Source organism: Scyliorhinus torazame, chromosome 9 (genome assembly GCF_047496885.1).
Source record: "Scyliorhinus torazame isolate Kashiwa2021f chromosome 9, sScyTor2.1, whole genome shotgun sequence".
In the NCBI taxonomy this organism is placed as follows: domain Eukaryota; kingdom Metazoa; phylum Chordata; class Chondrichthyes; order Carcharhiniformes; family Scyliorhinidae; genus Scyliorhinus; species Scyliorhinus torazame.
In genome coordinates this window covers 47522862-47667040 of record NC_092715.1, presented here as the reverse complement: position 1 = coordinate 47667040, position 144179 = coordinate 47522862, and the positions used below count along the sequence as shown (strand labels likewise).

Sequence of the window (144179 nt, the reverse complement as noted above, 5' to 3'; positions counted from 1 at the left end):
CGCGGGCCTGGCAGACCCCCACAAAGTGGCCCTTCTTGCCGCACTCTTTGCAGGTGGCGATGCGGGCTGGGCAGCGCGGGCGGGGATGATTCGCCTGCCCGCAGAAGAAACAGCGGGGCCCGGCGGCGTTAGCGGGTCGTCTCGTAGTGCAGGCCCGCGGGGTCAGGGGGAAGGTCTGTGGGACTGCCACGCAGCCCAGGGGGCCACCGCGTGGTCGGGCGCATAGGACTGCGTGTTTTTGTAGGCAACGTCCATGGACCCTGCCAGGGCCCGTGCCTCGCTAAGTCCCAGGGTGTCCCTTTCTAGGAGTCTTCGGCGGATATCTGAGGAGCTCATACCTGCTACGAAAGCATCCCTGATGAAAAGTTCCGTGTGCTCGCTCCCTGAAACTTGCGGGCAGCTACAGTTTCGGCCCAGCACCAGTAGCGCCCGGTAGAAATCTTCCAACGATTCCCTGGGGCTTTGCCGTCTAGTTGCAAGCAGGTGACGTGCGTAGACCTGATTTACAGGGCAGATATCTAACAGTTCTAACAGTTCGATCGTGGCATCATAGTTCTCCGCCTCCTCATTAAGGGTGTAGATCCCAGGGCTATACCTTGAGCGCAGGAGATGCATTTTCTGTCCTTCTGTGGGGGTGCCTCCGGCCGTCTCGAGGTAGCCTTTAAAGCACGTCAGCCAGTGTTTAAATATTGCAGCCGAGTTCTCCGCGTCGGGGCTGAGTTGAAGGCACTCCGGTTTGATTCGGAGATCCATCCTTCCAGCTAAAGTCTAGTAGATTAAATTGATGCGCGATCAATTACACTCAAGACAAAGTGATTTCATAACTGAAGGCTTTATTTAATCTACTAGAACTTGTTCCTCAGCAGCTTCGGTACAGAAAGTGAAGGCTGCTGGGACGGCACCGTTTCTTATACTCCGCCTGTCAGGGCGGAGCTACGTAACAACAGCCAATGGTAGACTCCTGGGTCTAACCAATGGTCATCAGCCTCTTAGGTACTGCAATACCACAAAGGCCAACCTCAAGAGTGTACTGCCAAAATTTCACCAGCACATCTCCTGTCCCACCAGGGGCGACAACACTCTTGACCACTGCTACTCAAAAATCAAGGGCGCTTACCGTTTCATCCCCCGACCGCACTTTGGGAAATCTGACCATAAGACGGTGCTCCTTCTCCCGGCATACAAGCAGAAACTCAAGCGGGAGAATACAGCTAAGAAGGTTGTGCAGTGCTGGTCCGAGGAAACGGGCAAGCTTTTCCGTGACTGCTTAGAGACAGTGGGCTGGTAAATATTTAAGAACTCAGCAAACAACTTAAATGAGTATGCCACCACCGTCACAGACTTCATCAGCAAATGTGTGGACGACTCCGTGCCAAAGAAAGCAGTACGTATGTTCCCCAACCGGAAACCATGGCTCAATCACGAGATTGACTCCCTACTGAAGGACAGATGTGAGGCGTTCAAGTCAGGTGACCCCGACCTGTACAAGAAATCCAGGTACGACCTCCGCAAAGCCATCCGAGATGCCAAGAGAGAATATCAAACCAAGCTAGAGTGACCAGGCGCGCACGGTCCGGCCGGTAGAAGTGCGGCTTGCACTCCACACAGACCTGGCAGTCCCTGGTGACTGTCCTTACTTCCTCGATGGAGTAGGGCAGATTGCGAGCTTTGACCAATCGAGTGACCCCTGGGTGACAAAGGCTGTCGTGTAGGGCCCGGAGTTGGTCCACTTGTGCGCTGGCACATGTGCCTCGGGAGATGGCGTCTGGGGGCTCGTTGGGTTTACCGGGGCAATACAAGATCTTGTAATTATAGGTGGAGAGCTCGATTCTCCACCGCAAGATTTTATCATTTTTGATCTTGCCCCGTGTGTGTTATTGAACATGAAGGCTACCGACCGTTGGTCCGTAAGGAGAGTGAATCTCTTACCGGCCAGGTAATGCCTCCAATGGCGCACAGCTTCAACGATAGCTTGGGCCTCCTTTTCGACGAATGAGTGTCGAATTTCCGAGGCATGAAGGGTGCGGGAAAAGAATGCCACGGGTCTGCCTGCCTGGTTTAGAGTGGCGGCAAGGGCGACGTCTGAAGCGTCGCTTTCTACTTGGAAAGGCAGTGACTCGTCCACTGCGCGCATCCCGGCCTTGGCGATGTCTGCTCTGATGCGGGCGAAAGCATGTTGTGCCTCAGCCGCAAGGGGGAATTGGGTGGACTGAATGAGTGGGTGGGCCTTGTCCGCATAGTTTGGGACCAATTGAGCGTAGTAGGAAAAGAACCCCAGGCAGCGTTTGAGGGCCTTGGGGCAGTGGGGGAGGGGAGGTTCCATGAGGGGCGCATGCAGTCGGGGTCGGGCCCGAGAAGTCCGTTTTGGACTATATAGCCGGGAATGGCGAACCGGGTCGTACTGAACACACACTTCTCTTTGTTGTAGGTCAGGTTGAGAAGAGTGGCAGTGTGGAGGAATTTATCGAGGTTGGCATAGTGGTCCTGCTGGTCATGGCCACAGATGGTGACATTATCTAAGTACGGAAAGGTGGCCTGCAGACCGTACTGGTCGACCATTCGGCCCATCTCTCTTTGGAAGACCGAGACCCCATTTGTGACACCGAAAGGGACCCTAAGGAAGTGGTAGAGGGGAACGTCTGCCTCGAAGGTAGTGTATGGCCGGTTACGACTTCCGGATGGGGAGCTGGTGGTAGGCGGATTTCAGGTCAATTGTTGAGAAGACCCGGTATTGCGCAATCTGATTGACCATATCAGATATGCGTGGGATGGGGTACGCGTCGAGCTGCGTGTACCGATTGATGGTCTGGCTGTAGTCCACGACCATCCGGTTTTTCTCCCCAGTTTTAACCACTACCACTTGGGCTCTCCAGGGGCTGTTGCTGGCCTCGATAATACCCTCGTTAAGCAGCCGCTGGACTTCGGACCTGATGAAGGTCTTGTCCTGGGTGCTGTACCGTCTGCTCCTAGTGGCAACGGGCTTGCAATCCGCAGTTAGATTGGCAAAAAGGGAGGGGGGATCGACCTTGTGGGTCGCGAAGCCGCAAATGGTAAGAGGGGGTAAGGGCCCGCCGAATTTGAGGGTGAGGCTCTGGAGGTTGCACTGGAAGTCCAGGCCCAATAGGAGTGCAACGCAGAGATTAGGAAGGACATAGAGGCGGAAGTTACTAAATTCTACGCCCTGGACTGTGAGGGTGACTGTCTGTAGCGCACAAAGACTCCATGAGACGAATATAGTGAAGTCGATGAGGCTTTATTAACCGTGTCTGTTCCCCAGCAGCTCGATAGTAAACTGGCCTGCGGGGGAAGACACCGGCTTCTTATACTTCGCCTTCAGGGCGGAGCTTGAGGTCAACGGCCAACCAGGACCCGGGATCTGTCAGCCAATGACATTAGGGCTTCCAGTCCCACATGACCCCCAATACATACTACCACATTCACCCCTTGTCAAAAATGAACCCGGCGGGGTGATGCTTTGTATGGTGGTAAGGGTTTACAGGGCTGGTCCTGGGAGGATAGAACATTCACATGGTAGTACAGTATTGGACAGTTTCGTCCTGTTGCAACCATTTACAGAGGGTATAGGAAAAAAACAAAATGTTCTTTGAACAGTCCATCTTTGTTTTACATCGACGCCACGAGTCGGTCGGGCGGTCTGGTCCGTGTCGATCGCCTCGGCCCCGGCGGTGGTGGTGGTGCTTGTACCAGTGTTGTCGCCTCCAGGAGCCGTACGGTTTCAGCTGTCGGTGCAAAGGGGAGGGGGACTGATCCTCCTGGGAAGGGGGCGGTCGCGGGGTGCGGTGGTGGCAGGAAGGGGGGCGGTTGGGTTGATGGTGTCGGGGGGGTGTGCGTGGTGCCGGCGGGCGCCAGATCCCGCAGGGAGACCGTGTCCTGTCGGCCGTCGGGGTACTCCACGTAGGCGTACTGGGGGTTTGCGTGGAGGAGGTGAACCCTTTCGACCAACGGGTCCGCCTTATGTGCCCGCACATGCTTTCGGAGCAGGATGGGTCCTGGGGCCACCAGCCAGGTCGGCAGCGACGTTCCAGAGGAGGACCTCCTAGGGAAGACAAGGAGACGCTCGTAGGGCGTTTGATTAGTGCTTGTACATAATAACGACCGGATGGAATGGAGAGCGTCCGGGAGGACCTCCTGCCACCGTGAAACTGGGAGATCCCTGGACCGTAGGGCCAGTAGGACGGCCTTCCAGACCGTGCCGTTTTCCCTTTCTACTTGCCCGTTCCCCCGGGGGTTGTAGCTGGTCGTCCTGCTTGAGGCTATGCCCTTGCTGAGCAGGAACTGGCGCAGCTCGTCACTCATGAAAGAGGACCCCCTGTCGCTGTGGACGTATGCGGGGTAACCGAACAGTGTGAAGATGCTGTTCAGGGCTTTAATGACTGTGGCCGTGGTCATGTCGGAGCAGGGAATGGCAAAAGGGAAGCGGGAGTATTCGTCCACCACATTAAGAAAATATGCGTTGCGGTCGGTGGAGGGGAGGGGCCCTTTGAAATCGAGACTGAGGCGTTCAAAGGGGCGGGAAGCCTTAATCAGGTGCGCTCCATCTGGCCTGAAAAAATGCGGCTTGCATTCCGCGCAGATGTGGCAGTCCCTTGTGACTGTACGGATCTCTTCTAAAGAGTATGGGAGATTGCGGGGCTTGATGAAGTGGTAAAACCGAGTGACCCCCGGGTGGCAGAGGTCCTCGTGGAGGGTTTGGAGGCAGTCAATTTGTGCGTTGGCACATGTGCCGCGGGATAGGGCATCGGACGGCTCGTTCAGCTTTCCGGGCCGGTACAAGATCTCATAGTTGAAGGTGGAGAGCTCGATCCTCCACCTTAAGATCTTGTCATTTTTAATTTTGCCCCGCTAATAAAGCCTCATCGACTTCACCATATTCGTCTCATGGAGTCTTTGTGCGCTACAATTTATTAAGCCTGTCTGTTCCCCAGCAGCTCGATAGTAAACTGGCCTGCGGGGGAAGACACCGGCTTCTTATACTTCGCCTTCAGGGCGGAGCTTGAGGTCAACGGCCAACCAGGACCCGGGATCTGTCAGCCAATGACATTAGGGCTTCCAGTCCCACATGACCCCCAATACATACTACCACACTGTCCAAAAGCCTCAGATCGGGACGGAGTGGGATCCAGAGGCTAGGGAGATCCTTTGATTGGCAGGGTGGACTGCGAGGGAGCAGCGCCTTACCGTATCTGGGTGAACAAAGTTTTTGGTGCTCCCGGAGTCCAGCAGGCACAAGGTCGCGTGGCTGTTGATTTTAACCGTCGTCGACGCGGTGGTCAGGTTGTGCGGGCGAAATTGGTCCAGCGTCATCAAAGCGAGCTGCGGGTATCCATCGGATGCTTCGGGTGGCGAGCATGTGCGGTTCCGATGTCGGGATGTCCGGAGACCCTGTGGGGGACAAGATGGCGGCGCCCATGGTGCGCACATTGCGGGGTCGGGACAAGATGGCGGCGCCCATGGTGCGCACATTGCGGGGTCGGGACAAGATGGCGGCGCCCATTGGTCGCATGTGGACCCGGGAGGAGAAGATGGCGGCTCCCATTGTGCGTCTGGCGTGGGGGAGGGGGCGATCACAGCGACTGCATGGGCCTGGCACACCGCCGCGAAGTGGCCCTTTTTACTGCAGGCTTTACAAACTGCAGTGCGGGCCGGGCAGTGTTGGCGGGGGTGCTTCTGCTGACCACAGAAGTAGCAGCGGGGCCCCCCGGGGTGCGCGGATCGGCGTGTGGCGCAGGCGTATTGGGAAGGCAGGGCCCCAGCTGAGGAGGTCGGCGGCGGGGTCCAGGAGGGGTAGGAAGGAGCAGAAGTGTGGGCAGCGCGGCAGGAGGGGTACGATTGTACGTTACCGGATGCGACCGTCATGGAGAGGGCCAAGGTATTCGTCTCCGCCAGTTCAAGCGTGGCCCCTTCCAGTAATCGTTCTCGGAAGCGGTCCGACGCAATCCCCGTCACGAAGGCATCGCGCATGAGGAGATTTGCGTGTTCGGCGGCCGTAACGGCCTGACAGTCACAGTCCCGGACGAGTGGAATTAGGGCCCGCCAGAAGTCTTCGACCTGGTAGTTGCGAGCGGGTGGCGAGTACATGCCTGGCGGAGAGCGTGTTCGCCTTCTGCCCGTAGTGTTCCTTAAGGAGTTCCATTGCTTTTGTGTAATTCGTGGCGTCTTGCATCAACGGGAACACGCTGGAGCTCAGTCTGGAGTACAGGACGTTTATCTTCTGAGCCTCCGTTGGCTCGGGGTCCGCAGCCTTGATGTAGGCCTCAAAACATGCTAGCCAGTGAGTAAAGTCTTTTCTGGTGTCGGGCGAGTGTGGATCCAGCTGCAGGCGACCGGGCTTAATTCTGATATCTATTCTGTGGAAAATCTGACTGTAATAAATTGATGCACAATCAATTGCACAAAGGCTAAAGTTGGGTACAACTGTCGCTTTATTACAATCAGATGCGTGGCCTCCTGCTGCAGCTGGTGAAATGGCAGGGCAATGGAGGTCATGCATATTTATACAGTTCTCCGTGGGCGGAGCCAGCTGGCAGGAGCTACCGGCAAACCTGTAGTGCAGGTCCTACCTTACATCTCCTATTACAGTGGTTCACCACAGGGAGTTAGAGAGGAGCCGTGCCCAATGGTGGCGATCTTTGGAGTGTCGGACTTGCCGGGGCTGCAGGAGGGGAGGAAGCCCGATGTCTTGGCCTTTGCCTCTCTAATTGCCGAGATCGGTGCAGTTGGAGGATTTGTCGGAATTGTTGCATTTGGAAAAAATACGTGTGTCATTAGAGGATCGGAGGAGGGGTTCTACTCGAGGTGGATGTCGTTCATGACCTTCTTTAAGACGTTGGATGTCGCCAGAAAATAAAGGGGGCAGGGGGCTGGTGTGGGTAGGTTTCTGGGTTAATCCGGGTTAGGAGAGGCTGTGTTGGGGGGGGATATTTTTATAAAAGTTGTATCAATTTGTTTGACTATTCTGCACGTGATAATTGTAAAAAATTCTGAATAAATCTTTTTTTTTCAAAACAATAGTCATTTCATATTAATCATACAGTCTAAAGTGCTTTACACCATTTGCAACCGTCCAGGCCTTTGGGCTCAGATCAAGTTTAGGATCAAGCTCGAGATCAGGTGCAATGCCTGTACTTGTCAATTTGGATCTAGAATGTGGGGACCATGAATTGGATTCAATTTCAATTTGAATTGTTTTTTGGAGCAAACAAGGAGATGGATTAAGGGCTTGTCCTGTCCACTCTGTGTATGGGCTTTGTAACTCTGAGGAAGGAGGAACATTTAAAAAAAAACATTTCCAGCTCCTCGGTTTCTGGCAGAAGGGCCTTAGACGCTGGCCTTTCTCTGTTGAGCCTTTGCAATGGATGGCCTGAGCTTTACAGCATGTAGTCTTAGACCTTGAAATATGTCCGTCTGCAACAACCAGTCTTGGACAAGAAGACCAGTAAGTATCGGGCAGCCAAAAGAGCGCCTTTCACTGGGTCGATGGTCCTCAAATAGGGAAATCACTGATTAAATTATGCAGTTTATGTCTAAACACTGTATCCCCAGGACCCTTATATTGATGGTTGCAGCACTTACCGCCCCCCCCCCCCCCCCCCCCCCACCTCCACACCCCTTAAGTACACAACCCTTTCTGCTGCATCTGGTCACTGTGACACTGAACAATCAATACAACATTCCAGCGCTCGCTCACGAGAAAGATAATCTGTGCCACGTAAACTGCTGGTCCAGAGGACACAGGTATAAGAGGTTGTTAAGAAATCATTGCCTTTAAGAAGGCTGTTAAACGTGATCATGATGCCCCCGGAAAGTAGGGAGGTGGAGGTAGTGGTTGCGATGGATGCGGAAAAAGCTTTTGACCGGGTTGAGTGGGATTATTTATGGGAGGTTCTGGGGCGGTTCGGATTTGGGAGGGGCTTTATTGACTGGGTCAGGTTGTTGTACCGGGCTCCTGTGGCAAGTGTATGGACGAACAGGACGACTTCGGACAATTTTAGATTGTCTTTTGAAGTCCAGTGGACCAGTTAGAGACTCATCCGGTCCGGGGACTTGACGTGCCGCTGGGAGCGACGCAGTGGTGGTGGCGATGCCAATGCTGGCCTGGCCTTCGGTGACTCCGGGAGCGTGCCAAAATCCTCTTCATCCTCGAGCGTGGGCAGGGGGAGGACGGATGGTCCTGGGGGGGAGGGAGGGTGGCGCCGGGCCGGAGGGGTGTGTGTGTGGGGAACTTGCTGGTGCCAGGTCCTTGAGGGAGACAGTATCCTGGCGCCATCGGGGTACGCCACGTAGGCATACTGTGGGTTCGCATGGAGCAACTGCACCCTCTCCACCAACGGGTCCGCCTTGTGGATTCGGACATGCCTACGGAGGACGGGTCCTGGAGCTGCAAGCCAGGTCGGGAGTGACACCCCAGACGTGGACTTCCTGGGGAAGGCAAAGAGACGTTCATGGGGTGTGTTATTAGTGGCGGTGCACAGTAGTGACCGAATGGAGTGTAGTGCATCAGGGAGGACCTCCTGCCAGCGGAATGCCGGGAGGTTCTTGGACCGTAGGCCAGGTGGTCGGCCCTCCATACCGTCCAATTCTCCCTCTCTACCTGTCCGTTTCCCCAGGGGTCATAGCTTGTCGTCCTGCTGGTGGCGATACCCCTGCTGAGCAGGAACTGACGCAGCTCATCACTCTGAATGAGGATCCCCTGTCACTGTGGATGTAGGCGGGGAAACCGAACAGAGCGGAGATTGTGTTGAGGGCTTTGATGACGGTGGCAGACGTCATGTCGGGGCATGGGATGGCGAAGGGGAATCTGGAAGACTCATCGACCTCACTGAGAAAATATGTGTTACGGTTGGTGGAGGGGAGGGGCCCTTTGAAATCCACGCTGAGGCGCTCAAAGGAGCGGGAGGCCTTCACCAGGCGCGCACGGTCTGGCTGGTAGAAGTGTGCACAGACCTAGCAGTCCCTGATGATTGTCCGTACTTCCGCGACAGAGTAGGGTAGATTGCGGGCCATTATAAAGTGGTACAACCGTGTGATTCCCGGGTGACAAAGGCTGTCGTGCAGGGCCCGGAGTCGGTCTACTTGTGCGCTGGCACATGTACCTCGGGATAGGATGTCTGGGGGCTCGTTGAGCTTGCCGGGGCGATACAGAATCTCGTAATTGTAGGTGGAGAGCTCGATCCTCCACCTCAAGATCTTATCATTCTTGATCTTGCCTCGCTGTGTGTTATTGAACATGAAGGCTACCGACCATTGGTCAGTGAGGAGAGTGAATCTCCTGCCGGTCAGGTAATGCCGCCAATGCCGCACAGCTTCAACGACAGCTTGGGCCTCTTTTTCAACGGATGAGTGTCGAATTTCTGAGGCATGAAGGGTGCAGGAAAAGAATGTCCCGGGTCTGCCTGCCTGATTGAGGGTGGCAGCTAGGGCGACGCTGATGCGTCGCTCTCCACTTGAAAGGGTAGCGCTCGTCTACTGCGTGCATCCCGGTCTTGGCGATATTGGCTCTGGTACAGGCGAAGGCTTGTTGAGCCTCGGCTGTCAGGGGAAAATGGGTGGACTGTATGAGTGGGCGGGCCTTGTCCGCATAGTTTGGGACCCACTGGGCGTAGTATGAAAAGAACCGCAGGCAGCGTTTGAGGGCCTTGGGGCAGTGGGGGAGGGGGAGCTCCATGAGGGGGTGCTTGCGGTCGGGATCAGGCCCCAGAACTCCGTTCTGGACCACATAGCCGAGGAAGGCTAAGCGGTTCGTGCTGAACACGCACTTCTCCTTGTTGTTGGTGAGATTGAGGAGAGTGGCGGTGTGGAGAAATTTGGCAAGGTTGGTGTCATAATATACACCAGTATATCATGATGCAGACACACACACTGATGGACACACAGCAAGGCCAATCAACACACATAACACCGCAGCCAATCACCAGTTAGAGCACACTCACTATAAAGACAGAGGGCATCAGCTTTCCCGCTCATTCGGGATGCAGCCTCTCAGAAGGACAGAGCTTACAGCTTACAGCACAGATCTTCACCATGTGCTGAGTGCATAGACTGGTTAGGACAGGCATAGGTCTTTAATTTAATCGAACATCGTGTTAACCCACAATGAAAGTATGTTCAACAGTTTCTAGCTTAATAAAGTAGTGTTGTTCTATTTTAAGTGTTGGTGGCCTGGATGTGTTCCACGGATCTAAAGCACCCAACACATCATGGTACCAGTAGTTGAGGGATGTTAGAACTTCTTAAACCTACCTGCAAGTGATCTGCCTTCCACCAGCATACAGCCATCCTGCAAAATGGACAGCGTCCGCCCATCGCCGCCGTTCCGCATCACCGGTAACCGAGGGGCCACCTGGAAGATATTCAAACAACGCTTCCAGCTCTACCTTGAAGCCACAGACCGGGAAGCTGCCTCAGACACCAGGAAGATCGCTCTCTTCCTATCCATGGCCGGGGACCATGTCATCCACATTTTCAATTCTCTCACCTTTGCTGATGGTAAGATAAATCAAAATTCAAGACGGTCCTCCTTAAGTTTGACAGTCACTGCGACATCGAGGTGAATGAAAGTTTCGAGCGCCATGTATTCCAACAGCGTTTGCAGGGTAAGGATGAACCTTTCCAGTCCTTTCTCACCCACCTCCGCATCCTTGCGCAGTCCTGTAATTATGGGTCCACCTCCGATTCCATGATACGCGACCAGATCGTTTTCGGTGTTTAGTCGGACCCCCTACGCCAGCAGCTCCTCAAGGTAAAGCAGCTCACCCGAGCGATTCCCATTGAGACCTGCGTGCGACATGAACACGCCCTTCCCACATCCAAGCGGCTGAAACGGCACGGCAGGGTCCCCACGAGGCAGAACGGGTCCAAGCAATCAAGCAACTCCAGGGCCTCAGCCTGGATGAGGGTGGCCATTTTGCACGCTTTTCGCAGACTCCCGCACTTGTGTGCACCGAACGAGGGGACGGCGACGTCGACAAACAGACTGCGCAGGTGCGCACCACGTACGACCGCATCACGCTTGCACGGTGGCGCAGCGAACGTGCTGACGCTACAACGTGTGGCAACTGTGGCTCCACCCATTTAAAGCGGCAATGTCCTGCCAAATCCCGACGATGCCTGCAATGTGGCAAACTTGGCCACTATGCTGCTCTATGCAGATCAGCTCAGCCTGCCAATTCTCGTCGCTCCAGCCAGCCTCGCAGGGATGTCCGGGCCATTCAACCCACGGTCACCAAGCCCGATTCGGACCTGCTACCCGATATTGACACCGAGGACCAGAAGGCGCCTTTTCGAGTTGGTATCATTACAAAAAACAGGGTGTCCCTGAAGCAAAGAATTCAGCCTCTATCGGACGATGAGTGGTGTGCCACCCTTACGGTCAACCGGTCCCAAATACGATACCACCTGGACACGGGTGCCTCCGCCAATCTCATTGCGCGGTCTGACCTCCAAAGCCTTTGTGTCAAACCAGCCATCCTGCCATCAGCCAGCCAGCTATTAGATTATAATGGCAATGCCATTGCTGCCAGCAGCTCATGCCAACTTGAAGTGACGCACAGGTCACACAAAGCCATCCTTCCCTTTGAAATCGTGAGCTCCTCGAAAGCCTCCCTGATTGGCGCGCAGGCATGCAAGCTGTTGAACCTAGTTCAGAGATTTCACTCTTTCTCTCCTGCTGACGCGTCTGCCTTTCAGGACACTGACTTCAGGGTGCAGCTCGATGCCATTATCAACCAGTACCACGACGTCTTTGAGGGCATGGGCACGCTCCCGGACACCTACAGGATTCTATTAAAACCGAATGCCACGCCTATGGTGCACGCACCTCGCAGGGTCCCAGTACCCCTTAAGGACCGCCTCAAGCAGCAGCTGCAGGACCTCCAGAACCAAGGAGTGATTTCCAAAGTCACAGAACCGACCAACTGGGTCAGTTCCATGGTATGTGTAAAAAAGCCTTCCGGCGAATTGAGACTTTGCATTGATCCCAAGGATCTCAATCGCAATATTATGAGAGAGCACTATCCAATTCCCAAGCGCAAAGAGCTCACATGTGAGATGGCTCGCCCCAAGCTCTTTACCAAACTCGACGCCTCAAAACGATTCTGGCAAATCCAGCTCAATGAATCCAGCAGGAAACTGCACGTTTAACACCCCCTTTGGAAGATATTGTTACAACAGGATGCCGTTTGGCATCATCTCTGCATCAGAAATGTTCCATAGGATTCTGGAACAAATGATGGAAGGTATTAAAGGTGTTCGCGTCATTGCCGATGACATAATCATCTGGTCCACCACCCCGCAGGAGCATGTTAGTCACCTCCAGCGTGTATTCAGACGTATACATGAGCATGGCCTCCGCCTCAACAGGGCCAAATGCTCTTTTGGTCAGACAGAACTTAAGTTCCTCGGGAACCACATCTCCCAATTGGGTGTGCAGCCGGACGCGGACAAGGTAGCTGCCATCACAGCTATGAAAACACCAGAGGACAAGAAGGCGGTCCTCCGATTTCTGGGCATGGTCAATCTTTTAGGGAAATTCATCCCTAACCTCGCCTCTCATACAACGGCTCTCAGGAACCTGGTCAGGAAGACGACAGACTTCCAATGGCCCCCTGCCCACGAGCGCGAATGGAGGGAACTCAAGGCAAAACTGACCACGGCCCCGGTCTTAGCCTTCGTCGATCCAGCAAAGGAGACCAACATTTCGACCGATGCCAGTCAATCCGGCATTGGGGCAGTGCTCCTTCAACGTGATGAGGCCTCATCATGGGCCCCCGTGGCATATGCGTCATGTGCGATGACCCCCACGGAGCAGCACTACCCGCAGATAGAAAAGGAATGCCTGGGCCTTCTGACTGGTGTTGTTAAATTTCACGATTATGTCTACGGACTTCCTCAATTCACCGTCGAGACCGGCCATCACCTGCTGGTCAATATAATACAGAAAGACTTGAACGACATGACGCCTCGCCTCCAGCGTATTCTTCGCAAGCTCCGGCGATACGACTTCCAGCTGGTATACACCCCAGGCAAGGACCTCATCATTGCTGACGCTCTCTCCAGGTCAGTCAACACTCCATGTGACCAAGTGGGATATGCTGCCAGGTTGACGCCCATGTGGCATTCGCGGCCTCCAATCTACCTGCCTCGGATGAACGCCTTGTCCAAATTCGCCGCGAGATGGCAGCTGACCACTTGCTACAGCGTGTCATGCGCCACCTAACAGACGGGTGGCTCAAGGGCCAATGCCCTCAATTCTATAATGTCAAAGGTGATCTGGCGGTAGTAGACGGGGTTCTTCCAAAACTGGACCGCATTGTCATCCCGCATAGCATGCGCCAGCTTGTCCTGGAACAGCTACACAAGGGCCACCTTGGCGTGGAAAAGTGCCGCCGACGGGCCCGAGAGGCAGTGTACTGGCCCGGCATTAATGAGGACATAGCCAACACAGTGCTCAACTGCCCCACTTGTCAGCGCTTCCAGCCGGCCCAACCACGTGAGACCCTGCAGCCCCATGAGTTGGTCACGTCACCATGGACCAAGGTGGGCATCGATCTGTTCCACGCGCTGGGTAGAGACTGTGTCCTGATCGTAGACTACTTTTCGAATTACCCAGAGGTGATACAGTTGCACGACCTCACCTCGTCGGCAGTCATTCGTGCATGTAAAGAAACCTTTGCTCGACATGGCATCCCACTCATGGTTATGTCGGACAATGGCCCCTGCTTCGCCAGCCAAGAATGGTCCAACTTTGCCAGGTGGTACAATTTTGCCCATGTGACGTCCAGTCCCCTGTGCCCCCAATCCAATGGCAAAGCAGAGAAGGGAATATACATCGTCAAACGGCTCCTATGCAAGGGGGCCGATGCTGGTTCTGATTTCTACCTTGCCTTGCTGGCCTATTGCTCTGCCCCACTGTCCACAGGCCAGTCGCCAGCCCAATTACTCATGAATAGCACCCTGAGGACGACGGTGCCATCCATCCATGTCCCAGACCTCAACCACGTTCTGGTCCTTCGCCGGATGCAGCTGTCTCGTGCACAGCACAAGGCAGCTCATGACTCCCGTGCAGCTGATCTCCCTGCTCTGGCTCCAGATGACAATGTCCGAGTCCATCTTTTGGATGGTGGCTGGTTTGCAACCGCTGTTGTCCTTCCGCAGGTGGCCCCCCAGCTCGTTCCTGGTTCGTCTACCGGATGGCTTTATTCTGCGCCGCAATCAACGCGCCCTTCGTCTTGTTCCACGCTCACCACGTGATCCTCCAGTGTCACCTCGTCCTCCTGCTGACCCTGCCACGGACTATGCAGAGCTCCCTGTCACTCTGCCTCCCCCTGACTTTGACGCAGTCCTGCCCGCTCCTGAACCGGCGGCTCTCGACCCACCCTTGAGGCGGTCAACCAGAATTCGTCGCCCACCTCAGAGACTAAATTTATGAACTTTTCGAATTTATGGACTATCTGAATTGTTTCGTTGCTTTGTTTGATCGTTTCCCTAGTTTATATATAGTGTTGATCTCGTTATTCTTGTTGCATACCGCTTCTCTGCACCAGGCACCTTCCTATGTAAATAGCTTAGTTCTCATGTAGATAGTCCTGTAAATATGTCTTCGCACCCCACACGTAGTTAGGAGCATTATCACCACACATTTATTGCCACAAACAGACATTTTTTCATAAAAGGGGGTTGTCATAATATACACCAGTACATCATGGTGCAGACACACACATTGATGGACACACAGCAAGACCAATCAACACACACAGCACCGCAACCAATCACCAGTTAGAGCACACTCACTATCAAGACAGGGGACATCAGAGTTCCCGCTCATTCGGGATGCAGCCTCTCAGAAGGACAGAGCTTACAGCTTACAACACAGATCTTCACCATGTGCTGAGTGCATAGACTGGTTAGGCAGGCATAGGTCTTTAGTTTAATCTAACATCGTGTTAACCCACAGTGAAAGTATGTTCAACAGTTTCTAGCTTAATATAGTAGTGTTGTACTATTACAAGTGTTGGTAGCCTGTCTATGTTACTGCTAAGGTAAACGCAGTCTCCACAGATCCAGAGTACCCAACACATCACCATTCATCGACTTCTTCACAGAGAATTAATCGTCAGCAGAAAGGGGGGGGAGGGGTTCGGTTAGCATAGATTAGGGGGTTAATTAATGATGGGACCTGTGGGGGAGGGAGGTGGTATTTGCACTATGTTTATATTTTTGTGTACATTGTTTATATTGCTGCTGTTTCAATGCCAAAAAAAACCCTCAATAAAATGTTTATTAAAAAAAAAAGAAATCGTTGCCTTGACAGCTAAATGATAGAAAGGCAAAATCTGACTGCTGATAAAATATCCAGATCTCCCCTTATCACTCATTGCAGAGCTCAGCACTCCCATTGCTTGGCAGTCAGGGCACAGAAGCTGAAACGTGCAAGAATTTTCATGGTCTGAGGTGAAGAGGAACGTCAGGAATTTAAATCACTCCCAGTCATGTCTTTGAAATTATTGTCCAGAGAAACGTAAAGACATTAGGTGAATTCTTTGCAGAGATATAGTTACAGTGAAGGATCACTTGTCGTTACCTGATCCTCCGTTTAAAAAAAAATGTTCAACCTAAAATTCTTTGCTGCTACAAGAAATGCACAGCATTCATGACAGGCAAAATGTTCCAGACCAGTACCTCTCGCACAAGTTATTGCTGAACCAGTTTCCTTCACCAACAAATCACAATGAGCATAAGTGCAGACTGAATGTGCCTTTCAAAATTTAAGAACCTCCTTGAACGGTCCCAATGGGCAAATGCAACATTTCATGTGGTGATACGAAAGGAAGAATTTCCATTTGAACATTACCTGTTGGACTTCATAGCCTCCTAAAGCACTTTACAGCTATTGAGCACTTTTTGAAGTGTAGGCACTATTGGGTAATGTAGGAAACAAAGCGGCCAATGTGTGTGCAGTAGGATCCCATAAACTTTAAGGTGATCAGACCACCTGTTTTTAGTGAAGATGATTACGGGATAAATATTGGTCACATCCCCAGGGAGAACTCCCTTGTTCTACACAAGAACAAAAGCAAGAGTAGTCCAATAGGCCCGTCAAACCTACTCCCTACGATTAGGGCTGATCTTGGGCTTCAATTCCACGATCCTGTTGTTCTCAATATTCCTTGATTTTAAAATCTGTCTATCCCAGCCTTAAACATATTAAACAATTCAGTACCTACAACCCTCAGAGGTAGAGAATCCCAAATTTTCACAACCCTTCGAGTGAAGATGTTTTTCCTCATCTCAGTCCTAAATGATCCTCCGCAACATTTGAGACCGCGTGTTTTAGATTCCCCAGCCAGTGGAATAAACCTCTCCGTGTCTAACACTAATAAGCCGTCAGAATCTCAGAAATATTCTTTAATGCGGCGCCACAAGGTCTTTTAGGTCCACCTAGGGAGTGTTGGGGGGGGGGGGGGTAGGAACTCCAGGGGAGGTTGTGAGGTGGGATGATTGGGGGCCAAGCCAGTTGGTGGGGGGTGCAGAGAGGGGTCTGGAGGTGCCAAGTTCTTGAGGTGGATGGTGCCCTCTGTCAGAAAGGGGCTTCCGATGGAGGAACCGCCCCCCCCCTCCGCCGCCCCACCCCCGCCACACTCCCCAGCTTCCTGCCTGAGATCGAAGATCTTTCAATATTCTATTTCTCACTCTGAGTTCCTGTTGCCCATCGGCCTAAATGTTGAGGTTGTGTCAGAAAAACCCTTAAGTGGCCACTTATGGACCTTAATTTAGTATTGCGGTCTCATGGCGCCAAGGTCCCAGGTTTGATCCCGGCTCTGGATCACTGTCCATGTGGGGTTTGCATATTCTCCCCGCGTTTGCGTGGGTTTCGCCCTCACAACCCAAAGATGTGCAGGATAGGTGGATTGACCACTCTAAATTGCCCCTTAATTGGATAAAATTAATTGGCTACACTAAATTTAAAAAAAAACTTATGGACCTTAATTGGGGACAGGGTTGGCTACCCGTCCAAGGCCCTGCCAGCTCCACTGTGAACCTGGGTCGGGTTGGGTGTGATACTGGAGGGAATCCTATCCATGCAAGTTCACACTACACCCCGTCTCCTCCCCACCTCAAAACCTGCCAGGAGAGTGCGTAAAATTCAGCCCATGGAAAATGTGCTGTTGGTTGTTCGGTTTGTCCACAGTGGTTAAGAAACACACACCTCTTCCTTTTCAAAACACACCATGATTACGTAAAGTAAGGGCAGAAACTTTCAGTTCTCTCTATCTGCCTTTATATGGTGGCACAGTGGTTAGCACTGCTGCTTCACAGCGGCAGGGGCCCGGGATCGATTCCGATCTCAAGTGTCTGTCTGTGTGGAGCTTTCACGTTCTCCCCATGTCTGTGTGGGTTTATAATAATCTTTATTGACACAAGTAGGCTTACATTATCACTGAAATGAAGTTACTGTGAAAAGCCCCTAGTCGCCACATTCCGGCGCCTGTTCGGGTACACAGAGGGAGAATTCAGAATGTCCAAATGATCTAACGGCGCGTCTTTCGGGACTTGTGGGAGGAAACTGGAGCACCTGGAGGAAACCCACGCAGATACAAGGAGAACGTGCAGACTCCGCACAGATAGTGACCCCAAGCCGGGAATTGAACCTGGGACCATAACGCTGTGAAGCAACAGTGCTAGCCACTGTGCTACAGTGCCACCTACAGTACTCTCCGAATTTCCTCCGAGTGCTCCGGTTTCCTCCCACAGTCTAAAGATGTGCAGATCAGGTGGATTGGCCATGCCAAAATTGCCTCTTAGTCCAAAGATTAGGTGGGGTTACAGGGTTGTGGGGGAAGTGGACCTATGTAAGGTGCTCTTTCAGAGGGTTGGTATAGATCCAATGGGCCAAACGGCCTCCTTCTGCTCTGTAGTATTCTACACCCAGGTCCTTCTGCTCCTGCACCCCCATTAGAGATCTATCCTTATTTTGTATTGTCTTTCCATGTTCTTCCTACCAAAATGAATCACTTCACGTTTCTCCACATTGGACTTCATCTGCCACCTGTACACCCATTCCACCAACTTTTCTATGTGCTTTTGAAGTTCTAGATTATCCTTTACACAGTTCACCATGTTTCCAAGTTTCCAAGTGTATCATCTGTAAATTTTGAAATTGTACGCTGTACACCAAGGTTTATGTCATTAACAAATATCAGGAAGAGCAAGGTTCCCAATAATGACCCTTGGGGAACACAACTAGAAATCTTCCTCCAGCATGAAAAACATCCATTAACCATGACCTGTTGTTTCCTTTCACTCAGCCAATTTTGAATCCATGTTGTTTCTTTCCCTTTTATTCCAGGAGCTATAACTTTGCTCACAACAATGTAAAAGCAAAATACTGCAGATGTTGGAAATCTAAAATAAAAACAGGAAATGCTGGGGTAACTCAGTCCAAAATGGACTCAAAATGTTAACTCTGTTTCTCTCTCCACAGATGATGCCAGATCTGTTGTGTTTCTCCAGCATTTTCTGTTTTTATTTAACTCTGCCCGGGTGGCACTGCCAAGGTGCATGGCTGGCAGTGCCACAATGCCCGGGTGCCATCAGGGGTGTCAGGGTACCACCCTGCACAGAGCCCAACCATCCAGAGCCCCCAAATGCGTGGAAGAACCTCCCCAAGTGCCAGTACCTGGTCCACATTGTTAGAGACCAGTGCTAAACGGTGCTCTTTCAAGGTCTCCAAGTGTAACTCCGGTAAGAGAAATTCAAGTGAGCCTGACTGCACACTTGAACATGCAAATTTGTGTCCTGCCCATTGTGATCACAACGCCTTGCAAGATCTCATTAGAACTCACAAGGCCGGTAAATCTCTCGAGAAGCCTCTTGCGAAATTTACAGACTTTGTCATGTCCCAAGTCCGGCGTGGCAAGGTCGGTAGATTGTGGCCCATGATTGACAAATTTATTAGAATTTGTTTAAGTGGTAATGAGCAGGATAGATAAAGGCGAACCTGTAGGTGTAATATACTTGGATTTCCAAAAGGCGCTTGTTAAGGTACCACACAAAAGGCTACTTAATAAAATGCCCATTGTTTTGGGGGTAGTATGTTAGCATGGATAAAGGATTGGCTAACCATAGAAGAGAGAGAGTTGGGATAAGAGGGGCATTTTTAGGAAGGAACCTGTAACTGGTGAGAGCCAAAGGGATCAGTGCTGGGACCACAATTATTCACAATACATATTAATGACTTGGACCAGGGAAGTCAAGGTACTATTGCCAACTTTGCAGATTACACAAAAATAGGCAGGAAGGCAAGTGGTGAGGATAGTTTGCATAAGTGGGCAAAAGGTTGGCAGATAGAATATAATGTAGGCAAATGTGAAGTTATGCACTTTGGTCGGAAGGATAAAGGAGCTGAATATTATTTAAATGGAGAAAGACTGCAGAAAGCTGGGATTTGGGTGTCCTCGTGCATAAGTAAGGGGGCAGCACAGTAGCATAGTGGTTAGCACAGTTGCTTCACAGCTCCAGGGTCCCAGGTTCGATTCCTGGCTTGGATCACTGTCTGTGTGCAGTTTGCACGTTCTCCCTGTGTCTGCGTGGGCTTCCTCCGGGTGCTCCGGTTTCCTCCCACAGTCCAAAGATGTGCAGGTAGGTGGATTGGCTATGCTAAATTGCCCTTAGTGTCCAAAAAGATTAATTGGGGTTACTGGGTTAAGGGAATGGAGTGGAGGAGGTGTGTGCTTGAGTGGGGTGCACTTTCCAAGGGCCGGTGCAGACTTGATGGGCCGAATGGCCTCCTTCTGCGCTGTAAATTCTATGATCCTATGAAATCACAAAAGACTAGCATGAAAGTTCAGCAGGTAATAGGGAAGGCAAATGGAACATTGGTCTTTATTTAAAGGGTTGGAGTGTAAAAATAGGGAAGTCTTGCTAAAACTGTACAAGGCACAAGTTAGACCACACTTGGAATACTGTAAACAGTTTGGACCCCTTACCTAAGGAAATATATACCCGCATTGGAGGCAGTCCAGAGAAGGTTCAGTAAGTTGATCCCAGGTATGGAGGGATTTTCTTGTGAGGAGAGGTTGAGTAGGTTGGGCCTGTTCTCATTGGAGTTTAGAAGAATGAGAGGTGACCTTATTGAGACACAAAGGGTTGTCAGGGGCTCAACAGGGTAGATGATGAAACATTTTTTTTCCCCTTGTAGGGGAGTCTAGAACCAGAGGGTATACTCTCAGAGTAAGGAGTCGTGCATTTAAGACAGAGATGAGGAGGAATTTCTTCTCTCAGAGGGTAGTGAATCTGTGGAGTTCTTTGCAGCGGTGGGCTGAAGAGGTCATTAAGTACGTTCATTACAGATTTTTAATCAGTAAGGGAATCAAGGGTTATGGGGAAAAGAAGGGAAAGTGGACTTGAGGATTAGCACACCAGATCAGTCATGATGTCATTAAATTTGGGGAAGACTTAGGGGCAGCACGGTGGTGCATTGGTTAGCACTGCTGTCTCACGGCACCGAGGCACCGGCTTCGATCCGTGTGGAGTTTGCATATTCTCCCAATGCCTGCGTGGGTCTCGCTCCCACAACCCAAAGAAGCCAAGCTAAATTGTCCCTTAATTGGAAAGAAAAGAATTGGGCACTGTAAATTTGTAAGAAAAAGGAAAAGAAAATTTGGAGAAAACTCAATGAGCCGAATGGCCTATTTATGCTCCTATGTCTTTTGGTCTTAATTCTCCCAAGCCCCAGCTGGTGTGTTTGATGGCAGGCGCAGTGGGAAAATAGGGCCGGGGGGCCGAGAAATCAATTTCATGCCAGTCTGAATTTACAGCCGGATCGTCTGCTGATGCCTGCCAAATATACAAAAACAGTACTCTACTCTCACGCAATTAAGATGTATAAATTACCAAACACGCACACAGTTTAATACTTCAGAAAAATACTTTTCAGAAAAATACTTTTCACTGTACCTCGGTACACGTGACAATAAACAAATCCAATCCAATCCAATCCAATTATATAGAATGTAATAGAAGGAAATTACTGCGGATGCTGGAATCTGAAACCAAACGCTTTGACAAAGGGTCATCAAACTCGAAATGTTAGCCCTTTTCTCTCCCTACAGATGCTGCCAGACCTGCTGAGATTTTCCAGCATTTTCTCTTTGGTTATATAGAACGTACTCCTGATTACACAATATAGCGATGATACCTGAACTCCCCTGTCCCCCAAACAACATCCAAATTAAATATTCAACTAGAGTTACCATACAGGGATGATACTCAAATCCGGTAATGGTATTTTTCCTGGTCCAGCGAAGATATTTTAAAACAGCTGTTACGAAGGTTTTCTGCACTGCCTTAGCTCTAAGACCTAGCAGCTCGTTTGTTGTAAACGTGGCCTTCAGGCTTAGTGGCTGTAAACTGGCCCACTGGCTTGTCCGCTTTTCCAGACTGCTAGATGGTAACTGACTTTCTTCCTTCTCAGGGTCTGGTAAATTATACCTTTGTTGTTCATTGATTATGCCTTCCGTGTATTCAGTTGTCTGCCCCGATCAACTTCCTTAACTATACATTAACTAATGTATATCTCAGGTTCCTCCCCAACCATCTATAATTTGTTTATCTTCCATAAGCTTTTCACACTTGATTGTTATCTAAACTTTGTAACCTCATGGGAGAGAAACATACCAATCAGGCCCTATAAATAGAGCCAGCAAAGCCCCCGCCCACGGACCTGAGGAACTACCCACAAGCATCGGGTGCCCCCCCCCCCCCCCAACATGCAAGTATCGGGCCTCCCCTTTCACAAGCGGTGGGCATCCAACACCACCACCAGAAGCATTTGGCCCACCCACCTCCATAAGCATCGGATACCCCCCCCCTCCACACACAAACATCAGAATGCAACCCTCAGCCCCACTACACATACAGGGAACTCCCCAATGAGGCACCCCAGAGGGACTGCCCCTGGCAGTGTGGCAGTGCCAGGTTGGTACTGCCAGGGCACCAGGGGACAGTGGCAAAACACTGCCTGTTCCCTCCCATCACACAGGCATTGGGGTTATACTAACCTTTGCACCCCAGCGGGTTCCCCTCGACTACTTCCACCCGACGTCACCTTGATGAGGTCTGAATGTTCGGGGGCAGGGGGCCATAAATATTGCGGGGGACCCTGTAATGAAATGTAAATGTATCAAAAGGAAGTTCCCGCCCTTTCTGGGCAGATATCTTGTTACTTCATGGGTGCGGGGTGTGGAAAATCGGGAAATAATATCTTGCCAGAATCCCGTTTCCCGAATCTGGTGAGAGTTTGGGCCTGCGCTGCCATTTACTCTGACGGCTAACGCGAGCTCAAAATCGCCCCCACCCTTTCTAAAGTGAACTGAATCTTTCAAAACCCAAGGTGCGTTGAAGCAAAGTTTCAATAATATTTAATTACTCGGCTATCACTGCAGCCTCTCGATACTAAAGAAAGAAAGGAGGAACTCTGCAAATCATTACTTTATTCTAGTAATGGTTTTTGGCCTATGGCAAAGGGATTCTGGGTAATTCTCTACTGGTGTTTTCTGGCAAGACCTGTCATGGGCATAATGGTAGGACTTTCATGCAGAGGCATAGGAGTTCCTTTTGATGTACTCACTTGATCCGGAGGGTCTGGGTGGAAAATTTGCCATTGTCCGAAAACAGGTGTTTAAACTGGGTGGAATCCTGCCCATATTGAGCTCCCACATCAAGAATTTCCAAATAAAAGGTTTTTAAGCAACTATCCGGATGGGACAGCAACTTGTGGCAAATTAATGGAGATGGAAATTAAGTGAATGTTGAAGAAGGCAAGATCTGGTTCAATTTCTCAAAAAAATGGACAGAATCATTGAGATAGATGCCTTGAGATATCTCATGAAAAGGGAACATGCACATGGGTAGAAATATTTACTGCCATTTACTAATTTCAGAAGAAAGGAATGGCCTCACCAAAAATGGTAATGGATGTCAACTTGTAATAGCTACGAAAAGGCAAGCAGGTGAATATTTAGAAAAGATAAAATAAGAGGGCAAGGGGCATGAGACTACAGTGATTGTTGTTAGTGAGATAGCACAGGGATTGTGGACTGAATGGGCTCTTCCTGTATCCCAAAAAATTACATCTACTTGTTTAACCAGACATAGCAAATGGCAGTCATGATATTCACGTGTACTGGAAATATCAGTTCAATTTAGAATAACCTATCTTGCTCAGAGTTACTGATGTATAAAGTCTGCCCCCTAGTGCAGCAAATGCAGACTCATTCAGGAGGGGGATTGGATTTGCCCACGATTCAACCAGGAGTGGAGGGTGCGAATTGGCAGTCGGAAAAATAATTTTTATTTACAAAGCCAACAAAATAGGAGGAACGGAGTGAATAGAGATGAATGAAGTGAACAGGAAGAATTAACTAAGTGGAATGAATGGCCTTTCTTGTTCCTACATTCTTGGCTTCTGATGTAATGCGACGTACACAGCACAACACCTAGGTGTGGTTCGGTTATTTATGAAGTTGGTAAACACACAGCCTGGTATGCCTGGGTTGGACAGTTGACAGGCAGGTTGTCCACCAAAGAAATGAAGGACATGGGCCAATCAGTATGAATGAATATCTCTTAGTACCTTTCACATCCTCAGGAAGTCACAAAGCACTTCAAAACAAAATACTTTCAAAGTGATGGCACCATTATTTTCTTGTCAAACAGGATATAAACAGTAAGGCACTGAGGGATAAATATTAAAATAGAACATGCATATAAATATAGCAACTTTCACAACTCTGATGTTCTTACTCTCCAATTTAACACCTTTGATGTGTAGTCACTGTTGGAATATAGAAAACACAGCAGCCAACTTTAATACTTTTTTTATTTATTCATTTTTGGGATGTGGGCATCATTAACAAGGCCACCATCTTTTGACCACCTTTAATTGCTCTTGAGAAGGCCAATCTCCGCACCTCATGTTTTGTAGATACGCCCACAGTGCTGTTAGGTAAGAAGTTTCAGGATTTTGACCCGGCGACAGTGAAGAAATGGCAATACAGTGTAGGTCAGGATGATGTGTGACTTGGAGAGGAACCTGGAGTTAACAGAGTTACCATGCACTTGGTGGTAGACACCATGAGTTTGGAAGGTGCTGTCAAAAAATGCCTTGGTGAGTTTCTGCAGTAGATAGCACACACTACAACCACAATACACTAGTGATGGAGGGAGTGAATGCTCCAGCTGGTGTTTGGGGCGGTGATCCAGCTTTGTCCTGGATAGTGTCAAGCTGGTTAAGTGTTGTTGGAGCTGGGTTCATCCAGGCAAATGGAGAGTGCCTTGAATATGGTGGAGAAGCTCTTGGGAAATCAGGAAATGAGTCACTCACCACAAAATTCTTAGTCTCTTCCCTTGCAGTCATGGCATTTATGTGGCTACTTCCATTGAGATTCTGGCCAATGTTGACTCCTACGATGTTGGTGGTGGGGGATTTGGCAATAGTAATGCTGTTGACTGTCAAAGGAACATGGTTTGATTATCTCTTGTTGGAGATGGTAATTGCATAGTACCTCTGTCACAATTATTAGTTGCCACATATTTTCACAAGCCAGGATGTATTCAGTCTTGCTGCATGCGGATATAGATTACTTCATTATCCTAGGAATTAAGAATGGAACTGAACACTTTAAAAATAATTATTTCCTGGAATGTGAATGCCACTGGAAAGCCGATCCCTAATTAGCCTTGAGAAGGTGGTGGAGAGCTACCTTCATGAACAACTGCAGTCTATGTGGTATGGAAACCCCCACAGTGCTGTTCATCAGCAAGTTCCAGGATTTTGACCCAGCGACTGTGATATCAGCCAGGTCAGGATGGTGTGTGGTTTGGAGGGAAACGTGCAGTTGGTGGTGTTCCGATGCATCTACTGCCCTTGTCCTTCTAGATGGTAGAGGTCACAGGTTTGGAAGGTGCTGACGAAGGAGGCTTAAGGAATGACTGCATTTTGTACCGGTGGCACAGTGGTTAGCACTGCTGCCTCACAGCACTAGGGACCGGGTTCAATTCTGACATTGGATGACTGTCTATGGAGTTTACACATTCTCCCTAAGTCTGTGTGGGTTTCCTCCGGATGTTCCGGTTTCCTCCCTCAGTCCAAAGATGTGCAGGTTAGGCGTATTGGCCATGCTAAATTGCCCCTTACTGCCCAGGGGCGTGCAGGTTGGGTTAAGGCAGGGTCGATGGGGGAGTGTACATGGGTAGAGTGCTCATTCGAAGGGTCAGTGCAGACTCGATGGGCCGAATGGCCTCCTTCTGCACTGTAGGGGTTCTATAATTTTATCCAGCGGGACATCTGCAGCAATGTCCTGGGACTGAGATGATTGGTCTCTTACAACGACAACCTTTTCAGTAAGTATGACTCTAACCAGTGGAGGTTTTTCCCACAGATTCCCATTTACTTCAATTTCACTCGGCTCCTTGATGCAATACTGGATTAAATGCTACCTAGCCATCAGGGATAGCCACTCTCACCTCACCTCTGGAATTAAACTCTGTTGTCCATATTTGGATGTAGGCTGTAATGAGGTCTGGAGCTGACAGACCTATGCTCGTGAGTGAAACACTGCCTTTGGAGGAATAGGGCAATAGTTTTGCAAGATTCGGAATCTCTGGAACAACATGAAGTTGATGCTGGTGTGGCACTGAGACTAAAAGAGAAAAGATGGCGGTAGAAAGGGAGAGGGATGTGACAGATGCTAACATGAAGTGAGGAAGGACTGGAAAGTTGGAGTGAAAGTGGAAAGTGAAAGGGGCCAACATCACCTGAATGGCAACAGAAATAATAGGGGTAGAGGTTTAATATCAATTGAGAGGAGTGCGAATAGAGAGACTGGGGAGAAGGTTGCTAGCACTGTTGTTTCATAGCGCCAGGGACCTGGGTTCGATTCCCGGCTTGGGTCACTGTCTGTGCGGAGTCTGCACGTTTTACCCGTGTCTGCGTGGGTTTCCTCCGGGTGGCCCAGTTTCCTCCCACAAGTCCCGAAAGACGCGCTTGTTAGGTGAATTGGACATTCTGAATTCTCCCTCAGTGTTCCCGAACAGGCGCCGGAGTGTGGCGACAAGGGGATTTCTATAGTAACTTCATTGCATTGTTAATGTAAGCCTACTTGTGACACTAATAAAGATTATTATTATTAACTTAAACAGGAAGCTCGTGGGATGCAAGGTTGTTGTAATGAGGTGGTGATGGTCAGAAGCAGTAAGCTCTTCTGTGAATGGAAGGAAAATGGACAGAGGGGGAAAGTGCTTCTGAGAAGAAGAGAATGTCTTTGCGAAGGAAAGAGACTGATGGTTAAGGTATTATTTGATGGTTAGGTTGGCCTGTTAAACATGGATATGGCAAATGCCACTCATATTTTTCCTATTACCTTTAAATAAATTAAAAAATTGTTGAAATAAAAACATCTTTAAAATCAAGGAATTGTTTTCAATATAGAAACTTCGGGAACATGGCCTCGACTTATTAAAAATAGAAAGTGCTGGAAAACGTTTGGTTCTGAAGAACAGTCAGATTGGAGGCAAAACAGTAACTCAGTTCCTCTTTTCGCAGATGCTATCAGACATGCTGAGTTTTTCCAGCACTTTCTCTCTTAATTTCAGATTTTCAGCATTCCCAATATTTTGCTTTGATGTTCTTGTCCAATTTGCTTGAATGCAATTTTACATCTGCTGCATATGGCTACTCATTGAACCTGGGGCCATTGTCACCTGGGTAGTAACAGGGTAAATTTAATGAGCCTTATTTGGGGGATTGACCATGCTAAATTGGCCCTTGGTGTCTAATGGTTAGGTGGGATTACGGGGATAGGGCGAGGGGAGTGGGCCTAGGTAGGGTGCTCTTTCAGAGGGTCAGTGTGGACTCGATGGGCCGAATGGCCCCCTTCTGCACTGTAGGGATTCTATGGATTCCGGCTTACTTTAATGAAACTGTGCAATGGTTAAAGAATAGTTGATTCAGCGCCTCATCATCGACAAACTTGTGATTAAATTCCATTAACGGGAAAATCTGTCTCGGTTTGCAGCAAGCCGAAGGTTCTTGGAATCTACTCACCAAACTCACTGACATTGTTTGAGGCAAACATTTCTCTGAGATTCCTTCGGCTTCATACAGACACCCACATGCTTAGAAATTCAGGGCTTCTTAACAAATCTTTCTTAGCCATTCAAAATGTGTGCCGAAGCATCACTAACATGATAGTAGAGGGGTTTTTGTGTTCCGAGGACAAATTCAACCTTTCGACAAAGAGGCCAGTGTTACCAAATGTGAAGTATTCAGGATTGAGTCTAATTCAACTCAATGATGGGGCACCACCTAGTGGCTTCAAGGAGGCTGTTACTCACGATTAAATGTCGCAGTTTACGGCTAATTTCAAGTTGCTTTGGATCTGACGATTTGAGTCAATATTAAATTTTATTCCGCTGCTATTTATATTGTTCAATTTGTATCACTGGATCATTTGAGTTTCTGTCTTAAAAACAGCTCAGGAATAGACCAGTTCGTTCAGAACTTTGAGCTTCAAATTAAAATGCATATCGTCTCATCAGAATGTCTTCATTTTTACATTAATGATACCTAGAACATGAACTCATTCACATGTAATTTAATTAAACGATAACGTCTCAAAATAGTAAGTCTTAATTATGATCAGTTTTCAAAATTAATTCCAGGGATGTTTTAGTTTCTGAAATTAATTGGGTGGGAGGGTTTTCCTCTCCCGTTTTCGAGGGCCGGAAGCGAGGAAACCCGCAGGAATCCCAAGACGCAGTTACGCCGATGAGATTTCCGATTCCGATTGTCCTCCTCGCACCATCTGCCCCACCCACCAATCACGTAATGGAAATCCCACACTAAACGTCGAGTTCCAGGGCAGCACGATGGCACAGTGGTTAGCACTGGTGCCTCACGGCACCGAGGTCCCAGGTTCGGTCCCGGCTCTGGGTCCCTGTCCGTGTGGAGTTTACACATTCTCCCCCAGTTTGTGTGGGTTTCGCCCCCACAGCCCAAAGATGTGAAGGGTAAGTGGATTGGCCACGCTAAATTGCCACTTAATTGGAAAAAAATGATTTGGTACTCAAAATTTAGTCTGTGTGGACTTTGCACGTTCTCCCCGTGTTTGCATGGGTTTCCTCCGGGTGCTCCAGTTTCCTCCCATAGCCCAAAGATGTTCAGGTTTGGTGGATTGGCCACACAAAAATTGCCCCTTAATGTCCAAAGGTGGGGTTACATGGATAGGGTGGGGGAGTGAGCCTAGGTTAGGTGCTCTTTCAGATGGTCGGTGCAGACCCGATGGGCTGAATGGCCTCCTTCTCCGCTGTAAGGATTCCACTCTCCACCCCTCCTGTTAAATTGCCCATTCACACCGGTGAAGAACGACATGTCCCCGAGGTGTGAACCTGCTGGAGGCAGGCAAGTGAGTACATTAGTTAGGGGGAGAGGGCTGTGTCCAAACTATACCCTGTCACTGCCCTGGCTCTGCCCCTGCCCCTTGGCAGTGTTGAGTTTTTGCATCAGGGCACTCTTTAAAATTGGCACCCCAATCTTTTAAAATCGAAGTTGCTGGCAGGGTGGGCTCAATCAGAGCCCGCCTGCCGGTCTGATGTTGTGTGACCCGCCCCTTCACCTTTTTCTGTCAAGTCCCTAACAATCTGGCGGAGGAAACCACCCTTGGGGCCTATGGTTTGCATGCTGCTTTTCCTGCCGGCTCTGATACTCGCAAAAAAATAAGATTCTGCCCATTGTCTATCCCTGATTACCCCTATGAGGCTGGTATTGGTGAGAAGTTTTCTTAAACTGCTGCAGGTTGTGTGGCAAAGGTACGTCTAGAGTGCTGTTAGGACGGGTGTTCCGGGATTCTGACCCAGCACGGATAAAACAACGGTGATATATGTCCACATTGAGATGGGGGATGCAGCTTGCAGCCCCCAGGCTGCCCTTGACCTTCAAGGTGAGAGAGGCCATGGCTTTGGTAGTTAACGTCGATAAATTGGTAACTTGGCGTTCTTTGTGGCAGATAGAATTTCTGCAGAAAGTGTTTCACCACACAAATTGATAAAATGCACAGTCACTTGGCAAATGAAAATTAATGCAGAGAAATGTAATTAGATGCTTTCTGGTAGGAAAACTGAGAGGGAGCAATATTAACTTAATGATATCACGTTAAAGGGGCGCAGGAAGAGAGGGACCTGGGGATGCATGAATATAAATCTTTTAATGTAGCGGGACAAGTTGAAAAGGCTGTAAACATGGAATCCTTGGCTTTGAAAGCAATGAAGTTACGCTAAACTATTATAAAGCACTGGTGAGGTCTCAGCTGGAGGATTGTGTTGACTTCTGGGCACCCCACTTTGAGGAGGATGTGAAGCCCTTTGAGAAGGTGCAGCAGAGATTTACTCGAATGGTACAAGGAACGAGGGACTTCACTTCTGCGGCAGTCTGGAGAAACTTGCATTGTTCTCCTCAGATCAGTGAAGATTAAGGCTGGGTTTGCCCCGGCATGGCGGCTGGCACAAACGGAGAATTTGGCGCTCAGCGAAAACTCCATTCACTGCAGCAGGAATGGAGAATCCCACCGGAGAATCCCGGACAAAGATATTTGCAAGAAGTGTTCAGAATCATGAGTAGTTTTGGATACCTTAATTGAGGAGTTACCACTTCCAATGGTGGAAAGGTTAGTAACCAGGGTACACTGATTTTAAGACAGAGTTATTGGAGGTGGCACGAGAAGAGAAATTACGCAGTGAGCTGTGATCTGAGATGAGGTGCCTGGCAAGGTGGTGGAAGCAGCCTCAGTAATAACTTCCAAAAGGGATAAATACTTGAAGGGGCAACAATCTACCAGGGGTTTGTGGAAAGAGTAGGGGAATGGAATTAATTGGATCACTCCACAGTGCTGGATGAAGTGCCGAACGGACTCCTTCTATGCTGTGTCATTCTATGAATCTGTGTATGGTGATGACTGGGATTTATAAAACTGCTTCATCAAGGAATAAGAAAATACCTCAAGCAAGGGTTCACGTGTTATTTCTCATGGACAGTTGAGCACAGAAAATTCCTTTTTGTATAACTTGGAAGAAAACGTAACGGGTCTGATTAGCAAGTTTGCGGATGATACTAAGATTGCAGGATAGTGATAAAGATTGTCAGAGAAGATAACAGGATATAGATAGGCTGCCAAATTGGGCAGAGAAATGGCAGATGGAATTTAACCCGGACAAATGCAAGGTGATGCATTTTGGTAGATCCAATTCAGGTGGGAGCTATAAAATAAATGGCAGAACCATCAGGAGCATAGAGACACAGAGAGATCTGGGCGTGCAGGTCCACAGATCCTTAAAAGTGGCAGCACTGGGCAACACAATGGCGCAGTGGTAGCACTGCAGTCTCACGGCGCCGAGGTCCCAGGTTCGATCCCGGCTCTGGGTCACTCACTGTCCGTGTGGAATTTGCACATTCTCCCCGTGTTTGCGTGGGTTTCGCTCCCACAACCCAAAGATGTGCAAGGTAGGTGGATTGAACACGCTAAATTGCCCCTTAATTGGAAAAAATGAATTGAGTACTCTAAAAAAAATTTTTTTTTAAGTGGCAGCACAGGTGGAAATGGTGGTAAAGAAAGTGTATGGCATGCTTACCTTCATTGGATTGGATTGGATTTGTTTATTGTCACGTGTACCGAGGTACCGTGAAAAGTATTTTTCTGCGAGCAGCTCAACAGATCATTACGTTCATGGGAAGAAAAAGGAATAAAAGAAAATCCATAATAGGGCAACACAAGGTAGTAAAAAGTGGATCTGTTGGGGAGAGTTCGCAGAGAGTCGCCTCGCTGCGGCGCCATCTTCTGGACATCTTCATAGGACGGGGTACCGAGTATAAAAGCTAGAAAATTATGCTACAGTTATATAGAACGTTGGTTTGGACACATATGGAATACTGTATCCAATTCTGGTCACCGTACTACCAGAAGGACGTGGAGGCTTTGGAGAGAGTACAGAAAAGGGGCTGTTTAGCACAGGGCTAAATTGCTGGCTTTGAAAGCAGACCAAGGCAGGCCAGCAGCACGGTTCAATTCCTGTAACAGCCTCCCTGAACAGGCGCCGGAATGTGGTGACTAGGGGCTTTTCACAGTAACTTCATTTGAAGCCTACTTGTGACAATAAGCGATTTTCTTTTCACTTTTTATTGAATGACAGAGACAACTCAGGGGGCTGTGGCCTTCTCCTAATCCATATATTTGCATGAACAGTTCATATGCATGTAAGTACTGCAAAGTATGAGCCCTGACAACATCCCAGCAATAGTACTGAAGACATGTGCTCCAGAACTAGCTGTGCCCTGAGCTTAGCTGTTCCATGATAATCTATGATAATCTATGATTACAACTGCAAAACTGACATCTACCCAATGCAGTGTTCAATTGTTGGCTTGATGATGTGCACCTGTTGACAGTTCTCTGTGAAGTTAGCTGAGCTGAAGCATGGTGGCTGAGTAACAGAAACTAAATTGGAAGAAAGCAGTAAATAATCACGAGAGCAGATATTTTGGGCAGCATGGTAGCATAGTGGTTAGCATAATTGCTTCACAGCTCCAGGGTCCCAGGTTCGATTCCGCACTGGGTCACTGTCTGTGCGGAGTCTGCACGTTCGTCCTGTGTGTGCGTGGGTTTCCTCCGGGTGCTCCGGTTTCCTCCCACAGTCCAAAAATGTGCAGGTTAGGTGGATTGGCCATGCTAAATTGCCCTTAGTGTCCAAAATTGCCCTTAGTGTTGGGTGGGGTTACTGGGTTATGGGGATGGGGTGGGAGTGTGGGCTTGGGTGGGGTGCTCTTTCCAAGAGCTGGTGCAGACTCGATGGGCCGAATGGCCTCCTTCTGCACTGTAAATTCTATGAAAAAGGTTTACCAGGATGTTGCCTGGTATGGAGGGTATTGGCTATGAGGAGAGATTGAATACACTGGGATTGTTCTCCCTCGAGAGACGGAGGCTGAGGGGTGACTGGATAGAAGTTTGTAAGATTATTAGGGGGTATAGATAGGGTGACAGTTGGAGGCTTTTCCCCACGGCGGAAATTACAATTACAAGGGGGCACAAGTTCAAGGTGAGGGGGGAAAGGTTCAGTGGAGATGTGCGGGAGAAGTTTTTTACACAGAGAGTGGTGGTGGCCTGGAATGCACTGCCAAGTGAGGTGGTTGAAGCAGATATGTTAGCGACCTTTAAAACCTATCTGGATAGGCACATGAATAGACTGGGTATAGAAGGATACAGGCGATTGCTCAAGATAGGACACGTGATCAATGCAGGCTTGGAGAGCTGAAGGGCCTGTTCCTGTGCTGGATTGTTCTTTGTTCTTTGTATGTTGTGGGCTGGATTCTCCGTTCCTGAGACTAAGGCGCCCGAGACTCCCAAAGAATTTCAAAGTTAATTTGTGGTGGGTTCTTCAGGAAGTTTCCCACCAGCTCTACCGCTGAGTTCCCAACCGTTATTCAATGAAACTTTTACACACCCTTCCCGACACACCACCCTCATCCCCACACCACCCTTCTCCCACCTTCATCCCCACACCGCCCACACATCCCTCACACCACCCTCATCCCCACACCGCCCTTCTCCCACCCTTATCCCCACACCGCCCACACCTCCCTCACACCACCCTCACCCCGACACCGCCCACACCTCCACACCACGCTTCTCCCACCCTCATCCCCACACCGCCCAACCCTCCCTCACACCACCCTCACCCCACACCACCCTTCTCCCACCCTCATCCCCACACCTCCCTCACCCCCACACCACCCTTCTCCCACCCTCATCCCCACACTGCCCACTCCTCCCTCACACCACCCTCACCCCCACACCACCCTTCTCCCACCCTCATCACAACACCGCCCACACCTCCCTCACACCACCGTCATCCCCACACCGCCCTCACCACCAATGGACATTCTGAAATGAAATGAAAATTGCTTACTGTCACAAGTAGGCTTCAAATGAAGTTACTGTGAAAAGCCCCTTGTCGCCACATTCTGGCACCTGTTCGGGGAGGCTGGTATGGGAATTGAACCGTGCTGCTGGCCTGCTTTGGTCTGCTTTAAAAGCCAGCTATTTAGCCCTGTGCTAAACCAGGTACTGGCCGAAGCACAGGACAGGCCTGCCCTCACAGGCAGCCATGTGCCAGAGCCACCCTGGACAGTGCAGCTGCCCTCTTGAGCGTGGCCCAGTTACAGCGGGTCATCACTGAGACCGTCATCGGCATTGCCCAGGCACTGGCCGACGTGGCGCAGACACAGAGGGAGGTGGCCCAGTCCCAGAGGGAGGTGGGACAGACATTGGCTGATGTAGCACAGGCTCAGAAAGTGGTGGCACAGTCAATGGGTGATGTGGTGCAGTCCCAGATGGAGGTAGCCCACTCCCTGTGCTCCATAGCTGCGAGCCTGGAGATCCTGGCCGAGATGAGAGCAGGCCTCCAGGACTGACAGCGCCAAATGGCAGGGGAGCCTCAGGGGATAACTTTGCACGCATCCCGTCCCATGGAGTAGCCTGGGGGCCATCAGGCACCCCAAGGGCGGAGGAGGTGATGGGGCCCAAGCCGGTGACTCCTTCAGGGGAGGTGCTGGAACACCCCAGCATTGTGAACTTCCCCTTCCTATTCCTGGTGCATCTGTTGGGCAGTGAGCAGAACAAGGCGGCACCACACCACCTGGACACCCCAGCTGCAGCCAGGCCCATCCAGGTCTGGTCGCCCGCCAATGGGGACTCAGGTTGTAGGGCGGGATCGCAGCAGGGAATCCACTCCTGATGTACCGTCTGGGGATCCGCCTAGATGTAGCGTTAGGGCCCGTATGTCCAAAAAATTAGATATCAGTTAAGTTGGCATGGGTGCAGGGCACAGTTTAGTGATAGGGGCTAGGGTATTAATCTGTATGTATGTTTTCACATTAAATACCTCTGCACAATGTCACAACCAGACCTCGATAGTCTGGGCTGGCTGCAGAGGGGGCATGGGTGAGGGGGGAAGAGCAGCACGGTGGCACAGCGGTTAGCACTGCTGCCTAGGGAGCTGAGGACCCGGGTTCGATCCCAGCCCGGGTCACTGTCTGTGTGGAGTTTACACTTTCTCCCCGTGTCTGCGTGGGTTTCACCCCCACAACCCAAAGATGTGCAGAGTAAATGGAATGGCCACACTAAAAGGGGCAGCACGGTAGCCTTGTGGATAGTACAATTGCTTCACAGCTCCAGGGTCCCAGGTTCGATTCTGGCTTGGGTCACTGTCTGTGCGGAGTCTGCACGTTCTCCCCGTGTGTGCGTGGGTTTCCTCCGGGTGCTCCGGTTTCTTCCCACAGTCCAAAGATGTGCAGGTTAGGTGGATTGGCCAATGATAAATTGCCCTTAATGTCCAAAACTGCCCTTAGTGTTGGGTGGGGTTACTGGGTTATGGGGATAGGGTGGCGGTGTTGACCTTGGGTAGGGTGCTCTTTCCAAGAGCTGGTGCAGACTCGATGGGCCGAATGGCCTCCTTCTGCACTGTAAATTCTATGATAATCTATGAAAATTGCCCCTTAATTGGAAAAAAAATAATTATGTACTCTAAATTTATTTTTTACAAAATGGGTTGCAGGTGGAGGGGTGGAATGGGCAGACGTTGGGGTGGGCTTGGCTCAGGGACCGCAGTTCAGCCAGTGCTCACCACTCCAGTGTCCCACCCCATCCCATCTCCTCCCGCAGCCCCCCCCCCCCCCACCCCGATCATCCCCACCTCCACCACACCAGGGGATTCGATGGGACCGTGGAATGGAATGGTCAGCTATCATGCGGGCATTACCCAGATGGAGTGGGACAATGCTACCGTGTGCAGGAGTCAGATGTTATCGAACGTTGCGGAGCACCAGAGCTCATCGCAGAGCGGGGTCATCATCTTCCATCCCATGGACCAGACCTGCTGTAACTGCCAGCCCAGGGCCCGCACCCCGCAGTGCAGCAGGTATGTTTTGTAATGATATGTAATTGGTGGGGTTACTGGGTTATGGGGATAGGGTGGCGGTGTTGACCTTGGGTAGGGTGCTCTTTCCAAGAGCCGGTGCAGACTCGATGGGCTGAATGGCCTCCTTCTGCACTGTAAATTCTATGATAATAATCTATGTATCGTGCCAGTGTAGTAAAGGGTTAATATCTGCAACTATGTGTAAATCAAACACGAGATGGCGTTCCTAATTCAGTGTATATAAGACAGCATCTCGAGGAATTCTGGGAGAAGCTGATGAGAACATGATGAGAAGCTTAGGAAAACAGAGTGAGAATTGATTGTAGAGATATAGCACGAGATCAAGTCATAGTGTAGTTTATAAGTTAGATAGAATATTGATTCTGTACTCCAGATTCAGTATTATTAGTTTAGTATCTGTTACTCAGTAAAGTGTGTGAACTTAATCAAAGTTATTTGTGTAAAATAAATTAGTTTTGATTCAAATTTCTTATTTTTATATTCTTTGTCAACACTACATATCTGGTTACCTTGGAGGAAAAGGCAAGGATATAACATGTATCACAGAGGAGGTTGCAGACGGGGCAGGCGTGGCCAAGGGGAGAGGGGTTGGGAGGTGTGGGGGTGGGATATGGGTATCCGTGCTCCTGGCCATTTCTCCTCCCCCCAGTCCGGAAACCTGGAGGCATCAGGGTGTCCCGTGCGCGTTGGCCCTGGCGCACACGTTGTGCAGCTTCCTATGCCTGCCTGGGCCCCAGATCCTTTCCATCCTCGCCCTCCCCCGCATCCTCCTCGTCGGATGAGGACTGGCGTTTGTCCTCTTCCGCCTGCAATGAAGTTACTATGAAAATCCAAGAGTCGCCACACTACGGCACCTATTCAGGTACACAGAGGGAGAATTCAGAATGTCCAATTTACCCAATAGCACATCTTTCGGGACTTGGAGGAGGAAACCGGAGCACCCGGAGGAAACCCTCGCAGACACGGGGAGAATGTGCAGACTCCGCACAGACAGTGACCCAAGCCGGGAATCGAACCCGAGTCTAACCACTGTGATACTTCAGCGGGTCTCCGCTTCATCTGTGGCCTCCGGATAGGCGTCATCAACCACGACCGCTGCAGATAACCCCTGTCACCCAGGAGCCAACTCCTCAGCCGGGGGCACGCCTCAAAGAGGCCGGGAATTGTCGAGTGTGCCAGGATGAAGGCATCGTGCACACTGCCCGGGTATCAGGCACAGACGTGCATGATGCGCAGTTGGTGGTCAGACACCAGCTGCACATTCATCGAGTGAAACACCTTTCGGTTTGTGAAGAGCGGCCTGTCATCTGCAGGTGCTTGGATGGCAACATGCATCCCATCAATTACCCCCTGGATCCAGGACTTCTCGGCGATGGCGGCGAATCCAGCTGCCCGGGCATCCTGGTGGGCCTGGCCCACATTGAAATGGATGTATGTGCCGACATTGCATATAGGATCTCCATGACAGTGTGGATGCACCTGTGCACCGAGCTCTGGGAGATCCCGGACGGATGTCCACTCGTTGCCTGGAGGGACTCCGTGGCATAAAGTTTCAGGGCAACTGTCACCTTGATTGCCACCGGGAGCGGTGTCCTCCCCCATTTCCCCACAGTACGAGGTGCGCCATGATATGGCGTCCCGCGTCCGACAGTTCCTCAGATGACAGGCGTTGCCGGTACACGCGAAGCCTCCTGCGGCACCTCCTTTGTACCTCTCGGCCTGTTGGGCGGCTCACTCTCCATCCTCACCAGCTGCCTCCTGTTCCTCAGTGGCATGCTCCGCTGCTGCAGCTTCCTCCTCAAGCAGCACTGGCTCATACAACCACAGTGATTCCCAAAGGCCTGTGGCAACTTGGCGAAAAGCCACCACTGCTGGTTATATTCCAGTATCCATTGTCTGCAGGGGGTGAAAGGCCGACATGTTAGCATGGTGCATACCCTGTGCCCAACCAGGTCCAACAGGCAGCATGGTGGGCCATGTTGGCACTGCGGATCATGCTTCTGCATGTTCCTCCAGCCCCATCCATGGGCACCATCGGTGCCTGGCAACGTGGGGGCATCTGGCCCTGGTGCCCGTCCATGCTGCTAGAGGCATCATCGGCTGGTGCTGCCCTTGCCAGCAGTATGCTCCGCGGGCCCCTCCGGCGTCCCTCTGTAGAGGTTATTGTGGGCGCTGCCGTTGGGTGGGCCGCGTGATGCCCCGCCAGCGGGTGGCGGCCGGCTGTGGGGGGATGATAAGGCAGAGGGTAGGGTGCGGAGTTGGTGGGTGGAGGGTGGGTATAGGGTACCGTAGTGGAGGGTGGGGGCTGGGGTACCGGGCGGTGGGGTGGAGGGTGGGAGGAGCTGGGTGCGGGGGAGGTGGGATGGGGGCACCCATAAATCCGGTGACATGCTGTAGAACCAGGGGACAACGTGGGTGGTCAATGGGGTGCACAGAAAGATGGTGACTTGCTGTCGTGGGCAATGGTGAACCGTGCCTGGACACCGCCTCAGAGCCGTGGGGGTCCCCGGCCCCATCCAAAGTGTCAGGACCAGCAGCCCACGGTCGCGTCTTTCCGTGTCCTATGTCCTCTCTCTCCTTCATCAGCCAGGGCACCAGGGTTCTCAATTTTTTAAAGCACAAGTGAACCTCACCATTGGGAATTTCCCCGGTGCAGGAGGAGAATCGCGGAGGCCCCTGAGAATACCGGGTCCAGCATGCTAATGATACACCAACGGCGTTTACTGTATGCGTTGAGTGGAACGCATTGACGCCACTGTTGAGGCACCGGAGAATTGCGATTTGGCGTGAAACTGGCACCCGCTACGATTTCAGCGTCAGAACCGATTATCCGCCTATTCCGGAATCTGCCAACGGAGAATCCCGTCCCATATCTTTCAGAGACTAACGTGAGAGCCCCTAAACAGGGTTCGCGCTGGGTACCGAATGGAGCACGATGCCCCTGGCTCGCATCGCCGGACGCAAGCTGGCTCATGCCCTCGCTGGGTGTGAAGCAGATCCACACTAAAATGCATATTTAAACTCATTTATTTATGCATTGTTAGATTTTAGCTGGATTCCCTCGGCTCCCGGGATTCACTGCCCCTGCCGGGGGAGCACGAGTATGGCGGGAATCACTACTGGTCTCCATGGACGGAGGACAGACATGATGACCACACCATGGGGCTCAGAGGCCATTGGAGCCCCCAGGTGTTGGCGGGCTGGGCACCTGGCATTCTGGAAACTGGCAGTGCCAATGACTGTGTCAATCTGGCATCCTGGTAGTACCAAACTGTCGTTGGCACTGCCAGGATGCCAGGTTGGCACAATCAGAGTGCAAGGAGCAGTACCAGGGTGCCAAGGGCCACTGCCAAGGGGCAGGGCCTGAGAGGGGGCATGGGAGGGAGGGAGATTGAGGTGGGGATAATGAAGGGGGGCCTTAAAGGATGGAGCTTCGGTGACACCATAGCGGGGTGTCGGTGATTTGGGGTGCCTGATGCCTGTCAGTCGGGGGTGCCCACTGCTGGTGAGTAGGGGGGTGGGGGAAATTTAAAAATAGTGCCCTGATCTCCGAGGAGCTGTCCTGGCCAGTGTCTTTATGTCCTGCAGTTCTCTTTCTTGGCGGGGATATTCCCAGGCTCCAAAAAAATGACTAAGTGTCAGTACATTGCAATGGGAATTGTACCGGAACAGCCAACAGGATTCTCAATATTTTTCTGTCCCAAATGACACTTTGTCGGTTTTTGGGAAAATTCCACTCTGTATTTTTCTTTTCAAATATGGAAAGACATTGCACACTTGGCTGCTGACCTGGCATTTATTTTTTAAAGAAGGATCACAAGTGGACTGGGAGAAAGCCTGTCCTTTTCCAATAAATCACCTGACCAGCATGGTACTTGAGGGGAAAGAGCTGTTTGTTTATTTTTAACTGCAAATACTTTAATTGATGGGGATAAGACCACAAGACATAGGAGCAGAATTAAGCCACTCGGCCCATCGAGTCTGTTCCGCCATTCAATCATGGCTGATATTTTTTTCATCCCCATTCTCCTGCCTTCTCCCCATAACCCCTGATCCCCTTATTAATCAAGAGCCTATCTATTTTTGTCTTAAAGACACTCAGTGATTTGGCCTCCACAGCGTTCTGCGGCAAAGAGTTCCACAGATTCACCACCTTCTGGCTGAAGAAATTCCTCCACATCTCAGTATTAAAGGATCCTCCAAAGGTTGATAATGTACTGGGGATGAGATAAGCTTTATTTTTGAATTCAGTGTGTTTTTCTCACTATCTCCCTGCTTTTGTGGTTATCAATCTGCAGTCAGAGAATCTTTATCCGAATGTAACCTGCATTTGGCACCCTGCAGAGCTGGGAAAAGAAGAATTGATCCAGCTCTCTATTCTCCTCCACACTGAAGCTCTGTTGGTGAGAACCTCCAGACATCTACTGGTCCTCACAGGAGAGAGCTCCAGATCAATAGCATCAGAACCCTGTAAATGTTATCCTTTATGTTATGAAGCCTGTCTTCCAAAACCCAACTCTGCAGAGACCTCATCTGTTTGTCCTTTGTTTGTGTGAGCCCGTGCGGGGGTATTTTTACAAAGGGATAGATAGTTATACTTCCAGAGTATCACTGTGTGTTAACTGTTCTTGAAGCAGCTTTGTTTTATAATAAATCAATCATTCTGAGTTTATTAAAAGAAGCCTGGTTAAATTCTCTTTTATTCTGGGTTTTTCAGCAGCAAAGATTAATAATTGGCCATTTTGGTTAGTGAATTAAACTATTGTGCCACAGTGCTAACACTGTTGCCTCCCAGCGCCTGGGACCCGCGTTCAATTGCGGCCTTGGGTGACTGTGCGGAGTTTGCACTTTCTCCTCATGTCTGTGTGGGTTCCCTCCAGGTGCTCCGTTTCCTCCCGCAGTCCAAAGATGTGCAGGTTAGGGTGATTGGCCATGATCAATGTGCGGGTTTACGGGGATAGGGCCTAGGTAGGGTGCTCTTTCGGAGTGTCGATGCAGACTTGGTCAGCCAAATGGCTGTAGGCATCCCACTGTATGGATTCTATGGATGCAAGAAGATACTTTTATTGGACAGTGTGGTAGTCACCACTGAGTAGTATTACATGTATTACGGTAAGACCGTATAGTAGAGGTACATGGGTAAATCCCTGCCTGTTGGCTCCGCCCAGTAGGCAGCGTATAAATGTGTGTGCTCGCCGGTGCTGCAGCCATTCTGGTTCCAGCTACAGGAGGCACAACATATTTGCTCAATAAAGCCTTGATTATTCCACTACTCTCGTCTTTGTGGTAATTGATAGTGCATCAATTTATTGAGCAAAGATTTTTTTAAACGATGGACCTCTGCAGCAAGCCTGATTGCCTGCAGCTGAGCCCTCAAGCAGCCAACGCTACGTCCACTTTTGAGCACTGGTTAGTGATGTGTTGGGTACTCTGTTACACAGACGAACCAACACGGTTGCGAATGGTACAACTCAGTTTTATTACCAACATTTATTTACAGTGGTAAACTGCTTACTGAGGTTCATCATAACCCTAGAATCTGTGGACCTATTCCTAATACTATCTTGGAGTGGCACTCAGCACATGGTGGATGTCTGAGTGGCTTGCTGTGAGCTCTGTGCCCTGAGCTGTTTCCTGCTGGAATGCCCAGGAAGTGTCGTGTTCCCTGTTTTGTACTGTGTATGCTCTTGCCTGTGATTGGCTGTGGTGTTGTGTGTGCTGATAGGTCCGTTGATCTGTCCATCAATATGTATGTATGTTTGTATCATGATGTTTACCTGAATATCATGACAGTTAGTCTGCTTCGAAAGCTACCTCCGAACTTCCGCTGAGGAACCCTCGGACTCGCAGAAGCTCCAAGTCCTTTATTCACGGGTGAGCCCTGACATTTTTCCTCTTCCACTTACTCCGAAGCGATGGAGCTCCTGAAGGGACATTACGTTCGACCAGTCAATCAACTATACGCCAGGCACCTCCTGGCCACGAAACAGCAACTCCCTGGGGAGTCTCTGGACGACTTCTGGCGTGCCCATCACATCCTAGGTAGGAACTGTGACTGCCAGGCAGTTTCGGCAGTGCAGCATACAGAACTTTTAATTCGAGACGCTTTTGTTACGGGCATGAGATCTGCGTATGTCCGCCTGCGGCTACTGGAAGGAGGTACGCTTGATCTTGCGGGAACTAGGCAGCTCGCTAACTCGTTAGAAGTCGCCTCCCGTAACGTCCAGTCATACGCGCCCGTCCGCGCGGCACCCTCGTGGGCATCGTGGGCCCCACCAGCTCCCAAGTGCTATTTTTGCAGGCAGAACAAACACACCAGGCAGCGCTGCCCGGCACGGAGCGCGACCTGTAACAGATGTGGGAAGAAGGGACACTTTGTTTCTGTTTGCCAGGCCCGGTCGGTCGCCGCTGTTTCCAGGCCCGGCGTTCCTGCACCCTCCACGTGCGACCCGGGGCGCCACCATCTTCCTCATCACCAGCCACGTGCAGCCCGTGGGCCCTGCCATCTTCTCCACCGCAAACCACGTGCGGCCCATAGGCGCTGCCATCTTTGATGGCCCCCGCGGGCGCCATTTTGGACGGCGTCTCAGGACCCCTGCTCGGCTGGCCATTCATCGCCTGCTGCTATCTCCATCCCCTACTCTCGTCTTTGTGGTAATTGATAGTGCAGCAGTCAATCCCCCGTCTCTAAACTTTGCATTGAGCTTTGCCCTTTACACACCATCTCCATTCAGACTTCTCTCCCTTTATTTTATCAGCCATTCCACTTGTTCCTTCTGGATTCTGCCCCCCTGGCTGAGCAGAAATTAAGACGGGTCACAGGGTGCTATTGGAATCAAAGACTGTGGAATTTGCTGTGGCACGTTATAAATGTTCAACTGTCACACAAACCCCACTGGTATCCCCAGCAACAAGCTGCAACCTGGAGGGGCGGGGCTACGATCTGACCACGCCTCCTGGGCGATCCCCTTCGGCCCTGCCCTCTGCACACGCCGCTGTGGCCACGACAATGGCCCCCCACCTCGCACCACTTGATGGAGCCGCTCTGGCCCCGCCCCCTCAGCGAGCCGCTCCAACCCCGCCCCCTGATCGACTCGCTCTGACCACGCTCTGACCTTGTGCGTGCGTGCGGACCGCGCCCTCTGGCCCCGCCCCCTGAGCGTGCGTCTCAGACTCCGCCCTTTGTCCCCGCCCCTTGACTTACTCTCTCAGATCCCGCCCTCTGTTCCGGTCCCCTGAGTGACTCTATCAGACCCCGCCCTCTGACCCTGCTCCCTGAGCGAGCCTATCCGAGCCCGCCCTCTGCCAGTGACGTGCGGATGGGGAGGGGGGAGAAACTCGGTAGGCGCGAAGATGAAGCTACTGATTAAAGTGGATCGCCATTGAATCAACCCACACAGACGAATAAATGTCCATCAGTGAAGGTGAAGCTTCAAGAGGCTTAGTGAATTGACGGGGATACTGTGTATAAAGTGAGGGAGAGTGAAGATACCCAGAGGCACAGGGCAGTCTTCATGATGCTTGGTTCCACTGCTGCAGGGAAGGAAACATCCAGTCAAATCTGTATGGAGAAAGATCCCAACCTACACACACATGACAGGTAAACTACTGCAAATACATTAAACAGCAGGAATTTCTTGTAACTACATTAAATTCCGGTAATGTACATATATATATATAGTCATGATGTGGAGATGTGGCGTTGGACTGGGGTGAGCACAGTAAGAAGTCGTACAACACCAGGTTAAAGTCCAACAGGTTTGTTTCGATGTCACTAGCTTTCGGAGCACTGCTCCTTCCTCAGGTGAATGAAGAGGTATGTTCCAGAAACATATATATAGACAGATTCAAAGATGCCAGACAATGCTTGGAATGCGAGCATTAGCAGGTGATTAAATCTTTACAGATCCAGAGATGGGGTAACCCCAGGTTAAAGAGGTGTGAATTGTGTCAAGCCAGGGCAGTTGGTAGGATTTCGCAGGCCAGATGGTGGGGGATGAATGTAATGTGACATGAATCCCAGGTCCTGGTTGATGCCGCACTCATGTGTGCGGAACTTGGCTACAAGCTTCTGCTCGGTGATATATATAGTGTTATGGGCCAGGGTTTAGAGAACCCCAAAGTGTATCATGGAGTTCACCTGATCCACAACTTTTAATAGATTGTGGTATGGGGAGCACCTGGCCCACTCTACAGGTGTGGTACAGCAGAAATGGAAAAGTATTTTTCAAAGCAAAAACAATGTTTATTCTATGAACTCAAGTTAACCTTTTTAAAACATACAGTGAACATCTTAGCAACCATTAATTCAAATACATAAGAACATAAGAATTAGGAACAGGAGTAGGCCATCTGGCTCCTCGAGCCTGCTCCGCCATTTAATGAGATCATGGCTGATCTTTGTGGACTCAGCTCCACTCTCCGGCCCGTACACCATATCCCCGAATCCCTTTATTCTTTAGAAAGGCATCTATCTTTTTCTTAAAAACGTTTAAAGAAGGAGCCTCAACTGCTTCACTGGGCAAGGAATTCCAGAGATTCACAACCCTTTGGGTGAAGACGTCCCTCCTAAACTCAGTCCTAAATCTACTTCCCCTTATTTTGAGGCTATGTCCCCTAGTTCTGCTTTCCCCGACCAGTGGAAACAACCTGCCCGCATCTATCCTATCTATTCCCTTCATAATTTTATATGTTTCAATAAGATCCCCCCGCATCCTTCTAAACTCCAATGAGTACAGTCCCAATCTACTCAACCTCTCGTCATAATCTAATCGCCTCAACTCTGGGATCAACCTAGTGAATCTCCTCTGCACTCCCTCCAGTGCCAATATGTCCTTTCTCAGGTAAGGAGACCAAAACTGAACACAATACTCCAGATGCGGCCTCACCAACACCCTATACAATTGCAGCATAACCTCACTAGTCTTGAACTCCAGCCCTCTAGCAATGAAAGACAAAACTCGATTAGCCTTCTTAATCACCTGTTGCACCTGCACACCAACTTTTTGTGACTCGTGCACCAGCACACCCAGGTCCCTCTGCACAGCAGCATGTTTTAACATCTTACCGTTTAAATAATAATCCATTCTGCTGTTATTCCTCCCAAAATGGATAGCCTCACAGTTGGCAACATTGAATTCCATCTGCCAGACCCTAACCCATTCACCTAACCTATCCAAATCCTTCTGCAGACTTCCGGTATGCTCTGCCCTTTTTGCTTTACCATTCATCTTAGTGTCGTCTGCAAACTTTGACACATTGCACTTGGTCCCCAACTCCAAATCGTCTATGTAAATTGTGAACAACTGCGGGCCCAACACTGATCCTTGAGGGACCCACTAGTTACAGGTTGCCAACCAGAGAAACACCCATTTATCCCCACTCTCTGCTTTCTGTTAGTTAACCAATCCTCTACCCATGCTACCACTTTACCCTCAATGCCATGCATCTTTAGTTTATGCAGCAACCTTTTGTGTGGCACCTTGTCAAAAGCTTTCTGGAAATCCAGATATACCACATCCATTGGCTCCCTGTTATCTACTGCACTGGTAACGGCCTCAAAAAATTCTACCAAATTAGTCAGACTCGACCTACCCTTTGTGAACCCATGCTGCGTCTGCCCAATGGGACAATTTCCCTCCAGGCGCCCCGCTATTTCCTCCTTAATGATAGATTCCAGCATTTTCCCTACAACCGAAGTTAAGCTTACCGGCCTATAATTACCCGCTTTCTGCCGACCCCCAAAGAATACAACATTAAGTAATCCTTTAAGCTTTCCTTTTAACATCCATACGACTCAAAAACACAATCTTTATCAGAAACACATCAGGTTAAAGTCACTACTGAAAACATTTATAATTCTGAATTCACCAAATGATCAAGAGATAGTCTTTTGATGGCAGAGAGAACAGCAGTACACCTGCTTTGTCTGGCTTCAGCTCCAACACTGAAAACAAAACTAAAACACCCTGCAACAAACAGCTTAAAACGAAAGTAAAACGCTGACAGACAGCCCAGCTCCACCCACACTCTGACATCACTGCAGTAGTAAACACCCATTTCTTACAGGTACTCTCACATGACAATAGCAAAGATGCTAAATCAATATTTTGCCTCAGTTTTCATGGTGGAGGACACTTGGTGCCATTCTTATAAGAACTGCCAATTCAGAGGTAATAGAAAGTGAGGAACCTGGAACAATCAACATCAATAGGGAAACAGAACTCAACAAACTATTGGGATTGAGGGCCGACATCTCCCCTGGGCCTGATGGCCTGCATCCGAGGATCTTAAAGGAAGTGACAGTGGAGATAATGGATCTATTGGTTTTAATATTCCAAAACTCCGTGGACATGGAAATGGCTTCAGTGGATTGGAAAAATGCTAATGTAACTCCCTTATTCAAAAAGGGAGGGAGGCAGAATGTGGGAAATTACAGACCATTTAGTTTAACATCTGTTGCTGGGAAATTGTGAGAATCAATTATCAAGTGAGTAATATCAGGACATTTGGAAAGTCAAAACTCAATCGAGTCGGCATGGTTTTATGAAGGACAAATCATGTCTGACTAATTTGCCAGAGTTCTTCGACGATGTAACAAGCAAAGTGGATAATGGGTATCCAGTAGATGTAGTATATGCAGACAACACAAAAATAGGTGGGAAAGTAAATTTTAAAAATAAATTTAGAGTACCCAATTCATTTTTTCCAATTGAGGTCAAATTTAGCATGGCCAGTCCACCTACCTTGCATATCTTTGTGTTGCGGGGGAGAATGTGTGAACTCCATGCGGACAGTGACCCAGAGCCGGGATCGAACCTGGGACCTCGGCGCCGTGAGACTGCAGTGCTAACCACTACAACACCGATCTGCCCAGGTGGAACAGTAAGTTGCCATTAGGAAATAAGAACCTTACAAATAAATATAAATAGATTAGAAGAATGGGCTAAAATGTGGCGTTTAACGTGAATAAGTGTGAGGTCATGAATTTTGGTTGGACAAATGGAGGGAAACTTATCTAAATGAGGAGATACTTTGGGTTGCTTTATTGCTGAGGGACCTGGGGGGGGTCCTCGTTCATGAGTCAGCGAAAAGAAGCATGCAGGCACAGCAGATAATAAAGAGAGCAAATGGAATATTTTTTCATAGATTATCATAGAATTTACAGTACAGAAGGAGGCCATTCGTCCCATCGAGTCTGCACCAGCTCTTGGAAGAGCACCCTACCCAAGGTCAACACCTCCACCCTATCCCCATAACCCAGTAACCTCACCCAACACTAAGGGCAATTTTGAACACAAATGCTTTCCCCGGGCTCATGTGTTTTACTATTCCAGAGGATGTCTGAGCGCTCAGAATCATAGACTTTACAGTGCAGAAGGAGGCCATTCGGCCCATGGAGTCTGCACCGGCTCTTGGAAAGAGCACCCTACCCAAGCCCACCTACACCCTATCCCTATAACTCAGTAACGCCACCTAACACTAAGGGCAATTTTGGACACTAAGGGCAATTTAGCATGGCTAATCCACCTAACCTGCACATCTTTGGACTGTGGGAGGAAACCGGAGCACCCGGAGGAAACCCACGCACACACGGGGAGGATGTGCAGACTCCTCACAGACAGTGTCCCAAGCTGGAATCGAACCTGGGACCCTGGAGCTGTGAAGCACTTGTGCTATCCACAATGCTACCATGCTGCCCGTTGAATGTTGGCATTTATAGCTAAAAGAATAGTGTATAAAGGTAAGGAATTGTTGTTGCAACTGTACAAGGCATTGGTGATTGGATATGTTTATTGTCACGTGTACTGAGGTACAGTGAAAAGTATTAGAACATCGAACAATACAGCGCAGTACAGGCCCTTCGGCCCACGATGTTGCACCGAAACAAAAGCCATCTAACCTACACTATGCCATTATCATCCATATGTTTATCCAATAAACTTTTAAATGCCCTATTGTTCTGTGTACAGTCCAGACAGATCATTCCATACATGAAAGAAAACATAGGACATACCGGCCAGCACGGTAGCGCAGTGGTTAGCACAGTTGCATCACAGCTCCAGGGTCCCAGGTTCGATACCCGGCTTGGGTCAGTGTCTGTGCGGAGTCTGCACGTTTTCCCTGTATCTGCGTGGGTTTCCTCCGGGTGCTCCGGTTTCCTCCCACAGTCCAAAGATGTGCAGGTTAGGTGGATTGGCCGTGCTAAATTCCCCTTAGTATCAAATGGTTCGGTGAGGTTATTGGGTTACGGGAATAGGGTGGAGGTGTGGGCATAGGAAGGGTGCTCTTTGCAAGTGCTGGTGCAGAATTGATGGGTCTAATGGCTTCCTTCTGCACTGTAAATTCTATACATAAATACACAATGTAAATTCATAGGGGCTGGTTTAGCACCATGGGCTAAACAGCTGACTTGTAATGCAGAACAAGGGCAGCAGCGCGGGTTAAATTCCCTTGCCAGCCTCCCCGAACAGGCGCCGTAATGTGGCGACTAGGGGATTTTCACAGTAACTTAATTGAAGCCTACTTGTGAAAATAAGCGATTATTATTATTAGACATGGGCATCGGGTGAAGCATACAGGAGTGCAGTACTACTCAGTAGAGAAGATGTGTGAAGAGATCAGATCAGTCCATAAGGGGTCATTAGGAGTCTGGTAACAGTGGGGAAGGACTGTTTATGAATCTTAGTGCATATTCTCAGACTTTTGTATCAACTGTGTGATGGAAAATGTTGGAAGAGTGAATATGCCAGTGGGAGGGGTCTTTGATTATGCTGCCTGCTTTCCTAAGGCAGCGGGAGGTGTAGACAGAGTCAGTGGATCCGAGGCGGATTTGTGTGATGGACTGGGGTGTGTTCATGACTCTCTGTACTTTCTTACGGTCTTGGGCCGAACAGTTGCCATACCAGGCTGTGATGCAGCTAGATAGTATGCTTTCTATGGTGTATCTGTAAAAGATGGTAAGAGTCAATGTTGACATGCCGAATGTCCTTAGTTTCCTGTGAAAGTATAGGCGCTGTTGTGCTTTCTTGGTTGTAGCGTTGACGTGGGTGGACTAGGACAGATTGTTGATGATGTGCACACCTAGGAATTTGAAGCTCGGCACCTCGGCACCATTGATGCGGGTGTGTACAATACTTTGCTTCTTGAAGTCAACGACCAGCTCTTTAATTTTGCTGACATCGAGGGCAAGATTGTTGTTGTTACACCACTCCACTAGGTTCTCTGTCTCCCTCCTATACTCTGACTTATCGTTGTTCGAGATCCGACCCATTACGGTTGTGTCTTCAGCAAAATTGTAGATTGAGATGTAGCCAAATTTTACCACACAGTCGTGTGTGTGTAGGGAGTATAAGAGGGGGCTAAGTATGCAGCCTTGCGGGGCCCCGGTATTGAGGATTATTGTGGAGAAGGTGTTGTTGTTTATCCTTACTGATTGTGGTCTATGGGTCAGGAAGTCGAGAATCCAGTTGGCAGAGGTAGTGCTGCCAACTCACAAGGATTTTCCGTATCTCATACGGAAAATCTGCTTGGATACGGCAATACGATTTCTCGCGTTGAAATACACAATCCACTGCAGCCCTCAGTCAAATCCAACTTAACACCGTATTGACGGAGAGTAATTTAAGTGAGAAAAGTTTTTTGGGGAAGGAAGAAAAAAAGTATTAAGAGTGAACTCGCTGAAGGGCTGGCTGGCTTTGTGGGGGCGGAGGTGGGAAGAGGAGCTGATTGACACGCAAATGCATTCCTCCCAAAACGTTTCCTTGGTGACGGCTGCTGGAAGACAGGGCCCTTTCACATCTCCGCCCCCACATTATACAGTGCATGCGTGTCACATGGTCCTAGTAGATATGTTCATTCTTGGATGTCCATGCCACCTTCTTCATCTGACTGCAGAGAAAGCAGCAAGTCAGTTGCCATTATCTACAGTGGACCTGCTTGTACCAGTCTATTACTACCTTGAGAAATCTCGCAAGCACCACAAAGAGTTCAAGGAAATACAAACATTGTGTAATCTAGAAAATCACAAAATACTCAAACATGTCTGCATGAGATGGTTGTCCTTGGAAAGAGCACTGGACAGATTTCTGGAACAATGGTCTGTGTCACAAGAGCACTTCTCCCAAGAATCAGAGAAAGGAAAAAGAAAGAATGAAGGGGGCTTGAGAAATGCTAAGTGACTGAAGGTTGACACTTCTGGAAATACCTCTACCAAGCCTCCAGTGGCAGTGACCTCCACACACAGGGTAGTGTTACATGTAGCACATCATCTACAACAAGAGCATTGTTTGCAGGAACAAAAAACAGCATTCATGTTGTGAAAGCAAAGAGTAGTTGCCTGGTTTCAGCTACTGTCAAGAAACAGGCCCCTACAACAGTGCGACCCAAACAGATCAGTAGGATTTGTTCTTGTGCATGGTAGTAAGACTGACAATATTAAGAAAGATGGAAAAAGCAGCAGTTCAAGTGTTGGAAGCAAGAAGAAGCTAGCAACCCTGTTGCTAATACAACAGTACAGCCATCTCAAGGCAAAGCTGCCAGGATTTATGCAAAGCTTTGTGACAGAAACAAGCTGTATTGTATCTTTCTTCAATATACACTTCCTGTGTTCAACAGGCTCAATCTAGAACTCCAAAATGAAACTCCCAAGATACAGATTCTACATCAGAAGTTGCTTGACTTTCTTCAGGACTTGTTGCTTCGCTTTGTGAAACCTGCTGCAGTTGCCAGTGTTCCATTGTCTGTGAGCTGCATGTACAAGGACAAATGCAATTAAAAGTCCGATGAAGACCTTGTCGTTGGTGAACAAGTCAGGCAGTTTCTCAAGACGGGACACTTCACCTCGCAAGATAGGAGTAACTTCTACTCATCAGTACGAAAGTACCATGTTGCAGCGTGTGACTATGTCACCACCAAATTTCCCCTTCAGGACGAATTGCTGCTACATGCAAGATTGGCAAATCCAAGGGAGAGGATGGCGGGAAACTTCACATCAGTTTGTTACTTTGCAAAGCGATTCCATATCATGGAAGATGTTCTGGATGATTTAGAAGTGGAATTTGTTCAATTCCAGATTGATCCATTGGGTGGTATTGCATTAGACGGGCGATCAGATGAAGTTTGGGTGGATATCTCCCAGCTGAGGGGAAAATCAACTGGTGATCTGAAGTATCATCATCTTCCAAAAATCATGCTGGCAGTCTTGTCAATCACACATAGTAACGCTGAAGATGAACGAATCTTCAGTCTGCTCCGGAAGAACTCCACTGAGTTTTGGGCCAGTTTAGGAACCGGGACACTTTCTGACTTCTTAACCCAGAAAGTCTACGCTCAAGCCAAAGGACAGTGCTGTCATAAAATGCAATTCAATGCAAAACTGTTTGATAAGTGTAAAAGAACTACATGTACATCCCTAAGTAAGCCCGAGGTAACCTCTGAAATTAAGATGAAAGCAGGTGAGTGCAACACAGTCTGACAAATGCAAAAGAGCTGCATCAGTAAGGTTGAACTGAGCTCTGATGCTGGTATAAGGACAATTTTGAACTTCATGTAAAAAGGTGAATGGTTTGTTCACATTTTTCATTCTTAGATTTACTGAATGTTTGAAACTTAAGTTCAAAACACCCACTCATGATGTAAAAGCATTGGATTTGCATTTTCCATTTGTGTTTTAGATTTGTGCAATGAAAGGTGTAAAGCTGTACATCAGATTGGTGGGCACTTTTTCTTTGAAACGGAAATATCGATTTTACTGCCAAAATACTGGTTCTTGGTATCTGGAATACTGACTTCTGTCGAGAAAGGTTGGCAGCTCTGCAGAGGGAAGAGCCAAGGCCTAAGTTTTAGAACTTTGATATGAGCTTGGCTGGGATTATGGTGTTGAAGGCGGAGCTGTAGTCTGACGCAGGAGTCCTTGTTGTCAAGATGCTCCAGGGATGAGTGTAGGGCCAGGGAGATGGTGTCTGCTGTGGTTGTGGCGATATGCTAATTGCAGTGGATCAAGGCATTCTGGGAACCTCTCGAAGCACTTCATAATAACCACCGTCAAGGCCACTGGACGGTAGTCGTTGAGGCACATTGCCTGGTTCCTCTTTGGCACCATTATTATGGTGGTCTTGAAAGGAGGTGGGAACGTCAGAACGGAGGGGAGAGATTGAAGATGTCCGCGAACACCTCTGCCAGCTGGTCCGCGCAGGATCTGAGTGCACGACCAGGAACCTCGTCAGGACCAGTCGCTTTTCGACGGTTCAGTTTCAAGGAGGCCAATCTGACTTTGGAAGCTGTGACGGTAGGTATGGGGGTGTCCGAGGCTGCTGGGGAAATTGACAACGGTTTGACGGCTTCCTGCTCAAACGGAGTATAGAATGCATTGAGTTCATCGGGGAGGGGTGTGCTGCTGCCGGAGATTCTACTCGGCTTTGCTTTGTAGCCCGTTATGTTGTTTAAGCCTCGCCACAACCGAGGAGAGCCCGTGTCGTTAGTCTATGACTCTAGCTTAGTCTGATATTGTCTCTTGGCATCTCTGAATTTGTCGTACCTGGATTTCTTGTATAGGTCAGTGTCGCCTGTCTTGAACACCTCCGACCTGGCCTTCAGTAGGGAGTGTGGTGAGAGCACACCTGGAGTATTAGGCAGAGCTTTGGTCCCCTGATTTGAGGAAAGATGTAGTGGCATTGGAGGCTGTTCAGAGGATATTCACGAGATTGATTCCAGAGATGAGGAATTTGTCATATGAAGACAGTTTAGGCCTATACTCTGGAGTTTAGAAGAATGAGGGGAGATCATATTGAGGTATGTAAGATGCTAAAAGGTATGGGTAAATTGCGCATCCCTAATTGCCCCTGAGGGGCAGTTAAAAATCAACCACATTGCTGTGGATCTGGAGACCAGGTAAGGATGGCAGTTTTCCTTCCCTAAAGGACATTAGTGAACCAGAACCCGACAATGGACCCGACATGGTCATCACTAGACTTTCAATTTCAGATTTTTATTGAAATCAAATTTCACCATCTGCAGTGACGGGATTTGAACCTGGGACCCCAGAACAGCACTCTGGATCTCTGGATTACTAGTCCAGTGACAATACCACTATGCCAACACCTCCCCAAGGACAATGAACTACAGGTAACATAACTACTGGATCTAAACTACAAATCATGCTCAGGAGGATGGTAAACCATGGTTAATTTTCCTCGGCAGTTCCAAGGGATTGATTCCACTCTAATACGATAGGGTCCTGAGATGGCTGATAATGGGTGTTTTGCGGACTCTGCCACACTCGGCCTGGTTGTGCACAGAGCCTCCACAACTATCCACTGTGTTCTCTATGGGAGAATCTCAGGAACCATGGACGGGATTCTCCATTTCAGCGACTAAGTTTGATGCCAACGGAGCATGTGTGGTCTTTTACGACCAAACATCCTGCGTGAAACCCTCACTGATTCTGGGACCAATGAGGGGCTAGCAGTGGTGCTGGGTGAAACTTCCGGCTCCCGCGCCGAAAATGGCCGTGCGCAGACCCGACTCCCATCCGCGACCCCACAAGCCACTCCTCAGCCCTCGTGGAAGCCCCCACCCCGGCCAGCAGCATTGATCCCGGCCAAGTGTGGCGGCGCTGGACACTGTCCGCAGCCACCACGCCGGGTTCCCGCACGGCTGAGACCACATGTGTCCCACGCGTCGGGAACACGGGCCATCGGGGGTGGAGCATTGTGGGAGGGCCGGCCGATGATGTGCCAATGGCTTTGCGATGATGCCATTTCTCTGGGGGTGGAGCATGGCTGACCGGAGTTGGCCCTGAATTGGACTTCGGAGTCGATTCTCCGCCCGATCACCGATTACTATTTCGGCTTTGGGCAATGGAGAATCCAGCCCCATGTCTTTGAAATGGAAATGAAAACATATTAAGCTTCTAACAATCTAATGGAACTGTCACTCAAACACTATTCAGCCTGAAAATAACTAATTCAAAAAACCCATTCAAAAAAATGGAAATGTACTCAAATGGTCAATTTGTTGTTAAAATAACCTATTTCACTTACCACATCAAAGTCAGACAATTCTCTTTTATAACTCCTTAAAACCTTCAATCTAAATATCTACACGTCCACCTGCTGAGATAAGTAGTTATACTCCTTTTGAAATTCAGCCAAGCATTCATGAAATGCTCAGCTGTCCACATTCTACCTTGTAAACGTAAGGTAATTCAAAACTTCTGCCCATGCCCAAATGCCTACCTAATCTTGTTTCCCCTATCATCCCTGTGCGTTCTGACCCATGCTGGCCCGCAGTCAAGCAACATCTTGACTTTCATTTCTCATCCTTGTTTCCAAATTCCTCCATGGCCTCATCCCTTCCTAGCTCTGTAATCTCCGGCCACTCAAATCTCCGAGATATCCGTCCTCATCTTATTCTGACATCTTGGGTTGCCTCAATGTTAATTAATATTGATAATCTTTATTAGTGTCACAAATAGGCTTACATTAACACTGCAGTGAAGTTACTATGAAAATGCCCTAGTCGCCACACCCCGGCGCCTGTTCGGGTACACTGAGGGAGAATTCAGAATGTTAAATTTACCTAACAAGCACGTCAGGGGGAGGGTTTCAGATTCCTGGGGCATTGGGACCGGTTCTGGGGGAGGTGGGACCTGTACAAACTGGACGGGTTACACCTGGGCAGGACTGGAACTGATGCCTGAGGCAGGCTATTTGCTAGAGCGGTTGGGGAGTGTTTAATCTGATGTGGCAGGGAGATGGGAACTGATGCAGGAAGTCGGAAGGTAGTAAAATAGGGACAGAAAGAAAAGGCAGTAAGGGGGAAAGTGTAAGGCAGAGAAACCATAGTCAAAAATCAAAAAGGGCGACAGTACAAAGTACAGTGACTAAGGGGAGCTCAGTGAATAGGCCCAGTATTACTAAAAGGAATAAAACAGGAAGTAAAAACATAAATGGAAAGCGACGCGGCAGGTTGTTACATGAAGATATAGGTTCAATGACAAGGAAAATTAGGAGAAAAGTTAAGAGAAAAAATAACTCAGGAGAGGTTACTGATCGAGGCTCAAAACAGAGGTGTAAAAGCCCACATAAGTGTACTTTCCCTGAATGCTCGTAGTATTCGGAATAAGGTAAATGAGTTGATGGCGCAAATCATCGTGAATGACTATGATTTAGTGGTCATTACTGAAGCCTGGTGAAAGGATGGTCACGACTGGGAGTTAAATATCCACGGGTATCCAACTATTCGGAAGGACAGAGTGGATGATAAGGGAGGTGGTGTAGCTCAGTTATTTAAGGATGACTTCCGGGCAATAGTAAGGGATGACATCGGTGCTCTGGAGGATAAAGTTGAATCCATTTGGGTGGAAATCAGGAACAATAAGGCAAAAAAGTCACTGATAGGAGTAGTCTATTGGCCACCAAATAGTAACCAACAAATAGTAACATTATGGTGGGGCAGGCAATAAACAAAAAAATAACTGATGCATGCAGAAATGGTACAGCAGTTACCATGGGGGATTTTAATCTGCATGTCGATTGGTTTAACCAGGTCGGTCAAGGCAGCCTTGAGGAGGAGTTTATAGAATGTATCCGCGATAGTTTCCAAGCACAATATGTAATGGAACCTACGAGGGAACAAGCGGTCCTAGATCTGGTCCTGTGTAATGAGACAGGATTGATTAATGATCTCATAGTTAGGGATCCTCTCGGAAGGAGCGATCATAATATGGTGGAATTTAAAATACAGATGGAGGGTGAGAAGGTGAAATCAAACACTAGTGTTTTGTGCTTAAACAAAGGGGCTAGCTAAGGTAGACTGGAGCAAAGACTTTATGGTGAAACAGTTGAGGAACAGTGGAGAACCTTCCGAGCGATTTTTCACAGTGCTCAGTAAAGGTTTATACCAGCAAAAAGGAAGGACAGTAGAACGAGGGAAAATTGATGGTGGATATCTAAGGAAATAAGGGAGAGTAACAAATTGAAGGAAAAAGCATACAAAGTGGCAAAGATTAGTGGGAGACTAGAGGACTAGGAAATCTTTAGGGGGCAACAGAAAGCTACTAAAAAAGCTGTAAAGAAGAGTAAGATAGATTATGAGAGTAAACTTGCTCAGAATATAAAAACAGATAGTAAAAGTTTCTACAAATATATAAAACAAAAAAGAGTTGCTAAGGTAAATATTGGTCCTTTAGAAGATGAGAAGGCAGATTTAATAATGGGAGATGAGGAAATGGCTGAGGACCTGAACAGGTTTTTTGGGTCGGTCTTCACAGTGGAAGACACTATTAACATGCCAGTGACTGATAGAAATGAGGCTATGACAGGTGATGAGCTTGAGATGATTGTTATCACTAAGGAGGTAGTGATGGGCAAGCTAATGGGGCTAAAGATAGACAAGTCTCCTGGCCCTGATGGAATGCATCCCAGAGTGCTAAAAGAGATGGCTCTTTACATAGATGATTTGGAGTTGGGGACCAAGTGCAATGTGTCCAAGTTTGCAGACGACACTAAGATGAGTTGTAAAGCAATAAGTGCAGAGGATACCGGAATTCTGCAGAGGGATTTGGATAGGTTAAGTGAATGGGCTAGGGTCTAGCAGATGGAATACAATGTTGACAAATGTGAGGTTATCCATTTTTGGTAGGAATAACAACAAAAGGGATTATTAATTAAATGATAAAATATTAAAACATGCTGCTGTGCAGAGGGACCTGGGTGTGCGAGTGCATGAGTCGCAAAAAAGTTGGTTTACAGGTGCAACAGGTGATTAAGAAGGCAAATGGAGTTTTGTCCTTCATTGCTAGAGGGATGGAGTTTAAGACTAGGGAGGTTATGCTGCAATTGCATAAGGTGTTTGTGCGGCCACACCCAGAGTATTGTGTTCAGTTTTGGTCTCCTTACCTGAGAAAGGACGTACTGGCGCTGGAGGGTGTGCAGAGGAGATTCACTACGTTAACCCCAGGGCTGAAAGGGTTGGATTACGAGGAGAGGTTGAGTAGACTGGGACTGGACTCGTTGGAATTTAGAAGGATGCTGGGGATCTTATAGAAAAATATAAAATTATGAAGGGAATAGATAGGATAGGCAGGTTGTTTCCACTGGCGGGTGGCTAGGGGGCACAGCCTCAAAATAAGGGGAAGTAGATTTAGGACTGAGCTTCGGAGGAACTTCTTCACCCAAAGGGTTGTGAATCTATGGGAATTCTTTGCCCAGTGAAGCAGTTCAGGCTCCTCCATTGAATGTTTTAAGATAAAGATAGATAGTTTATTGAAGAATAATGGGATTAAGGGTTATGGTGTTCGGGCTGTAAAGTGGAGCTGAGTCCACAAAAGATCAGCCATGATCAAGAGGCCAGATGGCCTACTCCTGCTCCTAGTTCTTATGTTCTTATGTTCGGGACTTGTGGGAGGAAACCGGAGCACCCAGAGGAAACCCACGCAGACACGGTGAGAACGTGCAGACTCCACACAGACGTGGCCCAAGCCAGGAATCGAACCCAGTACCCTGGCGCTGTGAAGCAGAAGTGCTAACCACTGTGCTACTGTTTGCTCCACCATTGAAATAAACCCAGATGGTTTTGAGGCAGCGACTGACAGGCATCCAAAACAGTCATTGACTCATTAGGGAACAAAGAGGCCATTCTGCCCTTCGAGACCCTTGCCAAGAGCAAGCAAATTCAGGCATACTGTATTTGTATGCACAACACACTTTATCTGAATGTCTCTAGGTATTAATACACAGGAGATCCCACCTTAATGTGTGTCTGGTCCAGTTTTTGTCAAGTCTGGAAACAATTGCATGCACAAGGATTCGGAAAATCTCCCTAAAATTCAGTATAAATAGGATAATTTGACACGGTTGCCGTTGACTTGAAGGGGATGGGAGTATGCAAATTAATTTCAAACCAATTTTAGCTAGGTCTACTCAAGCAGGCAAATCGGCATCTGAAAGAACATGCGTAATTAAATTAATCTAAAGCTTTCTTGTTAATATATTGCTTAAGATTCTTCAGGGCTGAACCTGCAGTCTAAACGTTCCTGTACCTTTCAAGATAGTGATGAGCCAGATCTGTGTTTCCAACTTTCTTTGTTTTATTTCTGATTTCTTCAAAGCTGGGGTGGCACAGTGGCTAGCACTGCTGCCTCAATGCGCCAGAGACCCGGGTTCAATTCAAGCCTCGGGTGACAGTCTGTGTGGAGTTTGCACTTTCTCCCGTGTCTGCGTGGGTTTCCTCCGGGTGCTCCGGTTTCCTCCCACAGTCCAGAGATGTTCAGGTTAGGTGGATTGGCCATGATAAATTGCCCCTTCGTGTCCAAAAGGTTAGGTGGGGTTACATGGGGAGTGGGCCTTGGTAGGGTGCTTGTTCAGAGGGTCAGTGTAGACTCGATGGGCCAAATGGCCTCCTTCAGCACTGTAGGTATTTTTTGATAGACGTGGATCTGATTTTCTCGCCTTGTAGAAAGCTAAACATAGAATCTTGTCAATGGCACGCTATTCCGGTGGCGGAACCGGAAGTACGCGCCACTGTCACTGGTTCCCACAACACTACAAATTAAAATTTAAAGTGCTTGTTGCGTGTACGTGGAGACACATGCAATCACAGGGCAGGAGTGCTTTGCAGTGTTGAGGTCTGCCGTCAGTTGACAATACAGCAGATGTGGGGCAAGCTATAAATGAGACTCCTGGTCAACATCACAGTCAAAACGTCCCTGCCCAACTCCATTGATGTGAACATGAGACTTTTTCAAAATTCAATTTCACTTGTAAGTATTTCACATGACATTGGCTTCACTTTATTGATGATTGCATCATCGTTATTTATTGATACTAACTGGCACACCACATGTTGGCATGGATTGATGGTTACAAAGGAGTTCGGGCCATGCCCTTTCTTGTGGACGAAACAATGTTGTGTTTTCAGTTGTTCACTCTTCATTGAATGTTAATATTCGTGCCAGGTGTTGTACTCGCCACTCTGTGGGAAATGGCTGAACTTGCAGGCTCAGCTGGAGCTGCCTTCTTTGTATTAGGCAGGACATTGACTGAGATCGCAGTCAGCGGGGATAATTGAAATGTTGCAGGTGAACCCAAAGCCCTGTAAGCACTCTGTCAGCCAACACCTGGAGATTGGCCCACGTTTGGACAGCACTCACCCTGCCCTTTAGGCCCCTCAATTTCTTGGCTGACTCTCCCAAGGTGCCAGGCCCTTCCCACTTCATTCTCCAGGCCTCCAGCCCCACCCTCTGATCTCCCTTGGAGCCCTCTTCCACACTTTCAAGCCCTCGACCCTCCCTCTGCGCCCCTCCCTCACCACTGACCCACTGTTGTCAGTCCAGAGCCGCCATTCAACCTTTCAACCTCCTGCTCCTCTCCCTTGTGCCACAGAGGTCAGCAAGGAAGACCGCTTACCTCGGGCTCGCTGACCTCGGGCACAACAGCACAAAGCCAATTGGTACATGTCACCGTTAAGCAAATGTGAATGCGCTGCTGACTATCAACATCTCATCCAGTCTAATTCACCCCAGTCCAACGCCGGCATCTCCACATCAGTCTAATTCAGTCACCTCAATTTCAGATTTCCAGCATCCACGGTATTTTGCTTTCATTTTAATGTTTGATTTATTGCCACTTCTCTCCCAGGAATGCCTTCCCTGCAGAGGTTCTGCTCTTCCCTCTGACAGGATTTCCAATTTTATCTTTCACCGTGTTTGCCTTCCTGGTGTTTGATAAGGTGTATATATCCCTGTTAAATTTCCCCTGAGCTCCCACCTATCCCCGACCTTCCATATTGCTTCACCTGCCCCAACTCATTTTCAACAGTAGGTTCTCCCTCTCTTTAACTCTGAAGAAGTCACACGGACCCAAAACGTTAACTCTGTTTCTTTCTCCACAGGTGCTGCCAGACCTGCTGAGTTTATCCAGCAATTTCTGTTTCCATTTCAGCCACCCCACGAACTACATTTCCCACCTTTTGAGGGCTCCATAAAATCCACCCCCTTGGGGCTGATTGCAGTGACCTCCTCCAGCATATTCTCCGGATCTCAAAACATATTGTACTCATTTCCACGGTATCACCTTGCTCTCGCATTCCATTTGTGGGTTTTTTTCTCCATCCCTTCCGTCTCTTCTACCAAGTATAAACTATTGAAGACTCATTGATCTTTAATTCAATCCGCTCATTGTGTACCAGCACAATAACACATGAATAAAGTCATGCGTGTAATCTAACAAAACCACGGCATTTGCTGAGAGCTGAAGTGAACAGTCCCTAACTGAAATTTTAGAATTTATATTATTTTTCTCTCCACAGGTGTTCTGTGCAGTCCCAGCATTTGTAGTTTTTTATTCTTGTTTCATCTCTGAAATGACTGACTAATGTTGGAATTTCACAGCTCCTACAGAGAATGCAGAACTTTAGGGGGCTGATTTTCAACTGCTTGTCATTGCTCACCAGTATAGAAGGAATCCCCTGTGAGGCTTCCTGTGATTTATGCACGGTTGTCAAAATAGCTCTTGTATTGAATAATGCAAAATCAAATTTGAACAGTGCTGCAAACAGTGCCTGTATGATGAAATTGTCTTTAATTTTACAGGGGTGATGTAGTACCATGCAAAAAACGAGAGGATTATCTTGAGTGGTCGGAATATTTCATGGCAGTTGCTTTTCTATCAGCTCAGAGGAGCAAGGACCCCAACTCCCAGGTAAAAGTCCCCTCCCTTTTCCTTCAACCCCAATTTAAGCAGCCAAACACAAGATTGACCAATAAAGTATTTGAGGTTCAAATCGCCAGTTACAATTGCAAAAGCCTGCCATTTTCAGCCCTCACACGTGAAATTCAAAATGGTAATAACGTCCTTTTTGCGAGCCACTGCAGCATATTCTGCAGACTGCTAAAGAATCAGGACAAGATGAGGTGACTTTTTTTGCGCAGCGAGTTATGACCTGGGATACACTGTCTGAATTTAGAACTTGTGTCGTTCATTAGTGATACAGTAAAGTCTGCTTTATTGTGCCTGGAAGGAAATGAAGTGATGGCGTCAGACGGAACTATTTTACTGGAAGTAAGATTTGTGTTATTGCTTCCGAAAGAGAAAGATTGTCTTGCTGAATGCTGATAAACACTTTGTTATAACATTATAAATATAATTGTATAAATAGCCTGGGTTTTGAAACCCCTACAGTGCATCTGAAATGTGAAGACACGTCGTATTGACAAACTCTCTACTCCTGTGAATAATGGTGATCAATATTTGATCCAAATGCAGGTTGGTGCTTGCATCGTGAACCCTGAAAACAAGATAGTCGGCATAGGGTACAATGGAATGCCAAATGGATGTAGCGATGATAGGTTACCGTGGGCCAGAGATGCCAAAAATAAATTGGACACAAAATACATGTATGGTAAGAATTGTGAAGACTGATGTGATTATCTGGGATTGTTTCTTCATAGTATAGCTTCATTGTATATCATTGTAAATAATGGCAATGGTTGAATAAAGGTCGGCTTGTGCTGGTGAAGATTTGGGCTTGTACTGGTGAAGATTTAGGGCTGTCAAAATACTGTGGGATTTTATTAATCACCACGTGATACTGTTGTCCTGAGACCAGATGGTGTTTAAGGGCTTAAGGTTCATAATGGGAAATATCATGGTGCAACACTATAGAACGGATTCTTTGACCAAGGCAGGTTGCCAGATTCACCTGTGGGAGGGGGGACCGCTGGTAGAGATTACTGAGGGTAGTGGGCTAGAATGCCTGCCTTGGTTCTCTGCGGCTTTGTCCCAGTTGTTTTAGGAGATGTTAGGCTCTCTATCCATCATACCCCATGGCCACTCGTACCCTGCATACCAATTTAGGGGCTGGTTTAGCACACTGGGCTAAATCGCTGGCTTTTAAAGCAGACCAAGGCAGGCCAGCAGCACGGTTCAATTCCCGTACCAGCCTCCCCGAACAGGCGCCGGAATGTGGCGACTAGGGGCTTTTCACAGTAACTTCATTGAAGCCTACTCGTGACAATAAGCGATTTTCATTTTCATTTCATTTCAACTCAATGCCACCTTATAGCTCCCATGCCAACTAAATGCCAATTCATGCTCCCAACCACTCTCATTGCCACCTCCATAACTACTCACCCATTATTGACCAGGATGGACCTCAAGAGCTGTGACGATTTAATAACTGGGGCTGGTTTAGCACAGTGGGCTAAACAGTTGACTTGTAATGCAGAACAATGCCAGCAGTGTGGATTAAATTCCTGTACAGGCCTCCCCGAACAGGCCCGGAATGTGGTGACTAGGGGCTTTTCACAGTAACTTCATTGAAGCCTACTTGTGACAATAAGTGATTATTATTCTTATTATTATTATTAACGTAAGCTCTCACTCATACACACTTGGTAGTGAAAAAGCTCCCATCCATGAAACCCAAACCAAGCTTTTAAATTATCTCAAGTGTATAATCTCTTATTAAAAACTCAAACTTTTATTCAGACCCCATGTCAAATACAGCAAATTCTTTACTAGCCTCTTTAAACTGTCAAACTATGAGCTTGGAACCTTCTGCTGAGACGATTGTACCTTTTGAAATTCAGCCAAGTATTCATAATGAGATAATACCCTTTGCGGAAGTGTCATCAAAGAGCTTTATTGAAACTTCGTGAACAGAAGCTATTTTTTTCTTTTAAAAAAACAAACATTTTGAGTACCCAATTCTTTTCTAATAAAGGGGAAACCTAGCGTGGCCAATCCACCTACCCTGCACATATTTGTGTTGTGGGGGTTTGCAAGTTGATTCTGATTGGCTAGGGTGTTGCCATGGAGAAAGTAATGGAGAACTAAGCTAAGCTCCTGGGTAATTCAAAAAAGATACAATGCTCAAACTTGTTCCTTTGCCTGCAGTGATCTGGGGCTGGATTCTCCGATTCTGGGGCTATGCCCCCACACCGGCGGGGGACCGGAGAATCCGGCCCGAGAGTCTAATGGGAAGGAGGAATTGAAAGAAATTGGTATTGATAAAGAATAGTGCTGGAGAAATTAATGATACAGAAAACCAATACATCCCCAGGGCCTGATAATAGACGTCCCAGTGCAGTAAACCAGGTGCCCATGGAAGTAGTAGATGTGTTTGTTCTCATCTACAAAAATTGGACGATGGCAAATGTCACCCCGCCATTTAAAAATTAAGCGAGGGGATAACGGGGAATTACAGGGAGCGAGATAACGGGGAATTACAGGGAACGAGATAACGGGGAATTACATGGAGCGAGATAACGGGGAATTACAGGGAGGGAGATAACGGGGAATTACATGGAATGAGATAACGGGGAATAACAGGGAGGGTGATAACAGGGAATTACGGAGATAACGGGGAATTACAGGGGGGGGATAACGGGGAATTACAGGGAGGGTGATACGGGGAATTACAGGGAGCGAGATAACGGGGAATTACAGGGAGGGTGATAACAGGGAATTACAGGGAGCGAGATAACGGGGAATTACAGGGAGGGGGATAACGGGGAATTACAGGGAGGGGGATAACGGGGAATTACAGGGAGCGAGATAACGGGGAATTACAGGGAGGGTGATAACAGGGAATTACAGGGAGCGAGATTACAGGGAGGGGGATAACGGGGAATTACAGGGAGCGAGATAACGGGGAATTACAGGGAGGGTGATAACGGAATTACGGAGATAACGGGGAATTACAGGGAGGGGGCTAACGGGGAATTACAGGGAGGGTGATATGGGGAATTACAGGGAGGGTGATACGGGGAAATGCAGGGTGGGAGATAACAGGGAATTACAGGGAGGGGGCTAACGGGGAATTACAGGGAGGGTGATAATGGGGAATTACAGGGAGGGTGATAACGGGGAAACAGGGAGGGTGATAACGGAATTACAGGGAGGGTGATAAGGGGGAATTACAGGGAGCGAGATAACGGGGAATTACAGAGAGGGTGATAATGGGGAATCCAGGGAGGGTGATAATGGAGAATTACAGGAGCACTGTGTTGGCGATGTCTTCATTGATGCTGGGCCAGTACACAGCCTCTCGAGCCCTCCGTCGGCACTTCTCCACGCCAAGATAGCCCTCGTGTAGCTGTTCCAAAACAAGCTGGCGCATGCTGTGCAGGATCACGATGCGGTCCAGCTTCAGGAGGACACCATCGACTACTGCCAGATCATCTCTGACAGTGTAGAACTGCGGGCATTGGCCCTTGAGCCACCCGTCCGTCATGTGGCGCATGACACGCTGTAGTAGGGGGCCAGCCGCAGTCTCGTGGCGAATGTGGATAAGGCATTCATCCGTGGCCGGCAGATTGGAGGCCGTGAAGGCCACATGGGCGTCAACCTAGCAGACGAACCCCTCTGGGTCACACGGGGTGTTGACTGCCCTGGACAGAGCGTCGTCTATGATCAGGTCCTTGCCTGGGGTGTATAGGAGTTGGAAATCGTACCTCCGGAGTTTAAGCAGAATGCGCTGGAGGCGAGGGGTCATATCATTCAGGTCTTTTTGTATAATGTTGACCAGCGGGCGGTCTCGACAGTGAATTGAGGGAGGCCGAACACATAATCATGACATTTGTCGACCCCAGTCATCAGGCCCAGGCACTCCTTTTCGATTTGCGCGTAGCGCTGTTCCATGGGGGTCATGGCACGTGACGCATATGCAACGGGATTCCATGATGAGGCCTCATCGCGTTGCAGGAGCACCACCCCAATGCCGGATTGGCTGGCATCTGTTTAAATTTTTGTTTCCTTCGTGGGATCAAAAATGCCAATAACGGGGCCGTGGTAAGCTTGGTCTTAAGCTCCTCCCATTCGCGCTCGTGGGCGGGAAGCCATTGGGAGTCTGTCGTCTTCCTGACCAGGTTCCGGAGAGCTGTGGTATGGAAGGCGAGGCTGGGGATGAACTTCCCCAGGAAGTTGACCATGCCCAAAAATCGGAGGACCACCTTCTTATCCGCTGGCTTCTGCATGGCCGTGATGGCTGCCACCTTGTCCGCATCCGGCCGCACACCCAACCGGGAGATATGGTCCCCTAGGAACTTGAGTTCCGTCTTGCCGAAGGAACTTTTGGCTCTGTTGAGGCGAAGGCCTTGGTCCCATATTCGTTTGAAAACGCGCTGGAGGCGACTGAAAGTTGCCACCCAGGTTGATAGGGTTGTGAAGAAGGCCTATGGAGTGTTGGCCTTTATTGGTAGAGGGATTGAGTTCCGGAGTCGGGAGGTCATGTTGCAGCTGTACAGAACTCTGGTACGGCCGCATTTGGAGTATTGCGTACAGTTCTGGTCACCGCATTATAGGAAGGACGTGGAGGCTTTGGAGCGGGTGCAGAGGAGATTTACCAGGATGTTGCCTGGTATGGAGGGAAAATCTTATGAGGAAAGGCTGATGGACTTGAGGTTGTTTTCGTTGGAGAGAAGAAGGTTAAGAGGAGACTTAATAGAGGCATACAAAATGATCAGGGGGTTGGATAGGGTGGACAGTGAGAGCCTTCTCCCGCGGATGGAAATGGCTGGCACGAGGGGACATAACTTTAAACTGAGGGGTAATAGATATAGGATAGAGGCCAGAGGTAGGTTCTTTACGCAAAGAGTAGTGAGGCCGTGGAATGCCCTACCTGCTGCAGTAGTGAACTCGCCAACATTGAGGGCATTTAAAAGTTTATTGGATAAACATATGGATGATAATGGCATAGTGTATGTTAGATGGCTTTTGTTTCGGTGCAACATCGTGGGCCGAAGGGCCTGTACTGCGCTGTATCGTTCTATGTTGTATGATATGCTCCTGCGGGGTGGTGGACCAAATGATGATGTCGTCAACATAGACGCGCACACCCTCAAAGCCCTCCATCATTTGCTCCATGATCCGGTGGAATACTTCTGATGCTGATATAATCCCAAATGGCATCCTGTTGTAGCAGTATCTGCCAAACGGGGTATTAAAGGTACACCGCTTTCTGCTGGACCTGTCTAGTTGAATTTGCCAGAATCCTTTCGAGGCGTCAAGTTTGGTGAATATGTTGGCCCGAACCATCTCGCACGTGATGTCCTCGCGCTTGGGGATAGGGTAATGCTTCCTCGTTATGTTGCGATTCAGATCCTTTGGGTCAATGCAAATCCGGAGCTCGCCTGAGGGCTTCTTTACGCACACCATGGAACTGACCCAGTCGGTTGGTTCCGTCACTCTGGAGAGCACTCCTTGGTCCTGGAGGCACTGCAGCTGTTGCTTGAGGCGGTCCTTGAGGGGTGCTGGGACTCTGCGAGGTGCATGAACCACAGGCGTGGCGTCGTGTTTGAGCAGGATTTTGTAAGTGTATGGAAGCGTACCCATGCCTTCGAAAACATTGCGGTACTGGTCGATGATGGCATTGAGTTGCGCCCTGAAGTCCGCATCCTGGAAGGCAGATGTGTCCTCTGGAGAGAGAGTGTGTACTCGTTGAACAAGGTTTAGGAGTTTGCACGCCTGTGCGCCTAGCACAGAGTTCTTCGAGGAGCCCATGATCTCGAAGGGAAGGATGGCTTTTTGCGAGTTCTGCGTCACTTCGAGTTGGCATGAACTGGTAGCAGGAATGACGTTGCCATTGTAGTCCAGTAGTTGGCAGGTCAACGGAAGAATGGTTGGTTTAACCCCAAGGGTCTGAAAGGCTGACCACGCTAGGAGATTAGCGGAAGCACCAGTGTCCAGGCGGAATCGTATCTGGGATCGGTTGACCGTCAGGGTGGCACACCACTCGTCATCTGGATCAATGCTGTGCACCATCAGCGGCTGGTGGTTTTGATTCGGGGACAGCCTGTTCCTACGCGTGACGTAGCACGTAAGAGGCGTTTGCACATGCGCAGATCGCGGTTCCTTTACTGATGGCCGTTTTCGTGATTGCGCATGCGCGGCGTCGCGCAACTGCGCAAGTGCAGTCCCTTTAGAAAGATGGCCGCCGACCAAAATTGTTCTCTGCTCCAGGATTTCGGCTTCGAGGTGAGTACTGGCGCTTCTCTTACCTTTCCTTGCTGGTTGGAGTGTGTTTTCCTCACAGTATTTGCCGAATTTGTCCAGGACTGCCTGGAAGTCGCTCCTGTTTTGCCCCTTGGAGAACTTACATTTTTAAAAGATTTCTTCTGCTCTGGCACCAGCGACGGTGAGGAGAAGCTCTGTTTTTTCAGGATCGGCCAGGTCTTCTAGTTCGGCTGCCAGCAGGAAGATTTCAAACTTTTGCCGGAATGCCCGCCAGCTTTCGCGGAGATCGCCGTGGCACTGGAACTGCTGCGGAACCCGGATCTTGAACATCTTGCCTGGGTATCGTTGCTGGTTGTCACTGTACGCTGAGGTATGGCTATCTGGACTGAACCAGTTCACTCCTTGTACCATGATGTGTTGGGTGTTCTGGATCACAAACAGGTCACCAACACTGGAAGTGGTTGCCTAGTCCTAACCAGGTGATGCACTCAGCACATGGTGAATGCCTGTGTTGCAGGCTGTGAGCTCTGTGCTCCGAGCTGGCTGCTACTAGAATGAGCGGGAACTCTCCTGACCTCTGTCTTTATAGTGCGTGTGCTCTCACTGGTGATTGGCTGCGGTGTTGTGTATGCTGATTGGTCCCACTGCATGTCCATCAGTGTGTGTGTGTGTGTGTGCCTGCACCATGATATACTGGTGTATATTATGACGGGTCTACCCCTCAGCATTCTCACTGACATGGTCTCCAACTTTGTAAAATTGTTCTGATAGCTGAAGATAGCCCTCCATCTATTTATCACCAGACGTTCAGCTTCGACGCAAGTAGCAGCACATTGTCTGCAGGAAGCATAATCTTGTGCTGCTTACTCTCACACTCCAGTACCTATATTAGGAGGTCCTGCCAAATAGCCTCTGCCAATGACACTATGGCCAGAACAAATAACAAATGGGATAGGGGGCAGCCCTGCCTGGTCCCCCTCTGGAGCCCAGAATTCCCAGACCAAAAGCTAGTCGTGAGCGTCACCACCACAGGCCTATGGTAGAACACCTGAATCCATTTCACATCATCCTTACCCAGCCCAAATCTCCGCAACGTGTACACCAAATAGTTCCATTCAACTCGACTAAAGGCTTTCTCTGCATCCAAGGGGATCACCAGTTCATCCAGTACCCACTTCTGAAAGGCCTGGATCACATTCAACAATCTCCTCACATGATTACTGGAGAACCTGCCTTTAATAAACCAGTCTCATCTTCCCAAATAATCGTCGGGAAGATAACATCCAGCCTTTTCGCCAATACCTTAGACAACAATTTCAAGTCAATATTCAAAAGGGAGATTGGCCTAAAAGAGGCACACTCCTCCGATCTATACCCATCTTTAAAATCAGGGAGGTGTTGGCCTGTGGCAACAGCCCTGCCTTAAAAGAGTGATGATGTGAAGATGCACCCGGTGCTGGACTGGGGTGGGCAGTCCAACAGGTTATTTTAAATCACAAGCTTTCGAAGCATTGCTCCTTCATCAGGTGAAGTGGAGGCAGATTCACAATCCCAGCATATAAAGGAGAGACACAATTGCAAGATAATTACAGATTAAAATGTGAAGAATGGTTGGAATGTGATTCTTTTTAAAAATATATATATTTATTAAAGTTTTTTAACAACACAATTTTTCTCCCTTACAAACAATAATCCCCCCCCCCCGGTAACAAAATAACAAGAAATTACACTGAACAAGATATATACATGGCAAAATGGTATATTTACATAGCTTTATACACTGGCTCTCTCCCGCACTTGCCAGTTTCCCCCACCCTTCATGTTATCTCTTGCTCATCCATCCCCCCCCAAGCAATCCCCCATTTCCCCCCCCGCCCCCCCCCCCCCCCCCCCCCCCCCCCCCCCCCCCAGCTTTATGAACCCTCTCCAGCTTTATGAACCCAGCCATGTCGTTTATCCAGGCCTCCACGCTGGGGGGCTTCGCCTCCTTCCACATTAGCAAGATCCTTCGCCGGGCTACTAGGGACGCAAAGGCCAGAATGCCGGCCTCTTTCGCCTCCTGCACTCCCGGCTCGTTCACTACTCCAAATATTGCTAGCCCCCAGCTTGGCTTGACCTGGACTTTCACCACCTGAGATATTGCTCCCACCACTCCTCTCCAGAACCCCTCCAGTGCCAGGCATGACCAAAACATATGGACATGGTTCGCCGGGCTTCCTGAGCACCTTCCACATCTGTCCTCTCCCCAAAGAACCTGCTCAACCTCGCCCCCGTCAAGTGAGCTCTGTGAACCACCTTAAATTGTATCAGGCTGAGCCTGGCACACGAGGAGGAGGAATTAACCCTACCTAGGGCATCAGCCCACAGACCTTCCTCGATCTCCTCCCCCAGCTCCTCCTCCCATTTACCCTTCAACTCTTCTACTAGCGCTTCCCCCTCTTCTTTCATCTCCTGGTGTGTTGCCGACACCTTGCCCTCCCCGACCCATACACCCGAGATCACCCTGTCTTGAATTTCATGTGCCGGGAGCAATGGGAATTCCCTGAGCTGTCGCCTCACAAAAGCACTCACCTGCATACATCTAAAGGCATTTCCCGGGGGTAACTCAAACTTCTCCTCCAGTGCCCCTAGGCTCGCAAATGTCCCGTCAATGAACAGGCCCCCCATTCTTCTAATCCCCGCCCGATGCCAGCTCTGGAACCCCCTGTCCATCTTCCCCGGGACAAACTGGTGGTTACCCCTGATCGGGGACCACACCGAGGCTCCCACTGCACCCCTGTGCCGTCTCCACTGGCCCCAGATCCTTAGCGTTGCCGCCACCACCGGGCTCGTGGTATACTTTGACGGCGAGAACGGCAGCGGTGACATCACCAACGCCCCCAGGCTCGTTCCTTTACAGGATGCCATCTCCATCCTCTTCCATGCCGCCCCCTCTCCCTCCATAACCCACTTGCGGGTCATCGCCACATTTGCTGCCCAGTAGTAGCTCCCTAGGTTTGGCAGCGCCAACCCTGCTCGGTCCCTACTGCGTTCCAGGAACCCTCTCCTTACCCTCGGGTCTTATTCGCCCACACAAACCCCATAATACTCCTACCTCCTCTCTTAAAAAATCCCCTGGTGATCACGATGGGAAGGCACTGAAACACAAACAGAAACCTAGGAAGGACCACCATTTTGACCGACTGCACTCTACCCGCCAGCGAGAGCAGTAACATGTCCCATCTTTTGAAGTCTTCCTCCAGTTGCTCCACCAACCTCGTCAGATTCATTTTATGTAGGGCCCCTCAACTCCTGGCTATCTGGATCCCCAGATACCGAAAACTCCCCACCGCCCTCCTCAGCGGTAGGTCCCCTATCCCTCTTTCTTGGTCCCCTGCCTGTAATACAAAGAGCTCAGTCTTCCCTACATTGAGCTTATAGCCCAAAAACTCCCCAAACTCCCTTAAAGTCTGCATGACCTCCCCTCCATCGGATCCGCCACGTACAGCAACAGGTCATCCGCATATAGCGACACCCGATGCTCTTCTCCCCCTCGGACCACCCCCCTCCATTTATTAGACTCCCTCAATGACATGGCCAAGGGTTCGATCGCCAATGCAAACAACAGGGGGGACGGGGGCACCCCTGCCTCGTTCCTCGGTACAGCCGAAAGTACTCCGACCTCCGCTGGTTCGTCAGTACACTCGCCACTGGGGCGCTGTAAAGGAGCTTAACCCAACTGATAAACCCTCCCCCGAACCCAAACCTACGCAGCACCTCCCAGAGGTACTCCCACTCTACTCGGTCAAAGGCCTTTTCTGCGTCCATAGCTGCCACTATTTCCGCCTCTCCCTCCTCCGATGGCATCATTATCACGTTTAAGAGCCGCCGTACATTAGTGTTTAATTGCCTGCCCTTTACGAATCCCGTCTGGTCCTCATGGATCACCCCCGGGACACAGTCCTCAATCCTCGTGGCCAGCACTTTTGCCAACAACTTAGCATCCACATTGAGGAGCGAGATTGGCCTGTACGATCCACATTGCAGTGGGTCCTTGTCCCGCTTTAGGATCAAAGAAATTGTCGCCTCCGACATTGTCGGGGGCAGGGTCCCCTCCTCTCTTGCCTCATTAAAGGTCCTCACTAGTAGAGGGGCCAACAGGTCTGCGTACGTTCTGTAGAACTCCACCGGGAACCCGTCCGGCCCCGGGGCCTTCCCCGCCTGCATACTCCCCAAACCCTTGCTCAGCTCCTCCAACCCGATTGGTGCCCCCAAACCAGCCACCTCTTGCTCCTCCACCCTCGGGAATCTCAGTTGGTCTAGGAATCGTCTCATCCCCTCTTCCCCCGCTGGGGGCTGGGATCTGTACAGCTCTTCATAAAAGGCCTTGAATACCTCGTTTATTTTCGTCGCACTCCGAACCGTGGCTCCCCTTCCATCTTTGATTCCCCCTATTTCCCTCGCTGCCGTCCTCTTACGGAGCTGGTGTGCTAGCATCCGACTAGCCTTTTCCCCATACTTGTAGGTCGCCCCCTGCGCCTTCCTCCACTGTGCCTCCGCCTTCCCTGTGGTCAACAGGTCAAGCTCCGCCTGGAGCCGTCGTCTTTCCCCAAGTAATCTTTCCGCCGGGGCCTCTGCGTATCTCCTGTCCACTCTCAAAATCTCCCCCACTAACCTCTCACTTTCCATGCCCTCTGTCTTCTCCCTATGAGCCCTGATGGAGATTAGCTCTCCCCTGATCACCGCCTCCCATACCACCCCCATTCGCACCTCCCCGTTGTCGTTGGCCTCCAAGTACCTTTCGATACACCCCCTCACCTTCCCACACAACACCTCATCTCATCTGCCAGCAGTCCCACATCCAGCTGCCACAGCGGACATTGGTCCCTCTCCTCTCCCAGCCCCATTTCCACCCAGTGCGGGGCGTGGTCCGAAACGGCTATGGCCGAATACTCCGTCCCCTCCACCCTCGGGATGAGCACCCTGCCCAGAACAAAAAAATCTATCCCGGAGTAGGCTTTGTGCACGTGGGAAAAGAAAGAAAATTTCCTGGCCTGCGGTCTTGCAAACCTCCATGGGCCCACTCCCCCCATCTGATCCATAAACCCCCTAAGCACCTTGGCCGCCACCGGTCCCTTTCCAGTCCTTGATCTGGAGCGGTCCAGTGCTGGGTCCAGCACTGTATTGAAGTCCCCTCCCATTATCAGGCCTCCTACCTCCAGGTCCGGAATGCGCCCCAACATACGCTTCATGAATCCAGCATCATCCCAGTTCGGGGCGTATACATTCACCAACACCACCCACGTCCCTTGCAACCTACCACTCTCCATCACATATCTCCCTCCATTATCCACTACGATAGTCTTGGCCTCAAATGACACATGCTTTCCCACCAGAATTGCCACCCCTATATCCTTCGCCTCCAGTCCCGAGTGGAATACCTGTCCTACCCATCCCCTTCTTAACCTGACCTGGCTCGCCACCTTCAGCCCTCCCCCCACCCCCCCGCCGACTAGCCATCTCCTTTTCGCGTCTCCCTCACCCTCCAGTCCCCCAGCCGGGGGACCTCCGTCCCGACCACCTCTTCTGTGTCCCATTCCCTTTCGGCCAGTGCAGCAGCAACCCTTTTCCCACCCGCTAGACCCCTGTCTAGCTTTTTTGCTCCCCCCATATCACTCCCGTAAGTCAGCTGACCCTGGCTCCCCCCCGCCGTCCCTTTGACCTCCCCGTGTGGGAGTCTCCCAATCAATATGCGTTCCTTCGTTCCCCTTCCCGCCTTTCTTCCCGCGTGTGGGAAAAAACCCACGCTTTCCAAAGCCTGCCCCGCCCCTCTGGCACAGCTCCAGTCGCGGCTTGTCTCTCTCCCCCAGCCCATGTAACATTTCCTGCGCGTGATTGACCCCCTATATGCAACAACCATCACACATCAAACATCCCCCCCCACCCTCTCAAACCCTCAGTTAGAGTCCAACTTTTCAGTTTGTATGAAGGTCCACGCCTCTTCAGGCGTTTCGAAGTCCTAGTGTTGGTCCTTGTATGTGACCCACAATCGCGCTGGCTGCAGCATTCCAAATTTCACTCCTTTCCGGTGCAGCACCGCTTTGGCCCGGTTGAAACCCGCTCTCCGCTTTGCAACCTCCGTGCTCCAGTCCGGGTATATTCGGATCTCTGCAATGTCCCACTTGCTGCTCCGGTCCTCCTTGGCCCATTTCAGGACCCTTTCTCTGTCCGTGAACCGGTGAAATTTCACCACCATCGCCCTTGGCGGCCCATTTGCCTTGGGCTTCCTCGCCAGCACCCGGTGTGCCCCGTCCAGCTCCAGCGATCTCGAAGGGGCCTCCGCGCCCATCATCGCCCCGATCATCGTGCCCGCGTATGCCACGGCATCGGCCCCCTCCACTCCTTCTGGGAGACCCAGGATCCACAGATTCTTTCTCCTCGACCTGTTCTCCAGGTCTTCGAGACTTCCCGCCCACCTCTTGTGTAGCGCCTCGTGCCGCTCCACTCTCACCGCCAGGCCCAAGAGCTCGTCCTCATTCTCACTGACTCTTTTCTGTACCTCCTGGATCTTCACCTCGTGGGCCTTCTGGGTTATCCCTAGTCCTTCAATTACCGCCAGCATAGGCGCCAGCATCTCCTTGCGCAGCTCCTCGAAGCAGCACTTGAATCCCTGCAGCTCCGGCCCGCACTCCGCTTTGTCCCCGGCCGCCGCCATTTTGATTTTGTTCCCTCGCTTCTCCCGCTGCTCCAATGCCGCTTTTTTGGCCGTGGCACTTCTGGTCCGGTCCATAAAAGTTGGAGGGGGACCTCTCTCTTCACTTCCCCACGGGTTGTCTTCAAATAAATTCCGTTGGGGCTCCTCCAATGAGCCCGAAAGTCCGTAATAGCGGGAGCTGCCGAATCGTGCGGCTTAGCTCCGCATAGCCGCAACCGGAAGTCGGAATGTGATTCTTTAGGTAAACAAATCTTTACCTGTGATTATCATTCACTCCACTCACACTGTCGGTTCCTGTAAAGAAAAGAGAGTCGGCTGGATTCTCCGTTTCTGAGACTAAGTGTTGACGATGGGGCAGGATTTATGGACTTCCTCAACCGCAAAACTAGAGTAGAAGCTGGAACGATTCAGCAACTGCTGAGGGGCTAGCACCGGCGGCATGTGGAACATGATCGATTCCAATGAGTACCAGTGCAGGATTCGCTGGCTTCTTGATTGACACTCAAGAGGCTGACTACCTGCAGCCGCATATACACACTTCACTCCCCACACTCACATTCCAGCCAACGTGATGGCACCGGAGGGTGCCCATCCCGCTGTTGGCTCAGCTAGGGACAGAGGGCACCTTGGGGGGAGGGGGAGTGGGGGGGGGGGGGGGGGGGGGGGGGGGGGGGGGGGGTCCTCCCATACGACCTGTGGCCCTAAGTTCACAGTGGATAGTCAGCGGCTTGCAAAGTTGCATGGCTGCCTTGCGACTGCATAAATGGTGTTCCGTGCCCGTCCACCCCGACCCCACAACCCACCACCTGGCCACCCTCCCTACAGCCCTCCCGGCCCTGACAGAAGTCCCCAGCCAGCGGCATGACTGTCAGAAAACTATGGCAATGTTGGACTCTTTCCGTACTCCCTTTCTCTCCCTCAGTAGCCACAATTTCTTTTTTAAATTCTCAATTTTTAAATGAACAAGTGAACCTTGCTCTTGGGAATTTTCCCCAGTGGAGGCCCTGGAGAATATTGGATGGGGCCCGCTAATGATATGCCAATGGCGTTTACTGTATGTGCGACTTGGAATGCATTGATGCCGCTGTCGAGGCGACGGAGAATTGCGATTTGGCATGAAATTGGTGCCCGCCACAATTTTGGCGTCTGAACCAATTCTCCATCCAATCGCGTTTCCCGATTCCGGCGTTGGCCATGGAGAATCCTGCCCAGTATCCTTTTGATACAATGATGAATTCTCCGTACATTCCATGAGCAAAGTTTAAAATTAGTCACTGTCATTGTATAGGCCACCAGTAGTAAAGTAGGACAGGACTTTAAGCGACATTTTCAAGCATGTGCTATGACACCGCTCCCCCATCTCGATTTACACCAGAGGCACCAAAATGTCCCCAACATGTTTCTTTAACGTACATAAGATCTGTCTGCACTGATGCAAGACTTAGTCAACAACATAGAGACCCCAATATAAGAATAATACAAAAGAAATCCCGACTACAATAGTTCTAAAAGAATGTTCCTCAACCAAAGTGAGGACCCTTAGGACTAACCCTACAGTCATACCGTCATATCAACAGGATACAACCTCCTCAACAAGAAGGAAAAGAAGCGAGCCAAGGAAATGGGAGTCAAATCCCTCCCGCATTTTAAACCCAACCATGAAGATCTCTATCCGGCATTCGGCATTGGCGCCACTTGATTCTGCCATGATTAGTACATGGATAATTAGAAAAGACGACAGATAACTAGTGGACACTAAGGGCAATTTAGCATGGCCAATCCACCTAACCTGCACATCTTTGGACTGTGGGAGGAAACCGGAGCACCCGGAGGAAACCCACGCACACACAACAAGAATGTGCAGACTCCGCACAGGCAGTGACCCAAGCCGGGAATCGAACCTGGGATACTGGAGCTGTGAAGCAATTGTGCTAATCACTATGCTACCGTGCTGCCCAAGAATAAGAATACATAATGCTGGTCCAGTTCCAAAACCACTAGATGACCTTTGAAGGGCAGTTTCAATCAGGTTACCGATAGGTGCGAGGTGATTCAAGGGAAATGGGAAAAAAAGAGGAGGTTTGGAGTGAAGGAAAGCCAAGTGACTAAATTATGTACACTTTCTGCACAAAGACACTTTCAAAAAATATTCACAGCTATTGTTACACAGGAATATGTTGAAGAAAACCACACGGAGACTCTCTGGAAAATGGATATCCAACATAACCTTCATGTGGCTGTTAAATTGACATCCCATTCAGCTTGAACCTTGCATAAAATGAATTATTAAGACATTTTAATTTGCTTTGGTGGTGCAATCTAATAAAGAGCAAGGCTCGTTAAATCAGACCATGCAAATGGTTATTTTATACAGTGTGCTACAACCTCATTGCACTTTATCTGAATCCTTTGAAAACTTCAACAGCCACTTAAGCAAAATCAAAGTATGAATGACTGCTGTTTTTATTACGAGAATGGGCCCCATTCCCAACCTCCAAAGAATACCCGATTATTGTAACACTTGTCCGTTTCCCCCCATCAGTCCTTCTGTGTGCCTTCCTTAGTGAATGATTCTTGGGCGCAAATCCCCGTCTTGTGCAATGCTTGCGTCTACTGGGGAAGGGAGTCTGTGATCTTGTGCGTCTGAGCAGGATTTGCCCCCCCAAGCCCCAGGCCTGTACCTTTCCTGCTTTCGGCTATCCGTTCCAACCAATTTGAGGAGGCTCTGCAGCTTTGCCCCTTCTCCGCGGCAAAATACACCTGTGACGATTCTACATCTGCAAGGATTTGTTTTGCTCGCAATTTGGCACCCTCGCTTGTCTGGTGGATTTTGCTTTTCCTCTTGCCCAGTGCCTAATTCAGATTCCCCCAGTAGAGGCCACTGCTGCATCAGATTTTACGTCAGGTTGGCTTTTTAACTGCACATCTCTCGACCTACTGTGTGTTAGAAGGGTGGAATTCAGGTCAGCGTTTGGGGGGGGGGGCTGCCGCATGGTTTACTGCAGCCATGGCAAATCAGCGGGGATTTTGTGTTTGTTGACAGTTTAGAAATCTTGTCGATCGCCGCCACTGTTCTCACTCAGCAGCACACCTGGATTAAAGGTTTTGGTCAGGTGTGAAATGTGGCCAGTTCGCCTTTCTGATTATTTTTTTTCAAAAAAACACGAAAATGCTTATACTGTTGGGAGGTTCCCATGATCTAACATCTGAGAATAAATTCTCAGTTTGCTTGATTATTGTTCAACTCAGTAAAAGGATCAGTGCAGAATAAATTGCCCCTTTATCCGCTCGGTTGAAATGAAGGTAGAGGACCAGGATTTGCTGGCAGAGTAACAGGAGTTTACCGGCCATTATCCGTGTGTAAATTGTCCCAAGATTTTGTGGCGAGGAAGAAATGGGGCACGAGTTGTTGAACACCACAAATTGATGGACAGATTGTGCCTTCTGAAGTAGATGCTCATCCTTAACGCACCCACCCGCCACAACTGTTAGCTTCAAGGAATTGCTGTATTTGCATATTAATTACCAATTAAGGTCTGTTTTTTTTTTAAGCAATTTATGTGTACCTTTTGAATAACAAGCTTTATGTTCGTTTAATGTCAGTGAATTTCTTCGGCCTAGAAAATGAACAGTTGTCACAGTGAAATCTCATTCCTGCTGGCAGTAACATTTTCAGCAATTATGTACATTTAAAATTTAACACGACTTTTTTTCCCTTCTTTCTCTTTTTTTGCTATTTCTTAATCCAGTCATTCTTGGGTTCTTTTTATTTTTATTTCTCATTTGATTTCAATTGCTCCACAATGGTGGTCAGACCTTCAGTTACCCAAATCCTAAACTCTGAAATTTCCTCCTTTACACCCCTCCGCCTGTTTTTCCTTCTTCAGGATGCTCCTTAAAACCTACCTTTGTCCAAGCTTTTGGATATCTCTCCTTGTGTGGCTTGGTGTCGGTATTTTGTTTCATGGTACACCTAGAAAGTGCCTCTGGATGTTAACGGTGCTATCTAAATAAATGTTGGTGCTGACACGGATTCATCCTTTTTCCTTCCCTGTCATTTATCTGGTTCTTTCTTACTCCCTAAATCTGATTGGCTAAAGAGACAACCAAACGCTATTGGTCCCTTTGTCCAAGGTCTCAGATGCACTGTTAACCTCATTGCATTTTTATCAGCTCATAATCCAAGCAATTTACTGAGCAAAACATTTTCAAGGTGAACAGAGAACATTACAGCACATGAACAGGCCCATTGGCCCACCAAGCCTCTGTTGATCCAGATTCCTTATTTATACCTACTACTTATTGCACAAACAATCTGTACCTCTCCATTCCCCGCCCGTTCATGTGTCTATCAAGATGCATCTTAATTGTTGCTATCGTGTCTGCCTCCACCACTTTCACTGGAAATGTTTTCCAAGCACCCACCACCCTCTGTGTGGAAAAACGTTCCCCGCCCACCTCCCCTACACTTTCCCCCTTTCACCTTGAACCTTGTAATTGAGTCTTCCACCCTGGGAAAATGCTTCTGACGTTTCACATTGACTATACCTCTCGTAATTTTGTAGATCTCAATCAGGTCTTCCCTCCGCCCCCACCTTTCCAACGAACACAATCTTGAGTTTATTCAACCTCTCCTCATAGCTAACACCCTCCAGACAAGGCAACATCCTGGTAAACCTTCTTTGCACTCTCTCCAAAACATCCATGTCCTTCTGGTAGTGTGGCAACCAGAACTGCGCACAGTATTCTAAATGTGGCCTAACTAAAATTTTATACAACTATAACATGACCTGCCAACTCTTGTACTCAATGCCTCGGCCACCAAACTCCGGTGAAGTGTAGAAACTTACTAACCAGCTGCACCACAAGGTTTTTAAAAATTGTTTGATGGGATATGGGCGTTGCTGACTAGACCAGCATTTATTGCCCATCCCTAATTGACCTTGAGAAGTTGGTGGTGAGCCGCCTTCTTGAACCGCTGTAGCCCATGTGCTGTAGCTCCACCCACAGTGCAACGAAGAAGGATGCCCCATTCCAACAAATTCTGGAATAGTGATTTTGGTATCTTTGAGGCCCGCTTCCACAGCCATTGGTTTTTAAAATTTAATTGTGGGATGTGCGTATCATCGGCAAGGCCAACATTTGTTGCCCATTCCTAATTTCCTTTTCAAAGATGATGAAGAGCTGCTGTCTTAAACCAGTGCAATCTATGTGGTGTTAGGAAATTCTACTGTGTTGTCAGGAAGTTCCAGGATTTTGAACCAGCAACAGTGAAGGGAACAGGGATATAGTTTCAAGCTGGCATGGTGTGTGACTTGGAGGAGACTTTGAAGGTGGTTATTTTCCCATGCGTCTGCTGCTTTTCACCTTGTAGATGCTTGAGGTGGTTTTGGAAAGTTCTTTTGAAAGAGCAAGTTGTTGCAGTGCATCTTATAGATGTTGCACATTGTTCCACTGTGTATAAGCGGTGAAGGAAGTGTCATGTGAGAATCCCTTTAAGAAATGAGTGTTTATTAAATAGCTGTAGTGGATATACCTTTAAAAAATGAGTATTTATCGAATAGCTGCAGTGATGTCAAGAGTGTGGGTGCAGCTGGGCTGGCTGACTTTCACTTTCACTTTGAACAAAAGCTGGTGTGTGTCTGCGGGTTTTTAGTTTTGTTTTGAGAGCTGGATAACTGCAGGGAAAGCAAGCAGCTGTATAAGGATCTCTCTGCAATCTAAAGACTGCCTCCAGATCATTTGGGTGATTTCAAAGTGATAACTGCTCTCACTAGAGAATTTAAACCTGATCTCTGTTAAAAAGGTTCTTTTGTCTTATGGATGTTGCAAGGAAAGATTAAGGGTTACTTATAGAATATTGTATCTGTGGGGATGATTGGTGTTGATAGTTGTTAAGATGTTTACTGTGGGTTTTTAAAGTGTTAACTGGTTTCAAAAATAAACATTGTTTTAATTTAAAAGTACCGTAACTCTCTGTTGCACCACACCTGTAAAGTAGGCCCGTGTGCTCCCCATAACCACAATCTATTAAACGTTGTGGGTCAGGTGAACTCCATCTTACACTTTGGGGTTCTCTAAACCCTGGCCCATAACAGAAGTGAATGTTTAAGGTGGTGGAGTGGGGGAGGAAGTGAATGTTTAAGGTGGTGGATGAGATGCCAATGAAGAGAGCTGCTTTGTCCTGAATGGTGTCGAGCTTCTTGAGTATTGGAGCTGCACTTGTCCAGACAGTTAAGATTATTCCATCACACTTCTGACTTGTGCTTTATAGATGGTGAACAGACTCGAGGGAGGCAGGAGTTGAATTACTGCCACCGAATTCCAAGACTCTCTAACCCCACGTTTTTATATGGCTGGTCCAGTTACGTTTCTGGCCAATTGTAAGCCCACTCCTCCAGGATGCTGATTGTGGGATGTTAATGCCCTTAATGTCATAGAAAGATTGTTGGATTCTCTTGTTGGACAAGGTCATTGTCTGGAACATGTGTGAGACAAATGCAACTTGCCACGTATCAGCCCTAACCTGAATGTTGTCCAACTCCTGCTGAGAATAAATACTGACTTCATCAGTCCTTGCGGAGTTGCAAATGGTGCTGAACATTGTGCAATCATCAGTGAAAATCCCCACTTCTGACATTATGATGGAGGGGAGGTCATTGATGAAGCAACTGAAGATGGTTGTGCCTGGGGAACTCCTGCAGCACTGTGCTGGCATTGTAATGATTTGCCCCAAACAACCATTTTTCTTTGTGCTGGGTTTAACTCTAACCCATGGAGGATTTACCCCGATTCCTGTTGGTTTCATTTTTGCTCCGGCTCTTTGATGTCACACTCGGTCAAGCGCTGCCCTGATGTCGAGGGCCATCGTTCGCATCTCGCCTCTTTGAGTTCAGCTCCCTTGTCCAAGTTGAAACCAAGGCTGTGGCAAGATCGATCACCTGATGGAACCCAAACTGAACATCGGTGAGCAGGTTATTACTGACTAAGTATTTTTCACAGCACCGTGGACAACACCTTCCATCACAATGATGATTGCGAATAGAAACAGCTGTCTTTTGTTTTAGTTTTGCATATCTAATCTATAAATGATTACAGAAGAAAAGGAAATAATTTTATTTTCCATTGTTCCCCTCTTAATGTGAAAGTAGGGCATATAAACCAATTGCCCTGTGATGCTCAGAGTACCTGGTTAGGGATTGCAGTATTATCTCCATGTCCCCCTCCCACGAGCTTTAGAAATAGAGAAACCCTAGTTACTGACATGAAACCCAGTTAAGTTTTCCTCCTCCTCCTCCCCAGTTACAATTTCAAATTGTAAGTTTGTGGGAAAGGCAATTAGAGAAAATCCAGAAAGTGCTCTTAATTTTGAGCACTTACTTAACATCTCATTGGAATAAAATGTTTTCAATTGCAGCTGCTTCATAGTTTTCACTCTCTCCTATCATCCTCCAGCTGTTTACCTGCGACATGTCATTGTTAAGTTGCTCTTGCTTTACTTTTCAAACTGGTGCACCATGCAATGAGGTTTAGCTGCCTCACACAGTCCTTTTAGAATCTCTGGTGGAATAAAGCTGCAGAGATAGATGGAGCTACCATCTCTGTTGGAAATCACTTGGGATATTTTCCCGTGAAGAGATAAAACTGCGTTAATGTTAATGGCTTGGTATAAATGCTGCAAGACATTGAAAAATGATACCTACTTTTTCTAGGCTGCCTTAAAATGTCATTAGTAGTTGCTTTTACAATGAGAGTCAGTGCCTTCATATATTCTGAGGTGGGTGTGTGTGTATTTGTATTTTTTTTATTGTTGCTTTCTTCACAGCCACAATCCTCAGGGGGTTTCGGTGGTTGTAGCACTCCACTGCTGACAAAGGCGTTCTGAATCTATCGGAGCTGACACTCCGATATCCCCAGCATGTGTTGGCATGTCTGAGGGAAGCTGAGTGAATTTTGGGGAGGAGGGGAAAGAAAGATTAAATACTGCACGTTGAAGGCTTTAACAGGCAATGTGTTTAAAAAAAACAAAATGCCGCTGTATTTTGGGTAAAATGGAAGCCAGAGATAGTGGGGAGGGAAACCTATGCATCCAGGTGGTAACCCTAATGTTATCTAGAAAAGTAAGGCGTGTCAGGAAAGAGTGTTTTCATCCGAGCTCCATCTTACTTTCTGCATTCAAACTACAGCACAGACAGTGGAAATCCATTTTTGGACTGTACTTTTCGAGTTCATGATTCCTGCCACACAATGCAACATGCAACACCAATGGCAGACAATTAATGGAACATTGAGCAGATCTATAAACGCCAGCTGTATAATAAAAGGGAAATACTGTGGATGCTGGAAATCTGAAATAAAAACAAATTTCTGGATAAACTCAGATCTGGCAGCATCACTGAAAGATGATGAAACAGAGTTAAAGAGAGAAACAGAGTTAATGTTTTGAGTTGAATACAACCCTTCTTCATAACAATAAACATCAGTGTGCCCAGTCTTCCCTGTTAAGTGTATCACTGAGTTCAAGCCACACTTCAGAGGCTGACACTCTTGTCACACTGAGGGAGCTTACCAGGAAAAAAAAGAGGAGTTTTAGTCAAAGGATGAACCATAAGACATTAAAACGCAAGAGCAGAATTAGGCCATTCGGCCTGTCAAGCCTGCTCCGCCATTCAATGAGGTCATGATTGATCTGATATGTTGGGTGCAATTTAACGGGAGGGAAAAGAGAGTCCCATTTTGGGCTAGTATAGCGGGATGCAGCGCCGAGAATGACCCCGCTATTTAATGGAACTCTGCCTTTTTCTTTAGGCCTCTGTGGGGAATGTCCCGCTGAGGCCTCACTTATCCCAGTTCTTGCACCGATGTGCTCAGCTCGTCAGTGCAGCGAGATGACGCGCGGGTCAGGGCGCCAATTTTTAATGCAGCCTCGATATTTCAAACCCCCCCCCCCCCCCCCACCCCACTTGTGGCGAATTGAGAATTTTAGGAATATAGGGTTCTAAGTATTGGGACAAGTTAAGGGTTACAAGCCTGGGGTTATGGTGTGTTTGACTGCAGTAGTCATGCTTTTAGAAAATAAAAATAGTTTTGTAAAGGCCTGGGAGCTGTTACGAACCAGAAAGTGAAATTAACCAAAGGAATGTGGTTTGACTGGGGACGTTCCTGGGGAGATTATGTGCTTTGCTGCTTGCTGAAGTAATTGGTTTTTCAACTTAGAGAGATGAGGTCATTGCTGGGTGAGCTAAGGAATGCAGAGAGACAGTTCGTTTTGGAGAAGGCTTTGTGTGAGAGAGAGGAGCTTAATTCTGATCTGCCTGACCCTGAGTCTACAATTCTCTCACAGTAGGATGGTTATAAAAGAGCAATAATGTGTAAAGCAGAGCAGTCTTGTCTGGGGACAAGGAAGAAACTGAAACATGCCAGGTGAACCAGCTTTTTGAAGTTATTCAGCCAGAGTCTGAACGGGTCCTAACAGGAGCCAAATCTGTTTCATAAAGCAAGTATTACTCAATGCCCTGCTGATTTTAAGATAGATTGAGAGCTGTATGTTTCTTTTCTTGTTTAATGGGAAATTGAGTAGCAGTGTTATGGGATAATTGTGAGCTGTTCTTTTTGGGTGTGAAGTTACAAAGTTTAATATTATATTTATAATGACGTTTTGTTTTAGAAATACCAAAGCCATATTTCTTCACACAATCACTCTTGGAGCGAATCATTCTTTCCGCACAGATTTACAAATAAACTAAAATATTTGGGTTTCGGTCCCGTATCCTAGCGACTGTTGGGGTCTGGTCTGGGACTGTAATATTTGATATCCCCACTGCCCCAACTTACCTCTTAGGGGGTCCTTTGTGCCCCCCCCCTCCCTGCCTTCATCCCACCTGTCAAGGGCAGCGAACCCCTGGGCCCAATCCTTGGCATGGGCAACCGGGCACCTTGGCACTGCCAGCCTAGCACCCTGGCAGTGCCCCACCAGCCTGACAATACCACCAGGGCACTCTGGCACTGTCAGGGTACCGGGTGGCACAGCCAAGGTGCCTGGGTGCTGTGGTGATATACATCACTAAGTACACAAAGGGTTAATGTACATACACTACACCTAGCTAGACACTAGAGGGAGCACCAGAGACATGACACACAGACAGTCAACCAATAGGTCAGTAAGATAGGACACGACCAATGGGCATTCACGATACACACAGAGGTGACACTACCACAGGAGGGCATTACACCAACCCATATAAAAGGACACATCACACATGCTCAGTCTCTTTCCAGTGGAGACACTCTGTGAGTACAGACACAGGGTTGATTGAACATCATACCCACCACGTGGATTGTAGCAGACTGGTTTGTCAGTCTGAGTGGCTATAGCAGGATTAACAGTAGCGTTCAATCCAAGTAGGACAATTGTTAATAGTTTAATAAACATGTTAAAGCTATCTCCAAGTCTGAACCTTCCTTTGTCAGAGTGCACATCAAGGAAGCAGCTTATGCTACGTCAAGAGCATAACAAAACATGGTACCCAGGAGTGGCTGTTTAAATCCATATAGTTACAACTCAGCAAATGGTGACAACACCCAGGGAAGGTGATCGAGATTCCGGTTTCACAGCGGCTCAGGTGCCACGGCAATCTCAGTGCAAACTGGCGGGCATTCAGGCAAAGGTTTGAGATCTTCCTGGTAGCAGCCGACCTACAAGACGTGGCCGATTCTGAAAAGACAGAGCTTCTGCTCACCATCGGTGCCAAGCAGAAGAAATCTTCAAAACATTCAAGTTCTCCAAAGGGCTAAACAGGAGCGACTTCCAGGCAGTCCTGGACAAATTCGAACAATACTGCGAGAAAAACACAAACAAACCAACAGAAAACGGTAAAAGAGCCGCCAAAACTCACCACGAGGTAGGCTTGCAGCAACGAACGACAGTTTTAAATTGCAACCATCTTGGGAAAGGTGCTGCACATGCGCTATTGCGCGAAGAGCGCACAGAACAGGAAGGTCTGTTTGCGCATGCGTGAGAAGCCGCGCATGCGCAATTGAGAACAAGGCCCCAAGTAAAGGCACAGCGATATGCGCATGCGCAATCGCTTCCTACGCATATATCACACGTCTTGTGACGTCAGAGGCCCCGACCACGCCCACTTAAAGGGAAAATGCCCCAAAACACGGGGTGGGGGGGGGGATTTAAAGCCGTCAAAACCAGATTCTTTCACCTGGAACGACAGCACAATGCCTGAAATTCAACCAGTAGTTGAAAGTAACCTCCGCAGAACCCTGCAACAAGCAGTTAGCACCGCCCAAAGAGATGATACAGTCCTTGAAGTCTATGACTCAGACCTTGAATTCTTCTTTGGACATCGCGAGCCCAATGCCAGCTCCGACACAAAACGTGATGATATGGTCTTGGAAGACAACGACTCAGACAAAGCTTTCACCTTGGGAACCAAATCTGAACCGCAGCTAGACGTATTGTACATTGACGACCCCGACGACGAGTTCTTTGGATTGGGGAATCTTCAGCCCAGCACATATGACATCCCGAATTGTGAGTGCAGGATTATGCTGTGGCCTGACACCAAGAGACAGAGAGTGGTACAAGCCCACAGAGAGCGGCCTGCTGCCACACAGAGAGTGGTCCAAGCATCGCAAAGGGTTCCCGACTCCACACAGAAAGCGATGAAAGACTCCACAGAGGGAGTTACACAAGCCTCCACAGTGAGCTCGTGGACAGCCTCCACGATAGAAGCAATGCAAGACTCCAAAGCGCAGTCCTTGCATGAACAAGACCACGAGGGTCTCGCAACCTTCTTTGAGCAACCAGCAGCAGACGATGCAAGTCTGCCACGCTCAAGTGAACAACAGAAAGACTATGACGGTCTGCCACGTTTACGTGAACAACAAAGCGACTGTGACAGTCCACCCAGATTATTTGAGCCACCAGAAGGATACTCTGACAGTCTACCCAGCTCAAGTGAACGACAAGAAGCTACTGAGGCTCTACCCACTGTATGTGCAACAAGTGACGACGGCATCCCACTTCCCATACCAGATGTGCAACGTGACAGACCTCAGCTAGAATGTACAGAGGCACTCGACAATCACAGTGAGACTACTGCTGACTCCGGTGACACCATGTTACTTCAAACCTCATTCGCTCAAGCCGCTCCACAAGCAAATGCATTCCTGACTGTTTTGACTCCGGACGGGGAGCATCACGAAACTTCAGAAGATTCAAGTGAACCTGAAATGACTCCGGACGTGGAGCATCAAGAGACCTCAGAAGATGCAAGTGAACCTGAAATGACTCCAGACGGGGAACATCGACAAGCCAAAACTGACTCAGGTGAAACAGACCGGACTCCAGACAGGGAGAATCGATGAGCCAAAGCTGATTCACGTAAATGACTCCAGACGGGGAGCGCCGCGAACTCAGTGACGGCACTCTCAAGGAAACAGAAGATGCCACAAAGCACGCTGGCATGAGTAACTGTGCGAAGGACTCGTATTATCCACAGAGTGTGGTCCTTGAGCGCAGCAAACATGACAACAAAACCAACCAACACAACAACAACATCAAAGACAATAGCAAGAAGCGTACCAAAGGCAACAATGTCGACAACAAGCACGACAGAGACAACAACAATGGAACTACGACTGGTACGACATGGTACAACTCTGCAAATGAGGGACACTTACTGTTCAGCTCAGTACAATGACATACCATGGCAGGACGATGCATCTTACCAATTCACGTTTGCTGACTACCAACAGGCAACCTGGCTTTCAGGACAGATGCCATCAAGAATTGCTACCATAAGCATCGAAAAACAAAAAAGACACAGACTCCAAATCAGTCAATGAAGTGATTTGAACACTTGAACGCCTCTTGATGACCAAACACCAGGACACTGACGACATTCACAGGGGAATGACAACATCACCATTGACACTTCTATACCAGACCATATAAATTCATGAACTTTGGACTCGTAAGTTTAATTTTGTATTGTCTTATCCTCAAAGTCATCGCAACTATGATTTGGTCTTGTCTCATATTGGATAGTCATCGCAGTTATCATAACTTGTACATAGCATCACTTATCTACCGAGTTTGTTCAATTTTCTTTAACACTGTACAGAAAATATGTAACACGGGGATGTGGTGATATACATCACTGTAAGTACACAAAGGGTTAATATACATACACTACACCTAGCTCGACACTCGAGGGAGCACCAGAGACATGACACACAGACAGTCAACCAATAGGTCAGTAAGATAGGACACGACCAATGGGCATTCACGATACACACAAGAGGTGACACGGCCACCGGACGGCATTACACCAACCCATATAAAAGGACACATCACACATGCTCAGTCTCTTTCCAGTGGAGACTCTCAGTGAGTACAGACACAGGGTTGATTGAACATCACACCCACCACGTGGATTGTAGCAGACTGGTTCGTCAGTCTGAGTAGCTATAGCAGGATTAACAGTAACGTTGAATCCAAGTAGGAGAATTGTTAATAGTTTAATAAACGTGTTAAAGCTATCTCCAAGTCTGAACCTTCCTTTGTCAGAGTGCACATCAAGGAAGCAGCTTATGCTACGTCAAGAGCATAACAAAACAGGTGCCAACAGGAGTGCCAGGGTACTAGTGGCTCAATTAAATTTGTTAATCTGGATCTCGTCTAGTGAGGGCGAGATCCAGATCGCGAGATCCCGTTCGATCTTAACGTTTGATTATCTTACTGATTACAAATATGTCTATCACAGCCTTGAACATACTTAACGTACCAGTGCATAAATATTTTGCTTTGTGCAGCACTTTGGAGTGAGTAGACCTAGGTGCCTTGGTTGAACCTTGGTTGAGTTCTTGATCCTACCAAGCCAAAGAGGCAGTGGAAGGCAGCCTCTTGCTGAGAAACCTTTTGCTGTAGAAGGACCATTGACCATTAATTCAATCCAGACCCCGGGTCACTGTCCGTGTGCAGTTTGCACATTCTCCCGTTGTCTACTTGGGTTTCATCCGCATAACCTAAAGATGTGCAGGGTAGATGGATTGACCACGCTAAATTGCCCCTTAATTGGAAAAAAAATGAATTGGATACTTTAAATTTTTTTAAAAAGGAAAAAGATGCTGTCCAGTCCAAGCTGAGAGAGGAGCTAATTGGTACACCAGAAAAATTTGCAGTTGAAATAGGGGAGATATGAGAAAGGTTATCTTTATTTGAAATTGATAAGGTACCAGGACTGGATAAACATAGAACATACAGTGCAGAAGGAGGCCATTCGGCCCATCGAGTCTGCACCGACCCACATAAGCCCTCACTTCCACCCTATCCCCGTAACCCAATAACCCCATATAACCTTTTTTGGACACTAAGGGCAATTTAGCATAGCCAGTCCACCTAACCCGCACATCTTTGGACTGTGGGAGGAAACCGCAGCACCCGGAGGAAACCCACGCTGATACGGGGAGAACGTGCAGACTCCGCACAGACAGTGACCCAGCGGGGAATCAAACCTGGGACCCTGGTGCTGTGAAGCCACAGTGCTATCCACTTGTGCTACCGTGCTGCCCAAAGATGTATTCAAGACTACTGAGGGAAGTGTGAGTGGAAATTGCAGAGGCAGTAGTGATAATCTTCCAGTCTTCCTTCGACACAGAGGTGGTGCCAGAGCACTGGAGAATTGGGAATAGAACATAGAACATAGAACGATACAGCGCAGTACAGGCCCTTTGGCCCACGATGTTGCACCGAAACAAAAGCCATCTAACCTACACTATGCCATTATCATCCATATGCTTATCCAATAAACTTTTAAATGCCCTCAATGTTGGCGAGTTCACTCCTGTTGCAGGTAGGGCATTCCACGGCCTCACCACTCTTTGCGTAAAGAACCTACCTCTGACCTCTGTCCTATATCTATTACCCCTCAGTTTAAAGCTATGTCCCCTCGTGCCAGCCATTTCCATCCGCGGGAGAAGGCTCTCACTGTCCACCCTATCTAACCCCCTGATCATTTTGTATGCCTCTATTAAGTCTCCTCTTAACCTTCTTCTCTCCAACGAAAACAACCTCAAGTCCATCAGCCTTTCCTCATAAGATTTTCCCACCATACCAGGCAACATCCTGGTAAATCTCCTCTGCACCCTCTCCAAAGCCTCCTTCCGATAATGCGGTGACCAGAACTGTACGCAATATTCCAAATGAGGCCGTACCAGAGTTTTGTACAGCTGCAACATGACCTCATGACTCCGGAACTCAATCCCTCTACCAATAAAGGCCAACACTCCATAGGCCTTCTTCACAACCCTATCAACCTGGGTGGTAACTTTCAGGGATCTATGTACATGGACACCTAGATCCCTCTGCTCATCCACACTTCCAAGAACTTTACCATTAGCCAAATATTCCACATTCCTGTTATTCCTTCCAAAGTGAATCACCTCACACTTACTCCATTTGCCACCTCTCAGCCCAGCTCTGCAGCTTATCTATGTCCCTCTGTAACCTGCTACTTCCTTCCACACTGTCGACAACACCACCGACTTTAGTGTCGTCTGCAAATTTACTCACCCACCCTTCTGCGCCCTCTAGGTCATTGATAAAAATGACAAACAGCAACGGCCCCAGAATGTTACACCCTTGTTCAAAAAGGGATGAAAGGATAAAGCAGCAACTGCAAACTAGTCAGTTTCTTTTTATTCATTTACAGGATGTGGGGATCACTGGCTAGACCAGCATTTATTGCTAATCCCTGGTTGCCTTTGAGAAGGTGGTCCTGAATTACCTTCTTGAACCGATGCAGTCCCTGAATTTTGTCTTCAGTGGTAGGGAAACTTCTGGAAACTTTAGTTCAGGACAGAATCAATAGTCACTTAGACAAGTGCAAGATAAATAACGAAAGCCAGCATGGATTCATTTGGGAAAATCAAGTTTAACTAACTTGCTGGAGCTTTTTGAGGAGGCAACAGAGAAGGTTAATAAGGGCAACACTGATATAGAACATAGAACATAGAAAAATACAGCACAGAACAGGCCCTTTGGCCCACGATGTTGTGCCGAACCTTTGTCCTAGATTAATCATAGATTATCATTGAATTTACAGTGCAGAAGGAGGCCATTCGGCCCATCGAGTCTGCACCGGCCCTTGGAAAGAGCACCCTTCCCATAGTCAACACCTCCACCCAACACTAAGAGCAATTTTGGACACTAAGGGCAATTCATCATGGCCAATCCACCTAACCTGCACATCTTTGGACTGTGGAAGGAAACCGGAGCACCCGGAGGAAACCCACGCAGACATGGGGAGGACGTGCAGACTCTGCACAGACAGTGACCCAAGCCGGAATCGAACCTGGGACCCTGGAGCTGTGAAGCAATTGTGCTATCCACAATGCTACAGTGCTGCCCTTAAGAACAAATAAATCTACACTATATCATTTTACCGTAATCCATGTACCTATCCAATAGCTGCTTGAAGGTCCCTAATGTTTCCGACTCAACTACTTCCACAGGCAGTGCATTCCATGCCCACACTACTCTCTGGGTAAAGAACCTACCTCTGACATCCCCCCTATATCTTCCACCATTCACCTTAAATTGATGTCCCCTTGTAATGGTTTGTTCCACCCGGGGAAAAAGTCTCTGACTGTCTACTCTATCTATTCCCCTGATCATCTTATAAACCTCTATCAAGTCGCCCCTCATCCTTCTCCGTTCTAATGAGAAAAGGCTTAGCACCCTCAACCTTTCCTTGTAAGACCTACTCTCCATTCCAGGCAACATCCTGGTAAATCTTCTTTGCACCTTTTCCAGAGCTTCCACATCCTTCCTAAAATGAGGCGACCAGAACTGTACACAGTACTCCAAATGTGGCCTTACCAAAGTTTTGTACAGCTGCATCATCACCTCACGGCTCTTAAATTCAATCCCTCTGTTAATGAACGCTAGCACACCATAGGCCTTCTTCACAGCTCTATCCACTTGAGTGGCAACTTTCAAAGATGTATGAACATAGACTCCAAGATCTCTCTGCTCCTCCACATTGCCAAGAACTCTACCGTTAACCCTGTATTCCGCATTCATATTTGTCCTTCCAAAATGGACAACCTCACACTTTTCAGGATTAAACTCCATCTGCCACTTTTCAGCCCAGCTCTGCATCCTATCTATGTCTCTTTGCAGCTGCCAACAGCCCTCCTCACTATCCACAACTCCACCAATCTTCGTATCGTCTGCAAATTTACTGACCCACCCTTCAACTCCCTCATCCAAGTCATTAATGAAAAGCACAAACAGCAGAGGACCCAGAACTGATAAAGATAGATAGTTTTTTGAAGAATAAAGGGATTAAGGGTTATGGTGTTCGGGCCGGAAAGTGGAGCTGAGTCCACAAAAGATCAGCCATGATCTCATTGAATGGTGGAGCAGGCTCGAGGGGCCAGGTGGCCTACTCCTGCTCCTAGTTCTTATGTTCTTATGATCCCTGCGGTACGCCACTGGTAACTGGGATCCAGGCTGAATATTTGCCATCCACCACCACTCTCTGACTTCTATCAGTTAGCCAGTTCGTTATCCAACTGGCCAAATTTCCCACTATCCCATGCCTCCTTACTTTCTGCATAAGCCTACCATGGGGAACCTTATCAAATGCCTTACTAAAATCCATGTACACTACATCCACTGCTTTACTTTCATCCACATGCTTGGTCACCTCCTCAAAGAATTAAAGATAATTTGGATATTCCAAAAGCATTATATACAGTGCCATATAACAGGCTTGCAAGCAAAATTCTAGCTCATGGAATAAAAGGGAAAGTAGGCACTTGGATAAGAAATTGGCTGAGTGATAGGAAGCAAAGTAGTGATGAATAATTGTTTTTCAAATTGGAGGAAGGTTCGTAGTGGAATTCCCCGGGGGACAGTGTTGGGACCCCTGCTCTTCCGGATATATATTAATGACTAAGACTATGGTGTTTAGGCCACGATTTCAAAATTTATGGATGATATGAAGATTGGAAACATTGTCAACTGTGATTTTGCAACGTCAGAAGTACGCAGACCTGTTGATGGATTGGGCAGGGAATGGCAGATGAAGTTAAATGTAAAGAAGTGTGAGATAATATGGAGAGACAGTATAAAATAAAGGGAGAAACTCTAAAGCAGATCCAGGAACGGAGGGACCTCAGTGTAGATGTCCAAAGTAATTGAAGATGGCAGAGCATATTGAGAGAGCAGTTAATAAAGCATGTTTTATCTGAGACTTTATTAACGGGGGCACAGTACAGCCGTAAGGAGGTCAGGTTGAACTTGTATATGACACTATTTAGGCCTCACCTGGAGTACTGCGTCCAGCTCTGGGTGCCTCACCTGTAATACTGCGTCCAGTTCTGGGCACCTCACCTGGAGTACTGCGTCCAGTTCTGGGCGACTCACCTGGAGTACTGCGTCCAGTTCTGGGCGCCTCACCTGGAGTACAGCGTCCAGTTCTGGGCGCCTCACCTGGAGTACAGCGTCCAGTTCTGGGCACCTCACCTGGAGTACTGCGTCCAGTTCTGGGCACCTCACCTGGAGTACTGCGTCCAGTTCTGGGCACCTCACCTGGAGTACTGCGTCCAGTTCTGGGCACCTCACCTGGAGTACTGCGTCCAGTTCTGGGCACCTCACCTGGAGTACTGCGTCCAGTTCTGGGCACCTCACCTGGAGTATTGTGTCCAGTTCTGGGCACCTCACCTGGAGTACTGCGTCCAGTTCTGGGCACCTCAGCTGGAGTACTGCATCCAGTTCTGGGCGCCTCACCTGGAGTATTGTGTCCAGTTCTGGGCGCCTCACCTGGAGTACTGCGTCCAGTTCTGGGCACCTCACCTGGAGTACTGCGTCCAGTTCTGGGCACCTCACCTGGAGTACTGCGTCCAGTTCTGGGCACCTCACCTGGAGTACTGCGTCCAGTTCTGGGCACCTCACCTGGAGTACTGCGTCCAGTTCTGGGCGCCTCACCTGGATTACTGTGTCCATTTCTGGGCGCCTCACCTGGAGTACTGCGTCCAATTCTGGATGCCTCACCTGGAGTACTGCGTCCAGTTCTGGGCACCTCATCTGGAGTACTGCGTCCAGTTCTGGGCACCTCATCTGGAGTACTGCGTCCAATTCTGGATGCCTCACCTGGAGTACTGCGTCCAGTTCAGGGTACCTCATCTGGAGTACTGCGTCCAGTTCTGGGCACCTCATCTGGAGTACTGCGTCCAGTTCTGGGCACCTCATCTGGAGTACTGCGTCCAGTTCTGGGCACCTCATCTGGAGTACTGCGTCCAGTTCTGGGCACCTCACTTGGAGTACTGCGTCCAGTTCTGGGTACCATGCTTGAGGAAGGACGTGAAGGCATTGGCGAGAGTGCAGAGGAGATTCACAAGAATGATTCCAGGGATAAAGAACTGTAGCTATGAGGATGGATTGGAGGGACTGGGACTTTTTCCTTGCAGTAAAGCAGTCGGAGAGGAGACTTGATAGAGGTATTCAAGAACCTGCGGGGTATGGACAGGGTAAACAGTAAGAAACTATTCCCGCTCCAGAGAGCATCACGAACTAGACGGCACAAAAATATTTGATAAAAGGAGGAAAGTGAAGTGAGGAAACATTTTTCCACTCAGTGGGTGGCTGGAGTCTGGAACAAAGGTCCTGAGAGGACGGTGGAGGCAGGTTTGATTGACGCATTCAAAAAGGAATTGGATTGTTGTCTGAAAAGAGAATGTGCAAGGTCACGGGGATAAGGCAAGATAGAACCCGTTCCTCTCATCACATGCACTTTCCAGCATGTGGTCCCCAGATACTGGGGAGTCCAGTCCTGACTGACTCTTACTTTCAACCCAAGATTTAAGGCACTGTGGTTGATTGTATTGTGTACCTAGTGTCAGAGAGCCAGTGCAGATTTGATGGCCCGAATGGTCTCCTTCTGCATTGTAGAAATTCTGTGATTCATGAATACTTTTGGCTGATCATGCGTTTTGCTAGTTGCCCGTGTGGTAACAATGTGTTTTGTCCATCATAAGGAAGGACAAGCAGCCTGCTGAAAAATATGTTTTAAGACATAAACTGAGATGATAAAGCGTTCATACACTGGGACCAATAGTCCCAAATGTCCGGAAGAAACTTTTGGCGACCACATCGAATTGTTTCCAAGCAGTTGCCTTGCTACGTAAATGATGGAACAAATCATCTGCTCACTGAAAAGCAGGATGGAAAATGGGATTTTGTTTTCAAGTTGTCTTCTTTTGCAGTTTATACTGTTATCTGAGCCCCTTGCTCTCTAGCAAGAATGTAAGGAGCTGGTTGTTTAATCCCAGCTCTGACAGAAATCCCTCCCCTTCAAAGGTTGTGTGGAAGCACAAGGCCAGCTGAGGATTAATTGGAGTTCTGGCTGCTTTGCTTATGCATCTTATTTTTAATTCTCTCATGACTTTTTATTCTCTCCTCTAGTTTGTCATGCAGAATTAAATGCGATTCTGAACAAGAACTCTGCTGACGTTAAGGGATGCACGATGTATGTGGCCTTGTTCCCCTGTAATGAATGTGCTAAACTCATCATCCAGTCAGGTAAGGCTTTGCAATTGCTCCACTTTCAATTTGCTGCGTTTATATACCAGCGTGTAGCTCAGTTTCTCATTACAGAGCAAGTATTTTTTTAAACTGGTACCCTTTGGTCAAAATTAATCATACAATCAGTTGCGCAAAAATTATCCCTTGCTGTCACTGAGCAATGTCGGGTTCCCAGTGACTAATTGCTCCTTGCGCAATTCTTAACATGGTTTTAATTTAAATCAGCAACCTTCTAAACCATGGACTGCCAAAATAAGAACTCAAGCCGTGCGCATAATTAGTGTCAGGTACTTGTCCTTCAAAGATCCTGAGCACACGTTCGAAAGATTAATGGAGAAACTATATTTGGAAACTGATTCCATTGGCAGATTACCATTTTCTGCTCCATTAAGGATGTTTAGTGAAGCAGCTAAGATATGGTCACTTACCCCACCCCATCCATTATCATCACCTCATCCTGAAAGTGTTGGGTTGTTGTTGGGGTTGGACTTACCTTGGTCACTGACCCAACCAGCCATTCGTAACACATGAACCTTGACTTGTGATTGATCCAGGGTTATTAAATTATGGTGCACATCAACAGTTGAGCCTGATCCTCTTGTCGCATGCACTTTCCAGCACCTGGTCACAAGATAGTGGGGACGGAACCCTGACTGACCCCATTTCTTTTAATCCATGGTTTAAGGGCACTGTGCTTCATTCTCCTGCACCTACTGTCAGCCTGGCTATGGTTGGCTGAGTGGTTTGCAGTCCAGGCATCAAAGCAGCAGCTTCCCTGGTTTGAAATGGCCTTGTGTTTTGCCAGGTGGCGCAGTTCACCCACTGTACCATTTGGAACTAAATTGTGGGCATTCAAAAGTACAACCCATGTGTCGGATGTTATCCATTTTTTCATTCACTGGGTAAATTATGGCCCACTACACTTCCAGTGGGGAGCCGCACTTGAAGGATAAAGAATAGGCCCTCTGGCCTTACAGCCTTATCTCCATTCAAACCTTCGAAACTTTCTGTCTGCAGGGAGTGCGGCATCAGTGAATCTGAACGTGCTCTGCAGTTCCGAAGCTAATTTATTGAGATGAAATGGTATTAGAAGTTTGAAGGATCCGTGGCATTTACAGATGGCTGTGAACTGATGTTGGATCAGGATTTGCAGAGATAATGATTGAGGCTATTAATCTACTGCCGCATCCACATTGTTCAGCTATATGCCCAAGTGTCAGAGCAATTTACATCTAACAAGCAGGCTTCCATAAAAGTAAACGGCTAATATATTTGCTTAAATGTCTCTTGCAATGTCTTAACTGTTAAGGATATAAGTAGCTGAACCATAAAAGCAATGAGCTCAATCCCCAGTCTGTGCTGTCTTAGTTCATCTCAATAGGGGGTAGTGCCAGGGATATTTTAATTAGCATCGGCCTCGGAATTAGGAGACTGTTAATCAGGGTTCCCTTTCTCAGTTTGTTGTGCAGAAAATCTGTTTGCGAGTATGTGTGTGGATATTGGCTTAGACAGGGTTAGGTTATGACATCCTGCATGGTCTGATGAAGACAGGTGGACTGGAGAGAGATTTTCTAAAATTCATTTTTACAAGATGCGAGCTTCGCTGGTTAGGCCAGAATGTGTTGCCCATCCTTAATTGCCATTGAGAGGTGGTGGTGAGCTACCTTCTTGAACCTGTGTCCTTGTGGTGTAGGCACACCCATTGTGCTGTTAGGGGGGAAGTTCCAGGATTCTGACCCGGCGACAGTAAAGGAACGGCACTGTATTTCCAAGTCAGGATGGTGAGTGACTTGCAGGTGGTGGTGTTCCCATGTATCTGCTGCCCTTGTCCTCCTAGATCGTACTGGTCGTGGGTTTGGAACTAAGGAGTTGCCGAAGGGGCCTTGGTAAGTTCCTGCCGTGCATCTTAGTAGATGGTGCGCACTGCAGTTACTGTGTGCCGTGGTGGAGGGAGTGAATGTTTGTGGAAGGACTGACAATCAAGCAGGCAACTTTGTCCTGGAAGGTGTCGAGCTTCTTGAGTGTTGTTGGAGCTGCACTCATCCAGGCAAGTGGGGAATATTCCATCACAATCCTGTCTTGTGCCTTGTAGGTAGTGGACTGGCTTAGTGGAGTCTGGAGGGGAGTTACTCATCACAGGGTTCCGATCTAATTATTCGTATCTATTTATTCTGTTTACCTATGAGATGTTATCCTCTTAATACTTAGATTAATGACAAGTTAACCACTTACCTCTCAAATTGTTTTTAAAAAAATATATTTATTAAAGTTTTTCAACACAATTTTTCTCCCTTACAAATAATAATCCCCCCCCCCCCCCTCGTAACAAAAAAAAATGAGAAATCGCGCAGAGCAAGATATATACATGGCAAAATGATATATTTACACCGCTTTGTACACTGGCCCTCACTCGTACGTGCCAGTTTCCCCAACCCTTCATGTTATCTCTTGCTCATCCACTCTCCCAGGCAGTCCCCCCTTTCTCTCTCTCTCTCTCTCTCTCTCTCTCTCTCTCTTTCCCCCCCCCCCCACCAAGGTTGCTGCTGCTGCTGACCGACCTTCCTCTAACGCTCTGCGAGATAGTCTAGGAACGGTTGCCACTGCCTGTAGAACCCCTGCGCAGACCCTCTCAAGGCGAACTTAATCCTCTCCAACTTTATGAACCCAGCCATATCATTTAACCAGGCTGGGGGGCTTCGCCTCCTTCCACATTAGCACCCCAGTCTTGACCCCGACTTTCACTCTCCAGAACCCCTCCAGTGCCGGGCATGACCAAAACATATGGACATGGTTCGCCGGGCTCCCTGAGCACCTTCCACATCTGTCCTCTACCCCAAAGAACCTACTCAACCTCGCCCCTGTCAAGTGCGCTCTGTGGACCACCTTAAATTGTATCAGGCTGAGCCTGGCACACGAGGAGGAGGAATTAACCCTACCTAGGGCATCAGCCCACAGACCTTCCTGGATCTCCTCCCCCAGCTCCTCCTCCCATTTACCCTTCAACTCTTCTACCCTTCTACCAGCGCTTCCCCCTCTTCTTTCAACTCCTGGTGTATTTCCAACACCTTGCCCTCCCCGACCCATACAGCCGAGATCACCCTATCTTGAACTTCTTGTGCCGGGAGCAACGGGAATTCCCTCACCTGTCGCCTCACAAAGGCCCTCACCTGCATATATCTAAAGGCATTTTCCGGGGGTAACTCGAACTTCTCCTCCAGTGCCCCTAGGCTCGCAAACGTCCCGTCGATGAACAGGTCCCCCATTCTTCCAATCCCCGCCCGATGCCTGCTCTGCTCGTCCATCTTCCCCGGGACAAACCGGTGGTTACCCCTGATCGGGGACCACACCGATGCTCCCATTGCACCCCGGTGCCGTCTCCACTGGCCCCAGATCCTTAGCGTTGCCGCCACCACCCGGCTCGTGGTATACTCTGTCGGCGAGAGCGGCAGCAGTGCCGTCACCAACGCCCCCAGGCTCGTTCCTTTACAGGACGCCATCTCCATCCTCTTCCATGCCGCCCCCTCTCCCTCCATAACCCACTTGCGGATTATCGCCACATTTGCTGCCCAGTAGTCGCTCCCCAGGTTTGGCAGCGCCAACCCTCCTCGGTCCCTACTGCGTTCCAGGAACCCTCTCCTTACTCTCGGGGTCTTATTCGCCCACACAAACCCCATAATACGCCTGCCTACTCTCTTAAAAAAGGCCTTAGTGATCACGATGGGAAGGCACTGAAACACAAACAGAAACCTCGGAAGGACCACCATTTTGACCGACTGCACTCTACCTGCCAGCGAGAGCGGTAACATGTCCCATCTTTTGAAATCCTCCTCCATTTGCTCCACCAACCTCGTCAGATTCAGTTTATGTAGGGTCTCCTGGCTATCTGGATCCCCAGATACCGAAAGCTCCCCTCCGCCCTCCTCAGCGGTAGGTCCCCTTTCCCTCTTTCTTGGTCCCCCGCCTGTAATACAAAGAGCTCACTCTTCCCTACATTGAGCTTATAGCCCGAAAACTCCCTTAGAGTCTGCATGACCTCCACCATCCCCTCCATTGGATCCGTCACGTACAGCAACAGGTCATCCGCATATAGCGACACCCGATGCTCTTCTCCCCCTCGGACCACCCCCCTCCATTTATTAGACTCCCTCAATGACATGGCCAAGGGTTCGATCGCCAATGCAAACAACAGGGGGGACAGGGGGCACCCCTGCCTCGTCCCTCGGTACAGTCGAAAGTACTCCGACCTCCGTCGGTTCGTCACTACACTCGCCATCGGGGCTCTGTAAAGGAGCTTAACCCAATTGATAAACCCTACCCCGAACCCAAACCTACGCAGCACCTCCCAGAGGTACTCCCACTCTACTCGGTCAAAGGCCTTCTCAGCGTCCATAGTTGCCACTATCTCCGCCTCTCCCTCCTCCGATGGCATCATTATCACGTTTAAGAGCCGCCGCACATTGGTGTTTAGTTGCCTGCCCTTTACAAATCCCGTCTGGTCCTCGTGGATTACCCCCGGGACACAGTCCTCGATCCTCGTGGCCAGCACTTTTGCCAGCAACTTTGCATCCACATTGAGGAGCGGGATCGGCCTGTACGATCCACATTGCAGTGGGTCCTTGTCCCGCTTTAGGATCTAAGAAATTGTCCCTTCCGACATTGTCGGGGGCAGGGTCCCCTCCTCTCTTGCTTCATTAAAGGTCCTCACCAGTAGCGGGGCCAACAGGTCTGCGTACTTCCTGTAAAACTCCACCGGGTATCCGTCCGGTCCTGGGGTCTTCCCCGCCTGCATGCTCCCCAAACCTTTGCTTAGTTCCTCCAACCCAATTGGTGCCCCCAAACCAGCCACCTCTTGCTCCTCCACCATCGGGAATCTCAGTTGGTCTAGGAATCGTCTCATCCCTTCTTCCCCCGCTGGGGGCTGGGATCTGTACAGCTCTTCATAAAAGGCCTTGAATACCTCGTTTATTTTCGTCGCACTCCGAACCGTGGCTCCCCTTCCATCTTTGACTCCCCCTATTTCCCTCGCTGCCATCCTCTTACGGAGCTGGTGTGCCAGCATCCGACTAGCCTTTTCCCCATACTCGCAGGTCGCCCCCTGCGCTTTCCTCCACTTGGCCTCCGCCTTCCCTGTGGTCAACAGGTCAAACTCCGTCTGGAGCCGTCATCTTTCCCCAAGTAATTTTTCCTCCGGGACTTCTGCGTATCTCCTGTCCACTCTCAAAATCTCCCCCACTGACCTCTCCCTTTCCATACCCTCTGTCTTCTCCCTATGAGCCCTAATGGAAATTAGCTCCCCCCTGATCACCGCCTTCAACGCCTCCCATACCACCCCCACCCGCACCTCCCCGTTGTCGTTGGCCTCCAAGTACCTTTCGATACACCCCTTCAACTTCCCACACACCACCTCGTCCGCCAGCAGTCCCACATCCAGCCGCCACAATGGGCGTTGGTCCCTCTCCTCTCCCAGCTCCAGTTCCATGCAGTGCGGGGCATGGTCCGAAACGGCTATAGCCGAATACTCCGTCCCCTCCACCCTCGGGATGAGCGTCCTACCCAGAACAAAGAAATCTATCCGGGAGTAGGCTTTGTGTACATGGGAGAAGAAAGAAAATTCCCTGGCCTGCGGCCTTGCAACCGCCATGGGTCCACTCCCCCCATCTGATCCATAAACCCCCTAAGCACCTTGGCCGCCGCCGGCCTCTTTCCAGTCCTTGATTTGGAGCGGTCCAGTGCTGGATCCAACACGGTATTGAAGTCCCCTCCCATTATCAGGCCTCCTATCTCCAGGTCCGGAATGCGCCCCAACATGCGCTTCATGAATCCTGCATCATCCCAGTTCGGGGCGTATACGTTTACCACCACCACCCACGTCCCTTGCAGCCTACCGCTCACCATTACATATCGCCCTCCATTGTCCGCTACAATAGTCTTGGCCTCAAATGACACCCGCTTTCCCACCAATATTGCCACCCCTCTATTCTTCGCGTCCAGTCCCGAGTGGAATACCTGTCCTACCCATCCCTTTCTTAACCTGACCTGGTCCGCCACCTTCAGGTGTGTCTCTTGGAGCATGGCCACGTCCGCCTTCAGTCCCTTTAAGTGCGCGAACACTCGAGCCCTCTTCACCGGCCCATTCAGGCCCCTCACATTCCACGTTATCAGCCGGATTGGAGGGGCTCTCACCCCCACCCCCCACGCCCTGCCGACTAGCCATCTCCTTTTCTGGGCCAGTCCCGTGTCCACGCCTCCCTCACCCTCCAGTCCCCCAGACGGGGACCCCCGACCACCTCTTCTGTGACCCATTCCCTTTCGGCCAGTGCAGCAGCAACCCCCCCCCACCTTCCCCCCCCTCCCCTCCCCCCGCTAGACCCCTGTCTAGCTTTTTTGCTCCCCCCATGTCACTCCCGTAAGTCAGCTGACGCCTGCTGACCCCGGCTTCCCCCGCCATCCCATTGACCTCCCCGCGTGGGAGTCTCCCAATCCATATGCATTCCTTCGTTCCCCTTCCCGCCTTTCCAAAGCCCGCTCCGCCCCCTCTGGCGCAGCTCATGTCGCAGCCTTGTCTCTCTCCCCCAGCCCATGTAACATTTCCTGCGCGTGATTGACCCCCTATATACAACAACCATCACACATCAAACCCCAAAACATCCCCCCCCACCCTCACAAACCCTCAGTTAGAGTCAACTTTTCGGCTTGTACAAAGGTCCACGCCTCTTCAGGCGTTTCAAAGTAATAGTGTTGGCCCTTGTATGTGACCCACAGTCGCGCTGGCTGCAGTATTCCGAATTTCACTTCTTTCCGGTACAACGCCGCTTTGGCCCGGTTGAAACCCACTCTCCGCTTTGCAACCTCCGTGCTCCAGTCCAGGTATATTCGGATCTCTGCATTGTCCCACTTACTGCTCCGCTCCTTCTTGGCCCATCTCAGGACCCACTCTCTGTCCGTGAACCGGTGGAACCTCACCACCATCGCCCTTGGCGGCTCATTTGCCTGGGGCTTCTTCGCCAGCACCCGATGTGCCCTGTCCAACTCCAGCGGCCTCGAAGGGGCCTTCGTGCCCATCATCGCCTCGAGCAGCGTGCTCTCGTATGCCCCGGCATCAGCCCCCTCCACTCCCTCAGGGAGACCCACGATTCGCAGATTCTTTCTCCTCGACTGTTCTCCAGGTCGTCGAGTCTTCCCGCCCACCTCTTGTGTAGCGCCTCGTTCTGCTCCACTCTCACTGCCAGGCCCACGAGCTTGTCCTCATTCTGACTGACTCTTTTCTGTACCTCCTGGATCTTAGCTTCGTGGGCCTTCTAGGTGATCCCGAGTCCTTCAATTGCCGAAAGCATAGGCGGCAACATCTCCTTGCGCATCTCCTCGCGCTGCTCCTCGAAGCAGCGCTTGATGAACTCCTGCAGCTCCCCTTTGTCCCTGGCCGCCACCATTTTGTTTTCTTTCCCTCGCTTCTCCCGTTGCTCCAGTGCCGCTCCTTTGGCCGTTACACTTCTGGTCCGTTTCATAGATGTTGGCGGGGGACCTCTCTCTTCCCTTCCCCACGGGCTGCGTCAATAAAAAAAAGTTCCGTTGGGGCTCCTCTAACGAGCCCGAAAGTCCGTGGTAGCGGGAGCTGCCGAATCGTGTGGCTTAGCTCCGCATAGCCGCAACCGGAAGTCGAAAAGGAATCCTTTTGGCAGTGTTCTCTTCACCAGTCTGCCCCAAAAAGTCTATGGAAACTCCTGAAAAAGGTCTGAGAGTCGGTTCCAGACGGGAGCTGCCGAATGCGCGACCTACTCCTCCATGGCCGCCACCGGAAGCCTCGTCCCTGCTTCTTCAATGGTCTTGGTAGATCTTTTCACAGTTGTTCCCTCTGCTGCTAGAATTCACCTTTGATAGAGTCAAGTCAGATTGCAGCTTTAAGCTTGCCCTTCCCCCGCCTGCATGCTGGAAGAGGCCTTTGTCTATTCCTGCAGCTGAAGCCAAATCTTTTACTGTTTCTGCCGGGTCTGGTAGCCAAAAGACATAACATTCCTGGGGGACACTGTCAGGGGAATGCTGCAGTCTTCTTCCCACTCCGGGAAATGTCAAACAAATGCCGTGGGGGCCCTGTAAAAGAGCCCAAAAGTCCGTTCCAAGCGCGAGCTACCGAATATGCGACCTAGCTCTGCATAGCCGCACCCGGAAGTCACCTCTCAAATTGTTTAAATACCGCTGTGGACCTCCCAGTAAGTTCTGCTGAAGTGGAGGCTAAACTCCAGATATATTCAGGAGGCATTTAGTTCCTGTGATGGAGCTGGCGACCAGGAATATTGTGGATGTCTATGGATGGATGAATGAGACAAATGGGGTGACTGGCTTCTCTCATTTGCCCTGGTTGTGCATCTGAGGCTGGCGGGCTGTGGGTGAAACCTTGCGTAGTGAAAATATCTAACCACTACCACAGTTGGTTAGGCAGCTGGGAACATGCCAAGGGTCTGATACATTCCTGCCTAGGAGCAGGGATGGAATCCTGTTGGGAGACATTAACAGGCAACGTAGTTCCGGTCAGGGCACAGAGTGAACAGCAGCCCGTAGGGAGCAGATGGAGCGGAGGGCCGTCTCCATGCAGCTGAAGGTCTGCCGTTTGCTCCGAGCTGCTAAGCGTTGGGACTCACTGAGGCCCGGACCGAGCAGTTGCTGGCAGCAGCGTGGCTGAAAAGCTGGGACCGTGCCTGTGTTTAAACTCTGGAGTGTGGCCTGGCCAATACGGGGGGTGGGGGGAAGGGGGAGCGCAAGTCTCCGTAGGAGAAGCTAATCTGAAAAAGAAGATTAAGCCAGAGCTTGGAGCAAATTCGCGAGTGAGCTGGAATAGTGTGCCTTTCGAGTTAAGATTGTACCTGTGGAACCCGGGTGGAGTAGAGCTGCTGTCGACTAGCTGTTTGAAAGAGAAATCCCTTTATCGGGAGTAATTTTTGTGACTCTGACATTGGTTGGATTGCCGGGATAATTGGCTGACCTGTCTTGGTTGTGTCAGCTATTGAATGTGCAGTTTGTGGTGTGTTTGACCACAGTTGGCCTGCTAATTACCTCAAGTAAATATATGTCTGTGTATAGGATAGAGCATAGAATGTTTGCTTTGTTGACTTTTGTACAGTAAAATTTTTTCAGTTCGTTTGAAACATGGAATCTTGAAGCTTTATTCTTTTAGTGAGTAACTGAGCATTCAAATTTCACCTGCTTTAGCAAAAACAATTATTGGCCCCCTAACTGGATTGTAGCAAATTTTTGAGGTCCCATCTGGAGCCCTAACCAGATTTAGAAGTCTGGTCTGGGATTTTAACATTCGGCCTAGTTAAGTTTCAATTGGGAAGCAAACAAATGATTGCAATGGACACACGCTAGTGCAGTTTCCCAGCCCCTAATCCCAGTTCAGATGCTGCTTTATTTGATACTTTCCATGATTCTTTTGGATTTAGTCGCATGCCTTTCATTTCTGTATACCTTGTTTTGAAAAAAGAAACAGAAGATGGAACACTGTCTGTGGACAGTGAAAGGTCACGAGGAAGCCATCGGATATTATTGCATGTGCGCTGCTGAAAGATGGGAGATAGAGTGTGAATCAATAAATAACACAGGCGTTGAGATGCTTGCTCTGACCCTGTGTATTCAGGGGAGTGTGAAGTGAGCAGCATTTCCACTGCTCAGCCACTGTACCTGTGATCAGCACAGTTGTCTCTCGGGGAGAGATGCCAAGAACAGTGAATGTAGTTTTAAAAAGCAATTGCACATCAACTGTGTGAGGCAAAACTGTATTTGTCAGCAAAATATTTTCTTTCTCGCGTAACAGTTATAGGATCAAAAATAAACGAGTACATTTAAAAGCAATTCTTTTTAACCAGCCATTTCACATAATATGTGGGCCGGGATTCCCGCTCCCATTTTCATTCGCCGGGTTAACCGACGGGAGCAGAACATCTCACGAGGTGAAGTTAAAGCATGACGCCATGGTCCATACATTAACATCACCGGTCTCTGCGCCCGAATCGTCATCACCACCACCCTCCGCCCAACCCTGTAAGAAAGCCCCTCGAGTTCCGTGTGAGGGCAGACCGGCATAAAATCCATCTGGTCTCCCAAGGTGTGAACCTGGCGACCTGACCTCCCAGAAGAGCTCAGGGAAGTGCATTGCTCAGTGGAGATCCCCTAGCTGCCACACTCCGGCACCTGTTCGGGTACACTGAGGAAGTATTCAGAATGTCCAATTCACCTAACAAGCACGTCTTTTGGGACTTGTGGGAGAAAAGCGGAGCACCCAGAGGAAACCCAAGCAGACACTGGAGAACGTGCAGACTCCACACAGACAGTGACATAAACCGGGAATCGAACCCGGGTCCCTGACGCTGTGAAGCATCAGTGTTACCCATCTTTAAAGCCATCTTTGAAGGCCACCCCAATGCACAAAGGTCTTTGCTGCTTTTTATTTTTTACTGTGTCCCAAACGACACAGTGGAAAAAGCCGTCATTAGTGGTGGTGGCTTCAACGCCACTTTTCTCACCTGCTGTCTGCCTTTGCTAAATTAAGGAAAAATTGTACCCGTGGGAGGGTTTCTCCGCTCTTGCCCACTAAAATCGGGTATCCCAATCAAGCGCAGAATCCTGCGTGACCCAAAAACGGGATTGCACCGGGTGGCTGATCCATCCCCAATCATCGGTCCCGCCTCTGGCCATAGAATTCTTGCAGTGCAGAAGGAGACCATTCAGCTCAACAAGTTGAGTCGGAAACATTAGGGACCTTCAAGCAGCTATTGGATAGGTACATGGATTACGGTAAAATTATATAGTGTAGATTTATTTGTTCTTAAGGGCAGCACTGTAGCATTGTGGATAGCACAATTTCTTCACGGCGCCAGGGTCCCAGGCTCGATTCCGGCTTGGGTCACTGTCTGTGCGGAGTCTGCATATCCTCCCCGTGTCTGCGTGCGTTTCCTCCGGGTGCTCCGGTTCCCTCCCACAGTCCAAAGATGTGCAGGTTAGGTGGATTGGCCATGATAAATTGCCCTTAGTGTCCAAAATTGCCCTTGGTGTTGGGTGGAGGTGTTGAGTTTGGGTTGGGTGCTCTTTACAAGAGCTGGTGCAGACTCAAAGGGCCGAATGGCCTCCTTCTGCACTGTAAATTCAATGATAATCTATGATTAATCTAGGACAAAGGTTCGGCACAACATCGTGGGCCGAAGGGCCTGTTCTGTGCTGTATTTTCTATGTTCTATGTCCCTCTTGATAGAGCACCCTGTTCAAGCCTATTGGCCCGCCCAATCCCCGTAACCCATAACCCCACCTAACCTACCCGTCTTTGGATTCTTAAGGGGCAATTTAGCATGGCCATCCACTAACCAGCACTTCTTTGGACTGTGGGAGGAAACTGGAGCACCTGGAGGAAGTGCAAACTCCACACAAACAGTCACCCAAGGCCGGAATTGAACCCGGGTTCCTGCCGCTGTGAGGCAGCAGTGCTAGCCGCTATGCCACCAGTGCGGGCTTCCCGCTCCGCGCTGGCGGAAACATGCAAACAGTTCATATGCATTCATATGAATGTGCTTAACCTATTGGAAGCGCAAGTGCAATCCTGGGGTGCTGGTCTCAGAAAGGGGTCAAGGAGGTAAATCCATTGCTCATGTGCTCCTCTGCCGCTGCCAGGCTGCAGAGGAAGGGACCCCAAGAGTACTGGGTGACGGGTGAGCTCCTGCTGGAGGTAAGAGGTTGACCTGGGGACTTTTCCCCCGGGGGGGGGGGGGGGGGGCGGTCCTGTGTCTGAACTGCCCTTTCTAGCCCTGGGCAATCTGAAGATCACTCTTGACAGGTGATCTCAGGCAACCCTCTGTTCAAAACTTCTATCCTTGTCTGTGAACTGTTAAAAATTTGAAGTGACCTTCTCGCTTTAAACTGCTCTGCTTGACGGCTGATGAGCAATTCAGACAGTCCATTGAAGGTTCAAGTCAGGAAGCTGCAAGGATTTTCCTTTTCTCACATCTACTCCCTCAGCCCTATACTTTTAACACAGCTGCTTTTTGAAGAGTCTGAGCCTTCCTAAAAAGCCCACCGCACGTTCATTCAATTCCACAGCGCAGCACCTTTAACTAACCTTTGATTGACAATTTAATAGTTTAAACTCAGCTGCCAGGATATTTGTTTATTTATCTTTTCTTTCATCCTTGAATGCATCTGGAGTACACCCCATTGATCCTAACCTCTGGACTCTGGGATCATGGGGCCCATTCAAAATGATGGCCCGGGATCGAGCAGGGAGATTGGCCTGTTTTCCACTATGGGTAATTTAGCATAGCAGAGGGATGAGATTCCCACCTCAGCAAAGTTTCTAGTGTCAGCGGGACACAGTCCAGATTTTCTGCTGGCAGGAGCACTTTGTTCCAAAACCAGAGATTCGCACCCATGGTGTTGCCTTGGATAACACATATTACACAAATTGGATAGGAAGGACGCAGTTTGCTGCACACCCTATCCCCTTCCAATTCTCTTCCACGCTTTTCCTGAAGGTATTGTTTCAAGTTGGATTGTAAACACATAAAATGATGAGCAGAAGACCAGCTGGTCCATTAAACGTGCCCTACATTTATAATGACTGGAGCATCATGACCAGATCTTCCTCACCAACAGCCATGTAATCGACTGAGAGCTTTTTTAAAAGAAACTGCCAATAAAAGTGGGTGGAAAACTGTGACTGGTTCCACAGATGCCCACCTCCGATACCTGTTGCAGCAGAGTGTTGTCCATACTGGAGCCATGACAGTGACTGGCCACAGAGGTTTCCAGTCCTCTGAGCCAACTATGATTCAGTTGGTAGCAGCCTCACTTATCAAAGGTTGTTGGTTCAGGTCGCACTCTGATGACTTGAGCAGAAATTTAGGCTGGCATTCCAGCACAGTACTGAGGGAGTAGTGCTGCACTGCCTTCAGTGCCATCTTTCGATAGACGTTAGTTAAACTATATAAAAGATTCCATTGCATTACCACAAAGAGCAGTAGAGTTTCATAGATTATCATAGAATTTACAGTGCAGAAGGAGGCCATTCGGCCCATCGAGACTGCACCGGCTCTTGGTAAGAGCACCCTACCCAAAGTCAACACCTCCACCCTATCCACATAACCCAGTAACCCCACCCAATACTAAGGGCAATTTTGGACACTAAGGGCAATTTATCACGGCCAATCCACCTAACCTGCACATCTTTGGACTGTGGGAGGAAACCGGAGCACCCGGAGGAAACCCACGCACACACGGGGAGAATGTGCAGACTCCGCACAGACAGTGACCCAAGCCAGAATTGAACCTGGGACCCTGGAGCTGTGAAGCAATTGTGCTATCCACAATGCTACCGTGCTGCCCTAAAGTTATCCCAGGTGTCCTGGCCAACATCTCTTCCTCAGTTGACATCGCAATGCAGATGAGCTGGTCATTATTATATTGCCTTTAATGACTACTTGCTGTGTGCAAACTGTTTTCTGCCTTTCCTACATTGCCACAGTGACCACACCTCAAAAGTATTTCATTGGCTGTAATCCATCTTGGGGCGCACTGAGGTTATGAAAGGGTCTTTATCAATGCAAGTCTTTTTTCTTTATTATCACCACGCAAGTTTTCTATCAGGTGAAGGATAGTAACGAGAATTCGAAACCATGACTGGTCCTCACCCACTTTCACCCCTCCTCCCCTCAGCCCAGCTGAGACCAGCTAACTTTTAAAAAATAAATTTAGAGTACCGAATTAATTTTTTCCAATTAAGGGGCAATTTAGCTGGTTCAACGATTTCTCCCTGGGGATTCTCCTCCAGGCCATCCAGGAATGGTGGGATGTCCTCTTTCTTCAGGATGGAATCACCTGCCACCTGATCTTGACCGGCTAGGCGAACATCGCAAGGGAGGTCAGCGCCCAAGCCAAACAAAGAGGACTGCCCTGCAGTGCAGGAAAAGAATGCATGATCTGTTCACCTCCTGCAGGGTAACTTCTACTCACTCTACTCACACTCTCTTAAGGGCATCAGGAAGTCTAAGGGTTAGAGTCCACAGGGATGTCACACACGACCAGCAAATGAGACAGCAGCACTGATTGTCAGCCAGCTATTTTAACATAACTATCTCATGTAAGGTCTACACAAGCAACGTCTTCAGCCCTGACTAGGGAGGGCTCAGCACACATAGCAGGCATGCATACTTCTGAACTGCAGGATAAGATAGCCTGATAAAAGAGCGAGAGACAGCACTAGAGGGTGGGACCCTGAAGTTGTGGGACATCGCCACCTTGAGGAGGAGCCCGCTGAATTGGCTAGTGAGGACAGAGATCGATCCTGCACAGAAGGCGAGATCGGCCTATCCAACAATCCAGTAAGGATGCATCCAGCATACATCAGCAACATGCAGACACTGACTGTGAGTGATTGCCTAGTCAATCACTAATTTTCTCTTTATTCCAGGTAAGAGCAAGAAAAGGCGGAGGAAGAGGTCCAGCTAGCACCTCAACCCCCAAACCATCTTGGATGAAGTGGCTGAGATACATTTGCAGAACAGCCCTCACTGCATTTACCTGTACCGTCCACCAATGCAGGTACACACACCTCTGTGGCTCCTAGTTCTAGAGTAGGCATGGATTCACAATCTGGTGCTCATCGCACAGACCCGTGTCCACAGCAGGCAGAGGAAATGGAAGCCAAGGTCTCCGACGCTCAGAGGACTGCTGGAGACCAGGCTCCTGCAGAGTCCAAGTCCAATGATCAACCTCTGCAATTGACCCCCCAGAGAAATATTGGAGATGTAAAGATAGGCAGGGGAACTGCTGCCCAAATGATTCTGGGCAGCACTGCTCCAATGATTCTATGTCCTGTGTTCCAATCAAACAGAGTTGTCAGAGGCTGTCGCCAGACTCAAACGAAGGATGGAGGAATCTGTGCACGCTCTGTCTGATGTGGCTCAGCATGTGAGACACATTGAAGTCTCCATTGGAAGAGTGATGGTCGCATTGGAGATCCAGGTCCAACAGAGCACACAGTTTCTGCTGGAGATGCGCTCAGATTTACATTCCATTGCTCTAGCCATGGGTGCGTTCCAGTAGCGGCTAATCGAGAGGGGGCAGGAGCTCACTCCAGGTGCCCTTTCTCCTCAAGGAGTTAGCGAGGGGCACCCAAAGAGATGAGTGTCACCTGTACACCCCAGTGCCATCCACCCAAGGGTGCCCTGCTGCTCCAAATCTCCTCTGCCTGTGATGCCATCAATTCCAGAAGGTCAGATTGAGAAGGGTGCACTTGCCCTGGTACAGGGGACCCTGAGCAGGCTTGAATCCTCCAGACATGAGGCTTTCAGAGTAATCTCAGGCAACAGGCCAGAGCAGTGAGCAAGCTGTCGCCACCACTATCGCGGATGTTGGGCTGCACCAAAAGGTCGTGGTAGAGTTAGAAAGATTAAGAAGTTCTGAAAGCACAACGGTGGCATGGGTGTTCAATCCATGTGTATAAATATTACCTCGTATATATTTCACTTTTATCTCTCAAAGTCTCAATTGCTGAACGACTGATGCGATGCAATGTCCTGCATCGATGTCCTTCAGCTCCATGTAGTCTCACTCAGTCTCATCTCAATCCAGATCTGCGCTTCCAAGAAGGTGCTTCCAACGTGTGAATGTGCATGTAAGTCTTAGTGTGTGATTATCGTGATCCTGAAGTCCGTTCTCTGCATGTCGGCAGTCTAGTGAGCCACATTGTAATCTTTTCTCCCAGATGCACTTTGCAATTGGTCTTCATGTTATAACTTTAATTCCTTCCTGCCGTCTTATTTCATTGACACTTTTAAGGCTGAACAGTACTCCTTCATCAATTCCCATAAGGGGATCAGGGCTTATGGGGAGAAGGCAGGAGAATGGGAATGAGAAAATATCAACCATGATTGAATAGCGGAGCAGACTCGATGGGCCGAGTGGCCTAATTCTGCTCCTATGTCTTATGGTCTTATAATCACCATGCATGACAAGTTCCCATACTCGCCATGCATGACAAGTTCCCATACTCGCCATGCATGACTGGTTCCCATACTCGCCATGCATGACAATGAGCAATGGAAGTTGTCTTCGGTCATTGACATTTGAAATGTCTGCTCGATGGGAATGAGTGTGTGATGTCAGTGGTGTGTGCTCATCCTGATGATGCTGGCCAATGACCTCTGAGGATGCTGCTTTGCAATTGAATGGCTGCCTGTCACTGCTCGACAGAATCCCTATCTTAGGTTACATAACGCCAATCAATATTGATTTCATGACATGACTGTGCAATCAGTGTCTTGGGCTTCAGAGCAAATATTGACCTTTGTGATACAGGCAATGTGGAGGATTGTAATGGTATGAAAGTGATGCTCCGATACCTCTTCTGAGTGCTCATCAGTACCTATGAGGGGAATAATAAGTCATCATTGAATGCTGTGTCAAAACTGATTGGGCTGCGCCTCTCCAGATGCTTTGGCAATGGATTATGTAAACTTTGACAAAAAAAAAAAATTTAAAGTACCCAATTATTTTTTTCCAATTAAAGGGAAATTTAGCGTGGCCAATCCACCTACCCCACATATCTTCGGGTTGTGGGGGTGAGATCCAACCAGACATGGGAAGAATGCGTAAACTCCACACGGACAGTGACCCAGGGCCATGATCGAACTCAGGACCTCAGCGCTGTGAGGCAGCAGTGTTAACCACTGCATCACCGTGCCACCCTGAATTACGTAAACTTGGTAGACTTCTGACAACGGCGGAATGTGTTATTAATAATCACACGGTTTTACTGAATCATTCTGTGAGTATGATGCTCACGTCACTTGCAGGTTTGCGCGTTGCTGTAGTGTCACAGACCACTGCGTCCTGATGTTCATTGGCATCCTGGGGCTCAGTATCAAGAGGCTGCCTCTGTATTAATCATGCATGAGAGCTGCTGTTTGGAGAGATGGTGCTGTCCGGAAGTAGCTCTGTCTTCAGAAGAGCAAGCGATAACAAATGACAGATGCTGTCTCTTAGAGCTGCCTAGCTAAGTCCCTTTCACACTGGCATGAGTGCTTCAATGTGTGCAATAGCATTTCTGCCTCTTGAAGGCTGCCATGGCTAAAAGGATTGCACTGTGTGTAGTTACTTAAGGATGTGCGCTAGTCGAGTGCCTACCCCATTATACTCCCTATGGTGCTGCATCTTCCAAGGATAACCCCATCGTTAGGGTTTCAGGTGACTTATATTTCCATTGTTCCCATTTTGAGATTAATGATCTTTAGTGGGATGTTCAGGGTGAAATTCTTATTGTCTTCCCTGTATTGAGACATCAGGAGAACTGCGCTTGTAGCGGCTTGTCTTCACCTTATTCCTCCTGGAATCTTGTCGCTATAAGGTTACCACGATCACACCTTCTTCATCGTGCCTGTGCAATGGCATTCTCATTTAGCTTGTCTGAACCCTGACCTCCTCCAAATCATCTCCTTTAATATTCTCGTCTGAGGAAACGTACAACTCCTCCATGTGACAACTTATCCCCCCCCCCCCCCCCCCCCCCCCCCCCCCCCCCCCCCTCCCTCTACAGCATTAGAATCTGCAGGGCACAGCAAACTAAAATTATGTAATACACCCTCTTGTGTTGAGCACGGAACAGCCCTCCCTGATCGGTCCAAACATCTAAAATGTAATGTGCAACAGTGTATCTCTTCTCAGATGCACTCTGTGGAAGTATTAGCCACATCTTTGGGGGGTAGCCCTCATCATCGAAGAGCCAAGCGTCTGTGCCTAGAGCCCTCATAGATCTCTGGCACTGGCAAGTGACTCAAGATGTGAGTTCTGGGAGCTCCCAGGGTACCTAGCACAAATATGCATGCTCTTTTTGATGTGCAGAGTCAGAAGTCTTATAACACCAGGTTAAAGTCCAACAGGTTTGTTTCGAATCACTAGCTTTCGGAGCTCAGCTCCTTCCTCAGGTGAATCTTGGTGTGATCACAGATCAGCAGGACATGGAGAGAGTCAAATCTTTTTCTATTAATGAATTGCCCTGACTGTTGCCAGGCAGCGCTCATGGGCACGTGTGCAGTTGATGGTGCCCTGAACTTGCAGGAAGCCAGAGGGTGCAGTGAATCCCGCAGCTTGGCTTGCTTCATCCATGTTGAATTACACATAATGGTGAGCTTTATTGAAAAGAGCATCGTCCACCTCCCTTTTACATTTATGTGTGGCCAATTGTGAGATTCCAAAGAGGTCCCTGGTGGAGTCCTGGGAGGATCTGTTTGTTTAAAAAGTGGAGTGCGGGGGTAATCTTGAGAGCAACCAACATTGGATGGCCTTGAAGTCCATGTGGCGTCAGATCCTCTCGGAGAATGTGGCAGATATCAGCCACCACATACTCTTCAAGCGACACTGTCTTTTGGTCACCTCGAGGTATAAGCTGCGTCTTCTGTAGATCCTTGGTTGAGCCAAATGTCTTTGCCGATATGGTCCTCATCAGCATCTGGGTCTTACAGGTGCCCCGCTGGCTCTAGTTCCTAATGTGGCAGTATTCCCTAAGCTATACCAAACAGCAACGGGACCTCCTTTTCCTCACTCGCATCAAAGCTATCAAGAAGGCAGCCTTGACTGCAGCCTGCATTCTCCACTCCTCCTTGTATCTGTGAAGAATAGATTTGAAACATCATTACACCTTCCCCTTGAATCCTATCCGCCATCTCCAAGTCAGGAAACCATTCTGAAGCCTTTGGCCTTCCCTCACTTTAGACATGGCCTATCCAGGCCATCCCTTGCAGCTGAATCACATCCTGAATGTCCACAGGTGCCTGAGCACCTCCCTCTGACATGTTGGCACATTAACAAAGAGGCTCTTGTTCAGAGTGCATGCACCCATGTGCTGCAACCCTCAGCCTGTTGTCAACTTGCTTGCCTTCATTAACCTAAACACAAATCTAACGTTGTTCTAATGCCATGACTGTAAGCTCTATGCCCTGTAAACCAAGACCATTAAAAGGAGAATATTGAGGCTTGTAGTGTGCATGTAGCTGCACATGAGTGCGCACTGAGTAAAAGTGCTAAATTCCTTCAATGGCTAATTGACCCACGTAAACAATCTTGTTCTCCATGTCTAAATGTAATTGCTCCCAATTTTCAGATGACACAAAGTTGGGTAGGAGGGTGAGCTTTGAGGAGGATGCGGACACCTGGGTGTCCTTGTACACTAGTCGCTGACGGCAGTTGCAGCAGGCAGTAAAGAAGGCAAATGGTATGTTGGCCTTTATCGCGAGAGAATTCAAATAAAGGAGCACGGATGTCTTGCTGCAACTATACAGGGCATTGGTGAGACCACCCCTGGGATAGTGTGCGCAGATTTGGTCTCAAATATGCTATAGGGCGAGTGCAGAGAAGGTTTACCAGACTGATTCCTTGGATGGCGGGACTGAGGTATGAAGAGAGATTGTGTTGGTTAGGATTATATTTGCTGGAGTTCAGAAGAATGGGGGAGGATCTTATAGAAAGCTGTGAAATTCTAACAGGACTAGATGGGGTAGATGCAGGAAGGATGTTCCTGATCATAGAATCATAGAATTTCAGAGTCGCGCAGCGGAAGTGTGCTGGATCCATGGAATCATAGAATTTACATTGCAGAAGGAGGCCATTCAGCCCATCAAGTCTGCACCGGCCCTTGGAAAGAGCACCCCACTTAAGTCCTCCACCCTATCTCCATAATCCAGTAACACCACCCAATTCTTTTGGACACTTAAGGGCAACGTATCATGGCCAATCCACCTAACCTGCACATCTTTTGACTGTGGGAGGGAACCGGAGCACCCGGAGGAAACCCACGCAGACACTGGGAGAACGTGCAAACTCCATCCACAGACAGTGACCCAAGCCGGAATCGAACCTGGAGCCCCGGAGCTGTGAAGCAACTGTGCTAACCATTGTGCTACCCTGCTGCTGGTGGAGTGTCCAGAAGCAAAGGTCATAGTCTCAGGATACGGGATAAACTTTTTGGGACTGAGATGAAGGAAATCTCTTCACCCAAAGCCTGTGGAATTCACTGCCACAGAAAGCAGTTGAGGCCAAAACATTGTGGGCGGGATTCTCCGATGCGCCAGCTGCCGTGCGGCGCACCCCCATTGACAGCAGGATTCTCCGTTCTCGCAACCGGCCAATCAGTTTTCCCATTGTGGCCACCCCACACCGTCGGGAAACCCGCAGGTGCACTGCCGGCGAACCAGAGGATCCCGCCGACGGAGAATTCCGCAGTACATATTTTCAAGAAGGAGTTAGCTCTTGGGGCGAAGGGGATCAAAGGATATGGGAGGGAAGGTGGGATCAAGCAATTGAGTTTGCATGTTCAGCCATGATCATATTAAATGTCTTATTTTCTATGTTTCTATGTCTTGAGAACATAGTTATTCGGGTGTCACTTTAATCAGCCTAAAATTAGAGTTAAGAACTCTTTCTACACGCGTGAGGCCCCTCCCCTATCGATTTTATCAAATTTATTTTTCCAACTGCATCATTACTGTCGGTGAATTGGTGCTGCTAACTTTCCTGAGTGCCACCGATACCTTCCAACCTCCCAACTTCCTTTCTTTTTCCTGCTCTTTCCAAGGGCCAGTGCAGACTCAATGGGCCGAATGACCTCATTCTGCACTGTAAATTCTATGATTCTATTCCTCCCATCCTCCTTTCCAGTCATCACCTTATAATTCCCACCCCTCCTCACCATTCACCTCTCCCCACTGTTCCCTTAAATGTGGATGTCCTCAAGCCATTTGTAGATCTCACCCCTCCCTTTCTTAAGGCCACCTCAACCTCACTTTCAGAGATCCACCCCATGAGACCATACCATATGGCATATGGCTCCAAATTTGCTGACCTGCCGAATACAGATGCCTGCCATCACTGTTACTGTGCCTTCTGCCTCCCAGTACTTTGTCTGTCAACCCGGGACCCCGAGTTCACTGAGCCTGCCTTCTCCTGCCCAAGTCCAAGAGTAAGATATGCATGTCATGAAAAGTCTTCTAACTTGGCTCAGAGGACAATCTGTAATAACTGCCCCTGACAGTGTTGCCCCAGCCACAGGACAATCTGCTTTTTCTTCCTCAATCGCATGGCCTCAAGCCCAGGACATTCTCTGATGTCTCCTCGGACAGTCTTATAATTCTGGCCTCTCTGCTCTGTTCCTATACCACAGCTCCCCCATTCCCCCAGTGCTGTCTCTGTCTTCCCTGCCGTCACTCCTGTATTCCAGTAGTCCACCCCAGGTCATGCCTCTGTCACCCCTCTACCCTCTCGTAATTCACTAGCCCACCTCCAGTCATGCCTCTGTCACCCCTCTGCCCTCTCGTAATTCATTAGCCCACTCCCAGCCATTCCTCTGTCACCCCTCTACCCTCTCGTGATTCATTAGCCCACCCCCAGTTATGCCTCTGTTTCCCCTCCTGTGATTCAGTAACCCATCGCCAGTCATGCCTCTGTCTTCCCTCCCGTGTTCCACTAGTCCACCTTCCAGTCATGCCTGTCTTCCTCGCCTTCCCTCTAGTGAGCCCTCTGAACATTAACATTTGGAAGTTTCACGCCTTTTAAAAAAATATTCTGCTTTTCTATCAATACGACCTCACTTTCCCGTGTTATTGGATTGGATTTGTTTATTGTCACGTGTACCGAGGTACAGTGAAAAGTATTTTTCTGCGAGCAGCTCAACAGATCATTAAGTACATGAAATGAAAAGGAAATAAAAGAAAATATATAATAGGGCAACAGAGGGTACACAATGTAACTACATAAGCACCGGCATTGGGTGAAGCATACAGGAGTGGAGTATTAATGAGGTCAGTCCATAAGAGGGTCGTTTAGGAGGCTGGTAACAGCAGGGAAGAAGCTGTTTTTGAGTCTGTTCCTACGTGTTCTCAGACTTCTGTATCTCCTGCCAGATGGAAGAAGTTGGAAGAATGAGTAAGCCGGGTGGGAGGGGTCTTTGATTATGCTGCCCGCTTTCCCCAGGCAGCAGGAGGTGTAGATGGAGTCAATGGATGGGAGGTAGTTTCGTGTGATGGACTGGGCTGTCTGAAGTTTCTTGCGGTCCTGGGTCGAGCAGTTGCCATACCAGGCTGTGATACAGCCAGATAAGATGCTTCTATGGTGCATCTGTAAAAGTTGGTAAAAGTTATGTGGACATGCCAAATTTCCTTAGTTTCCTGAGGAAGTATAGGCGCTGTTGTCATCAACCACCTTATTGCCCACATATTTAATCTGTCTCTATCTCTTTACAATCTCTTTCTGTTTTCCTCACAGCTTGCATTACTATCTAGCTTTGAATCTCCAGCAAATTTAAATGCATTGCGCTATCTTACCTCAGCAGTGATCCTTGCGGCACTCCACCGTTTGTAACCTGCCAATTTGAAAATTCCCCATTTCTCCCGACGCTTTGCTTCGTGTCCCTTAAACCATTGTCTGTCCATGCTAACCTATTACCCCTGACTCCATGAGTCCTTATCTTATGTATTCACCTTTTATATGGCACCTTATTGAATGGCTTTTAGAAATCCAAGTATACTACATCCACAGGTTCCCTTATATCTATCCACTCAAAAAGATCTAATAAATGTGTTAAACACAATTTCCCTTTTATAAGAAACCTGTTTGACTTGGATCCTACTATGATTTGTAGGTGCTTTGTTAAGACTTACTTGATTATAGATTCCAGTACTTTCCGGACTGATGTCAGGTTAACTGGTCTGCAGTTTCTTTTTCTGTCTCCCCCTCCTTTCTTGAATTGCGGTGTTACAGTTACAAATTTCTGGGACCATTCTAGAATCTAGGGAACTATGGAAAGTCATAACCAGCCCATCCACTGAAGCAGTGGCTCCAAACTATTCCTTTATGTCATGATGCATTTATATGTCTGTGTCAGCTGTTGTAAGTGGAGCTGGTAAGCATACTCCGCAGCACACCAATCGTTGGCTGCTTGACCCTAATGTTCCAATTGACACTGAGCCAAGAGGTTTGCAAGCATGGCACCAATTTATACAATTGTATTTATTCTCTCTATGTTGACATTTCTGTTGCAGATGAGACATTCAATGATGTTTATAGACCAACAAAGCTAATGCTGGGGATACAATTTCCAATGATCTTGATTCAGTGCACACAAAATGCATGGGACAAGCACGGGAACTCCTGCTGTTAAATCTTTGCATGTGAAACAATTGAGATCTGAGGCCAGAAAACTGCCTTTGAACATAAAATGTGTGAATGCCTATTTTGCGCACTGCTTAATTCCACGCTGCATTGAAACGTGAGCTTTCATTACCCGGTCATTAATTACAAAGAAAAAGGCATTCTTTTTAAAAAGAAATATCCCCCGCGCCCCCCTTCCCCCGGCCTGGGCCCTCTCCCCAAAAGGCTGATGCTTTAAGCCATCTGCTAAAAGACAAAGAGTTGTTTTCTTTTTGCAGCTCAACACCAGAAAGTTTACATGAATAGAATATTACAGCCATTGCTGGGTGATTTAAAGGGAGTTATCTTACTTGTCTGATGGACCTCATAAATAATTAACACTGTTTTTCAAGTGAGTGATGAGCTCTCTGCAGTATTGACAACTCAAGACCACTTTTCTTGCTAGTGCTTTGATCTTTTCATAATTCCAAAATGAAACCGCAACTGTGGCTTGGAGGGGAGGCGGAGAGGGAGGGAGGTGGTTGTGCAAGGCTTTGCCCAGCTTAGTGGAGTGCAATCCGACTGAAAGGTGGTCTCTTATTTATCAGATGATTTTTGCATTCCCTTCTCTGCGCAGCTCGCCCTCTGCACCGCACCCTACCCCACTAAAACTGATATTCACTTCCACTCCTAGCGCCCCTTGATTCAGTGGCTCTGACGTTTTAGTTTCTGATCGGACCATGATCTCTATATCTCCCGCGATGTATTTGGAATCAGCGGCTACAGATGATAGCATTTTCCTTTAAGCTGTCTCTTTGTAGCCTTATTTAGCTCAACAAAATGTATAAGTAGCGTACGTGAATAAGCAAGTGAGATGTCACCTATTGAAAATGTTATCCGGTAATGTCCAGACTCGTGTTTAGGAACTACCTCTGAGGGAGCTGAGCTGCCATTTGGGTTTCAAAGTGTGCTGTAGTTAAATTAGCTTTGCTACGTAACAAACACAGTCTCTTTTGAGTTCAGAAGACTGGGTTTGAAAATCCAACGTAAGAGCACAGAATCGAGGCTGACATTTTAGTGCAGCACTGAAGCACTGTTTTATCAAAAGGCTGCACAGTAATTGAGCTTTTAAACTGAAGCCCTGCCTGCCTGTTGTGCTAGCGTATATGGATAGTACCGGTCCAATCTTTGAAGAAAAAGCAGGGAGTTTGCCTAGTGTCCTGTTCAACACTACAATGACTGATTACGTTCATTTAGCATAATAAAATGTCCAAAAGCACATTGCATGAGCATTATCAAACAAAATTTAACATTGAAGCACAAGGAGATATCAGGAGAGGTTGGTCCAAGAGGTAGGTTAGAGGGGTTTATTATTGTCTTTATTATTATTGTCACAAGTAGGCTCACATTAACACTGCAAAGAAGTTACTGGGAAAATCCCATAGCTGCCACATTCTGGCGCCTGTTCAGGTACACAGAGGGAGAATTCAGAATGTCCAATTCACTGAACAAGCACGTCTTTCGGGACTTGTGGGAGGAAACCAGAATACCCGGAGGAAACCCACGCAGACATGGAGAGAACTCCCGTTTAGGGAGCGATTTCTAAAATCTGGGTCTAAACAGCTAAAAGCATAGCAGCCAATAGTGGCTGGCTGGCTGGGTGGGGGAGGGCAGGCAGGCAGAGGGGGAGGGGGTTGAAATTGGGATGCGCAAGAGTCCTGAATTGGAAGATCTCAAGGTTGTAGGGCTGGGGGAGGTTGCAGAGATAGGGAGACAGGTCAACTCGTTTTTGCTGGATAAGGCTGCCATGTTTGTCCGCATAACAGTAGTCACTGACCATGTCCAAAAGGTCAGTCGTTGTATGTCCTCTGCATTGAGATGCAAGGCAAGATGTAGAATTAGAAGTCTTTCTTTATATTTTATTTTGGTAACTCAGGTTATCAGGGACGGGATTCTCTGTAATCGGCGTGATGTACGCCGACCAGCGCCAAAAACGGCGCGAATCAGTCCGGCATCGCGCCGCCCCAAAGGTGCGGAATTCTCCACATCTTGAGGGGCCGAGCCCTTACCTTGAGGGGCTAGGCCCGCGCAGGACTGATTTCCGCCCCGCCAGCCGGCGCGGAAATTACTTTGCCGGGCGGCGCATGCGCGGGAGCGTCAGCGGCCGCTCACGGCATCCCCACGCATTCGCAGTGGAGGGGGTCTCTTCCGCCTCCGCCATAGTGGAGACCATGGCGAAGGCGGAAGGAAAAGAGTGCCCCCATGGCACAGGCCCGCCCGCGGATCGGTGGGCCCCGATCGCGGGCCAGGCCACCCTGGGGGCACACCCCGGGGCCAGATCGCCCCTTGCTCCCCCCCAGGACCCCGGAGCCCACCCGCGCCGCCGTGTCCCGCCGTCCCAAAGGTGGTTCAATCCACGCCGGCTGGCGTGGGTTGGCAGCGGCGGGACTTCGGCCCATCGCGGACCGGAGAATCGCCAGGGGATTCCCGCCGACCGGCGCGGCGCGATTCCCGCCCCGCCGAATATCCGGTGGCGGAGAATTCACGACACGGCGGGGGCGGGATTCACGCCTCCTGCCGATTCTCCGACCCGGTGGAGGGTCGGAGAATAGCACCCCAGATTTCTATCTTAACAATTTACAGCTTCATCCAAAAGATCATTCTGGGAAAAGTTAGAAATACGCAAATAGTGGGCGGCATGTGGCGCAGTGGTTAGCACTGGGACTGTGGTGCTGAGGACCTGGGTTCGAAACCCAGCCCTGGGTCACTGTCCGTGTGGAGTTTGCACATTCTCCCCATGTCTGCGTGGGTTTCACCCCCATAACCCAAAGATGTGTAGGTTAGGTGGATTGGCCACGCTAAATTGCCCCTTAATTGGAAAAAACAATAATTGGGTACTCCAAATTTAATTTAAAAAAGAGAAATAAGCAAATAGAATGTTTATTTGATAAGGAAGCAAATCTGACTTGACAATGCATATTCCAAAGGCAGTGAATACTGCAAAGCAGTGGACATCTGAACAAACGGCCTATGGCATTTTTCTCTTCCAAATGGTGACTGGATATTTCCAGTACCTTTAATTAAAATAACACCATCAGGACGATGGTCACTTCCTGAAGTAGCATTGCCTGTCCTGTTTCCTGTGATCTGCTTCACGTTCAGTGCTGTGGGCCCCACAGGGCACCTTCTTGAGAACCACTCTCACAATAAAACGTGATCTTGCGGTGAGTATGTTGTCACCTTCACAGAAGCAGTCCAGATTTCCTTGGCTAGAGTTAAGAAAACTCACAGTATGTTTTGAATACTTAACTTGGATTCATTGAATCATTCGGAAGGGGAGATTGTTCGACTCATTATGCATTTATTAATTTTCTTTTCAAAGTTACTTTTGACTCTGCTTCCACCACCATTCCAGATCATCATAATTTGCTGTGCAAAATATATTATCACCTAGGGCAGCACGGTGGCGCAGTGGTTAGCATTGCTACCTCACACGCCGAGGTCCCAGGTTCGATCCCGGCTCTGGGTCACTGTCCGTGTGGAGTTTGCACATTCTCCCCGTGTTTGCGTGTGTTTTGCCCCCACAACCCAAAGATGTGCAGGCTAGGTGGATTGGCCACGCTAAATTGTCCCTTAATTGGAAAAAAAATGAATTGGGTACTCTAAATTTATTTAGAAAAAAAAATGTTCTCATCTCTGCCATGTTGCAAGGTGTTGAGCATAGTTCACCTTTGCCAATATGCACTGAGCTCGGGTAATAATCACGAAATTATTACCTTTGAGGTTCTGCTTTTTAATTTGGTGCCTATATCCTCATACTGACTGTGCAGAACCTCCTTCCTTGCCCTGCCTATGTCGTCGGCACATACATAGACTGCAGCCACTGGATCATCCCCCTGCCACTGCAAGTTCCTTTCCAGCCCGGAGCAGATGTCCCGAGAGCTATTTTGACAAATGTGCGTAAATCACAGGGGGTCCTCCTATACTGGTGAGCACTGACAAGCAATCGAAAATCAGCCCCTAAAGTTCTGCATTCTCTGTAGGAGCTGGGGAAATCCAACCGTCAAGTCAGTCAATTCAGAGATAAAACAGGAAAAAAACTACAAACGCTGGAACTTCACAGAACACCTGTGGAGAGAAAAATAATATAAATTCTAAAATTTCAGTTAGGGACTGTTCACTTCAGCTCTCCGCAAATGCCGTGGTTTTGTTAGATTACACGCATGACTTTATTCATGTGTTATTGTGTTGGTACACAATGAGTGGATTGATTTAAAGATCAATGAGTCTTCAATAGTTTCAATAATTTATACTTTGTAGAAGAGACGGAAGGGATGGAGAAAAAAACACAAAGGGAATGCGAGAGCAAGGTGATACCGTGGAAACGAGTACAATATGTTTTGAGATCCGGAGATTATGCTGGAGGAGGTCACTGCAATCAGTCCCAAGGGGGTGGATTTTATGGAGCCCTCAAATGCGGAAAATGTAGTTTGTGAGGTGGCTGAAATGGAAACAGAAATTGCTTGAAAAACTCAGCAGGTCTGGCAGCAGCTGTGGAGAAAGAAACAGAGTTAACGTTTCGAGTCCGTGTGACTCTTCTTCAGAGTTAAAGCGAGGGAGAAGCGTGATGGATTTTCTACTGTTGAAGAGGAGTTGGGGCAGATGAAGCAATATAGAAGGTTGGGGATAGGTGGGAGCTCAGGGGAAATTTAACGAGGATATCTACACTTTATCAAACACCAGGAAGGAAAGGGAAAGCAATGAAGGCAAACATGGTGAAAGATAAAATTGGAAATCCTGTCAGAGGAAAGAGCAGAACCTCTGAAGGGAAGGCATTCTTGGGAGAGAAGTGGCAATAAATCAAGCATTAAAATAAAAGCAAAATACTGCAGATGCTGGAAATTTGAAATTGAGATGACTGAATTAGACTGGATGAGAAATTTTGATTTCCTGACGGCAGGTTGAGATGCAGAGATTAAGTTCGGGGTGTGTTTGAGGCTACAAGCCTTGTGCTGCCCAGTGGCAGGTTCCTACTTGTGGTATATTTGAGTAATAAATACTCATTACCATAAAACCTTTTTTTATAAAAATAAAGTCTCAACTGCACGATAAAGTTTGTTCAACGTTAGCTTTGTGCCCGAGGTCAACATTTTTCCTTGCTAAACTCTGCAGCATGACTGACAACAGACAGTCAGTGGTTGAGGGCTGTTTGGGCGTGGTGGGGGTTGGAGGAGTCGGAGAGGGTTCCAAGGTCGGACAGAAGGTTGAGTTTGGGTCATGGAGGAGTGAAGTGGGGAGGAGTGAAGTGGGAAGGAGCTGGTGTCCTAGTATGTTATTCACCCTTATTTTCTCTGCCCTAGTTTGGAATTCTACTTGGTATCTTGAATGTTTTTTGTTTTTTTTATCTGCAGGCATATGTAAAGTTATTTATATGTCAAATAAGTACCAAGACAAACCAGAAATGCAAGCTTCTGTGCGCATGTTGGACATGGCCGGTGTAGAATGCAGGTAAGTAGATGCTGTGCATGCCCGTAATCTAAGATCTACATACAATTGCAGAACTAAGTCAAACAAGAATTATCCACAGGAACGTCTCACTGTGCTAAAATTATATATAACCTTTTTCCTAATGAAGTGCTGCTAAGTGACAGATTTAATAGTCGCAAAAATGGTTGTGGTTAGTGATTTTAATGAGGTGTTGCTCTGTTTCATGGACACTATCTAGCGATGTGAACGATTAATCACCTGACTCAGTATTGTCCATCTGTCTCCCCATCCCCTCCCCAACCACTCTTGACGGCATCCTGGCAGTTCTGAGACCGCAAAATAAATCAGTTCATTCATTTAACTGACTTGAGGCGCAGCACTCCAGGCCAAGCAATTGTCTCCTTTAAAGTGTCTGGGAGAATTTCCGTCAGATGATCTCCTGACATTAATTTGACCCAATTCGTTTTTAGCCTGTTGCATTTACTCGATCAAACCATAATTTCAAAATACCTTCCAGCTGTATCACTAATTCTCTGTGGAGTTTTCTGCAACTTCCGAGTTCTTTTGCCTGTAGCTTTGGGTGATATGAGCAGTGAGAAACGCACATTGTGCAGACCGCAGCTCTCTCTCCATGTGAGGATGCAGTTGTTTTACAACCCAGTGAAGGAGGCATCGCACTGCCATTGGCCAACTTGTGAAAAATTCAAAGACCCCCCCAAGAAGCCACTTGCATTGCCCCTTCTTTAAAATATAATCAAACTATTCCACACAAGCTGGATTGACTTTACTCTTGGCACATTCCCCATGGATCTGCCTTTTCTCTGTCAGTTCAAGTATGTTGCTGCTGCTTTTCTTCTGCCTTGGAATGTGCACAGAGTCCTCCTGCTGGTATTGATGCTCCTTTCCTTTACCCTTGTATCTATACTGATTCTTTTTACCATCCCTGTTCTGCTTGAATTAAACCTTCATTTATTTATTTTGGGCCTCCCTGCTTTCGTGCTTTCGCCTTGTGTTTCTGGCTAATATGCATCTATTACATTATGTAGTGTTTACAGATCACAAATAGGCCATTTGGCCTGTGGTCCGCATCACTATTCACCCAGCACAAACAACATATCCTTCCATTTCTTTCTCGTATACTTAACTAGTTTCCCCTGAATCCATTTTATGCTATTCCCCTTAGCTACTCCTAGTAGTAGCAAATTCCACATATTAACCACTTTCTGGGTAAAGGATTTTCTGCTGAATTCCGTGGTGCATTTTTTAGCAGCTGCCTTATATTTCTGTGCCCTAATTTTGTAAAGAAGCAATGCAATGCTATTGTTGTAGAGTGTTATGATTATGCATTTTATTTAAATCCATTGCTGATGGAGCTAAGTGCTGTGACATCATTAGTTGTTATTGCTACCTGTGTATATTATTTAACTACAGTTAGTTCTAATTTTATTCAGTTATTGTTATTTCAATTTTTAGCTGGTTGCTCCCTTTTGCGAGTCCATTCTGTATTTTAGACATTGCTATTTTTATATATTAAAGAAGATTGACATGTTTTCGACTACATTCTTGTGGTCAAGTTGCCACATATTTTTGGCGACGAGGATTTAAAACAATTCGAGGTTCAGCAAGAAGGTTTGCTAAATTTACTGACGGAAAACAAGTTAACAGCACCATGGCTATGTTTGGGCTAATCAATGAGTTTGTGAAAGAAAATGAGTACTGGACTGAGTATGTGGAGCTGTTGGAACACTTTTTTTCTTGGTAAATGAGATCGCAGACAATGCTAGAAAGCACTCGATTATCCTCAGAGTGTGGGGCGAAGACTTACAAGCTGGCGAGAACCATGGAAACCGGGGGACATTTCATTTACAGATTTAGTTACACTCATTCAGAACCACACAATTTTAAGCCCTCAGTAATTGTACAATGTTTCAAGTTCCATAGCCATAATCGGGATAGTCCGTAGCTAACGTTTTTGCTGAATTGGGTCATCTCTCTGATTTGACTGACATGCAAAGAAGGATTTCATTTTGTCCTCCAAATCCTGGCTCCTATTAGGCCACCAAACATATATCTGGATGAGCCTCATGAATTTCATCTATTACTTGCGAATGTAAGTAAGTAAAGTCGCCATAGCCCCAGAGGGTTGTACACCTTATCTAGGCCCACTCCCCTGCTCTATCCCCGTAATCCTACCTAACCTACACATCTTTAGACACTAAGGGACAATTTTAACATAGACAATCCAGCTAACCTGCACATCTTTGGACTGTCGGAGGAAACCCACACAGACACGGGGAGAGCGTGCAAAGTTCACACAGTCAATCACCCAAAGCCGGAATCGAACCCGAGTCCCTGGCGCTGTGAGGTGGCCGTGCTAGCCACTGGGCCACCCTGCTGTACTGTATTTTAAACTTTGTTATTTTTATACATTAAATAAGATTAACTTTCACAACGTTTCGACTACCTTTTTTGTGGTCAAGTTACCCCAGCTATACTTTCCTATACTAGCCTTTATCCCAGGTACACAACTCTCAACATTAAGAACATGGCAGTGGCGTGCTTGATGATTGGAAAAGTTAACCGGAGATTGTAGCATATGAAGGTGGATTTATTAAGTGTGAGATACATCAACCGAGGCGACATCAAATGGTTGCGTATCATTCCAAATGAATAGGAATTGATGGGCTTGTAAATTATTTGATTAACTTGCTGCTTTGGATTGGCATCACTAACAGTGGAAATGTGTAATATCTCAACGCTGCACATTCACAGCAAGGTTGTGTGTTTGAAATTCGGCCCGGGCTCAAGAGAATCTGCCTGTCCATTGGTGATCCGTCCATTTGATGGTTCCTCAAGTCTTACCTACGAGCTGAAAATCAACCCGTCCACAGTGTCCTACTTCCTGAAAGGAGCAGCTGGCATTGAGAAAGGCATTGGAAGGACAGGTCATGAGGTTGCCTGCATGGTGACGGTGAAACATGTTTATGGAACTGTAAGGATGAAGTCGCAGGATGAGAATGTTTTTTGCGCCGGCCATGTCGCTGGAGAATGTGTGTAAAAGTTTGATTGGCTGTGCCAAATCGCTCAGGATCAAGGTGGTTCAAGATGCCCTTTCTGATGTGTCCTGTGCTGGATCTGTGAGGCTTGGTGCAATGTGTTGCACCACATAATCAGTACTTCATCTTTTGATTTTGCACACATGAGAAGATGAAGTATCCCAATGTGTACAGAAGATTGTTTTCCCCCGGCACCAATGCGAGTCCAGTTGATGAGATTAAACACAAAAGGTAGCTCCATATAAGTAATGTCAGGCACTAAGATGCTTTTCTCAGATCACAGTTCCCTACTTTAAGGTGTTAGTGTGAGATAAGCATGGAACAGAAAATAGCCTCACTGCACAGAAAGCTGATGTCGCCATTTCAGTTTTTTCCTGAGGCCCCTCTCTGAATGGGGGACAGAAAGCGCCAAGTCAAATGGTCAAAACATTGGACTAAAATTGCTTTCTCCATCGTAGATTTTGCAGATATTTTTTGCAAACCAAACTGTCTGCATTTCAGTTGGCTCACAATCCCTCACTTCCAACGCTGCTCATTGCCAAATTCACATCAGCTGAACAATGTGTTTTAATGGGCGGCACGGTAGCAGTGGTTAGCACTGTTGCTTCACAGCGCCAGGATCCCAGGTTCGATCCCGGCTTGGGTCACTGTCTGTGTGGAGTCTGCACGTTCTCACCGTGTCTGCGAGGGGTTTCCTCCCACAAGAACAAAGAAAAGTACAACACAGGAACAGGCCCTTCATCTCTCCAAGCCTGCGCCAACCACGCTGCCTGTCTAAACTAAAATTTTCTTCACTTCCGGGGTCCGTATCCCTCTAGTCCCATCCTATTCATGTATTTGTCATGATGCCCCTTAAACGTCACTATCGTCCCACCTCCTCCGGCAGCGAGTTCCAGGCACCCACTACCCTCTGTTTAAAAAAAAAACTTGCCTCGTACATCTCCTCTAAACCTTGTCCCTCGCACCTTAAACCTATGCCCCCTAGTAATTGAAATGAAATGAAATTAAAATCGCTTATTTTCGCAAGTAGGCTTCAAATGAAGTTACTGTGAAAAGCCCCTTGTCGCCACATTCCGGCGCCTGTTCGGGGAGGCTGGTACGGGAATTGAACCGTGCTGCTGGCTTGCCTTGGTCTGCTGTAAAAGCCAGCTCTTTAGCCCTGTGCTAAACCAGCCTCCCCTCTACCCTGGAAAAAAGTATCTGACTATCCACTCTGTCTATACCCCTCATAATTTTGTAGACCTCTATCAGGTCGCCCCTCAACCTCCTTTGTTCCAGTGAGAACAACCAAGTTTATTCAACCTCACCTCATAGCTAATGCCCTCCATACCAGGCAACATTCTGGTAAATCTCTTCTGCACCCTCTCTAAAGCCTCCACATCTTTCTGGTAGTGTGGCGACCAGAATTGAACACTATACTCCAAGTGTGGCCTAACTAAGGTTCTATACAGCTGCAACATGACTTGCCAATTGTTATACTCAATGCCCCGGCCAATGAAGGCAAGCATGCCGTATGCCTTCTTGACTACCTTCTCCACCTGTGTTGCCCCTTTCAGTGACCTGTGGACCTGTACACCTAGATCTCTCTGACTGTCAATACTCTTGAGGGTTCTACCACTGTATATTCCCTACCTGTATTAGACCTTCCAAAATGCATTACCTCACATTTGTCCGGATTAAATTCCATCTGCCATCTCTCCGCCCAAGTCTCCAAACGATCTGAATCCTGCTGTATCCTTTGACAGTTCTCATCGCTATCCACTATTCCACTAACCTTTGTATCGTCCGCAAACTTACCAATCAAAAATTGATGGATTGTTTGTAAGGAAGTGTCACTGCCAGTGTTACACATGGCAGTTTCCAAAGCTGCTATCAAGTCCCGAAAGATGTGCTGTTAGGTGAATTGGATACTCTGAATTCTCATTCAGTGTACCCGAGCAGGCGTTGGGATGTGGCGACTAGGGGCTTTTCACAGTAACTTCATTGCAGTGTTAATGTAAGCCTACTTGTGACAATAAAGATTATTATTATAATTTCAGTTTGCAGGGCGGTACGTGTCACAGTGGTTAGCACTGGGACTGCGGCGCTGAGGACTCTGGTCCGAATCCCGGCCCTGGGTCCCTGTCCGTGTGGAGTTTGCACATTCTCCCCATGTCTGCGTGGTTTTCACCCCCACAACCCAAAGATGTGCAGGGTGGGTGGATTGGCCACGCTAAATTGCCTCCTAATTGGGAAATAAATTATTGGGTATAATAAATAAATAAATAATTTTTGTTTGTTAGGGCACATTGACGCTTTCACTTTCAGATTGGCAAGAGCTTTTGGATTTCCCAAATGCACATTAAAATTGAGCTATCAGGCTCATTGTACAAAATTCCACAATGCCTCTTTTTTAAAACTAATTTCAGTGTTTTTTATTTGGTTGAGTCTTCGATATCAGACCTTGGAAGTATTAATCGAGCGGATGCGGGTTCCGCGTTCGAAAGGAATGAAGAGCCGTCCAACTTGGACTGGTGCAAATAAACAAAGATCTGATAGTCTGCCCAGGCTGCGGCCCCCTCCCAGAGGTACTAACGGATTGTTGTGGCCTTTTATTGTCAGGGTTGACATTTCATTCTGGCCTGGGGAAGAGTTCTTCATCTGCTTGCAAAGGCTGGAGAAGACAGTTTTAATGTTTGCCTATTGGCCGGGGAGAGGGGGGTGGGGGTCTTTATATTATGCCAAAGAATGGTAAAGTCTCACGGAGATTTAGACAGCTGTTTGCATCTTTATGAATCCAACCTGCAGTATTAATGCAGATTTGACAAGCTGCAGACTGCTAGACGACACTGTGATCGCGCTTCCACTGGAATTAGTCCCGTGATGTATGATGTGTTGGGTACTCTGGATCTGTGGAGACTGCGTTTACCTTAGCAGTAACATAGACAGGCTACCAACACTTGTAATAGTACAACTCTATTTTATTTAACTAAGAGCTGTTAAACATACTTACACTGTGGGTCGACACTATGCTAGATTGACTGAAGACCTATGCCTAACCTGACCAGCCTATACTGCTAGCACATGGTGGATGTTTGTGCTACTGACTGCCGGCTCTGTCTGTCTCAGAGGCTGCATCCCGAACGAGCGGGAAAATTAGTGCCCTCTGTCTTTATAGTGACCGTGCCCTAACTGGTGATTGGCTGCTGTGTTGTGTGTGTTGATTGGTCTTGCAGTGTGTCAGTCAGTGTGTGTCTCTGCACCATCATATACTGATGTGTATATTATGACAATGTAGACTCGCAAAGGGCTGCCATTGTAATTCAGTGAGGTGGTTAAGCCAATGTGAATCCAAATTCACCGGAGTTGTTTATGGTATAAATGAATTCCCCTGTGGCAAATCCTTTCCACAAATCAAGTGCCAGTTCAGTTGGTAGGCAGCGTTGTTAGGTTACTTGTCAAAATGGAAGAAGCAGGGAGTGCTGATAAGTGGTAATTTTTATGTGCCTATATTTCATGGCTGGGTAAACAGAAATGTTGAAAATACAAACAAGACTTGCAGCATCTGTGGAGAGAGAAACTGGAATCTTGTGCCCTCCCCAGTGGCGGGTTTGGGTGGCGAGGGACATTCAATCAAGAGGGAGACTGATGGGTGGGGACCCCACCATCTTTCTGCCTGCAATCTGTTGTCCGTGGTGGGAAGGTCTGTTTGGCGGTCTTCACTGCTGGCATTAACTTGGAGGGGGGTCATGCCATGTAAACCTGTGTGTGTATGTTCGTGGGCTCCTGGGGTTGTGTGTGGGGGGGGGGGGGGGGGGAGACTTAGTTCAAAGGCAGAGAGCCTGATCGAGAGATCTGGCATCAGATCTGTTGAGAGCCACCTCTTTGCCCATGCTGCTGACTTCCCTCCCCAGCGATTCATTCTCTGTACCTCTCTCCCTCTTCTCCCCTCCTGTGTCTTGGGCGGGTGCCTTGCCAGCAGCTGCCACTACCTCCCCAAATGCCAGCTCTGACTGACTGGCAGCTCTTGGTGGGCTGGACTTCTACCCCCAGGGATCTCTGATCTCAGGGGAAGGCCCAGCACTGGCCTACCAAGTGCCTGAGTGGAACACAATGCAGAAAGCCTTCCCAAAAAGAGGCAATGTTGGATTCTTGCCAGCTCTCTAGCCAGCAGCCAATGCCCCCATCATCAGAACATCACAAATTTGAAACATTAATGGGCAATGAACCAAAGATCTGTTTTTAGACACAGCACTCATGAACAAGCAAATAGTATGCATAATGTAAGTATCAGTGTGCATTGGTTTGTAAACTAAAGCCATATATTTGTACTAATATACTTCTTTCTTTTGTTTTGTAGCAAATTTACTCCAAAGAATAAAACAATTACCATAGATTTTGATTTGATAAACAAAAGTGGAAGTTGTTTAGAAATGTGCCAGCCTGCCTCAACAGCATCGCCATGAAGCTGCATCCTCGGAATCACATTTTCTACTTCCATACTTTCCAAGTCAATTTTTTTGCACTCGCTCTTTCAAGCAGATGTCCTGTAAACACGAGTCTGCCGACAGCCTATATTCTAAACGGTTCAGCTGGATCAGTGAATGTATCTCACTGTCATTAACACTGAGCTGCTATTGTGCTTTGGCTTGTTCTGAATGTGCATTTATTTTGTTTTCTGTATTTACACAAATAAATCTTGGGTAAGTCATTAGTCGCTAGAAACCTTACTTCTGACGGGAGGGCAGGAATAAGACAAGAGTCCTGGCTTTTCCTAGGAGTTTAATTTAGACCTCCAAATTTAGTCTGGACTCCTGGACGCCCTCAAATGTTCCTTTCTGCCCCTTGATAAACAGGGCTGATGGGTGCATGGGGAAAAGAGCGTCATTTCCCCCCTGTCCTGCCCTGCCTGTAACTAGCATGCTTTGCAGCCTCCTGGGCAAGGTGTACCCCTCATGGTGGGTACCAACCCAAAACTTTTTAAATGATTCCTCCTCTGGATGGGCTGTTTATTCTGTATCCCTGGGTTTTATACTGGCTTCCTGGCTAGAAATGTGGCGAAGAACTCCTGTGGGACTTCGGAGCCGATAAGTCATCATCCCAGATAGCCATTGCCTGCAACCATCTTGGATTTAAAGATACGATTTAACTTTATGACAGAATTTTTAAAGACCACAAATACAAATCATTAGCAGGCGTATTTTCTGTTTTTCTTTTGCCAATTCTTCCAGTCAAAGAACTTGTGATTCTATAACATCCGTTAAAGCGAAATTGTTAGTGGAAACGGTTGACTATCATTCCACGCTCCTCCCCCCACCTCCATGTTGAACCAGCACTATTTGCAGAGATCAGCCTTTCTTGTTCAGATATGAACAGTTTTCCTTCTAACTTAGAATTATACACAACAGAAAGGGGCCATTCAGCCCGGTGTTCCAGCGCCATGTCTTTGACAGGACTATCTTGTTCATCATACTCCCCTGCTCTTTCCCCATTACTCTGCAAATTACTCCTTTGACAAGTGCTTATTCAATTCCCTTTTGAGAATTTTTATTTCAACTGCTTTCAGCACCCTTTCAGACATTGCACTCCAAATTGATAATGGGTTGAGTTAAGGCCAGGATGAGATCAGCCATGCTCGAATGGCAGAGCAGACTCGATGGGCCACCTATACCTTATGAACTTGTGAACCATAATGCCTTGCCTAAAATCAATTCTCATTTCCTCCTCCCCAGTTATTTTGCCAGTTATCTTAAAGCGGTCCTCTTCTGCTAGTGGAAATAATTTATCTTTATCCACTCTTATCAAAACTCCTCATGCCTATCAAATGGGTTTAGAACGGCAGCTTAGATAATAATCAAGTATGAAAAGCGTATAGAGGAGATATGGATTATAGACGATTGGGAAGGTCACTGGGAGATGTTAATGAAGAGTCAGGGAAATTGATAGGGGCAGACAGCCAAACATACAAAAAGCATAATCAAAGAACAACAAAGGTATAAGTGTCCAGACACTGAAAAGCCAGGAGAAGCTGTTACCATCTAGCAGTCTTAGAAAGCAAACAGGCCAGTTTCCAGCCACCAAGCCATAAGGTCAAGTTTACAGCAAGCAAGCTTCTAAGTCTTAAGAGCCAAGACAGTGCAGAAAACCTTCGTAACAGCAGTTATAAAATATCTTCGCTAGACCAGGGAAATGATGATTCCCAGATTTCAGCATCATCCCTGTGTTGTGTGGTAACTCTAGCTGGTTATTCAATTTGGGGAAAAGGGGAAGTCTTGTTCAGGTATTGTAGAGATACTTTGTAACAAGGCGTACGTCCTATAGAAACTGTGTTTAATATTTCATACATCTTAAATTGCATGAAAGTAGAGTAGTCTGGTTTGTGTGTATTTGTCTTTTCTTTACTTGAATAAATAGTCTTTAACAATTGTTACACGACGACTGGTCTACTTATTCTCACTGGGGTTTCACTCATCTCACACCAGAAAAAACAAAACTATACACCCTCACAAACCAGTGTTCCAAGTTGAGATACCTTTGCAGATAACACCAGCGTGGTTCGTGACAACACTTAGTGCCTTGAGTTTACTTAGACCTTTTGAAACTGCTGGACATTTTGCACAAAGGCATTACAAGCACCTTACATTTCTGGTTAGGAGTGAATATTTTCCCAGGTTTCAAAGGGAGTTACCTTCATTCTGAGGGGCACTGAAGTTCCTTGAAATAATTGTACCACAGTCCTGATCAATGTCGATGGTCTGGATGTCGGTTTATATTATCGTTTAAATGTTCCTTGTTTTAAAATTAATTTATTACGTGTTAGTCCCTATTCAGTGGTCAAACTCCTGCCTCCAAGTCAGTGGTCATTGACTTTGAGCACCACTCCAGGGCTCATGATTTTGGTGCAATATTGAAGGTGTGCTACATTATCAGAGATTTTCAGATGCAATGTTCGCCAGTTGAGGGCCATGCAACTCTGAATGGAAGAATAGTGTCTTGGCCAATGTTTAGCCCTCGAACAAGAACAGTAAACTAAGGTGAAGTGGTCATTGCTGTCTGCGGGATCTTGCCGTGTACAATTCAGCCATGATTCATGATTATGCTTCACATGTAATCAGTTATTTCTTTCGAACATCCTGATGACAGGAAAGGTGCTACATAAATGCAAGTTGTTTTGATTTTAAAATGTCTTTTTCTTTGTATCTTTGGGTTCATCATCAAGCAGTGCAGCAGCAAGGCTTGATAATGACAGGGTCACAAATTTATGCTTAAATCCTATTGAACAATATTGCCCACTGCACTTACCGAGGCAGAGTCTAGTTCCACTGGGCACACTTATCTGAAATGCTGTCTGGAACAGCTTTCAAAAGATCTTTGAGTCAGGTCAAGCCTTAAAAATGGGACTGAATGGACAAATTCAAAAGGCCTATTGAGGGTTATAGAATGATTACACATAGATCATTTCCTTGCTCTCAATTTTCTTAATAGCTTAACATCACAGGAAGATAGACACAGGAGCAGAGCTTTCAAATAGATTGTGAATAATTTGTAAATCACCACTTTTTACTGGCTTTGCTCCATATTCCTTAATACAGGAAATCAATCCATACGGCCCTTTGAACTAATATAATAATATATTATTTTAGCCAAGAAGTTTCAATTATCCCAGCATCCACAGCCTTCCAGGAGACGTGCGTTCCAGATCTCTCCTACTGTGTGAAGCCGCGCTTCCTCATTTTACTGCTAAATGGTCTGGCTCTGATTTGAAGATTATGCCCCCTGTTCTGGATTCCTCCACCTGCGTACATAGTTTCTCTCTGTCGAATCCTTTCAGCATTTTAAACATCACAGTTAGACACCCACCTCGATCTTCTATGCCGTAGGGAATGCAAGTCAGGTTTACGCAACCTCCCTTCATAGCTTAACCCTTATCTCATTCTGGATCCCACCGTGCTCCCGTCTGTCCATTTTGTTTCCTAATCTGTTTCGTATTTTTCTCTCTCTGGTTCTAAGAACATGCCTATTCTTCGAGAGAATGAATCTCTTTGGATAGGATGGGTTTGCAGCGATTCTGTGCCCATTGGGCAGAACAATTAAGCAATTTATTGATTAATCATTGTCTCCCTTTTACTTCAAATGTTTTAATGGATTGTCCTTCAAACTAAATTCAGCTTAATAAATTATTTGTTTCTGGACGTGTGGGCATTGGCGTGTCTAAATTGCATTGCTTCCACCACATATCAAACTTGTCTCTGTGTGAAGTTTAAGAATAGTAAAATGCTAAATCCTTTCCCCGTATCTGAAAAGTAAGCTTTCAGTGGTGAGTGCAACATGGGAACAGGCCAGGTCCACCTGCATTCAGTCCAAAAACAGGCCAAACATTGTGCTTGGCACTTAATGCACCTCAATGAGCACTTCCTGTCTGCTACAAAACAAGTGAAATTTTAATCTCTTATGTATTTGTGTTTGGCAATGTACTGCTGTAAAAGGTTCATAAACTGCTGATCAGAACTATAACATTTAAAGTTGCATTTAAGGATTTCAGTACTTCAGTAATGCAGCTGCCTCTTATTTTAGAGGGCTGGTGTATATTCCAAATACAAAATGAGCAATTATTGGAAAGAGATCAATTCCAAATAACCCTTTGTTTCCGAGAAGTTTAAAAAAAATCCTCTTAAAGCTTGATAGCTAAAGTTAATACATTTAAATAGCATGCATCAATCCAGATAGACGTCATAACCTGACACCCTCAGAAAGGCTAAATGACAAGATAATCATTTTACTCTCACCATGAAGCCAAGCCATTAGATCCTGAAGAAGGAAATGAGCTCTCTAGGGAAATAAACATGTTTCACTTCTAGCTTTTGTTTACCGTTTCATTATAATCTGAGTGATGCGCGACCAGGGCCAAGTCTTTGCAACTTCAGCAATCTGTTAACAACACTGGATAATCATCTCCCTTTTTGTTTTCAATGTAACGAGTGCAGGCAAAATGGAAGCTCTTTGCATATTTTGTCTAATCTACTCAGATTGCCTTCTGGCCTGTTGGGGGCTTTCATTATATACGGCAATTGGCATCTAAACTGTTAATAATAGCTTTCATATTCCATCTAATCTGTGGATTGCAAAACAGCTTTCAATTCATTTTTGAGTCTTGGTCTCGGGTGCATTTCCTTTGGACCAATGTCAGCTTATTAATGTGTAACTTTTCCAATGACAGATGAAATGCCAGCAAAGATCAGGCTCAGGCAATCAAAGTGCTTTTGCTTTTCAGTATTTCAATTTACAAGTTTTAAAATGCACATTCCCTGAATCCTTAGAATTCCAATAAATACGGTATGGTTCTCAGATGCTCGATGAAGCCTTGTGTAGTAATTAGTCTGAATTTAAGTTGTCAGTACTTCACTTACTTATTTGCCTTTGAGGCTGTTTTTGTAATTTATGCAAACCTTAAGAAGTGTTAGCAGTGTCTTGTGGGAGTTTTGTACCCAAAGACACTTGCAAACATTGATAATGGTGCTTATTCTTCATGTGAATCCTTCACTCGATTCAATTGTAGTGTTGGTTATGTTAAATTTCAGATCCAAGTCGGATGTGGTGTTGGTGGAGGCAACAGATCTTCATTGTTAAAATATAAAGGAAGATTTGTATTTATATTGTGCCTTTCATTATGCATTTTTGTGTAGTTGCTAGTGTAGGTAGGAAATCAGGCCACACAGTGGTAAACATTGCTATCTCACAACGCCTGGGACCCGGGTTTGATTTGGCCGTCAGTGATTGTGTGGAGTTTGCACGTTCTCCCCGTGTCTTCGTGGGATTCCTCCGGGTGCTCCAGTTTCCTCCCACAGTCCAATGATGTGCAGGTGGATTGGCCGTGTTAAATTGCCCTTTAGTGCCCAGGGATATGCAGGTTAGGTGTTTTGGCCTTGATCAATGCACGAGACTACGGGGATAGGGTGAAAGAGTGGACCTAGGTAGAGTGCTCTTTCAGAGGGCCAGTGCAGACGTGATGGGCCAAATCGCCTCTGCACTGTAGGGATACTATGAAATACAGCACCCAATTTGCTGTGAACTCCCACAATCAGCAATGGAATGATGACCAAATCTGCTTGACGTCTCATCTGAAAGACAGTGCCTCTAACAGTGCAGCACGTCCTCTGTAACAAAGGATGTTTTGTGCTAAGGCCTTTGGACCAGGATTTTAACCCACAACCTTCTGACTCCAAAGTGAATGAACTACTCTTCCTGTCCACTCCCGACTGAGTTATCAGCGCCATTTGGTCTTTGGGGGTGGGATTAGATGGAGTGGCCAAAGGCTTGCTCGAGGACATTTAAAAAAAAAAAAAATCTTTATTGTCACAAGTAGGCTTATATTAACACTGCAATGAAGTTACTGTGAAAAGCCCCTAGCCACCACATTCGAGCACCTTTTCGGGTAAACGGAGGGAGAATTCAGAATGTCCAAATTACCGAGCAGCGCGTCTTTTGTGACTTGTGGGAGGAAACCGGAGCACCCGGAAGAAACCCACACAGACACAAGGAGAAGATGCAGACTCCGCACACACAGTGACCCAAGCCGGGAATCGAATCTGGGACCCTGGCGTTGTGAAGCAACAGTGCTAACCACTGTGCTACCGTTCCGCCCATAAAGTGAAGGATGTCAAATATTTCATATTCAAAGAAGCGCATGGGGTGTTCTACCGGTATTGATTCACTTGCATTCCACAACCAGTCCCACTGGAGACACAGATAATCTGGTTGTCTATCCCATTGCTGTCTGTGGGAACCCCCCCCCCCCCCCCCCCATACAGAAATCAGCACATTTACTTACATTACCACATGGCTATGCTTCAAAGACAATAGGTTGTGAAGCCGAGGAAAAGTTCTTGCTTTCTAATGCACTTTATTTGTAATAAGCAAGTTGGCACAAAGTTTGAGTGACAAAGTAGTAAGTCTTTTCTGTTGATGTAGTAATGTGTTCTTAACTTTCATTATGGAAATTATATCAATTGGTGAAAATAACTTTCTGTAGGGCAGCACAGTGGCGCAGTGGTTAGCATTGCTGCCCACGGCGCTGAGGACCTGGGTTCGAATCCCGGCCCTGGGTCACTGGCCGTGTGGAGTTTGCACGTCCTCCCCGTGTCTGCGTGGGTTTCACCCCCACAACCCAAAGATGTGCAGGATAGGCGGATTGGCCACGCTAAATTGCCCCTTAATTGGAAAAAATAATTGAGTACTCTAAATTTTTTTTTAAAACTTTCTGTAAAAGACGAATTTGCCAGTAGATGACCGTTTACAAGAACGGTTGTTGGATTGTCTTGCTTTTTATGTATTTCAGCAGTAATGGAATAATGTTAAATACTTTAATTTTTGCAAAAGCAATTCTGAACAAGGCAAAAGCTGCTAACAAATGTGGGGTATAATGAAATACTTTGCAAAAAAATGTTAATATTTAAAATCTCCTGCTCCATGATTTAAGAAATAATTATAATTTTTAACTTGCCGTCTATTTTTTACTCTTCCTATTTTGTTGGATCAGAGCCGGCATGAATATTAAAAAAAGAATAAACACTAGCTGGTGCCGGCCCCACAGAGACGACAGCCAAATAGACTTTTATCATGTCTTGCACTCGATTATTCTTTCATTATATCAGCAGAAGATAAAGCATCTGCCCAAAATCCAGAGGGAAAGAGTAACTGTCTCCTATAATGTCTGTGGCATAAAAGCTGAGGGCCTTTAGTGAGCTTTACTGTCATTGATGGCGAATGGCAAGTAGTTAGTTTCTGTGCAAGTGAGTGGAGAATAGATAGGACACCTCAGTCAAAAGTCAGCTCAGTTCTTTACAAACTGTCTCTTGGCCATGCCCATGTAGCGGGCTTTGTTGCAGCAAATCATATTGTTAGAGGTCATTCCTGCTGAAAGCTTTCAACCTCCTGTGCCCCACAACTGCAGACTGGCTGGCAAAGCTGGCGGAATTTCTCCACCTGGAGAAGATTAAGTACACCATCCGAGGGTCGGACGAGATCTTCCACAAAATATGGGGGCCATTTGTCAGCCGGTTTCAAGACCTGTTCAAGGCCAACAGCGATTAGGGAAAGAGGGAGAGCACACAACATCACATACAACGAGGCGGTACAAAGGAAGGGGGGAAGGAGATGAGGGAACCCAGGGGAGCCACAGAGAAAAACATGGGTGGAGGGGAGGGGGCAGGAAGCCCCCCCCCCCCCCCCCCCACCCCTCCAAACCCACGAGGTCAACAATAAAAGACACAGAAAAGAGGAGAAGAGCTCAGCAGTAGGACATCCAGGGCGGAAGAGGGGGCTACCAAAGAGGGGCATGTGGGGGGGGGAGGGGGGGGGAGAGAATGTACGTTAAGAAATATGCATGTTGTCGCTTTATGCGGACGACCTGCTGCTGTATGTGGCGGACCCGGTGGGAGGAATGCCAGAGGTAATGAGGATCCTTAGGGAATTCGGGGACTTTTCGGGGTACAAGCTCAATATGGGGAAGAGCGAGCTGTTCGTAGTTCAGCTAGGGGACCAGGAGAAGGGGATTGGCGAGCTCCCACTAAAAAGGGCAGAGAGGAGCTTCAGATATTTGGGGGTCCAGGTGGCCAGGAGCTGGGAGGCCCTGCATAGGCTTAACTTTACAAGGCTGGTGGAGCAAATGGAGGAGGAGTTCAAGAGGTGAGACGCGTTGCCGCTGTCCTTGGCGGGTAGGGTGCAGTCAAACAAAATGACGGTGCTCCCAAGGTTTTTGTTCCTGTTCCAGTGCCTCCCCGTGTTTACCCCGAAGGCTTGTTTCAGGCGGGTTAACAGGAGTATAATGGGGTTTGTGTGGGCGCGAGGGACTCCGAGGGTGAGAAGGGTGTTCCTGGAGCGGAGTAGAGATAGGGGGGGGCTGGCACTGCCCAACCTCTGTGGGTACTACTGGGCCGCCAATGCGACAATTGTGCGCAAGTGGGTGATGGATGGGGAGGCGGCTGCATGGAAGAGGCTGGAGACGGCGTCCTGTGTGGGTACGAGTCTGGGGGCGCTGGAAACGGCGCCGCTGCCACTCCCTCCAAGGAGGTATACCACGAGCCCGGTGGTGGTGGCGGCCCTCAAAATTTGGGGGCAGTGGAGGTGGCATAGGGGGGAAGTTGGGGCCTCGGCCTTCAGGTACTTACAGGTAAGGGCGTTTGCCAGACGGCAGGTGGTGAAATTCCCGTGGCTACTGCCACACACAGTACAGGACAGGGTGCTCTCGGGGGGGGGGGGGGGGGGGGGGGGGCGGGGTGGTAAGATCTCGGAAACTTACCAGGTGATGCAGGAGGAGGAGGCCTCGGTGGTGGAGTTGAAAGGTAAGTGGGAGGAGGAGTTGGGAGAGGAGATCGAAGAGGGGACGTGGGCAGATGCCCTAGGGAGGGTGAATTCTTCCTCTTCGTGCGTGAGGCTCAGCCTCATATAGTTTAAGGTGCTGCACAGGGCACACATGACCGGGACAAGGATGAGCCGGTTCTTTGGGGGTGAGGACAGGTGTGTTAGGTGCTCAGGGAGCCCAGCAAATCACACCCATATGTTCTGGGCATGCCCAGCGCTGGAGGAATTTTGGAAGGGCGCAGCGAGGGTGGTATCGAGGGTGGTAGGATCCAGGGTCAGACCGGGCTGGGGGCTCGCAATATTTGGGGTGGCAGAGGAGTCGGGAGTGCAGGAGGTGAAAGAGGCTGGAATTCTGGCCTTTGTGTCCCTGGTAGCCCGGCGAAGGATTCTCCTTCAGTGGAAAGATGCAAGGCCCCCAAGCGTGGAATCCTGGATCAGCGATATGGCAGGGTTCATTAAATTGGAGAGGGTGAAATTCGCCTTGAGAGGGTCGGTACAAGGGTTCTTTAGGCGGTGGCAACCGTTCTTAGACTTTCTGGCAGAACGATAGACATTGGTCAATGGCAGCAGCAGCTCGGGGGGGGGGGGGGGGGGGGGGGGGGTTTACTTTATTTTTGTTTATGTTATTTACACTGGAGGGTCTGAGGGGGTGTCTATACTTGTGTTAAGTCGGGGTGTTAATGTTAATTTATTTTTTTATGTACGGAGGGGGGTTGCTTTTTTAGAGTGCGTTTTGTACTTAACCCTGTTGGGTTCTTTTTTCTTTCTCATTTTGTTATTGATATTTTATGAAAATCTTTTCATAAAGATTTTTATAATTTTAATAAAAATTATTTTAAAAAAAAGAAATATACATGTAAATAAGAAACTGTACAACATGTAAATACCAAATACACCATCCGTTAAAAGTATCATTCTGTAAAATTGAAAAACGTCAATAAAAACATTTTTTCAAAAACCTCCTGTGCCCCTTTATGTTCCCAGACTGCCCTCTCTTTTCTGACCGAGTGATCCACCACCCATTCATGCAGAAAATACTGGATCCTATGGTATTGTCACTGGACTAGTAATCCAGAGACCCGGCTAATGCTCTGAGTTCCCGGGTTTGAATCCCAGCAAGGCAGATAGTGGAATTTGAATTCAATAAAAATCTGGAATTAAAATCCTAATGGTGGCCATGAAATGATTGCTGATGGTCGTAAAACCCCATCTGATTCACTAATGTTCCTAAGGGAAGGAAATAGGCCATCCTTACCAGGTCTGGCCTACTTATGACTCCAGACCCACAGCAATATGGTTGGCTTTTAAATGCCCTCAAGAATGGGCAATAAATGCTGGCCCAGCCAACATCCCATGAATGAATAAAGAACAAATTCTCACTTCTGAGGCAATATTGCAACATTCATTTTCATTTTCAGTGAAGACAAAATAAAAATGAGCATTGGACTAGGAGGGTGTGGTCAACTGTGTCCTAAATCTGCAGATGAGTTAGGAAGAGTGGGGAATGCTGGTGCAACCTGATCACAGTCACTTGGGGCCAAATCCTCTGAGGAGTGATAATCGGCATCAGATTTCCCACTCCGCTCAACTATTTTCTTACCCAATGCCATAGCTCGCATTCCTGGCCCCAACCTCTGAACTGGGCCTCTTCAGAAATGCAGAGTGTACCTGTTCTCGGAGTCTTTCCTCATAGTGCAGGATCATTGCAGAAAGTCAAGGCACACCCCCCATATACCTCACCTGTTGCATTCTGATAAATCTTCATTCACTAACTGAAACTCTTTGGGATATTTAAATAGCTTTTCAGTGTGTTAATGAATGAGTGTGAAGTAAGTAGGCAGGGTGGGTAGGTGACAGTGTGGATTGGGTGCCAACTGGATAGAGTTGGGAGAGTGGTAGGGTAGGTAGATGGTAAGTGGCAGGGGGGTAGATAGTATGGCGGCAGAATGGATCATTGGTGGGGTGGGTAGATGGTGGTATAAGTGGCAGGCTGGGTAGATTGCAGGATGGTAGGTGTTGTCATATTGCCTATAATCCATTGTAATGTAAAGGTGCTTAGCAGAGCAAAGGTTATGGGACTGGAGAATAGTACCAACCACAGTATGATGTATAGAGTCACATGGTAAGATCCTCTGAGAACAATGTCTAAAAATGCAATAATAAGTAAGCAGCCTCCATATGAAGACAGCATCATGCATGACCATACCTTGGATCTGTGAATAGTTCAAAACTAGCAATAAATAATTCATGTTTAAACATACAAGACTCAAGATTTCCTCACTAAGACACCTCTGCAGCAGTGAAACACAATGGGTTGGATTCTCCGTTATTGGGACTATGTCCCCACGCCTGCATCAAAACTGTGGGGTTTCACGCCAGAAAAACTGACATGAAAGGGTCACAAATTCCTGGCCCTGCAGGGGGTTAGCAGGGACCCGGCGTAGATCTAGCAGCTTTTGCTGCAGGTACGGGCTCCCGCACTTCCAGGTCAGAGGGCGCGCATGTGCACGGCGGCAGCCTCGAGCGCCGCGCCGTGCTCCTTAACGGACTTGGACCGCGGAGCTGGATCAGCCGCGCGCCCCACCCTCAACGTCCGCGCAAACATTTCACAGCCGCCGAAAAGGACCCCCCTGCCCTCCGATCAGCCCGCCCCGACCAGGGCGGTCGTGAACTGAGTCCGCAGCCGCCACGCGAGTTTCCCGACCCACGACCATATTAAATCCATGCCGTCGGGACTTCAGCCGGTCGGGGGCAGAGCGAGCCTCTGGCAATGGCCCCTGGTAGGTCCTAGGCAGCGCGGCATACGCCCCTAGAATGCCGCTTTTCAGGACCCGCAGAATCGAACCAGCGCCGTTCCCGATTCCTTGCGGGAAAATGGACTCCACGTCGGGGTGCGGAGAATCCAGCCCAATATTAGAAAATTAGGTAGCAGAGTTGTCGGGCTGGGAGGGTGACCTGGAGGGTTACGGAGAATGAAGAGGAGTCGGTGGGCAGTTGGAGGGTCAGGAGTGTGTCGGAGGGATAGGAGGTCAGAGGGTTCAGGAAGATTTGTTGGTCAAAGGGAGAGCAGGAGGGTGGGAGGATGTTTGAGATTCGGGGAAGCCAGTGGACAACTGGGGGTGTCAGTTGTCTAGTTACCCAGGAGTTAGTCTTTTTTTCCAGTCTAACATTTCCTGGATACCTATCGAAGTGAGTCAGAACCCGCCGAAGTTTCCGACTCTAACTCAGTTGGAGATATTTCTGGAGGGAGTTAGGGAATTGCACTTTGGAAGTTGAAACTTCCCAAGCAAATCCTGCGGAATCCTTGTATGGCGATTCCCGAGGGGTCCTCTAGTACTTTGTCCGGGGTTTGGTCTCCAACCATCCTGAGACCGGATGATCTGGGCCATAGAACGTTATTTGTGACTTTGACAATGGCCATTTCAGTGCTGTCAGCAGAGGATAAACTGTACAAAATATCAACAACAATATGCTGAAAGGGTTCAGCAGCTGTGGAGAGAAGCAGAGTTAGCGTTTCCGATTGATGACCTTAGATCAAAACATCGAATTCCGATGAAAGTTCGTCGACCAGGAATGTTTTATTCAGTTTCTCTCCACAGACGCAGCCTGACCGGCTGGGTTTTTCCAGCACTTTTTCTTCTTGTTGAAAATTTCTGGCATCTGCAGTATTTTGTCTTTTTTCTAAAATAGCAAATATAATATAAATTGTAATTGTTTTATGCAAGATTAGTGACAAATACATTGACAGAGTCAGAGGGAAGTTCTTTTACAATTTAAACAATCTTATTGTAAATGTCTTATATCAGTTGAACAGAGGGAATTTTAGATAAACTCTTTATCTAAAGGGCTTGTTTCTGAAATTGAACCATCCCAATGTCACTGACGGTCCCGTCTCCTGCTCAAGAGCTTTGCAAAGTTTGATTTGAATGGTGAACTGATGATCATTTGGAATCAAATGAACGGACGGTGGCACAGTGGTCAGCACTGCTGCCTCACAACGCCAGGGACCCGGGTTCAATTCCAGCATTGGGTGACTATATGTGTTTGTATGTTTTTCCCGTGTCTGCATGAGTTTCCTCCGGGTGCTCCGGTTTCCTCCCACAGTCCAAAGATGTGCAGGTTAGGTGGATTGGCCATGATCAATTGTGGAAAAGTGTCCAAAAAGATGTGTCGGTTAGATTAGGGGTTAATGGGTTAAGGCTGAAGAGTGAGCTTTGATGAAGTAATGGGTCAAATGGCCTCCTTCTGCACTGTAGGGGTTCTATGAACCCCAGTGTTTCTGCAGACTTGCTGTTGAAACAGCCCCTTCTCTGCAAGGCTATTTTTGGAACATGTCAGTAGTAGTGTCGTAACACTATCAAAGGTTGTGACAGGCTGGAGAGCGCGAGAGTGAAATGTCCTGTGGGATACTGCTTCTAGTAAACAACGTTTTGCATCACATCATCCTGCCTATCTAGGGTTACTGCGGCAGCAGGAAGCTGTGTTTCTTAACACTACATAATGGAATAGGACAAACATACACAAAGCACGGCGTGTGTCAGCATGGCAGAACACATAGACTCAAGTATGACAAATGGTTGTTAGTGCAGTAAGCCACAAGTTCAGTAGGAGCTATGAGAGGTGATAATAAATATCCTGATTATTACCGGAGCAGAGAGCTGAGATGCTTCACGTCCTTTGTGAGCAGTGTTCATATTTCCACCTAATGTTTTCAATTTCCCATTTGGCCCAATTCCATGAACATCATCCCATCAACAGTAAAAAAAAGTATAAATAATGTTGCGCCCTCTCGTTCTCCATTAGCCTCTGTTGTCAGTTAATTCACATGCCTGATGTTCAGTTCCATCAGCAGCAAGTTATCCCGCAGAAAGAGTGACATAATTGACTCAGACAACACATCTGTTATTTCCCGTTTATGAACAAATGTGCTGCAAAAAAACACTTCAGATCGTGACAGATACATATGGGGCAATAAAATTCTCTTGCTGCAGCTCTGCTAACATCTTTTCAGTTCACAATGGAGTGCATTACTTACACCCATTGTCAACAATGAATGCCAGCTTTACTGGCTGCCATTTTGAATTCAACGATCTCACCCATAATGCAACCGCGTCACAATTGATATCCTGGCTTCATGGAATCCCTACAGTGCAGAAGGAGGCCATTTGACTCATTGAGCCTGCACCGACCCTCTAAAAGAGCACTCCACTCCCCCACCCTATCCCTGTAACCCCACGTATGAGCAATTTAGCACAGCCAATCCACCTAACCTAACTTCTCTTACCTCCCCACTCCGCCTTGCTTGCTGGCAGGCATTCAACATTAAATGGTCTTTGTGTAAGATTAAATTAAGATTTGCATCTAACTCGCATTTGTCAAGGCCAAGAGATTGCAGCGAAATATCCAACAATCCTGATCACATTTAAATTTAATTGACAGAAATTATTTTTTAAGCACTTAAGTTACTCTGCTTTCACAGCACCTCAGAATCAATTACTTATTTAGGATGAGTAACTGTAATACTGTCTAGTTCATAGAATCACAGAATCCCTACAGTGCAGAAGGAGGCCATTTGGTCCATCGAGTGTGCACCGACCTTCTGAAAGAGAACCTTACCCAGACCCACACCCTACCACCTGCAACCCCACCATTCCTGCACATCTTTGGGCACTAAGGGGCAATTTAACATGACCAATCCCCCTAACCTGCACATCTTTGGACACTAAGGGGCAATTTAACATGTCCAATCCCCCTAATCTGCACATCTTTGGAAACTAAGGGGCAATTTAACATGGCCAAACCCCCTAACCTGCACACCTTTGGGC

The 144179-nt window shown here is 48.2% G+C and overlaps 1 protein-coding gene across 2 annotated transcripts; it reads left to right on the top strand.

Moving 5' to 3' along the window:
- Nucleotides 1–42350: 42350 nt before the first annotated feature.
- LOC140429170 (deoxycytidylate deaminase-like) lies at nt 42351–131421 on the top strand. 2 transcript variants are annotated; one of them, XM_072515835.1, is made up of 6 exons: nt 42351–42661; nt 59654–59762; nt 60327–60462; nt 93200–93316; nt 121885–121981; nt 127444–127765. In XM_072515835.1, the coding sequence occupies exons 1-6, from the start codon at nt 42576–42578 to the stop codon at nt 127748–127750; spliced, it is 852 nt and encodes a 283-aa protein (XP_072371936.1). In that variant the 5' UTR covers nt 42351–42575; the 3' UTR covers nt 127751–127765. The 2 variants fall into 2 exon arrangements, with proteins under 2 accessions (XP_072371936.1, XP_072371937.1); XM_072515836.1 differs by lacking the exon at nt 127444–127765 and adding an exon at nt 129356–131421 and having other exon boundaries at nt 42357–42661.
- Nucleotides 131422–144179: the final 12758 nt, after the last annotated feature.

Excerpts from the sequence above, each read along its gene's own strand:
- LOC140429170 (XM_072515835.1), top strand. The coding sequence starts at position 42,576 with ATGATGCTTGGTTCCACTGCTGCAGGGAAGGAAACATCCAGTCAAATC. Across the intron at positions 59,763-60,326 it reads GCAAGGACCCCAACTCCCAG|GTTGGTGCTTGCATCGTGAA; the intron begins GTAAAAGTCCCC and ends ATCCAAATGCAG. Across the intron at positions 121,982-127,443 it reads ATGGCCGGTGTAGAATGCAG|TCTTCGATATCAGACCTTGG; the intron begins GTAAGTAGATGC and ends TATTTGGTTGAG.